The following is a 144,179-nucleotide window of genomic DNA, read 5'->3' on the forward strand; positions in this document are numbered from 1 at the left end:
TCAGTATTTTGAAGTTGTGTTTTCAATTGATGGATTTAGACTCACGATATTTCGGGCCTTTGGATAACACATTTCGCAGAGAAGAGTTGTTGACAATGTTTAGGTCACCATTACGAACGTAGCCAGCTGGATTATATATGAATGGGGAACTAGCACAGGTGCAATCAGGAGGTTTAGACTTGAAGTCGTCAATATCGAGATCCTGCAAAACGTGTTTGTAATTGAAAATTTTAGTTGCAATTGTTTTGGTATAGGTATAAGAAATGACATGTACAGACTGATCCTTAAAGTAGGGAAGTATTTTCGAGTGAACAGATTAATGATGAAGGATATTGTCCCAGTTGATGGCATCGAGACCTTTGTTGGCAAAGGAATGTTTTAGAAAGGATCTTTTCTCCTTTTTATCTTTTCCAATGCGAACTACATTGAAAAGTTTGCGACTTCCAATATCCGAGATGATAGCTGTAATTTTTTATTGGTTTGAATGTCGGTTTGTAACAGTTGTTTCCAAACATAGGTTGTACAGAGAATGTAGTTTTGGAAGGGGTAATTAATAAATCTTCGTGCAAATGTAATGAATACCTATCGGCATTTGTATAAATGGAGAGTAGGTGATTTATAATGACGATGTTCAGACATGAACAAACATAACCACTGAACTATAGGCTCCTGACTTGTCACAGGCACAAAGAATGTGGCGGGGTTAAACCTCATTGTGAGCGTTCAATCCTCTTCATAACCTGGGACAGTGGTGTTACAGCACAACATAAGAAACACTATTAAAATCAGTTGAAAAGGGCTTAACTCATCAGATCGATACAAGTCATGTTCAGTATTTCAGACAATTCTGTGACTGTGATTAATCCAGTACTGCATAGACAATAAGCTTGTGGCCAATTAAATTCAGTTCAGTATATGTTCTTTCCATTAACAATCCGAACTTTTCTGATTGGGTTCCATTAATATATCCTGCAGAACTAGAAATTGAATAAACAATAGACACGGCTTCCTCCGCCTCAATTTTGGACTTATACCTCGAATTTGACATACACAGTCATCTCAGTACCAGAATCTATGACAAACGAGACGATTTTAATTTTGAAATTATCAATTTCCCCCACCTTAGTAGCAATATACCAACTTCACCTGCATATGGGATATACATTTCCCAACTTATTCGGTATTCAAGAGCTTGCATCTCCTACTCAGACTTTGTAAAACGTCACCAGTGTCTGAGCAGAAAGTTGATGAACCAGGGTTATGTCAAAGAACGTCTCGTCCTTTTTCTAAAAAATTTCATCGGAAGGTACCAAGACCTTGATGATAAATATTCCGTATCAACTTCACAAATAATACACGATGGTCTTGAAGTATAGATTCTGCGTACTGACGTTGTTTATCATCTTAATAACGTGTTATAGTATTCTTTTATTTGTCTTTATTAATATTACTTTTACTGTTAAGTCTGTTTTTTGTGATATCCATCTGACGTGACTCTGTACTTATGTATCCCGTCATACTTTGAACGACAAAATTATTTTTTTTTATTAATATTACTTTTACTGTTAATTCTGTTTTTTTGTGATATCTTTTTGACGTGACTCTATACTTATGTATCCCGTCATACTTTGAACGACAAATTTATTTTATATCTACCTGTGTGACGTCAAACGCGCGATTCTACGCCAGTACTTAAAGCCTTCCTTCCTTTATGGGTGGATTTTACATAGATAAATAAAATCGTATAATAAAAAAGCAAAATGTGGATGTTAAATTTGATGTATGCCTGTTTGTGCTTCTTTGTTACATTTGTTTGTTTTTATAGTGATTAAGATGATGACACAATGTAGACTGCTGTACCCCTATTTTTGACATTTTTACCTATTGTGTCTGTTTGTTTTGTTCATGCATCGTTGTCAATATAATGGAATTTGATGCGACTGTCATACAAGTGAGAGGTTTAGCTAGCTATAAAACCCGGTTCAATCCACCATTTTCTACATAAGAAAATGCCTGTACCAAGTCAGGAATATGACAGTTGTTATCCATTCGTTTGATGTGTTTGAGCTTTTGATTTTGCCATTTGATAAGGGACTTTCCTTTTTGAATTTTTCTCGGAGTTCAGTATTTTTGTGATTTTACCTTTTTCGGACTTTTCAGTAGTTATTATTTACCCGCACAAAACAACAACATAGTGAATTGGCTGAAAATCGACTTATCAGTACTTTATTGACTGCAAGCAAAACAGTACTGAATTTTAAACAAGAAAATAATTGAAACAATAATCGAAATTGTTCAAAAGATTTCACTTTTGAAGGCTCAAACTTTTCGATGATATAAAGATAAAAATAACCGTTTTAAAGACTAATTTTTATTTACTAGCGCCAGTTACTAGCTTATAGCTTTCAGGTGCTTAAAAATCCAAAGTTTTAATATAGAAGGAACTTTAAAGGTATTAACAAAATTGAGAATGGAAATGGGGAATGTGTCTAAGAGACAACAACCCGACCATAGAGCAGACAACAGCCGAAGGCCACCAATGGGTCTTCAATGCAGTGAGAAACTCCCGCACCCGATGGCGTCCTTCAGCTGGCCCCTAAACAATTATTAAATATATATAACACCATTGATCCTAATCATCATCCATAGTGTCTAGATTAATCATAGCAAAATTCAATCTGGTATAGCTAAATACTAATAAACGTCACATTGAGTTCAACCGTTATTTGTTTCACAGTATATTTGATATCCGTCTGGTTGTAGATGACATTGAAATTACGTTCAGACGAAGACTCCCGTTTGACAGGTATGAATTTCTTTTTTACATACAGAAGAGTGCATCTCATGCGCATGTAAAAATGCTGAGGGAATATTGTGCACGTCAACTATTTAGAATTGAAAACTCAAACTCAAACTCATTAAGACTGTTGAAGTGACATGAACTTCCTAATATGTGTTTAATGGTGTTATTTTAATTTTTAAAAATTTTCTTCAATGCATGAGCATCAATTCTACATGAAAGATCCAACCTCGGGAAACCCCGGTCATGTCCCAAAACCGATGTTTATGAGCGTTGAACTAGTGCTCAAACGGTTATGTTTAATTGCTCAATTCTTGTTTAGGAAGCTTCCTTGTGTCGAACAACATTCTTCGAAGAAAATACTGATGGAGGAAAGCATTTTTTTTTGTTTTTTTGGTTTATTTCTCATTGTATCCATACTGCTTTCTGTTTTGCGTTCATTTGATAATCGCGTGTGGTGCCTTAATATATTTAGTATAAATAAAAATGGAATTGTCTTTGGAAAGCAAAGGAGTTAGCAAATCGCTAGGACCCGAAAGAACTATCAAATTGTTCAAAATTTAAAGCCATAACCTTATACAAATTATCGCACATGCAAATCGTATTTTTACTTTGATCTTGACTGCATATATTTACAACTATATGTCAATACACATAGAAAGCCACAGTTTAGGTAATGGTGAAATGCTTTTTCTTTAAATGGTACACTAAGAAAAACATTTAAACAAACAGCATGGAGTAGAAGACATCAATACCCATTTAAAGTGATACCTGTAAAAATTTTCAACAAATGTAGGACATTTACCATAAATAAAACACAACTATTAAGTACAAAATTAACAATTTATTGCAGTCGGTGATAATTTTTAATAGTGAATGATTTTCTATAATACAGACTTAATTTCTGTCGGGACAACATCAGTAAGAGAAATCAATGCTAACATCATAACTGCTAAATTAGACATGTTTTCATCACATTAATTCCGATTGAATCCTCAACTTAAAGTTAATCACTTCACAGTCAAGTTAAATTACATTAACAACATTTTGGATAATTTGTGGTTCTGTCTCGTCCATTTTGAGTGGAGATTGAGACTTCCTCCTGAGGCGTATGAATATTGGTTAATGTTGCAGAAATAGTGCCGACAGAAACTCATTACTTCGTATGGCAGGATGTTATCGATTAATGAAAGTGCAGATTTTATACTGATACTAACTTTATTTGCAAATGAAGCTTTATGCCGATAAAACTTTTCTTCATAAAAAAAATGAAGGATTTGTGAGAAAATGACACTTTTAAAGTTTGTTATTATATTCATAGACTAAGATATTATCATATTATATTATGTTGATTTTTTTATAATATCTTGTCATATAATTTTTCTCTTATAGATTGCTTTAAATTGTGTGTTTGAGACAGTTAAAAAAGTAAGAGGTTATACATAAAATTATACAAAAATCACAAGAACCTGGAGGAAACTTTAATAGTAAATCAAATTAATCTTGGCCTAAAACTCACACGATGTTGACGAATGAAAAATGAGTTTATTTACAATGCAAATAAAGATCCATATCAGTCACACGTACATGATTTTCAGTGTTAAATGATTTTAATTTAAATCTTTAAATAGGTATCAAGTTTCGTAAAATGTATTTATGAAAGATGCCTTTTTTATCGCTTCCATTCATCAAATATACTGTAACGTCGTGGTAATACTCAAGTAAATTGAAAATCTACAAAAAATACATAGAACTGATACACTGTACGAGCCATTTTTGTTGAAAATCATAGTCAAATTAGTTTCAAAATATTTGTTGGTTTTAAATTCATATCCAATTGTATTGCAAATCACCTAAAGGCATCATGATACTTATTTGGAAAAAATCCGGTAAAACAAGTCCGGAAAATGAGATCTAAACACCCTCCCCTTTTTATTTACCACCGTTCCACTGTCGCAATAATTTTTAATTGGTGATGTGCTGTAAGCTTTTTATAAAAAATCATTGGCCTATGCTATGTTTATTCTTGATATTGCCCTCTTAATGTGCAAAACAATCATGCATTAATTTTCTTTTTTACCTAGTTAATGATTTGAATAAAAAAAATATATTGATCTTTAACTGAGTTTATAAAAAAAAAGTTACGATACTTCTTTGGAAATTTAGATGCAAGATATATTAAAGTCCAGAATGTCCTTGAGTTATTACAAACTATATTGCAACAGAGATTTACGTTAAAGAACATCTATCCTGAATATTGTACCTGTTATGAACTGCATAGTATATGATGTTGGATAGATGTGCTGAAAAATCAAAGTAGGTGTTGGAAAACACTCACCCATCATTTTTCACATATTTCAGTTACATTACATAGAAATATAACAAATATAACAAACAAGTTACAATATATAAAAAAACAAGTTTCATAAAAAAAAACATTGCGTAAATAAATAATTTCTATATGATTATCTACAAACAAGATTGAAACTATATATATATAAACACAATTAGGAAAACATTCAATGAACATAACGATTAAAACTTCCAATCATAAAAGCATTGAGATTCATAAAAAAAATGTCCAGTCAACATTTTATTATTGATATGTTATTGAATTTTCATTCAGCCTATTTTGAAACTTTACTCATTTTATTAAGGCAAAGGATCCATGACAATGAATTGTCTGTAATATGGCATATTACATTAATAAGTTAGGAGTATCTGCTTTAAATGTTTATGCTCCACGTGTATCTATTTGTTTTATCTTTTTATTATTTGGTTATTCCGCTTCTAATATTTTTACGATTAAATATCTGAAAACTCCATATCTTTTATACACTTGATTTGTTCTGAGTGATGTGAAAATCTCCTTTCATTCCTGGAAGTCTTTATAAGTGAAAGTTTATATAATACCGAGGGAAATGTTCTTTAATTTGATAAGACTGAATGAAACTTTAGATAAAACCATTCTTTGCCTATATGTACAAACGAACTATTTACAACATTCTTGTTCTGTGAACATTTTTTTAAAACAGGACAAACGTTCTTATATAAAGGACTTTCATGAATCTGACATTTATACCACAATGTTATTATATAAACGGAGGAAACTCTTATTTCAATTTACCATAGGAAACTGGCCTTTTTTCATTCACATAGTCTCATTATCAATACTAGAAGGAGTCAATATACGTGTGGTATTTTGTAAAGACTGAATCAAGTTATACAAGCAAGTATGCATCAGAACTACGAAACAAACATGTCATGGTTGTAGTTTAGGTCTAAAATAAAGAGGTAGAACATAAGTGTATATACATGTTAAACTGGACTGTTATGATTTGCATTCATTTATACTCCTGTGATAACTGTATTTGTGCTATACATTAACACATGTCGAACACATTTACGCAAATGGACACTCCGACGTAATTCAATGCCTTTCCAATCCTTTACACAACCTTATCTCTTGCATCGCGGAATACCATATTTTATTCTAATCTCATAGCCTATTTGAGGCGGACATTTGTTTTTTTTTTTTTTTTGCATATTTTTCGATCATTTGCATGAGTTAATATCAACTATTCTTTCACAAGTCCGACATTTAACATAGCAACACCAATGAAATTTACACTGGCATCGTTCTACTAGTTTTCTTTTGAATGTATTGTACCCACGACCACAACACATAAGTCTACACCCGTCCATCCCTTCGGACAGTCTGTTGCATTCCCTGCCTACGGTCCCTAATGAACCTGTTGTTTTATTGGCCACACAATAATCAGGTGACGTATTTACATATAATAAATCGTCTTGTGTTGGTTTATTAAAACGTCTCTTCTTTCGTATTAATCGTGTTCCTCTTTTATTAAATTTTACTTCCACTGCACCGTCATAACGGTCTTTTAATCTTTTTCCAACATCTTTGAATGGCGGTAATGCCTGCCAACAAGTTTTCACACTACACGATCCTGATACTCCATGACATTTGCATGCAACATTGGCATAATTATAAACTGCCTGAAAATAAAAAAATAGAATATGAATTTATTCTAACGATGATCTTGTTCTTTGCTTTTGAAATCTTTTGAATTATCTTACCATTGTTTAATTATTTTATAAAGGAGATACAAAGTGTTGGTTCGTTAAAAAGATAACATGAGCCCGGAGGTAGAATGGTATCCTTTTATGAACAAAACTTTGTCCATTCTGTTTTTCATTTTAAACTACCGTTGTAAATTTACATTATAAAAGAATGTTAAAACAAAACTGTCTCCACATTTAAGTATACTGTACCGACTTTCAAGGATTAAACAAACTGAACATATCGGGATGTTAAATTGTTTTTTCAATAAATGAATTAGCCAACGAAATCATATAAATCATTGGAACAACCTTCTGATTACCAACCCAACAATACAAAATTAAAAGGCTTCATGAGAGCAGCATTTGGCTGTCCTTATATTCTTAAACAATAAACTAGAGTAGTATTCTTTGGAAATAATCAAGTATTTAACTATAGTCTCAAAATTTTACACAAATAATATTTTACGATTTAAAAAGAATTTATTCCTACTTTGTATAATTTAAATTACTGTGCATGATTCGTGCTCAAAGCGATTAATGTCATGATTGTTTCAAGATAGACTATATTTTGATTGATTTAAACGACATTCTTGTCAATGATGTAAGTGGTGTATTTTTATGCACTCTTTCATTCTGTTTACCAAAAATGTTAATTCATAAATATACATATAATTATCTAATCATTATGTGTAAACTGTCTTCAGGGCAATAATTTATTACCAATTGAACTTTTTAGAACGCTGCAGATAATTGTTTTTATAGTTATTTAAAACCGAAATTTATGATTTAAATTGTGTTAAGATATGACAAAATTGACGTCTTTACTGCAGGTGTTAGACTACGAAGTCGATAAATATTTCATTATCCTGGACAGGGAACCTTTTTGATACAATCCGTTCAGTCTGAGAAGAACCAAATAGTCTGGTAAACCGAAAATGACAAGGGGCAAACACGTAGACATATATATATATATATATATAAGTCTAATAACATATCCCAGCTAGAACAATATACAACATTGTGCACAGCGAAGACAATGACAGCTGTCTATCGTTAAAAGATATAAAAATAAAGTATGAACCATCACTAGTAAATGAATTTTAGTCTGTTTGATCTTTACATCATCTGAAAAGTATGAACAATAAAATATTCAGTCATGTTCAGTCTTTCAGTCAATTTTTAATCTTTTCAACTGCGGTACATTCAGTACTGTTTAGACAATTCGCTTGCAGTCCATTCAGTACTGTATATTTTCATACATTTCAGTATAATGTTGATGAGAACTGGTATATAACAACTACTGAACATTCTACACATAGACTGAACAGGCCGCAATTGACTGCAAGCGAATGGTCTGAACAGTACTGAGTTTACCGCAGTGGATAAGTCTATAATTGGACTGAGTATGAAATTGACATAATGATTTATTGTTAAGTTTTTTAAGAGCTGTTCAGATCAAAATGACCGTTTCAGATGAAAATTAGTTTACTAGGGCACATTTTTATCAGGATTGCTGCACCGTACGACAGCCTAGTTTTGAGTGTATTTTCGGTTACTTGTATATTGAATACGCATTCTTGTACTATTATTCATTTGTAGTTTTAATCCTCTTCGTCAGCCTTTTTTTTTCTTCTTATGAGTTAATGATTAAGATAAAGCCAGTCACAATTGTAACATTTTAACAACCTTTGTTGGCTGTTTGAAACTCTGTATAAGTTTCAAAAACAAATAATATCGTAATATCAAAAAAACGTTTGAGAATTGATAGCTCTTGAGTTTGTCGAAAACAAACTTGTCTAAGGCTTTACAGTTTTCGATTTTTCGTTAAGTATCGACATGTCAATGCTGTTTTATCTGGCAGCAAACAGTAATAAAGCAAAACTATATCAAACAATTTTCTTATTTGTGTCTGTTTAGCATTAACTCTCTGTATATTGATTAATAGTATACCATTATAGTTATCATGGTTCTGTTTGATTCAAATCATTTCGTATTTTTATGAATATCCATTAAAAGATCAATGTATTTGAACATGCCATTGTACATGAACATCCTTAAATACATTTATGTTTTATTCCATATAACATAATATGTATACAACAAAACAAGAACAACAAACACGATCGCAAAGTAATCGAACAAAAAAATTAAACAGAAATCATAAACAAAGTGTTGCATTTAATATTTTGTTTAGGCACCAAGGAGTAAATATTTTCCCTTTCACTATCAAAACAACTCGTTATATCATTAAAACGTACAAATAAAAGGCATATATGCAAATAAAAATTAAAATAACTCTTAATAAATGTGTTGTGTCCCTAGCGCTTTCCTGGATTTACCGTAATCAGGCAGCCTCAAAAGCAAACTTATGATTGGCGGGAAGAAAAATGCTTGAGAAGATATATAACCAAAAAGGACCTATATAGAATATTCAAAACCAATTAAGATCAGAGCATTAGAGAGACGACATATATATAAAATTACGTTTTTGTTAGATGTTTTTCTGCTTTGTATAGATATGATGAGTTAAGCCATTTTCAACTATTTTTTATAGTTTGTTCTTATATTGTGCTGTAACACCACCGTCCCAGGTTGGGGGAGGGTTAAGCGCTTACAAACATGTTTAACTCCGTCATATTCTTTGTGTGCTTGTCCCAAGCCAGGAGCCTGTAGTTCAGTGGTTGTCGTTGGTTAATGTCTGTCATACTTGTTTTTCGTAAGTTGTTTTGTTATAAATTAGGCCGTTAGTTTACTAAATTGAATTGTTTCGTATTGTTAACGTCGGGGCCTTTTATACCCGACTATACGGTATGGGTTTTTTGTCATTGTTGAAGGCCGTATGGTTGCCTATAATTGCTTACATCCACTTCATTTTAACTTGGGTGGATAGTTGTCTTATTGGCAATCATACCACATCTCCTTATTTTTATATGTTGTATGATTGCCAATGACACAACTATTAAACAGAGTTCTGTATAGCGTCAATTTCATTTGTATATGGAGAATTAGCATAGTTGTAGCTTAGGGTCGAATTAAGGCAAACGGTTTGCGGCATAATTATAAATTACAAATACGAGGCCCACATTGGAACGACCCATGTAATGGGGTGCCACATAATGCATTCAACTCCTCTGGAATCCAGAAATAAGAAATAACGGAAATGTGGTAACTGTGAGAATGATCAACCTGTTGGCGTGCCACATAAAGCATCCACCTCTTCATGAATGCAGGAATCAACAACAGATTAACATAAACTAGATTCCAGATATTAACCTGTACCATAAAACTGTCCCATATTTGAACATCTAGGCCACGCATTGACCTTATGCCATACAAAAAGTAAATGATCAATACGATTCCCTATAAAACGATCAAACAATTCGTTGACGGTGAAAGAATAAGAAAAAATTGAGAAATCGTTGAAAACAGAAAAAGATGAATATTCCTTGACAAGACTAAATAACGATGGTCACGAATTTAATATAGAATTGGGAATTTGGCAAATAAACAAACCATACATTCAATTGTAAATGATTATGTAAGCTAAATAGGTAAACCATACAACTTTTCAATTTTTATGAGTCTACAAGTTTAGAAATGTTTAGGAATAATTTAATTTATTACTATTACTGAATAAAAATAATGCTTATAGATATAATAGTTTTTGTATCAACAAAACCACGAAGCTATGAAAATATAGGGGAAAATATATTCCTATGATTTAGGCACCGATACCACATGCGGGAATGCATCTTGTCGTTTGATGTTTAATCAAAGCCTTGATGTTCACATTTTAAACATGTTTTTCTTAGTACACAGCCAAATAAGATTTTCGATAGCTGGGTCTATAATTGAGAAAGTCGTAAATTTCAGATTTTATGACTCTTAAAATGGAGCAAATATAAAGTGAATTCTCTCAACTTTGACAAAAAAGAAACAATAAATCAAGTCTCGCCTCATAACATAAATTAACGAATTCACCATCATAATACTTACTGGCGCATATAAAGTTTAATTCCTATTTTACAGTTGTACCAAAATAAAGGTCAAAATACATCGGTGTTTGAAGAATGAGCTTGACTTTACAAACGTTTTCGGGAGTATTTGTCTGTATTTTAGCAATAAAAACAAAATTAAAAATTGGATAAGATTATGACCCTTCGACAATTTTCTTGTATATGCCTGATTCGACAATGGTTGGAATTCATATTATAACAAAATAGGCCAATTTTACAGCCGGTTTATTACAATCGATGAAACAATTTTCAAGTGGAGCATATTCAAAGTAAAAATTTCCTTTCTATGATCAAAGTTATGATTACAAATTTTTAATATCTGAAAAAAGATAATTGTACGTGAGCACATCGGGGAAACTATTGAAGTTACAATCTATTCTGAGCTAACATCCAAATATTTCAATATGGAAAAGTAATAATTCCGTTCGGGCGTGTAGATTCACGATATGTTTGCTTATTAATTAAGTCCGCTGGGTTTTCCTAAATCATTTTACAACGAATTGGTAAATTAGATAAGCAGATTATTTTAGTGCAAAATTTTGTAAAGTAATTCCTGCCTTGTCAAAAATCCATACATCTTCATAAAATTAAAATAGTTTCTAACATTTAATTAAATGCAATAACAATCAGTTCTATTAAAATGCCTGATTTAGTCCCCATGGGTATCATCTTCACAGTAAACGTCAGTGCTTTAGCATTGATACATACACTTTACTAAATTCTTAGTCGATAAAATGTTATTTCTACAGAAACTGGTCCGCTTTTCCTGTTCCCTCCGTTGTTCATGGCATCCCTTGCTCTTGAATTAAATTTATTCATGACTTTAGACATGCACAACATTGTTTCTCAGGATTCATGGTGAAAATATATTATATTCAAGTTGAAAAAGCTTTGGAAGTTTTATACTCTGCGTTTTCGAGATATATGGAAAATGTTTTATGAAACCACATAAATGACTCTATTTAACCCTATCTCAATGTAGCAATCATGAATGGTCCCGTCATTCAATTATGAATGTTCTAATTAAGAATTACAGACTTATTCTAAAACCGAGTGTTTGTCCTTGTAAATTTCAACGTTCTCTTGAATGACTGGACCAATCATATGTATATATAGGCTCAAAATAATTTGGTAAGCAAAAGATACAAATTAGACCATCAAATCAAAAATCATAGGTCGAACAAAAAAGGAAAGACAACACCCCGACAGAAGGAAAAAGACGAAACGACAGCAGTACACAAAACACTGTACGCAGAAACGACAGCATTACACAAAACACTGTACGCAGAAACGACAGCTGTACACAAAACACTGCAGATAACCAAATATTGACCTGTAAGAATTCAATTTAAACCCAAGGCTAAGGAAAACGCAACAGAAACCCCAATTTATAAATTATGGATAAACTTTGGTATTCCGTCAGGGTAAGCAGTTCCTATTCTAATAGTGGCACCCGTAAGTGTTGCCCATGAAAACTAAAAATCCGGTGGATCAAGTCGCATGCGATGATGCCATAAACGAGAACATTTTAAATGTGTTTATGGCTTTTTCGACTTTTAATTTGTATAGGAATGTTAAAGACTTCTTCATAGATGATATAAATCACTAGAAATGACATTTCATTAATACATGTTTATGAAATTAAAAATAAATTATATGTTATCCATATCAAATTATTTCATTTTCTTATAATCAATTTTATTCTACAAAAATTGTGTTTGAAATTCCTGAACCTAAAATAAATATTTTGCCTTTTCAAAATGTAAATATGTACTTGTTCACTTTGCATGCATATTAGTTATGACACTAAGACGGTTGTGGAATTAAGAAAAAACCACCCAATCGTTTAATAAATGTATATAATTCGTATCAGATCTATTCAAATGCTTTTAAACCTACTTTATAAAGAATCTTTTTCGCACAGTCTCACCATATCTATGAGAAGAAGAATGTCGGGTTTTTTTTTTTCTTTTCTTAAAATGTGTATCTCGTTTTAAACAGCTAAACATAAAACATCTAATTTACTTTTAAGGAATAATATTACAAGCCACTCTAAATTTCAATTTTGCAAAACGTATAGATAGATCAATTAATCAATTAAACTGTTTTATTTGTATGATTTTTTATTCGATCTGTTTAAGTACCCCAGCTTTATATTTAAATCAAAATTGGTACGCAAATGATCGGGGTTTTCAAATGTTATCGAGTAAGTTTTATTTTTTACATAGTGGTGTTAAGCATTGCAATCCATGCTACCATTGTTCTAATAAAGAGTTTTCATTATCGTTTAAATCTACATGGTTTGTATAAAGCACATTTGTATGAACAGCTTTTTCATATCGAATAATTCATTTCATGGCTGATCGGCAAAACATTTCTTCAATTTGATTGTCAAATTTTAATCCTACGTTTTCTTCATCTAGTAAGTACTTATTACCCCTTCGAAGGTATCTTGAACTATTAATTATCAGAAAATGTTTGATCCTCCGAAATTACATATTGAAAAAGAAATTATATCTTTTAAAATATGGAAATTACATTAAAAATAAACCGCTTCGATGATGATCTAGGAGGTGGCTACAGTTGTTTGATCAAGTACGAAAAAGGCAGAAATATCAAAAATTCTTTAGAGACATGTAAAAGCAATTACCACCATTACCAGAAAGTATAGTGTCATCTTATCGTTAAACCATTTGAACTATAAAATCAACAAAAACCGACATCCGTCAATTATCTAAGGATGTTTCTAAATTGGTGGCGAGCTATGATAATTCCATGACAAAGTACGTATTGCATCATTGAAAGTTCTATTTCAGACCAATCATAGAAGACAGTAATTAGATTTATAACAAAGTTAATTAATGGCAAAAACAGTCAAGAGCAGCGATTATTCGTTAGTTGCAGATCTAAGTGTTTTAAGCTGCCAAAAATACAGTTTTGAACGTTAGTTCGAAATGGAAATCAATTATAGTGAAGTTATTCGCACAAAAAAACGTTATACTTAAAATATTGTTACAACTTTTGGTGGGCATGTTCGTTATTTTGTGTTCTTAGGCTATAAATTTGATGATTTGACGACACTTTCGTGTAAATCCTGCATTCCAGAAATGAAAACCGCGAAAATTTGAAATCGACCACAAATAAATCGGTTTTAAAATGTAACAGTTGTTGTTTTTGTCCATCAATCCGCGGTTTAAAATCACATTTAATATTATACTTATTTTTTTTCTAGAGGTTTTTATGTTCATGAAGATTTTTCAAACTAAATCTATACGAATGAATAAACTCATCATAGACACAAGGCTTAAAATTATGTACGCCAGTCGCGCGTTTCATCTACAAAAGACTCATTAGTGACGCTCGAATCAGAAAAGTTAAAATCTGAATATTCAAAAACTCTGAACAAATTGTAATTTGTACAAAATCAAAACTTTTACACAACATGCACATTAACATTAATATTAAAACATGTACACACCATACAGATTAACATTTACATCTCACACTAAATGGGTACGTATTTACCGTAATTTATTTTCTTTTCTCTTAAAGAAAATAAACAATTTTCTTTTCATAATGCTTATTCTTTCCATGTAGATAGTTTTTCTCTTTTTATTCAATTCCCTATTCTTCCGATTTCTTAATGGATTGATTGTAAGCGTTGTAACGCCGTGTTAATCGGCGCACTTGCTCTCTGGCGCAGAGCAAGTTCATCCATGTCAAAACAGTTTGGTGTAAAGTAGAGTAACAGTGAACTTTAATTGTTAATTTCTGTGTCTTTTGGTCTCTTGTGGAGAGTTGTCTCATTGGCAATCATACCACATCTTCTTTTTTAATAACATGTACAACTGTTGTTTAAAGCAAAATGAAAATCAGAAATAAAAGAAAACACTATACATGTACATTGAAAGTTATAGATTCAAATTATTATATTTTCAAGTTCCTTCAAAAACTGAACAAAAGTTTGCTTGGAGTATTAAAAAATAAATAACAATTTTATTTTCAAATATTTTTAAAAGTTAAACTTTTTCGCAAGACATGTTTGGATATATATTTTCAATTTGCAAATTTAACATTCGGGTTGTTGAGCCTTTTGAAAAAAAATTAACTTTCTTTAATAGACAATACACCTAATTTTTGATAATTAAATTCATTAGAAGATTTTCCAATATTTGTTACAAATACATGTATATGTATTTAGTCTTTTTACTCTAATCGTAATTGTCTCGCCTGCGACGAAAGTTGCTTCAAGCTTTTTTGCCAAATATATTTTCAAGTTTTCCATGCGGTTTGGCGTTATATATTTTCATTTTCTCCATGCATGCTTTTTTATCCCTTTTATCTATTCACCATTTTTTAATATAATTATAATTTTCGTTATTCAACAATTTCCCTTTTAATAAAAGTTGAATAAAAATGTTCAGTGAGACTTTGACATATAAGTACATAAAAAGGTGAATGAATTAAATACAACCTCACAAATGAAATTTATGTTTAATCATGAAACCAGCTGAGAGTTAAAGATTAATTCTCAATAAAAGATGTCATATTTATACAGTATGTTTGCTTCATTGACTTTCCCAAGTAAAGGTTACACAGATAGACATGAACCCGCCTGTGGATAAAGTAAATAAATTTGTCAAGGAGCGATGTAGGTAAAGCTGCACTATTATTGTAAATATCTTCCTAAAAGGATCGAATGGTAAACGTACGACAGTAAATGTATTTAGATCGGAACGTCAAGGAAAACGTAAAACCATGAAGACAGTAAACTTTTAAGAGCAATGGGATAAGATCGTTATGGAAAGCGCACAAACCACAGTAAACTTTCCAAAGTAATGAGACCGGATCGTCAGTGAAAGCGTACGAAGAACAATTTAATGAACCATCTGAGAGTAATATGACTAGATAGGTATGGAAAACACACAAACGGTAGTAAAAATTTAAGAATAATATGATCGGATCGACATGGAAAGTATATTAACGATAGTAAACCTAAACGAGTACTATTATGGGATCGGCATGGAAAGTCTACGACAGTTACCTTCGATAGTATTTTGATCTGTCTGGAAAGCAAACAATCGACAGTATTCCTTTAACAGTAATGTAATTGGAATACATTCATGCACAGTATGTCTCAGACTATTTTCTGTTATGTAATCTATCAGATGGTGATTGAAAAATAGTTTGCAATTAAAAAAAGTTTTCTTTAATAAATTTATAAAGTTTTAACTGGTTCTGAAATAATAAAACTGTTCTTCTCGCTGTGTTACTAGAGCAATATCACAGCTAAAATGCTATCAAACTCTTCTCGTGAAATGTCGATATTTCCAGCTTGATTCAAAATATATCGTTTTATTTTGGAACACACTACTTATTCTTATCTCGTTCTTTTTTAAAACTTTTTTGCTAATAAATATCGAGTGCAGACGGTAAAAAATAATGGAAGTAAAAAATGTTGAAGCTCTTTTGACAACTATAGAAATATGTTTTTCTTCAACTATATTGCACAAATGATTCAATCGAAAAGTTGTAAATTAAACACACTTAACTTTTAGTAACTGCTAGTCCATATTGATCGGTACGTTGTGTCTTTCGTCATTTTGTGAATTATTTTGTGCTAGGTACCGACCCTGTTCAAATGGATTTTTTTTGTAAAATAATATGATGTTACATCATCGTCTCGTTTAGGAGATGTTTGAACTCGCACTGGCATGTTTAACCCCACACCATTCTTCATGTGCGAACCTAAAGCCTGTAAACTAGTGGGGTTATCATTGGTTGCTGTCTGTAATAATTGGTATTTGTTTTATATTGTAAATATATATAGGAAGATGTGGTATGAGTGCCAATGAGACAACTCTCCATCCAAGTAGCAATTTATAAAAGTAAACCATTATAGATCAAGGTACGGCCTTCAACACGGAGCCTTGGCTCACACTGAACAGTAACTGAACAGCAAGCTATAGAGGGCCCCAAAAATTACTAGTGTAAAACCATTCAAACGGGAAAACCAGCGGTCTAATCTATATATAAAAACGAGAAACGAGAAACACGTATGAACTACATAAACAGACGACAACTACTGTACATCAGATTCGTAAGCTTTAAACTGGCCCTTTAGTTTTCTGATTTTAATAGTTTTATACTTTGTTATCACTAGACACTTTAAAGCTCACTATGTGATATTGGTTTTGCTCATTGTTAAAGACCGTACGGTCAGCTGCATTTAATTACATCCTTGTCCCTCGGTCTTTGGTGGATATTTGTCTCATTTGCAATCAAACTGCATTTCCTCTTTTTATAAAGTATAAATGTATTGCTTTCTTTTGTTGATTGCAAATCCTCTAACATGCTTTAGAATAGATTATCAAAACTGAAAAATGTTTGTCCCAATTTCATTAATTTATAATATAACATTTTAAATTATTACTTCTAAATAAAAGACAACTTATAATTAAATATTTTTGTAGTTGCAAATCGGGGCGATTAGTCTTGACAAATTATTTGAAACACCTCTCTCATTGTTGAAGACTGTATGTTGACCTCTAGATGTTTTTTTTTATAGTATTATCTGTGTTGTTTGGATGCTGTCTCATTGACGTAGAACCAACACGTCGTAGTATTCATACTAATAATCAAACGGACGAAACGAAAATCCAGACTGAATTAAGGTTAATGCAGCCTACAAATAACTTTGCACAAGACAGGATGAAACTGAATATAAGACAACAGAAAATGCAGGACAGTCGAGGATACAAATGGGTACAGAAGTGAAAATAAATTTTCGCGCGGCAAATCGCGGATAAAAAATAGCATACGTAGCAGCAGATGAAAATAAATGATCAATCCGGTAAAATACTCCAGCCCCAACCCCTTATAAAAATATCAATTGATCGCCCCTAATCAGCGTCACATACTACAGTAAATTCCTCTGATAGAAATTTTAAATTAAAAAAATACTTTTAAATTTGTCTGACAAACTGTTATTGATAATACAGACTGTTATACAATACATTTAAAGTGTATTTAAGGGTTTAAAAACGACAATTACACAATTAAAACATATAATTATCAACCTGGTTAAACTAACCTTGCAGAATGTCATTTTTTTCGTAGCTAATATTTTAATTGTTATAAGGACCTGCAATTTGCGTGTGGTATAATAACTAAATACTTTTGACAAGTCATAAATAATGCAGAGTTGATAACTGAACAATACTAAGATTAAAGAAATGAATACTATTGATTTGCGATCTCATATAGTATGTCAGTTATCTCACAATTAAAACAGACCAATGCATAACGGTTATGCATTACGAAGCAAAGTACATGAGATAAAAAGGCAGAGAGAGGTTTGGGGGAAAGGATGTTGGTCGGTTTTTAAAAATTTAACCGGTTTCCGACGAATGATGGGTGTTTATCAAAAATTTCATTTATATTTTTCAATACTTCAGAACTGTTTGCAATTAAGAATTTTACAGATCTGTTCAACTTTTAACTCCGTCTTGCTATCAGTGGTCAGTTCTGTTCCTTTCGCATTTTCACCCTTTGTTTAAATTTTGACCATATATTTTTTTAATATGATTTCTATTTAGAAATATAATTAAAAATTTACACTTTTTCGATATTTTTCCTTCCATATATTATATATGAATATAATTTTTATATATAAACTATCAATGCAGTACTAAGCGGGATATTAGCATTTTTATGACAGATAAAAAATGTTCAAGGTGAAATATCTATCATAAGTTCCAAATAAAAACAGGTTATCATAAAACAGCTTTAAACCGTACTTATTTGTAATACAAGATAGGTTTAGTGCTCCATAAAATCTATTAAATGTTTTACAAACAAATATATAAAAACTTCAAAGAATCAAGTTTAGAGAAATATTTTCAGATTCTAATCTCTAAATTACTGCATCACATTATCAATTTTATCCCTTAGAGTTAAATTTTGCAATAAAACCAAGAGATTGCATTACATCTGATTTTTTTTCCTTGGTTTAAAATTATTTACTATTTTGTTAGTAACAGTAACACTTTCCTAACACCTATATTTTTACCTCCAGCTTATTCAAGATTACATATCTCTATTACATACAAGTGTCTTGTAGGGCTTTTCACCGTTTTAATTTGGCGAAGTCTTAAGTTACCTGAAATACTGAGTAACATAACAGATGTCTGTCAGTTGTTATCAAAGAGATACAAATCAAACCTGTTCAAATGATTTTATAGTAATGAAAAATTTATTATAGGATATTAAAACAATTTTTTTGCTGATATTTGACTTAAAGCTTCCAATAGCAAAAAAAATCGTATCCATTTATAAAACCTATAAAAAAGAAATTGACTTTTGCTATCATTTTCTGTCTTAATAAATTAACATGGAGATGTCAAACGTGAACATTAAACAATTCGTTCTTCAATTCCCCGTAATTACGATGCCAACCAAAGAGTATATTGTGCTATGCCGTGTGAAAGTAGACACAATTTTAACGAGACATTGGTACAATGTATACCAAGTGAAGATACCCACGTGCGGGTGCAAATGTGGAGCAGGTTCAGCTCACCCTTTCGGAGCACCTGAGATCACCCCCGGTTTCTGGTGGGGTTGGTATTGCTCAGTCTTTAGTCTTCTATGTTGTGTTTCGTATACTGTTGTTTGTCTTTTGGTAGTTTTTTTTCTTTGTTTGCCACGGCATTGTCAGTTTGTTTTCGAAATTAAGGTGACTTCTACGGGAAGTAATTTATAACCTTCAGATTATGGAAGTACTCATCTGTATACAAAATAAGGAGATATGAGTTTGTTCCCAATGAGACACCTATCTAACAGAGTCGAAATGAGGCGAATTTAAGCATTTATAGTTCCCCGTACGGCCTTCAACTATGAACAAGACCCGTACCGTATAGTCAGCTATAAAATGCCCAGTCACGACTAAATTTAAAACAATTCAAACGAAAAAAACAACTTTAGACAAAACATTAAACGAAAAACAAATACGGCACACAGCAACTAACAACAACCACTGAATTACAGACTCGTGACTTGGGACAGACATATATAGAATGTGGCGAGGTTAAACATGTTTGTTAGCTCTCAATCCTCCCCATAACCTAAGACGGCGGTGTAACTAAGTGTAACAGCATAACATAAGAACAATTTGTAAAACTCAGTTGGAAATACCTTGACTCAATAGATCGGCACGAAGCAGAAAAAGACAACTACTAGTAATATAAAGACAGAAGAATGTATCATCAAAAGAGTATATTTTTTTATCGTCGCATCGAGTATGGAAGGCAACATATGAAACTGTTTTTATCTGCTAGTTGTGAGTCACAAAGATAAAGTTATGCAAGGCCAAAGATTCCATATGCGACCAACTCCAGAATTCCACTTCAACTTTGACAGCAAGCATACAGACAGAAAACAAAAAACATACGTAACTTCGAAGTGATTATCAATCAAAGAAAAGTTTGGCAGGAAATATACCCTCGGTTTTCATATTAAAAATTTACAGCAAAATATAAAACATTACAAATATGCACGATACAAAGCAATTTTTATTTTCTTACGCTTTTGACTTTCAAAACTTTTGGTCTCAAGCCTACTAGAAAAAGGTAATTCCTTAAATACGTGGCGTCCGTGCGGGAATCGATAGTAACAAAATACAGTTGAATGGTAGAAAATAAACGTTACACTTCAGAATAACTTCAAAAATACAGCAATGACTTAATTTTAACTGAAAATTCAGATCAATAACGCTGAATCAAAATCATTGTCTGACCTCGTACTTTGCAAGTAATTAATTTCTATTACACTGACAAAACGGATATAAAATTTTCATACAAAGGATTAATTGATCAGGCGAGCTATCCGGCGGGTATCATATATTTTTAAGACCAATTTTGCTACGTAAAACATAAGAAATTAAACGATAACTTCGTGATCAAATTTGATTTTCTAAACAAATTTCCACGTTTTTAATCATTTTCAATATTACCCTGAATGACAGTTTTTGCTAATTTATCAAAAATATTTCCGACCTCAATGACACTGCTGCTTAACTTTGACAGAATGCAAATTAATCAATATTGTATACACGAACTCAGTAGTTAAACATTCAAATATCTGAATACCAAAAACTAACGAAATTTTCCAAACGAGTAAAATAAAATCAAACGTACCGACTGGGTAAACTTTCATCCGAAACATTCACAGCTGAATAATGCGTAAATGAAGCGGAACTATTTTAACAAAGAGCATCTAACGAACGTCAAAAAAGACAAAAGAAAATCCAAAGAGAGATTACTTAAAACTAACTTGTAGGTCGAAAGTTTGAAATACAAGAAATGAACAAAGACTCGAAGAAATAAATACTAAATGGGTCGTTTAGCGGTTCACAAACTGTAAAATGTAAATGTTACATAAATACTGAAAAACATTTTGAATAAGGTATACAAAAACGGGATTTTTGGTCCTCAATACTTTTCAACTTCGTACTTTATTTGGCCTGTTTTGGATGAGTGTTTTGTAAACGCGCGTCTGTCGTACAAAATTTAAATCCTGGTATCTATGATGAGTTTTATATGATATAATGATGAAACGCAGAATAAAAAGGCATAGCACATTAAGATGAAATACAAAGAACAACTAGGCATTAGAATACAAGTTATGGCTAAACTAAAATAAAAGAACCAAAAAACTAATACAATCACTTACTATAAAAATGGATCTATATAAAAATAAGAAAATGTGGTAGGATTGCCAATGAGACAACTCTCCAGCAGAGACCAAATGACGTAGAAAATACCAACTATAGGTCACGTACAGTCTTCGTAATGAGCAAGACCCACATCGCACAGCAAGCTATAAAAGGACCCAAAATGACAAATGTAAATCAAGTATGGCAATATGATTTCCTACAAAAATTGACAGCTTGTGGCCTTGTCATGCTTGTAGAGAATGTGTTATTTCTAAGAAGCGAAATCATATATTTCCAGGATGCATGCACAAGTGGTGTGTCAATAAGTTATAAAATAATTGTATTTTTTCACCCCTCGTAATGATGTTCAAAAGATACCAGACTGATATTGAAAGTAACAGTTTGAAATCTTGACAGTAATAAACCTTAAATTGTGACTGTTCCGTGCCAACTCTTATTCTAATTTAACTGGAATGTACGCACATGAAGTGTCCGCTATTCTTGTACTTAAGATAACTAAATTAAAAACAACCTCTTTGAAAAGTTTGTAACAAAAGTTTTAACTCAACAATAGCGTTTTTGAAGTATGATCTAAATGCAAGTGCTAATAGACATGTAGATGGAGAATGCATGGGGAATGTATATTACGTTACCCATGATTTCAGCTGAAGTGTTATTTTGATTACATGAGAATCTGCCTGTCAGTAATGATTAAAAGATAACGAAGTTTCTTACAGTGAATGTGCTATTACACCGTCAAATATCTATAACTGTTTTGTTTAACAAAATATCAAACTTTTGCTTTCGTCACTCAAATTGTAAAGATATTTACAAGATAGCATAACAATCGACGACTGATGTATTACTGGTCATGTGACGTTTTCTTACGTTTTCCTCATAATATGTGAATTTGTTTCTCGTTTCTCGTTTTTTATATTGATTAGACCGTTGGTTTTCCTGTTTGAATTGTTTTACACTAGTCATTGTGGAGCCCTTTATAGCTTGCTGTTCGGTGTGAGCCAAGGCTCCGTGTTGAAGGCCGCACTTTGACCTATAATTGTTAACTTTTTACACATTGTGACTTGGATGGAGAGTTATTTCATTGGCACTCATTCCACATTTTATTTCTAATTAATAAAAAAAAAATATTTTGTATTTTATTGACTTTTGTCTCTTTTGTATTAAAGAAAGACTCCAAGCTCTTACTTTTGGTGTAGGAACTGCTACAGCAATACTATAAGATAAAATTTAAAGTTCCTTTTCAGATTGGATAAGCCTAAAATCCAAAATAGACATAAAATATACCAGATTGTGAGACAAATCCCCTTAACATTTTAGTAAAAGTCCCCTATTCCGTGATAATTCAATTGAATAACCATGTTAAAGCTTTTCAAAATCACGGTGATCACAGAAGGTAAACACTGTCATTATGAAAGAGAAATCAGAATCTTCCGAGTTTTCAATGAAATTTATATCCATAAAAGAATAAATCAGAAAAGACACAGGCGAAGCACGCAATATTAAGCAGTTAAGGTGGAGTTTATTCGTATTTTATTTTTTAGATTTAGAACTGACCACACGGTATGGATACAAGTGTCCATCGTTGAAGACCTCTAGATGTTTGTTTTGATTGACTCGTGTTGTTTGGTTATTGACTCATTGTCGTTTATCCAAAATCTGGCTTTTCATAAGCTTGGAGAGATTAAAAAAAAACAAGCTTAGTTTGGCTACGTTAGATTTAGAAGGTCTTCTAAACAGATATTTTTCCAAATACATAGATATTCTAGAATTTCCGAGAAATCAAATTCTGAATACCCAAATTAATCAGTACCTACAGTTGTTCTCTATTTTTTCATATTTTTTTTGTCATCAATAATTGACAACACATTTAACCAAAAGCGTTATTCCCATTTATAATTTCACGTTTAAGTCCAAGTCTCAGTGGGTATTCTACAGCACACTGTAACTAATTATACGCCAAATAAACTTAAGTCTATGTTATATCTCCGATCATGATTTTAATTTAACTGACGTTTTCACACATTTAACATATCCTTCCCCACCAAATATTCCTTTGAGCTTGATGAAGAACAACATTTTTAGCGAGCCGCTACCGTTATTTATGTAATCTAAACGATGCCTCGCTTTAAGCTATAACACAGAACATGTTGCTTGGAATAATGATGGTCGTAACCTTTTCTACTTATTATACCTTAGACTTAGTAGTATGACAATAAAAGATATTGCTGAACATGCCGAAATTTCTTTCAAGATCCTGTAATCAAACGGCAAATGTTTTTGATGATGACCAATTCCTTTTTTATGTTTTCAGGAATCAAGAATTTAAAACTTGTTGGTAGCATACTTACATGTATTTAAATTACATAGACACATTTTTCACTTTGAATAACATCTAAATGTATAAACAGAAGACACCCGAAACATTTTGTAAAATTAGAAATACTCATTATAATCTAAACATAAAAGTACGACATTCTGTTCAGGAAGGTTTTTTTTAAATGGTACTTCCATGGTATTTGTTGACTCTGGGCGTTCCTGGGAAAGGTAGGTCACGTAAATCGCCTCAAACATTGAAACTTATGTTATATTAGGTCCCAGCTCTAACATAGCATTTAAATGGTTGACTGATTAGAAATATTGACCATGAACATTATTTTTTTTTTTTTTCACTTTTATGTGGGGGGTGCTAAGTTTTCGTACAATGTAAATAATTCAAGTTCTCATTAACACATATATTGAGATTATATGTTGACCTCTAGATGTCATTTGTTTTTTTTTTTTTTGTCGATGTGTTGCTGTCACATAGACGTATGCCCTATATATTAATTTATTAATATGGCTATTAAATTATAAGGAGCGTTTTTCCCACTTTCAAGTGATTTCTTCACATCCTCATTCGAACGGCATTTTTTACCTTATAATTTACGGTAATTACGGTAACACCTGCAAAAATTTGCATCATAAATGCTATGTAATTTAATAATTACCGTTATAAAATCGTACAGATTGATATAATTATATGTAATCACTGTTTACGCTTTGAAGCTAGAAAATGCGGTTCATAATAGTTTATTGGAAACTAAAAGCTTTGCAATGGACATGCTTTACTTATAACGATTAAATGGATACATTTCAGTGTCATAAATGACATTCTTTGAAGAACATAATATTGTCATAAATATTATTACTTGTATATATTTAGTCTATCATGTAAAACCAATAATACAGGTGTTCCAAGGTTAACAGAAAAATATCATTTTTATTTCTTGCGAATTGCAGAATTTATTATGCGATGGCTTACGATATGGGAAGTGTTTATTGCTATGGATATTTTTGTTAATATAAATGAAACCTTTTTTTCAAAGCATGTTGGAAACTAAGAAGTTAAATTACCCAAAATATTATGTTGTTCGGTTCTTACACTTAAATTTCAGCAATCTTTCCATCGCTAACGTTGTATTTCAAAGGTAACAAGTAGGTAAAATGCAGTTTACGCACATTATCATTTAAATCGGAAATAAAAGACCGATTTAAGATGAAATTCATGATAATTAAAAGTGATGTTTACTTCTGATAATCTAATAATGTAGAAATAAATAGACATAGTTCTTACAAACGCAATGCCCACACAACCAGCACTCAATGTTTATTTCTCACTTGTGCAGATAAAACACTCCTTTTTACAAATGTTAAAAAAAGTATTTACAAAAAAGATCTGAAATATCTTTAGAAAACAGTCAGTTATTGATAGCACAAGTAAAACCTCGCATACAGAGTTGTCAATGTAGTATACGTACGTTGTTTACTGGAATCTTGTCGTTTGCAAAACAACAACAACTTTGATTCGAAGCAGTCCCTACTGTCGGATTCACAATACAATATTTTTTTTGATCCGCACATTTTGTATTGAATTTTACAAAAACATTGGTTGATGCCAACATACTCTTTAAATTAGCATTCCAAAGGAAACTCACTATATCATTCTTCCTGATTTAAATTTTCATTAATAAAAAGAAAAACTTCGCTAAAACGAGGTTCATTCAATTCATAGTCTGAGACCAAACACATCGAATTCCATTGAAAGTAGCGTTATAAAATGTTAGACGTTGAGCAGATTCGGACAAAAAGATACCGAATTTCTTAAGAGTTTCCTGAAAAACTGTCTTTGGAAGTCCTGCAAATCATGTGTAATGCTCTTAACTTACAAAATATCCTTTTTATACTTCAATGCTGCAGAACATCCCAGACAGGTTTTTATTCATCTCTTTTAAATTTATTTACTAGATTTATAGACTCGTGTCGATTTAGAGCTTGACTTATTATATGAGACCTGTTAATGGTTGAAGATTATAAGTTGACCTCAAGATGTACTTTAGTTTTTTGTTTCGTTGGGTTGTTGTCAGATTGACGTGTACCCTACATCACAATGTATTCCTATAGGATTTGATTACTGAAAATTATTTTGTATGCACAAGATTTTTCAACAACAAACTGTAAGAAAATTATGATATAAAGTGGATAGCAATTACTAACAGGGAACCATTAACACTCGTTATGTGATGTTTTAATGATACACTTACCCGCCTTCCTGCTTCGTTGTTATGGAGGTTCATTAACATTCTCGACAACTCAGGAGAAAGTCTTGGGTGATTTTTATCTTTTTCTCTAAGATCAACAAAATAACTTCCAAATTTATACCCGTATTGTATATTATCACCACACCCACCCCAGATCCAGTCCCTTACTAGTTCTTTAGGGCGTAATGCTTTACTACAGTGACACGAACTTAGTTCACCATTACGGCACGACCGTGCTATAGCACTAACAACTCCTGCTGCTAATATTGAATGCATAAAAGCTGCCTCGCGGCTCGCTGAAAAAAAAAGAAATTAACATTACAACAGCTACTATGCAACCTTGCACTTCATAAAGTTAAACGATTACCGGTATGTAGAAAGTAAACTGTAGTGTATTTGAAAAAAAATGTTAATAAGTCATTATATATATTTATAATTCTGTTAAATCTGTTGACCTCCAAGCATGTATAATTAATATAAAGAAGGGTTGATAAATGGCAACTTAACCCCCCTTTTTATACACATGTGCATGCTCTCGTCTGCAATATGAATAGATATAAAACATCCATTTATTCTGAACAAAGTACACAGCCAACTAGATTGAACGTCATGCCTTTGGTATCCGAAAGCATGGAGGTTAATATTCTGTATATAAAAGTATAACATCAGAGACAGATATGGTGTAACCCACCGTGAGGTGCAAATTTTCAACTGATTTCTTCTTTTTTTTCTTGTGATTAAGTTATTCAGGCTTAACAAAAACAACAGGAGAAGATTACAAGCATAAATAGCTTATTTTGTCTTTTAATTACAGGGTAAATATTTAGAGCATAGTTAATTGTGCATTTACATTCTGTATTCACGTCAATCAATCCTGGCACGTGCCAATTGTGTTACGGCGTCTGCAATGTCATTAATCAACAAATCATCAGGTCGTTGCCGAAACATGATGTAGATCAGCGTCTTAATCTATTCAGAAACAACATATTTAAATCAGTTTATTTTTAATATTAAAAAAAATACAACTTTTGCAACCGTCCTTTAAACCGGAAGTTGTTTACGGAAGGACTGCAATGCTGTTGCATTTATGTATTTGCTCTCCGTCATGATGCAGTCTGTGTTTTAGACATGGACAAGTCTTTTTGTACGATGAAAGCCTCATTTTGAATTTAAGTGTCCTTAGAAATATAAAAATAAGAAGATCTGGTATGATAACCAATGAGACAACTCTCCACAAGAGACCAAATGACACAGAAATTAATAACTATAGAAAGTTTGTGTTTTGTTAATTCTCAACATTACATGTTTTATTTCAATATCTCTCTGCTCTGTCACTTCTGATTTGAATTTGTCAAAATAAACTGCTTTCGTTACGCCTTCAATGTTTCTTCGTCTAAGCCTTTAATATCAAAGCATTGAGTTTTTTTTTTTCTTTTTATTTATTTCTTGATTTTTATCTGCAGATAAATATAAAATTACTGGGGTGCAAAGAAATGACTGCCGTCGAGGTCGAATGTGGCCAATTAGTGTATTGTGTTGTAATATTTCAAAGACAAAAGTGGTTTAGGAAAAGTAATAGTTTCGTTAGCCGTACAGTCTGTATATTCTGTTCTTCAAGCAGAATTTCATAGTTGATTTTTTTGCAATCCATAGCAAAACAAGTTTCAATGCACTGTTGCTTTTCTTAACATTGAATACATTTGATACCGGTAGGACATCTGTTAAACTCGTTACAAGATTTTTTTCAAGTTTTTAAGGCCTACTTCATCGTATGCTTGCGACTAAATTAGAAAATAAGCCTTGAAAAGTTTTTTTAGTAGTGAGTTTCAAGAAGAATGAATACAATTATTACAGATTATGTTTTTTGTTGTGTATTCTGCAATATCACTTTTAATTATAAAAGCTTGAGAAAAGACGAGAATTCCAGTTCAAGGCGGCTAAGAATTGAGTTATTCAAACATTATACATTTACGTAGAGAGCTGTAGACATGACTGCTTTTTAAAAACTTTTATTGTAGCATTTGATTGTTAGTTATCAGTATTGTTTGTACTTTGATCGTCAGTTATCAGTATTTAGATAATACGTCGAGGACTTTTGTCCTTCTTTTCGTCTCTTTTCTTTTGTCTTGATGTTGTCTATCCTACGACTTGAGATTTGGCATCTCCTTATTTTTTCAATCATTGCATGGTATACTCTATTTTTTGTTGTTTTTTTGTTCTATCTGTATTGAGTCGGCCATTTTAATTTGTTATGTTTCCGGGTTTTTTTTCAACCCTCTGTGCATGCAAGTTTGTTTTGTTCCTAGTACCATTTATCCTTCCTGCATTTTTATTAAGGGGTGGGGGGTGTTGCTTGTGATATGTGTCAACAATTCGTTTTTGTTTACATTGACGTGTTCCTGTTTGTTAACAATAGACTATTTTCATATTTCCGACTTTTGACTCCGGATTGTTATATTTTTTCGACAGGTTAATTTCTCTGTTGTAGGACATTCTGGTACATGAACTCAGTCAAATAAGAGCAGCTAAAAGAAGTAAACTCAAGCTTTCAATCGATTCATTTTGGGGAAAAAATTATCTGTTTTCCGATGATTTGTCGTGCATAGAAAACACAAAACAGCTAACTTTTTCCGATTGATTAAAACTAAATTGGCCGATTTTAAGCTTGATTTTACTACGTTTACTTGCTCTAACTTGTTCGGTAATATAAAATTTCGTTGATATGAAAATAGTCTATTACCCCGTTCATGTCAGTTACATATGTTGATTACTACGGTATCCAGGGCTGTACAAATGTAGAGAAAATATACAATTCAGTGTATACAATATGAACGTACCTATTTGTATAACAGGACCAAAGACGGTTCTGTCGTCTTCTATGGTTGTACAGTTCCATCGACGATTTTTAAATTGTGTTTGGCATTCTGTTATACCTAATCGTGCCCCTCTACCAACACTGGGCATATGATCATGGTGGTTTTGACAAGCACGGATTTGTCCGGGTGATAACTCTCTAAGTTCTGTACAAAATGGTTGTACTCCAACCATTAACATTCGTGGATTTGTGCCAAGACTCCTGCAGTAGAAAACATTCATAGATATAGAAAAATGCATACAATGTAAGTTCAATATATTTGAAAAAAAACAGTTTCATAAAAGATTGGGGAGCTTGTTTACTATACTCTTACTTAGCCTTTGAAAGTATACCACTTCACGGTCGTTGCAACCATATTGCATAGGGGACAGATTTTTTTGATGGAGGTGGAAATAGTAAGAAAGTACTGGAAAAACTATGTATGTTTCCATGCAACTGTTCTGTTTCAATGATGTTTTCCTGTGTTTTTCAAAGCATTTTCATCGCCATTATGAAAATATGACCCCCTTTTCAATATGGCTACAATAACCGTGAAAGGGCCTATTGCTGAAATTTGAGTTTATGTATAATACCTTATCATAAGGAGTACGCTTTTATTTAAAACGTTTTTTCGAAAATATTTACATAAATCGGCACATTTACCGTTCAAAGGTACTATCAGACTAAACTCCAAAGAGATACGAAGACAGATCATCAATTTCATGTCATACGACACATCAATTCTACATCTTTTAAAGAAAATAAAGCAAACGGTGTGGTACATTTATCATTTGTGAATATTTGTTGGTATTTCTATTTGTGGAAAGATACTTTTTGTTTGTCGACGATTTAACCTTTTTATTTTCCCGCCCTAAAGATAATCACTACATCCTTATCCAAACTTCAGAAAATCAAATGCATGAAAAGATTTAAAGTTGTACAGAAACTAAGATATGCGATGTACATTTCACTTGAAGGCTTTCTGATCTTTCCGCTAATGTTACTTCAATCCCGATTTCATGATAGATTGAAACTTAAGTTTTGTTTTAAGTTAAGTGATACTTATGAAACTTAACTAAATTCATAGCGTTATCTTCAATTTATTGTCTTGTTGTCTTTACATGTTTTTTGAAAGCTTATATGATCTTGTTTAATATAACAACCCATGAAGACTGTACTGAATTAACTTCTTTAAACTGATTTCGAGCATAGAGGTTTTATTGTCTGATTTATTAACAGTTCCGTTGTGTTTTGAATTTAGACATCAACCTGTATCAACTTTGAAAACATGCCTACACTGTTGTAATTTCCAATTCACATTTTACGTAAGTTAATATCATTATGCAATCCTGTCCAAGATAAATGCATGTTTTACTGTGTATTTGCATTCAGGTGTCACAGGTCAAATTTATTCGTTCATTGTGTGTTAATTTACGTTTTTTGATTAAGTTAAGCCTTCCAATTGATATTTTATAGTGTGTTTTTCTATGTTGTGATGTTATACTATTGTTTCAGAAAAGGAAGAAGGTTTGGTACCATTAAAACGTTTAATCCCGCTGCAAATGTTTGCACTTGTCCTAAGTCAGGAATCTGATTACAGTAGTTGTCGTCTGTTTATGTAGTTCATACGTGTTTCTCGTTTCTCGTTTTTATATAGATTAGAACGTTGGTTTTTCCGTTTGAATGGTTTTACACTAGTACTTTTTTGGGGCCCTTTATAGCTAGCTGTTCAGTGTGAGCCAATGCTCCGTGTTGAAGGCCGTACCTTGACCTATAATGGTTTACTTTTATAAATTGTAACTTGGATGGAGAGTTGTCTCATTGGCACTCATACCACATCTTCCTATATCTAATTATAAGATGAATAAAAGGGGACACAAAATAAGAAGATACCAAGGGGCAATGATTAACCGTCTCGATAAACATAAACCTTTCAATTGTTCGAGGAATTGTTTTTAAGTAGAAATAAATTAAGAAGGAACTACTTTATCTTCATCCTTTGCTGATCTTGCAGCATCCTGTCTATCTTCCTTCCTATTTTGAACGTTAATGTTTAAATAAGTTTTGCTATCTCTTCAAAATTTAACTTTCAGTTACCAAAAATGAGTATGCAATTGAAATATATGTACAAATATGTTTGGGGACAAATCTTGAGACTAAACAAATATTAAGTAATTCAATACATTTTTCCCTCTATTTTATATGCATTGATTTCTTATTGTATAATACATGTCATTATTCAAATTAATACTAACAGCAATGACCAGTCTTTACGGTAAGACCAACAGGAGTTATGACTTGGTAAACAGAAAGGGAGCGTAGTTCCAAGTAATTCAATAAGGGAAATTGTTACAGAGAGGAAGACTCAAAAATGCAAGCCCAACATGAGTAAAATTATAAAAACACATTACAAGAACTTAATTTATATAGAATATTCACTAATAATTAATCACAAGAATATTTTATTATCTGGAAGATGTTAAATGTTCAGAATTATTTTGACCAGAAATGTTCATTAGACGTAAAAATGAAAATTATTTTGACAAATAAAAACTTTTCTTTGGATCTTAAAATATGAAAATAAAAGTGACCTATATATGTATATGCATACATGCACGTCATTAGAACTCTAGTGGACAGCTGTCTCATTGGCAATCATACCACATCTTATTTTTATACTGGTAAAACAACTAACAAGTAACGGAAAGGAATAGACAAATGTTTCGCTAAAGCTCACCTGATCTTTGACTTCTAACTCACAATTATTAGTTATACAAAAGTATATTATATTACAATTTGGTATTTTTAAGCATATAATTTATGATAAAAAACAAGAGACAGAGGCTATTTCTGAGGTAAACAACCTGTAGGACTATGTCTTAATCATTTGGAAGGATTACATCTGTTGAATCTTTTTTACAAATATTCTTATAACAAGCAACTTTTATATCTGAATTTTTGTCCTGTTGGGGATTTAGAGTTGATGGCAGAGATCTGTGATGGTCTTGTTAAATGTTTATTCGCAATTGTTTAACTCGGGACGATTTTGAGCTTGACATAATGTATAAACACCTGTTTATTGTTGCAGTCTATGCTGATCTCTTGGTTTCGATTTTTTTTATTATTTTTTTTAGAAGGGGGTGTTAAGTTGTTGTGTAGTTTATGCAACTTCCTTTTATTTATTTTAAATCTGAAAACTTAAGGTCGTTTCAGAAATTAAATTTATCATTTCTTATTGTTTGAGGAAGCAAGTTTGAACTGAGGAAATTTAAACCTTGTGACTTGTTACCAATATTCTTACCCTTCCCATGCATGTTACTCATTTGACGGGCTATGTAATAATTCTTGTCACTTTTTTGTGCCTGCAATAGTGTTGCACAGTAACAGAAAGGATAAGTAGCTTATAATTATTTTATCGATTGTTGAAGTAAGAGTTTATTGCCAATGCTACGATAGTGTTATTACTCAAATAGATATAAGAAGATGTGGTATGAGTGCCAATGAGACAACTCTCCATCCAAGTCACAATTTGTAAAAGTAAACCATTATAGGTCAAAGTAAGGCCTTCAACATGGAAATGGACAATTCTTTTAAAGTGGAGGTCAAAACATTTGTCAAAAAAAAAGAAAAATATAACGACGGATTTCATTGAGTCCCCCCCCCCTTATTTTTGCATGAATCCTTGCCAGTTTTGTGTATCTCATCTACTAATAAGTTGCATTTTTTTTTTGGAAACATACATTTCAGTGTGGTATAAGGGTTGTCAACAAACCACATTTGGCCATTTTGCACTAGAAATACCATACTTATTCCATACATCTATTAATAAGGTAAATGAATGTATATTGATTGATTACTCTTCACTAACTTTTAACAAAATAAGAAATATGTCTTTTTGATGTCAATTAATCTAGATTCGACATTATCGTACTACATCTAATATTTTGCTGACATTGCCAATTGTTGACCTAATTGTATACCTTAAAATACAACGATCGAATTAAAATACCAAAATGATGTTATTGGGAACCCATGGTTATGTTTTTAGTTCAGTTTAATTGTTTCGTCTTTTGCTCTTATTTTTTTTTATTTCAGTGTTGTCGTTCAATCTTTACTGAAAGTTTATTGCATTCTGGTGTTAATATGGTATCGCTGAGTTCTTTAAGTGTATTTGCACTTTAAAATTAGCTTACTCATGCATAAGAAATGACTTAGACTTAATAGTATAATGACTGCAGTGGAAACCCGAAGACTGAACGAGAGAAAAAGCTAGTCATGCAAGCACAGAAAAATCAGGAAAAATCGTTGTGGTCTTATTTCCCATGAGAATGTATCTCTTTGATTATATATTCGTCCTGTCTGTTTTAATTCGGATAAACAGATATCCAATAACACAAAGAAGAAACGTTAATTTACACGAGAATTCATTACTGAAATAACCCCTTATACGATGTACTCTAATATTAGGAATGTTATACAAATATAAAACCTGTCATATTTATTCATGAATAAATTATATTAAACGTAGAATACGTTATTCAAAACAAGGAAAATTAATGGTTATATGCCCAATTTCTCTCCGTCTCATGCCCATGCCAATCGTTGGGGAAACACTTTGAACATATTGAAGGGTATGATTTATATATTAATTCTCTCATCACTAAGTTACTAAATGTATGTCGGCAATGAAACCACTTTTGTAATCGAGCAGATATATAAATACAGCTCTTTGAGAATAGTATGTGATTGATGGGAACATTGGTGTTGTTTGCAGATTTTATATATTACGCTGTAGATCTTATTATTTAAAGAAAATGTGAAGTGTTAGAAAATTTAAATGTGTACAGTGTAAACATATCCCTCGCTAATATTACCCTATATTGTCCTTTTGTGGACTTTTGTTACTTTGAAGAAGTTTGGTAAATTTGATCTTAAATAAAATCAAATTTGCAACTTCATGGTAAATTATTGATTCTATTTGATTAAGAAATCAAAAATGTCAATGACCGGAAAAAAAATTAGAAAGAAAAATTATGTTTCTGGAATTCTAATTTTGTTTCTGCATATATTGTGTGGTATATCTAACGGTTGTCGCTGGTAATTGAATAAGCATATTATCAAGAAGCTTGCTTCTTTTCGTTTTGGGGAAAATAGACAAGAAGAGGGCGTTAAGCAAACAACAGTTAATCAATCAAATTCTGGAACAAGTAAACATAAGAAGATGTGGTATGATTGCCAATGAAACAACTCTCTACCAGAGACCAAATGACGTAGAAGTTAGCCACTATATGTGTATGCTTCAAGGTGGTGTTTATAAATTTATGTCAGCAATATGAATGACGAAATAATATTTATTTGTAAAATATATCTATGTGGTCATCAAACATTGATTTCTTATTTTTATTACTTTAATTAACTATCACAAATACATTTTCTGAAAATGTAACGTGTGTGTTAGGACTACAATTAATGTTAAAGAATGAAGATTCTTTACCAAAATAAACGGGATTAACTTTGATATTATTTAAACTAAATGATTATTGCATTGAAGGGTATATAAAGGACATGTCAAAAATCAAATACAAATATTTTCCTAACTGCATGTCTATCCAATAAAAATTCTACATGACATGTCATATTTAAAGTGCTAAGAAAACATAATTGTTTTCAACTTTGGTATGTTAAATTAATCTGTTTTCTTTCTTCAGGTGTGCTAAATCCTTTATGCAATGACCCAGATTTTCAACATAAAATGCAAGAAAAGTCACCCTTTGTTAAGATTAAAATTCAATCCCTTAATAATGGCCGTATTACTTGTTTATTGTATGCAATTTTCTGAAGGTGTATTGGATTTAAATTTCTGTTGACAGGTTATAATATTTCATATATTTGTCATATTTTTAAGTGAAGATCCAAAATTAAAACAAAATTGATTTATAAGATAAACATCTACATAAAAAAAATAACTATTTAGAATCTTGTTGTTTGTTTGAAATTAAAATTCACTGGTGCAAAATGAATCTACAGTTATTAAATTTTCGAATTGGCGAAAAAGGACTTTTATAACATTTGATGTGCAAGAGTTATATAATTCCTCCATTTTTAAATGAGATAAATTGATAAAGGAAGCATCTGATTTAATTCTTATAAATAACTTTTTTATATTTTAATTAGAGTGAAATGAGCCATGTAACCTCTTATCTTTCTGGCGAAAAAACACAAAGTTAAATGAAAATGTAGAATGTGAATTTTACCGAACGCTCACTTGTATAACTAGGGAGAAGTCACTGTGATTTAGTTTGAAGTGATTTTTTTCAATAAATTCAAAAAAAGAGTAAGTAGTTAAAAAACTGTATATACGAAAAATACGTACCACCATACGTTTGCATTTACAACAACAAATATTGCTTGTACTATTCCTAACAGATATAACACAGTCCCATTCCATTGTGTTTCTGTCATCTTGGCATATTACTTCCGGTTCCTAGGTAGCACTAAAAAAAATCACAACTGTTTAAGTCATATTTCATTGATATATTCACATTTATAAAAATTAAATCACTTTTTATTGAGTTTCCACTTCATAGGAATATGTTCATCCATATCGTATATTACGCCACGTGGAGAATAATTTATCGTTAAAATAAAGATGTTTTTTGTTCCAAGAAGTGTATATTTCTAAATCCATTCATTATTTGGCTGTTAAGTAAAAGTTCGAATGTAATGATTGACGGAAGCAATCATCACATGAGGAAAAAACAAAAAGCACTAAAACAGACATACAAAACCAATCATGTAATCTGATTGGTTGATTGTATTTTGATTCACAAACGATGCGAACAATTTGTGACCAGTATTGCTCACTAGACTAAACGCCAATGTTGATTGTATTAAAGAAGGTAAAAAATCTAATGCGATGATAAATAGTAAAAATCTTGTGAAGTAGGTCCAAACAAAATTATTGTTTATCCATGTTATCTGTTAAATCCCACACGAGCCATAACTACTTTCAACGATTTTAAGTTTTATTTGTTTTGGGTGACAGCTTTCAACCAGTGACGTTACCCGGGATAGACAGAGATGTAAATATAACGTCTATACCGCCAAGCTGGTCGTTAGCTTCACTTGTAATCCTTCTTTTCATATCAACATCGGCATACCTGTATTACGGTAGTGATCTGAATGTAAGAGATGAAAGAACTGATTTCACACTAATGCACATCGCTGACTCTATATTAAACATACCAAAGGTTTCAGATATTCGTGTTCTCATAAATCTTATAGTGTTCATCTTTTGGACATAAAATTGAAACTTAATAGAAATTTATAACATTGTCCAATCCTAACTATTTTACATAAGTTATTCAAAAAGTAAAAATGGGGATTTGTGATAGCGCATTAAAACTCCAGTTTATGGGGAACATGTTTGGAACGGAAAGATCATAAGTATCTGCGAATTAAAAAATAAAATCATGGTCAGTATACGTAAAATAAAAAGGATTTTTTAATTTCACTATTTGTTAGTTTAGTGACTTATACCAAATAAGACACGTGCGCATTTGTACATAGCTTGCAATGCCCGAAGATGGGCCAAAACTGAAATTTTGAAAAATTTTTGGCATTTTTTATGAATAAGTCAAAAATGTCGAATAGGAATATTCTTTACAAAAATGAAAATACTATATATATACCAGAAATACACCTATTGTCTTTCAGACACACAATGAATTATTTTGGAATTGGATGTCCATCGACATAAGATTTCACAAAATCATGTAAAATTTTTCAAAAGTGTTTCAAATCTTTCTCCATATGCCGCTAGCTAACATGATAATTTTCTGATAAATGTAAAATTATTAAGAAATTTTTGGAACATCTTCTACATAAGACTCCTTAAAATACTTCTTACTTCAACTTTCACTAGGTTTCATCAAGGTTCGATTCTGAACCCGTGAGTGAAACAATGTCAGGGTTAACCTGCCATTCCTCATTAAAGAGGAATATTTCACGCATTGTTTTTGCATAGATACATGTACAAGAAATTAATTTTTAAAAGGCTTGACCCCTGTTTCAGATATACAGCAGTTGAGGAACTGGATTGACCTGATCATTCAGTGACAAAATTGATACTAATTACCGCTTTGAGAGAGTTCTTACTGCCCTAGGCAAATATATGTTTGCGGTTTCAAAAACAATTAGAAGATGCGGGGCAGTTTTTGTTCCGTGAAGCCTGCATGTCATAGAAAACCGGTCTATGACTATTGGTGTCTTGTGTTTTGTACGCTAGTTTGTAATAATTAAGAGGTATTCGATTAGCAGATGCGGGACATTTTTTCTCCCGTCAAGCCTGCGTGGCACAGAAAACCGGTCTATGACTATTGGTTTCTTGTGTTTTGTACGCTAGGTTGTAATCTTAATACAGTTCCTTTGATTCTCATATATGTTTAACTTTCATGAAAGTTCCTCACTGCTTAACTTTTTACTGGTTAAGTTTCATTTTCTTTGAGATTTTTATTTTTGATTCAATCCTTATAATTGCCTGCTAATATTTTTTTGTTTCTCTTAACCCATATACGAAATACAAGTGTGCTTTAGAGGTTACTCTTGTTATAATAATTGCTAGGTATTGCTTGGATGGCAAACTCATTCATGTGACTTATAGAAAAGAACACAGTCAGAATGATTCTGATATACTATGTCAAAATGTATAAATAAATAAAAACCAAATACTTCAATATAAATCGTATACGTTTGATGTTAGATATGACCTTTAATCTTTCTAATTAAAATTTTTAACAACATTTCTGTCGTGCTTTTCCGAACAGATCAATTTTTAAGTGGGGTGTTTATTGACTTTTACGAATGAAATGTAAAAATTATCACTTTTATTTTATTCAATCAGAAATAATTCAAACGTAAAAAAGTGTCATGAAATAAACTAATTTGGAATCTCAACTTATTGATTACTTTGTAGAACATATCACTCACCTTAAAACATAGATTTTCCTATCTCTGATCTATCAAGTTCACTATTGATCCCTAAACTTTTGTAGTTAAATCCTTTGTTTATAATATGTCCTTATGAACTTAGATTTAATATACACAAAATACCGTTGAAGAATGATAATGCACAGTACATGCAGTCTAAATATTTCTGTAATGTTTGTATACCAAGGCTAGAATATCTTACACGAACTTGTTTCACTAATTATACCAATTTATCAGCAATTAAAATAAAAATTGGCACGAAATTTGATATTCAATTTTTTAACTATTCCTTTAATGTAACAATAGTGCACATAAAATTTTCTTGCCGTAGAAAATTATTAACTTGACTAAAAGCCATGAATAACACAAATAATGAAATGAACACTTATATACTGTACAGCCGACTGCGTGTGGGAAACCTAAACATGTGCTTGCTTTACCTGTCCCTACTATCACCCCGTTTCCGGTCTGGAAGATTCAGTCATAATTTACTTAAAGACATAATAAAGCGTTCTATCAGATGATTGTTTCAGCACCGTAAATTATTATCTAAGTATACCGATCTCTGACACATGTAAAGCGATTAAAAGCTTATCTAATTCGTTTAAAAAGGTATCATCACTGTTTCGAGATAAATCACTGTCGAACACGTTACTGTAGCATAATCCAAGTCAATATATAATGCCGTAGTGACTCTTGGACAAATCGGTCTAAACTTGACACATTCATGAATAAATTTTCAAACCGCAGTGCCAAATATTTATATAATTTTTACTTAATACACCTATTGTTATATTAATAATCTGTTGTATATAACACGTTGCTGAACAAGTGGATTGTTTAAGTGATCAATTTCACCTGCTTTATCCTTCAATCAGTTGTAGAGCATGATTAAGAGCCCTTATCAACGGCTTTTGAGGATAATCCTTCTTCAATGGGAAGAGAAGTAATCACGAGAAGAAAGCCGATAAACCCACTCAATAATTATAGTTAGGAAATTTAACGTTCGTTGATTGGCACGATTGAAAAAAATTATGTTAAACGGCAGGGGATGTCAAAAATTTAAACGTCTTTACGCACTAGTTCTGTCCATCCAATCTTTTTAACGCTTCTTTTAATATGGCGTTATGATCAAATAATGCTCTCCGTTGGGAGGCGTTTCTGAAAATATAATAAAACCAAGAATGTTGTCCGTATCCTTTAATTCTAGTAGACCTGTTATAGAAGTAGTGTGCATTAGTGTCGAGTTCAGGACGAATCTTAAAGGAAAATCTCTAACCCGTCATTACTGTAGGATAACTAAAAGTGAATATTGTTTATGCTGGTGTTAAAACGCCATGTCAAGATTTTTTTTTGCTAAGGGGTTCAGTTTGTTCATCAAAACTTATAATCAAATCTGCGGGATGAATATAATTAGGTAAATAATAGGTGCGTTCGGTGCGTTTTTTTAGATTTTAAAAGTTTGCGTTCGGCTAATGATTCACAAAGAATTTCAGTGATCATGTGAAATTATTTGGTATCGTAATTTGATCTATAAAAAGATACTTTTATTCATAATAACACTAATTCTCACAAGGAAAACAATTACTTTATCAAGCACTGTCTAAATATGATAGTATGTACTATGTCAACAACGCTTAAACCCCGGACTAATACACGAACATAAAACTTGTATATCCAAATTCACTATTGATCCTAAACTCTTTGTAGTTAAATCCTTTGTTTATTATATGGAGGTCATGAACTTTGCTTTAATATACACAAAATACAGCTTAATAAGGGAGATGTGGGGTAAACGTCATCAAGGCTTTAACCAACCACACAACAAATAATAAAAAAGACATCTAGAGTGTAGTAATTATTTTACCATAATTCCTCATGAGGTTGCAAATCCCAGCGGCAAACATGACCTTGGACTTTAATTTAGTCTGTGTAATGCTTAAACGCGTTTTATGTATATGGCTCCATAAACTGGTACACTAAGCTTTGTAGCCAGTGCATGTTTCGATATTGACTTGCTTTAAATGTCACATTTTCATAAAAAAAAAAATAACACTTCATATACTAGTAAATTTTATAAATATATTATATCGAAATTCGTATCGTACGTTTGTATTTGAAAGAAATAAGAACATGGAAAAGCATAGGTCGAATGCGCCTCTTCAAATTTAATTTTGGGTTCTCATACTCAAATTATTGCTTTGAAATATTTTAAATTAATTCCAATATCAATTTATATTTTCTTTCATTCCACAGATGTTAAATAAAGGTGTCAAATTTACATTGCGAAACAGACTTTGTAATAAGAAATTTATTTCAGTATTGTTACTCGACTCGAAACTAATGCGCTCATTCAGCTTGTTACAAAATGATAATCCTGACTGCTTGCGCTTCAGTTCATATCAAAACCGTCCCTCCTCGTTCACTTTTATTCATTGTGGAGATTTAAATGTAAAGGAAGAACAAGATAATTAAAATATCACATGTTGGTGGGTATAAAACGTAAATTCTATTCAAATCGGAATTTAAAATTCCCATTCAGTAAGTTGCTTGAGAATATAAGCCATCTATTGAGAATTAAATACACATTTATAACGGACACCTACAGCGAAAAGATTCCCAAACATTAATCGTCAATATACTTGTATGAACTATCACTTTCCCCTTCTGTCGTCACAAAACCAGATGGTGAACTACTATAAGCCTAAAAAAATGAAGACTCGTGTATTTATAATTTCGCTATTGAGAAAACTAAAAGTATAAAAGGCAACGGTATTTTTTAAATGTTTTTTCCTAATCCATATTTAGATGTGGTGCAGATATAGGTTTATTTAAAGTCCACTTTACTGCATCGTTGGTTGTATTATTGAAAAAAAATCATATTTGTATAAAAAAATATGATAGTTCTTACTAACCTACAAATTACCATACTTTTGTAATCAGTGTAAAAAATGAAGTAGTTTATGTGTTATCCTCCATACTATCGGAGATATACTGAAGTTGTTTTTGTGTCATCCTCCCGGCTATCGTTGATAAAATGAAGTAAATACTAAATATTACACATATGTACATTTGTACTTTCACGGTACTAAAATCTGTCGATACCTATAGTTTGGCATTGCACAAGGTCATGTTTTCTCTGACTGTTAATGACGTCTTTACACTAAATCCACTGGATTTTGGACGTGTACTGATTGATATTTAGTCTTGGATACATGATTTATTTTATTGGTTGTTATTGGCTTTGAACTAGCTGTCAGTAACTGCGAGTACGCTCAGCTCTGTACTTAGTGTCTTTTTGTTGTGTGGATGTATAAGTACCCGTCCACGTTCACTCTTTGTTTTTGTTAGATGTATTTCTATTTGTATCCATCTGATAAGTTAAGCCTTTTTCAACTGATTTTTATAGTTTGTTCTTATGTTGTACTGTGACACCACTGTCCCAGGTTAGGGGGAGGGTTGAGCGCTCACAAACATGTTTAACCCCGCCACATTCTTTATGTGCCTGTCCCAAGTCAGGAGCCTGTAGTTCAGTGGTTGTCGTTGGTTCATGTCCGTTATATTTAATTTTCGTAAATTGTTTTGTTATTAATTAGGCCGTTAGTTTTCTCAATTGAATTGTTTCATATTTTTCATATCGGGGCCTTTTATAGCCGACCATACGGTATGGGTTTTTCATTGTTGAAGGCCGTATGGTTGCCTATGATTGCTTACATCCACTTCATTTGAACTTTGGTGGATAGTTGTCTCAGTGGCAATCATACCTCATCTCCTCATTTTTATATAGTTTATATGTTATCATCTCGGCTATCGTAGTTATAATAAAGCTGTTTATGTGTTGTCATCTCGGCTATCGGAGATATACCAAAGCTGTTTATGTGTTGTCATCCCGTCTATCGGAGAAATACTGAAGTTGTTTATGTGTTATCCTCTCGGCTATCGTAGATATACTAAAGCTGTTTATGTGTTGTCATCCCGGGGATAAACTTAAGTTGGTTGTGTGTTTTATCTCGGCTGTCGGAGATACAATGTATACTCACGACTATCGGAGATATACTGAAGTTTTTTGTGTTATCCTCTCGGAGATAAAATGAAGTTGTTTATGTGTTATCCTCCCAGCTATCGAAGATATACTGAAACTGTTTATGTTTTATCCTTCCATGCAAGAACGGGAAAACCATTTAAAATACCTTTTCTTTTACCATTCTATCGGAGATATACTGTAATTGTTTAAGTGTTATCTTCCCGGCTATCGGAGCTACAGAATAAGCTACTAGGGTTTTCGAACATTACTTTTATTAATCGAAGGTATCCATGATAAAGAAACTAATCTAAGGTTGGCACTAGGACGTCTGAGATTTTTACTCTTTTTAGATGCTATAGAGGATATACAGTAAATTCAGAAATAATGGTGGTGAATTTTTTTTTCATGCTAAAAAGTATAAAGTTTGCAATAATAAAAACTCCCATTCATAATTTCAGAAGTGATTTTCCTTCATAAAAGTTTTGCAATCGCATTAATTAGATTTCACATTTTGTCAGTGGTCAGAGATTCGCACTAATAAAGCACGCATTCATTTCTTAACATTGTATAGTAGTGTCTCTTATTAACAATTTAGTGAAGTTGATGGGAAAATGTGAAGGGGTATTTGAAAATATGGCCTCAAAGAAATCATTTTGACTAGTTCCTTGTTAACGTTAACTTCTACATTTGTAAGTTTAAAGGTAACCAGCATATCTTTTAAATTAAGAACTTTTCCTGGAGATCTAGTTACATAATGAACAAAAATACAAGCGTAATAAAGACAGAAACAACCTTTCCCTGATCATTCCCAGTGCAAATAAAACTGTGGTTCTTTATGATTAAGTGTAACAAATTCTTTTCCACAATCATTTTATGTTATGAAAGTATGTTTGTTGTAAGATAAGGGCAACCAAAAAAAGACTTGCATTTGGTACATGTACAAGTGCTTTTATTGATGCTGAATTACAAAACTTTGTCAAAATGGTTTCATCCTAATTCCAATTAAGCATACTGCATATTTCATAGAAATTTTCTAGATTGGTTTAATTGAAAACGAATGTTTCACAGCTTTTAAAATTTAATGTGTTTTTGTGAAAATGTTCTGCTCATGGAATGAAATATATTTATGATTAATTATTTTCAAGTGTACGAGAATTGCCATGAAATCATGCCAAAAGATCAAACATTTGTTGAACCTCTTCATTGACTCAGTTTCAAAGAATATTCATTTTTTTCTTAGATACGTAAACAGAAAATAACGCTTCAATTAAAGTGCTATTACATTATCACTAAACTAGTTTTCTTTAGGTTATCGATAAAGGATAAATATGGTACAAGTCAATGGAGAAAGAAACCCAGCAACACAATGAAACTAGGAATAAGATGTACGCTGGTCACCTGATGGGGCGTATCCCGTCAGGGTAGAAAAGTTTTATTTTTAATTCATCAAATTCCTCTTATGTTTACTCAAATTAGGGGATTTTTTTTTCTTCTTGACACGGAATTTAATTGGGTCATCTTTAGAGGCAATATTTAATTTGAGAGAGAGAGAGCTAAAATACTACCATTATGCCTAAACCGACATATAATTAAGCAAAGTTAGGTGGTCTTTGAAAATAAAGCTTTTCATGCAATAAACAAATAGATTTGTATATAAAAGACAAGACAATGCCATGCAGGTTGGTAACAAAAACAAAAGTCGAAAAAAGACGGTCAACTTCAGGACCAATAGAAGAAATGACAGAATGACCAACAATTAACCAACAATTAACAGCCAATAAAGATTGATCAACACGCAACCAATGAAAACTGGGGCTTATTCAAGTGCTCTGAACTCTCGGTCATAAAACTTTACTCATGATACTCGGAGTATAAAATTTGTGCTCGAAACAACAATTCGAGTATTTTGATTGGTTGAATTCTGCATCTGAGTCGAATAATCGTGCTCGAAATTTAGGACCGCAATACCTTGAAGCGAGATTCTTAAACTAATTTCATCTCTCAGAATGTATTATGTTCATAACATTGTTTATAACCAAAACAAATCGGTGTAGAACCTACACTTAGTTTTCAATTCTGTTTTGAATACATTGATAAGGATAAAAGTTTAACATATGCAATTATTTGAAAGGCACCATCTTTAAAGAGTGTGACTAATCTCTGTTTCCCTATAGTCTTATAGACCCTTAATAACCATTTTCAATTACAATATAAACGATGATTCAGGGCAACAATTTAAAACATGTTAATGAATTAGAGAATGACTCCAACATCAAACTGTTCAATATACTTAATGAAATGAAACCACGCTTATTTCCAATACTTGTTAAAAAAGCAATATTGAGGAATATATACATGTATACAATCCGGATTGTCAACGAGATTCACCGTGTGTCATCTGAATGTGTCATACGTAATAAACCTTGATTCCATCTAAAACTCTTATAAACAGTAACGACTTTTGTAGATGATGTCATCTATTGTATGTTTCAGTTCCACTGCACACGAGTGACAAATTGGAAGTAACTAATTTGTAAACTAGCGACCTTGACATTGTGGTCAATGCTAATTAGACATTTGAACGAATTTTTAAATCGTGCATACCTTTTTGTCAATTAAACATTACCTTGCTAAGTGCATATGCATATTTACATTTTGATATCATGAGAACAATACCGATTGTTTTCTTATCAAACATTTGTGGTTTTATTGATTCGTGAAGTAACTATTTTATTAAAATGAGCCAAACGGAAGAAATAAAAAGTTGTTGGAAAGATTTTAACCGCATACTAGTCTTATCGAAACAAATTTCAATATAGAATATACTGAATAGAAATTGAAATGTAAAATCATATCAATATATACAGAAACTTCTAGATACAATAGAAATATCTACTTGTTCAAAACAAACACGATATAATCTATAAAAAATATAAATGGCGTTATTCACATTACAGTTTTGATTATTGTAGGCAAACTAGCAAACATATGGAGACTTCTTCACGTCTGAAACAATTGGTGGCAATCGTCGAAAAAACTACATACACACGGTGAACGAATCAACCTCTGGTGTTCTATAACTTTGATAAGGAACTACTTTATTATTAACGTGTTTGAACTGGACTGTGGTGAATTATTTTGAATAATGACCTTTTATCTTTGTCAAATTTCAAAATGTGTGACCCAATTGAAAATTTTGGAAACACTGAAAACTAGAGAGAGCATTCACATCTGTATTTTGTTCATTTTTATGCCACATTTGAACTGGTACCTTTTACAAGAAAGTATTCCAATGTCATATCCATAAACTGGAAACAAAATTCAAACTTCGATATGGTTTAGCATCTGTTACTTTTAGAGGGCTAACAATCTAATTTCAGATATAAGATTATCAAATTTCTAACATATTAACCCAAGATCAACCAAAACCATATTTTAAAACCATGTTAACCAAAATCTCGACATTTGATGCCTTTTATAGTCATACGTTTTCGGGTTATTTTATGTTTCTTTTGTTTTTTCTGTGTGTCGGGTCAGGAATTCTGGGTTCATTGTTGATCTATTTGTAGTCTCTTTAAAATCTAAAAAGATTAGCTCTATATCTAAATAATCAAAAGGATCCTATTACTGGGGGCTGATATCCATCTTTCATTAAAACACCAAAATTCGAAAAATATGGAGTTGGTCAACACGTATTTTGATATGATAATGCATAAAAAGGATATCAACAGTTACCAATTATATTTAACAAATGACAGACGTACCACATCGAATACAGTTTGACCAACGAATGCTATATTGGAATATCCCTTAAACCGTATTTTATAATGCAAAAGAATATTCGTCCAGTGGTCACTATTTTCACAAAAATGTGGAAAGAAATCTGGCTTATTAGATTTGAGCATCGGTAATATACAGTTCATCTATATTTAACTAGAATAACAAGAGTTTTCATAATATATTTATTTGAATTATAATTATTCTACTTGTAGATTTACTCAAGTCTCATTAGCTCCAAAAACTTTCATTTCCAGTTGCGTCCTAATTTATGTTGTCGTCACAGAACCGAAGTTTCTTGTTTTTCAATGCTCTTCAACTGTTTTGATTCGAGTGCAACTTCTGAGACTTATGCAGACAAAACCCGCGTCTGGTGTACGGAATAATAAGCCTGGGATCTATGATGAGTTTTTTTTGTTGTTGTTGAAAACAAGTCTTAACAAGTGTCCTGACCAAGTTCTCTCTTCGTAATTGTGTATAGAAACAATCTTGAAATTTATGATCATTTAATGTTTCTGTTGTTTAATTTTTGAAAACATCTCTCGTGTTTTAGTAGATTTTACTACAATAACAATTAAACGAAAGCTTGAGTTTCTGGATAATTTCACGCTTCATATAGACGATGCAGGTGGCTTTTCACCAAAGTTTGTGTTTACAAAGCGCCGCTGGAGTACTAAAATGCTAAGTATATACTATGCAAAATCTCAAAGACAATTTCAAGATTTAGGATTTGCATATTATAGGAATACTAATATTGATAAATTATTAATGATAATAATAATCTTATCCTTAATATTTCGACTGCAAATTTCTGATGCGATTGTAAACAATTGAAAATTATATAGTCTTTAACACGGTGGTATAACTAATTGTGTTACGCTATCTCAATGACATGCTGACTCCAATCCACAGCTATAAGCTTAGTTAACGTACTCATCAGAGGTCGGGTTCGTTTGGAGAACATTGAGAAAAATGAATCGTATTAATTTACAATAAAGCTTCTGGAACTTCATCTTCGCTAGCCAAGGGTTACGATCCACTTCCCTCCTCTCCACCCTTGGCGGATTGAGATATATTCGGAGACACAAGGTAATGATTTTCATTGGTTGCAGTCAAAACTCACTGCATCCAATCAAAAAGCGCCTATAGCATGATCACGTGTAAATTTAGAAAGTGTATGTAAATAATTGCCACGTGCTTATTGTGCAACAAGTCTTTACATCCCTAAACATACGACTATATTTAGTGACAATTTGAATGTTTTTAATCAACTAATAGAAGTTACTGTGTATGTTTCTTGCACAAATGCATTAATGTCAACGTATATTTTCGTTTCCTGCTTTACCAAGTGTGTAGAATCTAGACGCTACCGTGTTTTTACCTCCAAATTGAAGAGTTCAAGTGCTACCATTGGTCAAGAATAATGTATTAGGAATGGGCGTGACTTTAATCTACCGATAGATGGCGCAACATTGTTATCGCAAATGTCGGCTTAATCTGCCAAGGGTGGAGAGGAGGGAAGTGGATCGAAACCCTTGGCTAGCGAAGATGCTGGAACTTATACTCTCCATCAATGAATCCACTGTGGCGCTTTATAGAAACGATAAATTGTCAGTGAAATTAATAATTTAACAAGATACAGTAGCACCAGTGATTAACAGTTACCATCCTAGAGATTTGACATACTTGTTTGTTGAGTTCTCTCTATATCCGATCTCAAATGACTATGATTTGTGTAGCTCAGATAGGATTATTCCGTTTACATGAAGTCGATATATTATTGCTGATAATATGAGAAAAATTTAATACGAATATTTCAAATAAAAAAAAAGTCTCGTTTGTTTGAATGGATATATATTTTGTTACTAAATGCTCGTTAATCGTTTTAATTAAAAGGATAATGATTTTTTGACAATATGAAGGAACATTAAACAATTTCTTCTAGTGTGGTAGTCATGATTTGGCGATATGATCTATAGGAGTTACTGAATGACTTGTCACTCTTGTTTTGTCACTGGCCCTTTGAGGTCCATCGTATAGTGGCAAAGATTTAAAAATGATCAATTCTAATTCACTGATAACAAATGATTTTTTTTTAAATAACAGACTACTTTTTTTAAGATAGCATGTACATTTACTATTTGGCGGCCTATATTGAAGATATAAGCAAAGACTTCTTTTGCTTAGGAAAGGTTTAAAGCCATATTGACTTAAAATAATCAATTCAAATTTGTTTCATTCGTCGTAATTCACAGAAATGCATGTATGCTACTAAACACCACAACCGCCTCGCAATATCTGTCTTTTCTTGCATATAGAATTTATACCTACAGTGTCTGGTTCTTTCTTTCGAATGTTCAATACTTTGAACAGAATTAAAACAAAAATCATCATAAATCCCTTAAACATTTGGAATTGTTGCGTCACTAGTAATGGTAATGGCAATAAAGAAGCAGTACATGTTAAACAGTTGTCTTGAAGAGAAAGAAAAATCAGCAAGATAATTTATTGTTATATTATTGACATTATTACAAACAAAACAAAATGAACAATCTACTCCAAGATTAAAAAGATATATTTTCTATTAATGTCCCACTCTACATCAAAACAAAAGGAAACACTTGTAACGGCTAAATTTATGAGGTGAAAAATATTTGTATTTTGACTTTATCAAAGTAAAAGCTTCTTTTTGTTGAATTGGTTTGAAAGCATCGAAATTGCCAAGTATGGACAACCTTATTGACTATAGTAAAGACGTAATAGTTGTTATGTAATGCTGAAATCAAAGCAACTACGCAACCACTGCTAGATATCAAGAGTAAATAAAACAGTTGCCTTCAAAAATGAAATTTCTTTCATGCATTTTATTACATATTACGTCCTATCCTTGTCTTCAATAAATCAAGTGATGATCAGATACTGTAAACGATACCAGGTTAGATCTACTCTTGAGAACCTACTCATCCAGAAGTAGCACTCAACGACAACTAATATTTCTCAATGGTGGTTTTTAAGGCTGAACGGAAGTGCTCATCGATAATTTATATTCTTCAATGGTGGTTTTGATTAAAAGCCTCAGTAAGTGTTTTCATTGTTGTTAAATGGTTGTAACTAATAGCACTCCCGTCCATTACATTACATTATGCTAAACAAGAGAAAGATCATATATATACAGAATCATTGAAGCGCTTTGAATACTAAAAAAGTTAGTGCTCAATTAATGGTACAGATAAAAATGTTTTCACATGAAGTCATATTCACTCGGTTTTATTTACAGCTTCTTGTGTTACTCTATAAAATGATGAAAATAAAACTGGAAAGGTGATAAACTTGTGTATGATTATCCGATAGCTAGATATGACCTGAAGCGCTATATGGTTTGACAATTTTAGAGAATACATCGTTCTAATATTTGGAAATAGTCAATTAAACATACAAATAATAAAACTTTTAAAACGTTAAAGTTTCAGTACAAGGGAGAACAAAATGAATAAATGATAGTACAAAATCATTTTTATACGTGATATATATACCGCATGTAATTACCAATAATGTAAAAGACTGAAATATAAGTTTGCTTATTAATTTATTCTTTTTTATAAATAAAATCATGTTCTATTCAAAATTATTTTCAGACGGATAAACAGAAAACAACTTTTCATTCCTGATTAGAAAGTAAAAAATGTTGCAATGAAAATCAGTAGGAAGTTATTTCTCATTCAAGAAAGATTTACGTTGATAAAGACTTCTTTTTTGTTTTTTGTTGTTTTTTGGGGGGGGTAAGTCCAGTTGGTACGTTTAAAGAATTATACATACATGTATGAACACTTTTTTTTAATTTGATTTGCATTGCCCAATTAATTGTTGAAATCTGTCTTTTGCGTTTATTTTGTTTAAAAGTAACATTTAAATGGACAAATGTAAACTACAAATGTACATGTGTATTATCTGGAGTGACTATCTTACTAAATGATCTTTTATCAAAGATGAGGATGATGAATAGCTGTTTAACTTCCAGCGGCAAATTAAATGCATATTCAGGGCGAGAACATATTAATGTGATATGAATATTAACCCTGCTTTGTACTTGACTAGACAGACACTCTGAGCTGCATTTATACTAACATGCTAGTTCACAAGTTGGAAGACATATCACCCTACTCGGACACATTATTCTGATCTGATCTTTGCTTTTACTCCCTAGTACTGCATGCTTAGCGGAGAAGCAACAAATACCAAATTTTGCATTTAACCCGGTCGGGGTTTTCACCCTCGACCTCCCGCACTCTAGACGAACACGCTACCACGAGACCACCGAGACCGTTTTCATCGAAGAATTGAAATGTGTGAAAATATCATGTAATTGGTTTTATTTATTTACCAAGCTTATGATATTAGTAATAGCTTCAGCTCGCAGTCATCATGAAATTTCTCCCTACATGATGTTGCGGATGAAACGTCCCCATTTCGACTGGACGTGACTGCGTATATATACATCCAGCATAGTCAAACTGACGACCGCTTCAACAAGGTTAATTGCCGGAACGGGAGAAGTCCAGGGATGATTATATAACTATTCCCATTCAACCTTTGGGGTGTGGATGTTACATGTACTGAGGATGTAATTGAAAATAATTGTATAATTTGTTATTGGTGTTTTACTCTTGACTTCAAAATGACTTCATGTTTGGAGGAAACAGAGAATGTTCCTATAACATGCAACATTTTTGTTTTTCTTCTATACGTATATTGTTGACGTCTACTTACATAGACGTTGCGCACGATGTTGGTATTACTTAGCGTTTCACGACGTTCCTCAAAATAAGGCGATTTCGACGATTTCAAAGAAAGTTTCAGGCGTTCAAGCATATTATTGATGATGTCAATTTACTGTTGTGAATTTGGTAACCGATTTCGGTTTGTCTGAAAAAATGCATAAATTTACAAATAAAACTCAAAGTGGTCGTATAGATATTTTTTTAATGAAATTCATTTACAGGAGTTGTCAGTCTTTCCAGGCCATAATTGATAATTTTCCTTTCGGCAGCAGTTCGCATTAATGAATCCGATACAATAATGTCGAAATTTACACAGATTTATTTTTAATATAAATTAGATTTTGAATTCATATTCTCCTATTTTTTGCATATTTATTCCTTTTGTTGCATTTCTTCCCGTTTCCGTTTCCTATCTATATTTTATCATTTCCCGATGCTTTCTTTTTCGCAAAACATTTAGGAAGTTAAACATTCGGGACTCATGTTTTAAATTTTCTCATTTCCGTATTTTTGTGGCATATCCTTTGTTTGTTATAATTGCCAGCAATTGGTTTTCTCTATTTTATTTTATTAACAAAAAAATATACATGTTACTTTTGACGATTTAAAACTTGCAGATAGACAATGTTCCTTAAATAAAACAAATATGCTATAAAAAAATCCCTAAGATCCCGATATTTTTTTTTATATCGATCTCATTTGGTCAACATTTGAATTTTAACTTAAACTATTCCTTTCTCATACATTGGTTGTATTGTAATTTATACATGTATTTTTATTTTTATTCGAATTAAACTGGAAACAAATAATTACGATATAAAATTAAAAACCAGAGCATGACATCAATTACGTTTTGCGAACGTTGGGACAAAACGGCTATACTTTTTGAAACGATCTAAAAACCTTGTTGCCTAACGAAAAAATATTAAACACTATATTGTTTAAGAAGAAAAACAGAAAAACCTTTACCGCCAAGTTTTATTTTTTATGATCTAACTATGCTTATTTGAAAGACAGCTGGTTAAAACCTCAATTTTAAAGAAAATACAGCGTTTTTTTCGTTGGGACAAGATGGCTATACTTTTTGAAGTCATTGCAATAGAAACTATACGCATGGTTTCCGGCAAAAAAATATCATGAACCAGGAGAAGAGTAAAAAAACTTTCAAAATATAATAAATATTTTTCTCTCAGCTTTTTCAATTTCACGGTATAAATGCGCAAACCCGAAATATACTTACTTTGCATACGGTTGGACATTTTTCAGACCGTTTACAAAAATAACATTTTCCGGATTAAGGTTTCAGTGATATTGATTTTGCTTTAACACGCGAATAATTATAACGATAGCAATATTATTGTGAAGTTTTACGATGGTCAGAGAAAAAATACCGTAGGAGAGAAACGGAACTCTGATCTTTTGCACACAAAATGAAACGTTGGACATTACGTTTTTGCGTAAAAATGGGATAATTAAGTGTTATAATTCCTGGTGTTTTAAATTTTGGTTCCTTTTTTTCTTTAATTTCAAGTCTAATGGAATGAATTCAATCAGAAATCACTATATTTTTATCGAACTGACCAGTCTACGTATTTATTTTTATGCTAATCTATAGCAAAATGGAATTGGTACCAACATCGTGCGCAACGTCATAGCGATCCTTGAAAACGTTGTTTAACACACCGGGTACACCGATCAGAAATCCCTCTCCGGATTTCGGATCATAATACCCGGTGTGTTAAAGGGCACCCAATCACTCAATATATTAACTGCAAAACTTAGATTCTTCTGTCTTTATCAAGTTATCAAATCATATTCAGGTTTTTAAAATCTAATTTAAAACATTATACAGTTTTATTCTAAATTTACTATACCTTGGCATTAATGGGTAGAGATTTAGTCGGTATTTGCTAATTTGATGAAATATGGCGGTCCTTATCATAAAAAAAAGTTGAACGAGCTTATTATGCTTTCAATATTCATAAGATAGATTGGCTATTAGTCAGTATCCTTGAATATTTTAGCTATTTATATATCAATTATGTTGTATAAAACGTTATAAACCACATTGTATATGCTAATTTTTTGTCATGACTAGCATAAGTATTAATATTTTACTCTAATAAAATGCCGATGTGTAATTCATTCATGTTTCAATTCTTCAACATAAATCTCACAAACTAACAGGTGTTAAATTTTCTACACATAAATTTCCGAGTTCAATTTTAAAATTAAAAAGCCTTCTCTTGCTTTTGTAGTTGTTGTTGTTGGAATGGTTTGACTTGAAACTATAGAAGTATTATATACTTTTCTTGTTAATATAAAAATGAGGAGATGTGGTGTGATTGGCAATGAGAAAACTATCCATCAAGGACAAATAAAAGGATAACAAACGCAATTCAATAAAGAAAACCAATGTTCCGATTTTAGCTAATAACATTTAACAAAAAGAACAAATGGCAACCAAAGACAACCACTGGACGACAGTCTTAAGTACATGTTATCTAACAAATATACAGAAACTAGAAAGTTTAAGGTAAAAGAGAAGTGAAACCTTGCAAGTCATCTTAGTATATATTTGGCAGTAGAAAACACATGCAAAAAATTGTGGTCTTTTCTTCCAGGAAACTGGTACTTTGCAGAATATTTTATACAACATCCAAGTTTTAGTTGCAATCCTGGACGGTACCAAACTGTGACCATCCAGTTACTGTCCAAAAGTTATTTGCTTGACTCCCAGTCTTGAGCGTTACTGATAAAGGATCATTGTCCAAAGCGAGTCACGCGCACTGAAATCAGTATCATACAAACCTATTCGTGTTTTAATCATTTATGTTCTATTTGTATGACGTATGACTGGCTAAATTGTCAGCTGATTGATTTATTTTACATGTGTATTGCAATTATTAGATACAAGGACAAACGTGCAAAATCTATCTCACTATTAAAAAGGATTCATCAAATTAGTAATGGTATCTCTGTAGATGAATTTAGCTTGATGATTAAGTTGTCGCCAGCAAAATTCAGAATAAGTGTGGTTCTGTGGTATACTGATACAATTTACGTCACGAAGTCTTTCCCAAATTTAGAAGGAAGGGCAACAGACTTTTCTAGACAGCTTTCTGAAGGCTAAGTTTTGATACTACTTCCTAAAAACATAATTTCTGATAATCAAAATTGTAGAGAACCAATATATCTTTCTGTGTTTCTTTTCTTAATTACTTCCAGTGGCAAATATCTCATCCATTTTGAGTATGGCCATCATTTGAAATATAATATTTTATCTGAAGTCTACATTCAGGAGTGACTTCGGACAGCTTAAACCATAAATAAGTCCACTGGACATTGTAAAGTGATCAGATAACGACAGGTGGCGAAAGCAAACCAGTAAAAAAAAAATAACCAGTTAACTAAACAAAAACATATCACTGAGTTGGGAACATAAAATCGCTCCAATGATCTTAAATAATTATGCAAATTGTACATTTAAATTTTATACAGATTTTTTTCTTATTCTCTCATCTTAACATAGTATTACTTTAAAAATAAAAAGCATGCGGAAATTGAGAAAATATGTCCAAAATCTGTCAACATGGAAAATGAGTAGCTTTCAATTTATTGATACGAAATGTGCATTTATTTCACAAACGGTTTAGCTATCTCATCATTACACTTAGCATATAACTAAATGGAATGTCGAAAACGCAGTTTTATTGATTTTTCAAATAATTAAATATGTTGAAACAGTCGGGAATATTTTCGGAAGGTTTCTGTATCTTGGGCGATAAAAATCAACTGTCATTGTTTTATTGACAAAACATGGATTCAATTACTTTGGAATTTTTTTATTTTATACCTGTAACCAGGTAAAATTTAGTGTCAACTTTTACCTTGAAGCAAACTCTCTTATCGAATATTGCAGGCAACTTTAAATTTAAGTAGAATAGAAATGCAAATTTAAAGTAATTAATACATAAATATGAAGCTATAAATCTTTGATGGCTTCTGGTTAAAAAGCATAAACAATTTTTAAATACGAATACATTTTTTTCATGAGATTGTGTAACTTAATATTTCAAACCACAACTATGTACTTAATAAACACGTGAAATAAAGTTTCTACTCACCAAAAATTACTATAATGCTTATAAGCCAAATTCAGTTTAATCGGCTGGCATCGCAGTCCACAGAATATGAAAATATAATCCCTGTTTATTGAACATTTCTAAACTAAAATATATCAACCTTTAAGAAATTTTCACTGTTTAATCAAAAGTCTTCCATGTGAAACACATCAACACTCAAAACATATTAAATTGACAGGACAACTTTACGACAAAAATGATGTCCAATTGACTAGCAGCATGATTGACACCTTTCTTTTCGGTTTTTGGTTGGATGAAAAATGACTGTAATAACTAGGTGGTAAATATCATAGATCTTAATCTTTTATGAACTCTGACCCTTCCCCCTTAGCAATTTAACAGTATATTTGACATGTTGAGTTCGTACTTTTTTAAGTTTTTATATTAGCAATTATTTGTTGGTTTTCTAAAGGTAATTCTGTAAATATCAACCCCAATTTATAGAAAAATGGAGTCTTTTTTGTAACCCGAGACACTGCAAAATAATTGTGGTTGAATAGATAATACACCTATCATAATCTGGCTTAACAAAGTGTTGTTCTCAAAACACTGTCTTGGGGTCATTTATTTTTCAATGTATACAAATTGACAACTCTTTTTGGATTAATTATCTTTTGCTGTTATTTACAATTTTTATTCATTATCTAAAAAAATAATTGCATACATAATGAAGCAATTAAAATTGCAAACTTGAATTAATGAAAATTGGTGCAACAATGCACTTTTATGCACCACGTCTCCCTGTTGGTCCAATACATCAATGCAAGTAGGTTTTACAAATCAAAGTGGGTATTCTCTTCATTCATAAAAGTGAACAATAGTGAGACAGTCATTTAACAAAAAACATTACCAATATTACCGTACTCAAAGTTGTAACAGTATAACGTCGCAAATCATATTTCATTATGTATTGTACAGAATTCTATAGCCATCAAACATCTTGCTCAATATATATTTTTCATACATATTTAGAAAAATTATATTAACAGATCAAAAAAGCATAGCGCTAAACAGGAATTATGTGAAAAAGTTGCAATTAACAAATAAAACATCGGGTAGAGAGTGTACACTTCCTAAGGACTCCACTTGGGGAATTTTTGTTATGCATAGCCAATTTAGGCTGCTTGACAAACAATACTAAATAGAAAAAAGGAGAAGTGGCGTATATGTCAATGAGACAGCAAATAAACTACACAAGACAAGGTCTATGGTTCAACATGCATACGATCTTTAACATTTATGAACAAATGGTTTGTACAAAATGTCAACCTCAAAATTGTCAAGAGACTAGAAAATTGTAGATCAAATTTACCAAAGACTATCAAAGATTAATCATTAACACTGAAACCATTTTTTAAATAGTAAATTGAAACCGTGATGCATGAGTCTTTTTAGTTTTGGGTACAATATTTTGCTAACATTGATGACAAGACACATGTTATTTGACAGATGCGTTATAACCTGCAACTGGTATCTTTTACAATTAAATATTACAGAGTATAAAGACCATATATACTTTAAAATCACCTACTTTAGAATGATTGTGTTTCAGTTTGACTTAATAGACCTTACCACTATAAACTCTCGCATGCGTAAATCATTTCGTCTTGTGTATTTGCGTTTTTAAAATCAATACTATTATTTACAATTTGAACATAGACTAAATTGTTTATCTATATCAGTATAGATTAAGTGCATTTATGGTTTCCTTAGTATTGTTATAGTCAGTTTATTGTATGTTCTTTTTTGTTCTTTTGTTTCAGATTTTCCCTCTGTCAAACATGCCCTTATTTTCAATTGACAGTTCAAATTTCCAACCTTTACTCCTGTCCGACCTACTTTGAAGGGAATTCTTTTTTATTAATTGTTTATTTGTTCTCGTCCTGAATATGCTTAAAATAGTTCCTACAGGACAGTTAACAGGCAACAATCAATTAATTTAGCAACTACGGAATCTGTTTAGTATCACCGAAAAAAATGTCGTTTATTCGACATACCATGTCGTTATAACGAGTTAAAGATATAATTTTAGCGACACGTTATAACGTTATAATATGATATTATTACGTGAGTATTTCTGTATTGGCCTTGTTATTGGTCCGAGGCTTGCTGTATTGGCCTGAGGTGAAGCCGAAGGCCAATACAGCTGGCCGAGGACCAATAACAAGGCCAATACAGAAATACACGTAATAGTATCTTTATTAATTAACTACAGTGTTACAATATTTTTTTTATTTCATTTCACAAGAGATAAACATTTTTACCTTGAAGTGGAACTATCCAAATCTCAGTTTCTTTTTATAAGATGCTCTATCTAATGATCTGGTGTTGTTTCCAGGTGTCTTCAGCATTTTCTCATCTGATGAATTTTTCTACCCTTTCCAGTCACTATAAAGTGTTACAATTTAAATTTAGACACAACACATAAATAGTTATTGGAAAGGTACTGCCATTGCATGTGTTATGCAGAAACAAACTGTAGGAGTTGAAAATGATACAACTATCCATAAGCCAACTGACCAAAGAACGAAGATTTGCACAATTACAGGTCACCCTTCCAGAATGCATATGCCTGGTTCGGGTTTAAATATAAATGACAGTTTACAAAACATGAGAAGCGAAAGTAAACAGTTAATCGATTTGTACCATCGTGAAATTATGAGGTCGACAAGAAATGAACTTTGTGATAATCTATTCGTTTCCCAAACCTGAAATAATTCCATCGTCTGCTTTCAAAATGCTTTTTAAATGAATGTGACCGTCTTAAGCCTGAAATATATGCCTTACTGAACGTTTCAGCATGTTTATGGTGAGTAAATGAAAACTGCGTCTTCCAAACAACTGTTTACTTTCAGTTTGTGTTTATCGTGACTTTCGATCTAAAAACTAGAGACGTTCCGAAATCCTGTATTGGCCGGATCAGAACTCGGCCAATACAGAAAAAAAATCTATATTGGCCGAGTTATTCTGTATTGGCCGAGTAGACACCTTTATATTGCATAGGCAGTTTTCATCATATTTAGTCCAATAACAGTGTAGTTAATTAATAAAGATATATATTATCTCGTTAAATCGACATGCTATTTCGAAATTATGTTTCATGTTATAAAATCAGTCGAAAAATGCATCTTTTTCAATATGTCAGTTTGACGTCGCGAAAAATAACATTTTAAGGTGCATTCACACGATACGATTTTCCATTCGATTTTCATTCGATTTTTACCTATGCACCTGCTTTCGACTAAAATCGTACCGTGTGAACACTAAAATCTGAAGTCGAATGTCAAGTCGAAACGTCGTTTTGAAATCGAAACGTACGCTATTTCCATTCGACTTTTTAACTGGAATCGGATCGTGTGAACGCCTAATCGACTAACTGATTTTTAGTCGATTGAAAAAATCAAGAAAATAATTCTAATCGACAATATTCCGACTTTCACATCATTCTAAACGTGTTTATTTCGTAAAGGGAACAGTGTCATCTTTTGTTCATGACATAAACCTTGCCACCGTTACACAAAGCCTTCGTAAGTCTACGTGGCATCGTACGTCCATCGTAAATAAATCGTAGGTTTTACAGCCGTTTCACAAAGCCGTCGTAAGTTAAGATGATCGTAAATAATACATAAATCCTGGCGTAACTTACTAGCTACTGCAATATTTAACTTTTAACTCATCTTATTTCCTTCCCGGTTTCCGTCTAGTCAATGTACTAAATTATATAGGCTTTCTATCACGTCCGCGTTCTGATATCTATTTATAATTATTTCACTTCAGGCACAGTGGTAATCGACAAAACGTTTAAAGGAGGATGTTTTATTATTCCCATTAAAAGAGCTCACAATGAACTTATTAATACAATGTATATCATTATTTTTTACAAATAATACACAAAAAAACAATATACATAGCTACAATAGTATATAAACATTAAAACGCCACAGTTTTTAAAATTAGAACTACACTTGTAGATAATATTTTTGTATCTACGTTTTTGGAAATAAAATTGTCCGCTTGTAGAGAAAAATAAATAAAAACTACATATTGAATATAACCACGTGGCCCGTCTGTATGCATGCAGATAGGTCTGCATAAATTAAATTAAATACAAAAGAAAACCTTAAACTGGTTGTGTATACACGTAAGACACCTCGGGTTTGGTGCCCCTGCCATAGTTAATTAATTCTATAAAGTATGCCATTATAGTGTTCTTCCAGATTGAAATAAACAATTAATTTCCCCATAGGCGACAATGATAGCCTTTTCCGAGATACAGTCTATAGAAAGTTGATTTTTTTAACGAAACCTTGCTAGAATTAAAGAAAAGTTATTAGGACAGTAATTTTTGGTCCAAAAAATAGAGGTTCGCGTAGCTTTTCTGAGCGTAATTTGTACTTATCTCCCATGTCTATCACTTTTGCACTTAAAAATACGTGTCTCATCCTAGCGTTTAAAAGACATCTCAGTTCCGTTAGGGCTAAGGAAAATAATTTATTTGGCCTTTGGTATAATGCAGAATCCACGAAGGTTCTAATAACAAAAAATAACGGGCGCACATATCAACCAATCAGGATTAGCTGTACTATACGCCCATAAAATCTAATGTTTTTTTGTAACCTCCAAGCTTTAACAAAAGGCAGTTAACTTACCTTATGCAGCTTGAATGAAAAAATGAGCTCGTCAAACTATCTATAATTTTCTATATATTTAAAAAAACAAGAGGCTCTCAAGGGCCTGTATCGCTCACCTGTTATTCTTTTGCTTAAATCTTTCGTCAATGATTATTTTTCCTTTTCAATATATATTAATGAGTGGCTTAAAAATGCCATTTATATTTTCATTGTATCTGTCATATTTTCTTCAAAAGCAAATAAATGCATTTTACCCATATGTTCCATTTTAGCCATAGTGTCTATGTTTCTTGACGCACAAGGAAATAAAATACAAAATTTATACTAGATTCATTTGAGAAGATTTTTAAAGTTAAAAAACATAAACAACGGGTGTAACATTGTCCTTAAAGGGCAATAACTCCTTAAGGGGTCAATTGACAATTTTGGTCATATAAAAACTTTTTTGTAGATCTTACTTTGCTGAACATTTTTGCTGTTTACAGTTTATCTTTATCTTCAATAATATTCAAGATAATAACACAAAACTGCAAAATTTTCTTAAAATAACCAATTAAGTGGCAGCAATCCAACAATGTGTTGTTCGGTTTGTCTGAAAATTTCAGGGCTGATAGATCTTGACCTTTTGAATATTTTTACCGCGTGTCAGATTTGCTCTAAAAGCTTTTGTTTTTGAGATATAAGCCAAAAACTGCATTTGACCCCTATGTTCTATTTTTAGCCTGGCGGCCATGTTTGTCGATGGATCAAAACTTCGGATATAATGCATAAACTAGATACCCTAAGGAACATTTAGTTAAAGTTTTAAGGTATTTGGCCCAGTAGTTTCAGAAGAGAAGATTTTTGAAATAGTTTTCGACGACAGACGACGCCGACGACGACGACAGACGCCAAGTGATGGCATAAGCTTACATGGGGCCCTTAGGGCCCCGGTGAGCTAAAAAACTTGCGGACAGGCATGCCCCAATTATGTGTATTAACATCTTACAGAATGTTAAAGCTGTACCTGGTATTTATTAAAATTTCACAAAAATCAAAATCCTATGGACATGCACACATATATGTTTTAATATAACGATTATCGAATACATTTATAATACGTCTAGCCGAGGTATTTTCTTTGATATAAGAATACACTAGATGATTTCCGCGAAATCGCGGTTAATTGGGTAAGTGTTGAAACAAAGAGTGTGGACACAGTAATAAGGTAGACACAATAAGGATTTGGATACGGCATTTAATTCTATTTTTTAAAAGAGATGAAAGTGAGGAACTTTATGCCAAAGATCCCATTAATCTCGGTTGGAAAATAAAAATATCAAATACCATAAGAAAAGTGTGGCAAAGTGTAATTTTCAGTAGTATTTTACCCTTTTAACTCTATAACCGTATGAGATATGTAAAATCCGTTGACATTTCCAAAAGGGATCAAAATGAATAACACAATGGAAAAAATTCCATCTAAATTGGATGAAAAATAAAATCTATACCACTTCCAGTGGCGGATCAAGAGGGGGGCCATTGACTGCCTTAGAGGACAGTCATGTATGCTTCAGTGATTCCCTATATAATCAACCAAATTTTTCCCACAAAAAGGGGGAGCGGGCCCCCTGCCCCACCCCCTAAATTCGCCTCTGGCTTCATCAGGAATCAACCCCTCTTGTATCTCAGAAACCATTGACGATTCTCCAAATCAGAAAATTATGTCAAACTTTCTTAGCTCTTGGAAAAGTCGTGTCATTTAAAAAAAGTAACCTTCTTCATTTCGGGGTAAAACTTAATTAGATCCGGGAATTTGTGAACTGAGAGTATTGCTAGGGATCATTATAATACTGAAAAATCGAATTGACATTTTTAAGGAGAACAAATCATTCTAGCTATTCCTAGTCCGATAATGTTTTGACGTGTGGCGATCTTGAATCCGAGTTGGCAATTTTTTTCAGGGATTGAAAGTCTCATATCCCTTTATTTATTCTAAATTTTCTAATTATGGTATTGCACAAGCTGGACTATATCATGGATTCGAAGACCTTTAACGTCATTTTATAAAAAGGTATTATTTTCCTATATTCATGCCACACTTAAACCCTACTTTAGTTCGCACATGTATATATAATTTAAAACAAGTTTGAAAAAAAAATAACAAATAATTATAAATACTTGTGAACATTATACATAAGAATATGTGGTTTAAGTGCCAAAGAGACAACTACGCATCCAAGTCACAGCGAATTTAAGCTAACAATTATAGGTCAAAGTACGGCCTTCGACACGGAGCCTTCTTTAGCTCACACAAAACAGCAACTTTAAAGGGTCCCAAAATTACCAGTGTACAACAATTCAAACAGTAAAACTAACGGTCTAATCTATAATTTACAAAACGAGAAACAAGAAACATCTATGAAACTCACAAACAAACGACATTCACTGACCAACAGGCTCCTGACTTTGGACAGGTGCATATTATAAGTTATATGGTTCGCTACTGACCCCCTACGGATCCATAGAGGGTTAGTAAAATCCATAGGGGGTGAGGCCGAATGCCGAATCTCCTATGGATTTTATTCACCCTCTATGTTCCGTAGGGGTCAGTAGTTAACCGTATAACGAATTTATCGCCCGCGAGACTTTTTTCCGTTGTGTTTTGTAGAGAAATAAACAATAAAACACAACAACATTAATAGATGACGTCACTATTAACAGTAGACGTGACGTCATGAACCCCCTATGAAATTTACTAACCCCCTACGGATCCATAGGGGGTCACTACGTGACGGCGTTAAACCAATTTCAACGTGATAATTTACCGGCGGTGCGATAAAATATAGCAAGTTTTGAACGTTTTAGGTGTAATACCACCATTGATTTTCCCCTATTAGTCTTTGTTAAATTTGCACTTTTCAAAAAAATTATTTGCATAATTTATCTTTGTTTCAAATATAGAAATACTTGGCATGAGTAAAGTTTTATCCTGTCCAGTACAGTAGAAAAAAATTTACATAACATTTCATTGCATATAAGAAAATAACCATCACTGGAAGTTAACCAATCAAATTTTCCCCCTTTTTTAACCTGTGTACAAGCTTTAGTAACCATGTAACCTCAAGTTTCCAAAATATTCTATAGAAACCCCAAATAAAAAAACAATGGTGCTTTGAAATACCCAAGAAATATGCTTATGACCCAGATATGTTTTACTGCAATGAAATGTAGGATCAATTACCTACAACTGTCAAATTCAAGGGAATATTTTTTCCGACCTATTTTCGTATGACGTACTATGATTTGGTGGTATTACACCTTAACAGGCGCCAACCCTCGCCCTTACCTAAAAAGTAGTATATGTATGACATTTCAACACGAAAAAAAGCACTATAAAATATTAATTGAATATAGTGGCTTAAGGTGGTACCCAACACCTTGACTAATATTAATTTGGCTCGTTTAATTTTCATAAAATTTTGACAAAATGTTTACTTTGACCCTTTGACTAAAATATAAAAATTTCAAAAAATTTGAACCAACCACTTTATCAGAAAAATTTCTTTGGTTATATAGCAGTTTGACAAACACTAATTTTGATCATTGAGAAGCTTAATATTTCCTTAACAATACAACGTAATTAAAACGTTTAGCTGATTTTTACAGAGTTATCTCCCTGTAGTGTTAGGTACCACCTTACTCTATCAAAAAGACGTGAATTACACAAAAACATGTGCATATAAAACAAAGACGTACATGTAGTAATAAATCAAGACGCATGAAGCAACTGTTATCTGTTTAGAGAGTTCCATTCTTTAATAGTATTGAATTCTCTATTAGATCTATATTTTAATAAAAGTTTCATATCTTGAATATTGAAAACGGGTTTATCTACTTGCATTAATATTGATGTAAAAATACCCGGTTCGGTTTTTTTCTAGATATGAAAAAAAAACCAACTCTGTTACACTTAAACAATTCAGTGAAAAATTAAAAGTGTCACATGGTGCCTCCTTATGTCGTCTGAATTGCAATGTATGTATTTTTTCTGTAATTTATATATTCGCCATCCGTAATAATTATTTATATGTTTATTTGGCATGCCATACTCGACAGAAGTGCGTACGTGAAAGAAATCACTCTTCACCAAAAACTTCAACGGATATTACATTTCACGCACGGAGGTTACATTTCGACTATTTCGTCTTTTATAAAACATAATACGTCTATCTGAAGAGAGAAGTATTAGAATTAAATGTTGACACCGATATCAATCTGTTGGGTGTAGAATTCATTTTCAAAATTAGTGTTTGTTTAAAAAACAGAGTCTGAGATTACATGCTGAACAATTTTTTGCATTTTTCACCTTTGTTTCAAGACTGATAATTTGGAATAAATGACCATTGATATAAACAAAATTATTTAAGGTAAACTTATAACTCATATCACACTCTATATTGTGCTAAATATTTTGTCAAGCTTGGGTCTTTTATCCGTTCACGGAAATTACAGGTTTACGAAGAAAACATTATTACGGCCAGTACGATCACTATAGTAGTGCAATATGTACTTAACTTAATAAAAATAAAGAAACATAAAATCTCATATAAAAGTATAAAAAGCTACATTTATAAAAAAACTGGGCTGGATGGAATCATATTTTGGAGGAATAGTCCTTGGAAACGGGTTTTAACATTCATTAGACTTCAAATGACAATTTTTATTTAGCTTTTTTTTCAGTTGTCAAATTTTTTCAGTTTGAATTTTTTTTTAAATTCTTTTCTTGACTTCTGTGAATCAGATGAGCGATTACAGGCTCCTTGGAGCCTCTGGTAAAAAATCATTAACCAATCACCAATCAATAATTCAATAATATTTGTTTAAATTTTAATAATATAATTGCCGATTACATGCCGTATAGATAATTTCGGAAGTTGCTGCGTTTAGAAAAATAAAAGCACTTGTTCAAATCTGCTCAAAATCGAATGGAAAATCGTATCGTGTGAACAGAACGCTGTACGATTTACCTGTGCGACGGTATCAAGTCGGATGGAAAATCGAACGGAAAATCTTATCATGTAAACGCACCTTTACGTTAGCGATGCTATTACCTCTCCTGTAACTGTAACGTATGCCATTATACTAAGTAAACGATATAATATGTCGCTAAAAACGTCGTTGTAATGTGTCATTTAAACGATATAACTACATATATCACGCTATTTTTAGTTAATATATCGATACTATGATGTTCTCTCACTAAATAATTCAAAATTTGGTGACTATGTTGACCGCATCTATCCCGTCGAACTTGAGATAAAAGATACAACAGATACAGTTAAGTCTGCCTCATAACTTGACTTACATCTAGAAATTGACAATAAGGGTCGGTTGCAAACAGAACTTTACGACAAAAGAGATGATTTCAGCTTCCCAATTGTGAATTTTCCATTTCTATGTAGCAACATTTCAGCAGCGCCTGCATACGGGAGTATATATCTCCCAGTTGATAAGATATTCCAGGGCTTGTGTTTCCTTGATAGAGGGTTGCTGCTCACAAGGAAGCTATTAAACCAAGAGTTCCAAGTGGTGAAGTTGAAATCATCCCTTCGTAAATTTTACGGACGCCATCACGAGTTTTGTTGACCATTATGGAATATCTGTTTCTCAGACGACGACGGATATGTTGTCGGAACTACGAGCTCGTTCCCTTTCTCCGAATGTGACCTACCGAATAAGACATATCACCAGGTTTGTATTTACATGAGCAACACGACGGGTGCCACATGTGGAGCAGGGTCTGCTTACCCTTCCGGAGCACCTGAGATCACCTCCAGTTTTTGGTTTGGTTCGTGTTGCTCAGTCTTTGGTTTTCTATGTTGTTTGTCTGTTTCTTTTTTAGCCATGGCGTTGTCAGATTATTTTCGTCTTAGGAGTTTGAATGTCCCTTCGGTATCCTTCGCCTCCCTTTTTCGACATACTAATAACTATGTCGAATAAATGACATAAAAATTACGGTGGCACTAATCGGCGTTCGTGAGCAACGATATAATGGTTTTTGAAATAAAATATTTTGTCTAAATATTGAGAAATAATGATTTAAAATAAAATTTTACATGAAATTTATACAAATATGCAGGATTTTATAGAATAAAAATTCAAAAACATTTTTGAGGTTAAAGGGATAAATGACATTTTGTCGATTTTTAGTTAACAGTTTAACATGCAAAACCTTGTAAGAATCTATGCATAATTCGACACTATCGTTACGTCATATTATTTACAAAATTTAGAAAATAGTATATATCGCTTACAGTTTACGGAATCATCCTTTGTGTACCATCTTTGCACTCAAAGCTACTATATATCACCAATCACAATCGATTCATTGATATATTATATCAAAATACAACACTACTTTATATTGATTGAAGTTTTAAATGTTAAAATATATCCAATTTTTAGGGCATTAATAGTATAATAAAAGTGAGTGAGTATCTCTCCATTAAGGACTTTTATGAATGAGGCGGATTTTTATTGTAAACTTACAAGAGAAATGTCCTTGGGAGAGACCAACAGAAAGAATTTTGCAAATAGCTGCAGTTTTATACTGATGGTCTTTTGAAAGTAAAACTTCATAATAGGTTTTCAAGTATCAAGAAAATAAATGTGTCACGAATAATGTAAAGAAATTGGTTTCAATCAAAAGCAAAACAATAAAAACACTACAAAAATAGTTTATAGTTAAGTTACCTTAGTTCAAATATGGAAAAATAAAGATACTTTAATGACAGAATAGATGATACTTAAAGTTTTAGCCCATGGGTACAAATTATTTTAATTTTCAATGAGACTGAGTCCATAAAAGATGGACATGCTGATTTTATCATCTTGAAATCTTAGTGATGTTAAACCACCCCCTCCCCAAAATGTCTTTTCTGCATACACATCAAGGCACAGCAGCTGAATGGGCTTATTTACTAACTTTACAGCGATAAAGAAGATGATAATGTATTTGCGTAAAATGAAATATGAGCAACAGTCTTACAGTAATAGATAATTTACCCATATCTTACTTACTAATATATAAAACTTTACTTCCATCTCCGGGTTTATTTTTTGAACTTCTGAAGGATGTTATAATCGTGATAGATTTATAATACTTTTTCTGAATTCAAGGGACCAAACATGTATTTATCGATCATATATACTTTCTGGAAGTTTTTTTTTTTTTTTGCAGCGTTCAAAGGTCATAGCAACCTTCATCCATAAAGTACAGAAGTTGGTTTGAGGTTATATAGGAGAGACAATTCATCCTACATGCTTAGATTATCAGTACAAAAATACTTGCAAACAAGAATATGTGTCCATAGGAAACCATGCTCTGTTCACACTATCCGGCAAATTGCCATGTTCAGGGAATCGCGAAATCTGGGTTAAAACCCTTATTTGAATATATATTTTAATATCTCATAATAAACATGTGTTCTGAGTTTCAAATTGATTTGATCTCAAATTCATAGAAAACTATCATAAACAAAACTTTTAACCTGGTAAGGGACAGTTGACGCACGAACACATGCACCGACCGAAAAAAACATAATGCCCTGCTCTGTTGCGGACGTGGCATACAATAAAGATGAAAAATTTAGGACTTAATTAAACTCCTCCTTTTAATATTAAAACTAATTAGAGCAAGTAAGAGAAATATTATCAGAGCAGATGAAAAATAACCCGTTTACCTACATAACAAATTTAATAATGGCTTTCATGATTCATTTTTGATCGAATAAGGACAAATATTCACTTATCTTGAGGGTGTTGTCACGATCAGGTGTCAATAGTCACATCTATTATCAATATTAAGAAATCTGGATTGTCTAAATATTTAATCAGAACATATTTGTTAAAGCCATTGGCTAATTATGATAACATCTAGAAGGTACACAATAAACAAGTCATCGAGACACAGACATATGAATATTTGTCGCCTTTTTGGTCATTAGGTATTGTAAGTTCTAAAATTGACTTCCCGTGAAGTTCATTCTCCTTATATTATGGAAAAAATAGCATATTATTCTTTCCTTCTTGCTTTCTTTTTTCATGTGCTTTAATTATTCGAAGTCGTCATTCGGTTTATCGAATATTAAGAAACTAAGTTAGACCGTATACTTATGTTTCTGCTTACAGTATTAGTATAAAGACACTTTGGGGAGGACTATTGCTTTTTATAATAATATAACACCCATTTAGCGAAAACACAGATGGCTTATAAACAGTCCCTTTTTACTTTTTTAATATTCAAATCGTGCAAATGCAAAAAGTAGCATTCAGGACGCATTTACTTCAGAACTTTTCGTTTTCTCCATCTCTCAAAAGAAAGAAAAAGAAACTATATTACTCGATCAACAAAAAATTATTAACAAAAATACCAAATCCTAGGTAAATTAAAAAAAATGAAAAGTCCATAAACACATGACAAAATCAAACGTATTACTAAGACTATTTCAACCAACGAAACGAATGAAAAACAACTCAAATGTAACCAAATGGAAAATAGCTTAAATGTAACCAAATGGAAAACAACTTAAATGTAACCAAATGGAAAATAGCTTAAATGTAACCAAATGGAAAACAACTTAAATGTAACCAAATGGAAAATAACTTAAATGTAACCAAATGGAAAATAACTTAAATGTAACCAAATGGAAAATAACTTAAATGTAACCAAATGAAAAATAACTTAAATGTAACCAAATGAAAAATAACTTAAATGTAACCAAATGGGAAACAACTTAAATGTAACCAAATAGAAAACAATTTAAGGGACCAGAGTTATGATAAACCCAACGAAGATTGACCAGAGTTATGATAAACCCAACGAAGATTATATCAGTGCTGATGTTTTTGTTGCTTAAATTTAATTCAAATTGATTGTTGCTGGAATCAATTGGTATTTTTTATAACGTTTTATATAAATATAGGAAGATGTCTATTGTGGTATGAGTGCCAATGAGACAACTATCCATCCAAGTTACAATTTATAAAAGTAAACCATTATAGGTCAAGGTACGGCCTTCAACACGGAGCATTGGCTCACACCGAACAGCAAGCTATAAAGGGACCCAAAAAAATTACTATTGTAAAACCATTCAAACGGAAAAACCAACGGTCTAATCTATATAAAAACGAGAAACGAGAAACACGTATGAACTACATAAACAGACGACAACTACTGTAATCAGATTCCTGACTTAGGACAGGTGCAAACATTTGCAGCGGGATTAAACGTTTTAATGGTACCAAACCTTCTCCCTTTTCTGAAACAATAGTATAACATCACAACATAGAAAAACACACTATAAAATATCAATTGGAAGGCTTAACTCAATCAAAAAACGTAAATTAACACACAATGAACGAATAAATTTGACCTGTGACACCTGAATGCAAATACAGTTAATAAAAAATTACAAGGGATAAATAAGTCAAAAGTAAATAAACAGGTTTAAACAAAGTATGTTTATTGTGGGCACATGTCGCAAATATTACACTGTGACAGTACATTTTTGTAACAATTAGCCAAAGTCTTAAAGACCCATAAAACAGTTACACATTCGAAATATAAATTTTAGTTGCTGGGCCGATGTTTCTCGTATTATTTTCATTTGGAAAAGAGGGACGAAAGAGGGGGAGTTATACTATTGTAAAAGGGATTCTTTTTTGCTACATGTACGATGTATTATATAATTACTCCGCGTTATTTGCGATAGTATAAAAACCTAAATCTGGTACCCCGTGTTACACGCTCTTTGCAATAAAAGTACGTCCAGTAATCAGGAAATGACCGTTTGTAATGCCTAATATTTGCTTCAAATGTCCCACTCTTTATCCCCTTTGTTTGAGGGATATATATAATAGTTGATTTTTTTGTACTGTACATCTTATATGACAGTGTTATTATTAATGTGTATCAATATTTATTGACACGGTTACATGTATCATTATCAAATATTTCAGCCATTTCAGACACGATTCTTTCTTTGCACTTGCAAATACGTTTCTATCATTTGTGCCATTCCTGATAGTTCCAAGTGTAAACCTTACATTGTAGAAATCTTTGGAAAATATTTCAATTCAAAAATTTTCATTTTCGAAATAGGTTACACAAAAAGTTAATTATAAGTCGACCTACGAAATCTCTGAAAGTTTTGTTATTATTTTTTTTAAAGATATATCTTGACTTGACTGTAACTCAAAAAGATCATGTTATGACGTTTTTAGTCCAACTTTGTTGAGAGGTGTACCTGTTGTCATTTTAGTTTGGGATAATTTGAACTAACTCTCATTTACTGCGAGTACCCTTAAATCGGTACTTTGTGTCTTTTATCTTCTTTTTTTTTGTGCATAGCACCGATCTGATTAGTCAAGCAATTTTCAAACTGGTTTTTACAGATTGTTCTTATGTTTTGTTATTACACCACTGACCGAGGGTTTTTAGAGACTATTCCATAATTGCATTTGTATATACTGTTCAAAAACAGAAACGCATATCTCGGATGAATTTTTTCAAAATGCCCGTTCTTTTGATTTGGCTCTCTGCCACATGAAATTTGCGACTCGCTAAAAGTGCATATGACCTTTTCGCCGCGAAATTTTGCTTACGTTTTTCACGAGAATTGGAACAGATACCAGCAGACTGGCTGTACTAAGGACGCCCGAGGACTTGACACCTCGCCTAACTACTCCTGGACAAGATCGTTACATCCGGGTATTTCATCTACGGAATCGAACCATTGCCGCAACAGGATTGAGAAGAATCAGCTCACAAACAGTCCGCAATCGACTGTGACAGCATGGCATTAGACCCAGGAGGCCGTATTTCGGACCTGTTTTGAGGATGGTGCTACAGATTGAAAGGCTGGACATTTCGCAACTGGCGCAGAATCTGGCTCAGTGATGGGTCCCGTTTTATGCTTCAGAAACATGATGAAAGAAGTCGTGTCTTCCGGCGCATGAATGAACGTTTTGCTTCTTCGTGTGTCCAAGAAGTGGACAGCTTCGGTGAAGGAAGTGTCATGATGTGGGCGGCTATCTCTAATGACCGTAAAACGGAATTGGTATATGTTTCGGATAATTTAACGGCTCAAAGGTACCAACCTCCAACCTCACCTTATGCATGTTATTGACCGACAGAGGGAGATATTCCAGCAGGACAATGCTGGGCCTCACACAGCGCGTTTAACAATTGACTACCTTGAGCAGAATAACATCAATGTGATACCTTTGCCTTCCAAATCACCGGACTTGAATCATATTGAGCATCTATGTGACCAACTGGATAAACGTGTGCGCCAGCGTCAACCCCGGCCTCAGACCCTTGATCAGCTCCGACAAATGTTGCAACAGGTATGGCGAGCAATTCCACGCAACGACATTAGAACATTGATAGCTTCCATGCCGAGGAGATGCGTAGCAGTCTTAGCAGCGAGAGGTGGTCATACACGGTACTAACTTTTATGGCACCGGAAGTAACTCTAATTGTGATAAACTTACTTTTATTCATCAATATCGAAGGAATTGACTGTCCTCTTCTCAATCAAACACGTTTTAGTGAATATATTTATTAGTAATTGTAAAATTTCCATTCGAAATACACGTGTTAAAATTCTAAAAATCCATTATGCGTTTCTTTTTTTGCAGAGTATATGTGCGGCGTGTATACTACACGGCCAATGATTCACAGGAACGTCTTTTCAGACCAAATTTCTTACCTTTTCGTGTTCGTCCTGCAGTAACAACCAATACTTTGTCTATTGCCTAGGTACTATGAATGTTTTTCTCTCCTGAGTGTATCCACAATATTGTTAATGTTTTAACAGTTCTTAAATGATTTCTGTTAACTGTTATTCAAGAAAATAAAATTAAAAGTTCAAGATAATCTTTTTTATCTTTATAGTTATATAACATCCTTATGAGAATGGTGCAAAGGAAATGACTCGTTGAATACGACAAGACATTTTAAGGGGTATAAATTCAGAAATTTCTGTCTGCAGTGTACCGAACGAACCACGTAAGTGTATTGATTCAAGCAATTTTTGGTTGCTGAAAGGTTCCTTGATTTAATTCTTGATTTTTTTTTATATATTTTTTTTATTTTATTTGATGTTATTTATATATTTGCCACATTAGGTCCGATTCAGAAATACTTTGTAGTATTTAAATATAATAGATGAAAGGGAACGTCTTCAAATGATGATAAACATCATTTACGTAATTTCAAACAAATCATGATGTTTTTTACACCCAGCTTTCACCATTTGTGATGTCATATCACTTTTGCTGATTTAAAGTATTGGGCAGGTTATTTAGTGCGCGTTGATATCATTGTGATGTAGCGAAAATAATTATCATTCATATTTTTTCTGGTTTTATATTAATTCACATTTTGTTTGTAGTTTAATGTGGTTTTTGTAGGAGTAACAGTATCATCCTATTGGGCTACCACAATCATTTACAATGTATCGCGTATGATAATTAATTATAGCGTTGAAATTATATACTTAACAACACAAATAACACACCACATCTTACCATATACGTTAGGTGACACAATTTTTGATACAAATATGTAGAAATATATTATATTTTAAGCATAACCTTCAAAGTAATTCAGAGTTTACAGGGACATTTTCATTTTAGTGGCGACAATGAAAATTTCAATCTCAAAAGTAATACATCAAAGGCCGTCTGAGATAAGTCAAATTCAAATTGTTCATTAAACAAGAGTTGGATAATGAAACTGAAAACCAAAGTCATTTTCGTTGTTTTTGGTAAAAAGTTACACACCACATTAGGTTTCACAAATTTGGCAGCATTTTTCTTTTTTTTTTTAAGTAAAGAAACATGTGTTTTTTGGGATGTTAAAATGTGTTTTTTTGGTACGTAAAAAATAAGATTAAGAAAATTCTCATTTTCACAGAATTTTGTGTCAACATTTTTACTCATTTCAATCACTTTTAAAAAAGTATTACATTTTATTTGTAATAGAAAAAAAATTACTTCAAAGAAACCAATTATGGGTGGTGCGTTTCTCTTGTCGTTGAGTTTAGTATCAGTTTACAAACTACCATATTTAAAACTTCGTTCCGTAGTCCACAATACGCATACAATACCAAATCCAAAACGTAAACCTTTGCATGCATGGTATAACATTCGAAGCAACGATATTGTTTTTGTAAGAGATATTTCCTTGTCCTCATTTACCTATACATTTTTATATTGCGCTCATTCAATACGTTAGTAGAATAGTGTAGCCAGAAAAAAAACCCTCACAATACATATACCCCTTCCTGTTGCGGACAGTCTAGGAGAGGCCCAATTGACCGTATTTCTAAACCCAGGTCTACTATTGGGATTATTGCAGGCGGAATGTATGGAAAAAAGCTGTTACAAGCAAATATTTGTTTACGTTGTTCCATCCAGTATACAACACAGCACTTATCGCGTCTTTATTTGACGCTTGTGAGTTCATGGTTAGTTAAATACAATTTTGTATATTAGGCAGTTTTAAGATTGGGTATCGGTTGTCTAGTCTAAAAGAAGAGTCCATTGGGATTTTGTAAAAAATATAAAAGGTAAATTTACCACACTTTTTTTAATTGGATAAGCTACAAAACGGTTACAATTAGATGATGACAAACTGCTTACCCTTCCAGAAAACCGGAATTCTGGGTTCAATCTGTAGTATTCAGCGAGGTTTTTTAAAGTGGTGTTCGACTGTTTGTCTTTTATTCTTTTGTCTATGATGTTCTGTCTTCCTTGGACTTATGGTTTTTGATTCCACCTAGGTTTCTTCTCCATTGTTGAAGCTTTTTGAAAATTTCTTTTTTTCAAGATGTCTGTTATCTTGAAATTATCAACACCCTATACGGTTTAAAGCTTATCATGTGATATAGGGGGTTGGTCATTGTTTTTAGACCCGGTACCGGTTCGTGAACCATTGGTATCCATTCTGACAACTTGTTGTAACCCTCATTTCTGGATGTGGACATTTGTATAAACTAGTTTTTCATCATATACATGTACCTCTCGTTACTTTTTTGTGTACATAGATCCACTGGTCAGTTGTGAATTGAGAATTTTATTAAAATGACTAATACATTGTGCTATCATAAAATTGTTATGACCTTAAAAGTCTAGACTACTCATTCACACGGGATAATCACCAAACGTGTTTTAATCTTGGATGACAAAAAAAAATATTGTTTAAATATTTTTATATTGTATCTCATATATATTATAAAGATATGTTAATAGATTTTTATTGTAAAATATTATCACTTTCAAGTTTTGAAGTACTTTAATATAATTGCTATGTTAGCAAAAACAAATTTTAACGATGATACAGAAAAATTAAATGGTATATGTTATTACTTCTATCGTTTTGTTTACTTGACCGTGACGGTTAAGACAGACTTATACCTAGTCTCGATCATCCATCCGCTTTATTTTTCAAAGTATAGCGTCTGGATGACAAATGATATAAAAATGGTAATTTATGACAATCGGAATAGTATCGGCTTTTTAGCTAGTTTTTAGGGATAATGTCCGAGACGAATAACCAAGAAGTTGGTTATTGACTTCGGAAGAAATGACATTACGATAATATTATTGTAAAGCCCGAGTGTATCGATTGTTGTTTAAAGCTATTTATATTTTTTTGTGACGAAATACAAGTCACGGAAAACACCAGACAGCATGGCTTCAATGGCCGCGAAGGAAAATAACAGCACATCCAACCTTGGTAAGATGATATAACAACACAAACTGTAACATAAATTTCCATGCAACCTGATACACCGAGTGGTAATATTCTTTCATGCATATCCGTGCTATGCAAACGAGTTAATAATTATACAATAAATAGCATTTTTTGTATTGACTGGGACCACTCGAACAGTCGTATACCGGCTATAAATACATTTTGGGGTTATGTAGTATCTTTAACTTTATAAATACTTGATGGATAATGCTATGACGCCGAAATATGACCTCCAACCAAGATTAGTTTGTTGTATCTATCTGTATAAAGGAGTTTGCATCTTGATATGTCACTGTACGTGTAAAAAAGGGGGGTGGAGAAATACACAATGATGTACACATTCAAAGGAGGGAACGCAATACAAAACCATAAATAGAAGAAAAAAACCAAAGTGTATCTAGAAGATGCCATTTTGTACATACACCAAACGGTCAAAATGTTTTATACTCGTTTAAAAAAAAAATGCATTTATCTTATACTATACAGATAAGAAGTGGGACACGTTGTTTTGAAAAGTAATTTCGTTTAACTCATATTTCACTATCTAAAAATTTACATATACTGATTCTGACTGTTAGTAAACAAAGTCTGGACCGGTCAACTTAAAATAGAAAAATACATTTTTTGTGCACTTTTATTGCACTAAAAGACATTTTTTCCACACAAAAACCTTCATAAATGAATAAAAATGTTGTCAGGGAAGATAACAAGTGGCTATCTAAACCTGTATTTTTTTTAATTTTGAACAAAACCATGGCTTGAGAAAAACACTGAACATTCGATTTTCTGCAAAACTATAGATTCAGCATCAATGAAAGGAGGTATCAATGAGGCAGCAACCGGTGAACCCAATGCCACGAATAACCAAAAGTAGACATCAACATGATTAAGAGGTCATCATGTAGACTAAAACAAAAAGTGGAGATAAAAGTACCAAAATGTCAACATTATACAAACAAGGAGATGCGGTATGAATTCCAATGAGACAACTATCCACCCAAGTTCAAATGATGTGGAAGTGAGCAATTATAGGCAAATGTATGGTCTTCAACAACGAGAAAGACCCATGCATGGTTTGGATAGAGAATATAGAAACACGGAATGTGTCAAAGAGACACCAACCCGACCAAAGAGCAGAAAACAGTCCAATGCCATCAAGGGTCGGGTCGAGAAATTCTTGCACCTGAGGCGGTCTTCAGCTTTGCTCAGGACAATATTAAATGTATACCATATATTTCTATGATGATGTTTTTTTCAAACAATTTGTTCTTCATATATGCTATGCTGGTGACCAAAAATTAATATGATTTTAATATTTACTTTCTTTTGTAGACAAACAAATGGTGATTTCTGGACATAGATTTTATGCGAAAAATATGAAGAATTAAAAAGATATATATTAAATGTTCAGGATTTTTATTGTATCTTGCTTACTTACACAGCTTCAATTTTATTAGAACAAGATTCAAAGAACTTTTTTAAAATTAGTGAAGCATCAATCAGTATAAATAAATCACAGTACCAAAAATGTTGGGTAAACTTTATTTTGACAGCAACCACAAAGCGAAAAAAGGTACACAGACGTATATTAAGTAAATAAAACAAAAATCAAGAAACACATTGTTGTCAGATATGTCAGAGAATTAAGATTTGTATTAACAAATTAAAAATCATATAAACAATTAAACAGTTAGTTTTCACATTTGAATTGTATCTCATTTTCATGTCGGGCCCTTTTATAGTTGTATGGAGTTTTTTTAATATTGAAGGCCGTGGAAAATTAAAAAAACTCCATACAATATAGTCAGTTGTCAATTGAAGTGACTATATTTGAGTATATCCTCGTCATTTGAACTCTGCTGGGTTGTTGCCTCGTTAGCAATCATACCAATCCCTTTAATTGTATATAAAGGTTCACTGGAGAAGTTATTGTTCTTGTGAAGCTGTCCTTTATTGCATGCCAATTCATGATGGATATTATAATAGTTGGAGAAGTAGAATACATTTTTGAGTTATTGGTTTTCGTTTACAAGTTACCATGCAATGTGGGATAAATCCCATTCTATCTTTTCCATGAGCATGATTCAAACATGCATTCAAAGAGTATTGGGTTTCATGAATGACTGGTTAAGTTCTGTATTTCCTCCATAGACAGGTGAAGGTTGGTACCTAAATATTTTCTTCCCAAAAGGATTAGGCGATATAGATTAATGGTGTAACAGTTAAGAAACATTCAGACTATTCTGTCGGTAGCAGTTAAGATCGCTTAATTTTGTAAATGAAAATTGAGTTGGCTCATTGTGTGATCTCACTGGTCTGCCAGTAATAGTTGTTAAGGAAGTTTTTCTACATTGCATTCTTAGCATTTGTTTTTCTTTACATAGACGTTACTTGATGTGTGCTTTTTTTGTAAGGTAAGTGCATCAGATATCTGAAAGAATATATGAAAAGATCAGCATAAATTATAACAGGAATTTACAGACATGACAATAATGAGAAAAAACTAAGAAAAATGGATAAAAAAATAAAGAATAGAGAATTTCGGGTCCTTTTATAATAGCTGACTATGCGGTATGGGCTTTGCTCATTGCTGAAGGCCATACGGTGACCTATAGTTGTTAATTTCTGTGTCATTTGGTCTTTTGTGGAGCATTGTCTCATTGGCAATCATACCACATCTTCTTTTTTTATATATGATATGAAAAATAGAGAAAAATGTTTTTTTTATAGTATGAAGATAAGAGAATAACGTGGTGTGCTGTAATGATATAATAGAATGATTGTGGGTTGCTTGTTTATCATCTTGTGGTAAATTATGGTAATGTTCAGTATGGAAAGAAATAAACAATAAATATATAAAGGAGGTCCTGAATTATAGACCGTTCCGGATACAGGTCGGAGAAATTATGACTCGCTAGAAAATTATGGTATATCATATTAGGGCATAAATTTAGCTTTAAGTACAACGGTCCACCTACGGACCCTCTCTTAGCGCACAGAGAGCGTGGTATCCGCTATACACGAGCAGTGGCGGATCCAGAACTGGTTATAAAGGGGGCCGGCGCTATAGTCATGCTTATTGTTTCCCTATATGATCAATCAAATTTTTCCTACGAAAGGGGGGTATCTGGATCCGCCTATGACGAGTGCTTTTACATTTAGACAGAGCCGTAACTAGGCCTCAGAATCAAACGAGGCAGGTGTTTGGGTGCCGCCGACTGAGGCACCCAGGTAATGGGGGAACCAGGGGGCAACTCCCCGGCCGAAAGTTGTAATATTAGAGGTCGAAATATACATTGTTACATCCGTTTTTTTTATCATATTTACCGTTTTTGTTTCATATTTGCCGTAACGAAGAACTGCGTTAGGCTATCAGAGCAGGCTGACAGATACTTCTCTCCAATCGTGTTCCATCAAACATTTACAGATGAGGTTCATGTTTGATAGTAGAAAAAGCGGGACAAGTGTGTGTGGTCAACGACGCTTCATTAAAAATAACACAAATTTTCAATAACACTTTAATAAAGCACAAAGAGTGGAACCTAGTCACTGTCTGTGAATGCTAGTTCGACCTTTCTTTACCAATTCATTCTTTTCTTTTTAAAAAAATGTACAAAATTAAGGCAAAGAAAATCAACGTTTATAAGAGTTTTTAATCCTTGTTTAGAAATTTAAGCTAGAAAAGTAGTTAATGATAAAAGTCTTAGATAAAAATCATGACAAAGAAAAAAGATAAAAACTTATAAAAAGTACTCTTAATCAACGAAAAAATTGTCCAAAATATTAATAAGTACGACCAAAAGCTTTATTTTGACTATAGATACTTATTAAAAGTTTATAAATCACTGATACAAGAACTCTGAGGACAAGAATACGTGTGAAATGGTTTTTAAAGCAGTCTTATTTATTTCACATCACGTCTCTATTTATTTAAATTGCCCATTATCAAGTTGGGCAACATAGGGTGAGCTACAGGAATGTCAGTTTTAATAATCACATTTACATATACTAGTACACTGCTTCAAGGATTTTATAGTACTATACAAATCCTTTACTGCTTACTGTTGTTAATTTTATTATTTTGGGGATAACGGAAGTGCTATTTATAGATATGTTCTATATGTAATTATTTCTTACGCCCCCTATAAATATCTGACCAGACCGGTTAATCACCCCAGACGCTATATTTATATATGCGTCTGGGTAATCGAGACTAACTTATACCCAACTCGTTCGTTATGTCTGTGTGTATATAGTGATGTCATAGATTTTAACGAACGTAATCAATGCATCACTGGTAAATTATAAGTCAGGGATTTCGTTACCATAAATTACTTAAAACATTTACTAAATTCTTTCATAGATACAAAGATTTGATTAGTAAATTTGGCTGTACCTGTAGAAAACTTATAAAAAACGGTATTTCACACCCTACATTTTACGGCAATATTGTACTAAAAGCGCGGAAATCACTATGTCTTCCGTGTTAACTCATCGAAATTTTAAACAAACTTATTAGTAAAGGTTATCTTATTAATATTGTAATAAGATCTTTGAATATTGTTTACATTGGCACTAACATCGATTTTGTAATCAATAAATTAAAACATAACTAAATTTGTATTCTTTTCGTATGTTTTTTTCGGGATGTATACATACACATCCACGTTTGTTTTCTATTTAGAGATTGCTTTATCTATATATAACATGATACATATTTATTATAAGGTTAAATCCTAACTATCCTACTGCCTGTCGATACTTTTATTTTGGCATTGCACAAGTCATGTCTTCTTTGACTGTCCATGGCGTTAAAACATTAAATCCCTGGGATGTGTTTTAATTGATTTTAGTCTCGGATGCATGTTTTTTTATTATTATTTTTTTTTTTGCTTTTAACTAGCTTTCAGTAACTGCGAGTACTCTCAAATCGTACTTTCGTGTTTATTTGACCTGTTGCCACAATTTTATTGCATTTCTGTTATTCAATATTTACTTATTTTGTGTTATATCTCGTCTCACTATTTTTAATATGTACCACCTTTGATATGTATTTAGTATGACGATAAATTTTCACTTCTGTACTCGTACTGTGAACAACAAATTTATTTATTTTGTAAAAAATGTTACTCCTAACAACAAAATTATTACATTTAAATTTACCTATGTACGATACTTTATTTAACGCCATTTTGTCCCAGGTTAAAGTTGTCTTTTTGACATTGTTCAACATCTTTTTTTTATCAATATTGTATAAAATTGTGTCATAGATCAAACTTATTCGTTCAGTGTATGTTTACTTGTTTTTTGTTTATATGTCTTTTTGTTCGAATTAAGCCATTTCAATTGATATTTTATAATGTGTCTTTTAATGTTGTAATGTTACACTACTGTTTCAGGTTAGGGTGAAGGTTGACGCCTGTTTAAACGTTTAAACCCGCTGCATTGGTATGCACCTGTCCTAAGTCAGGAGCCTGTTGTTCAGTGGTTGTCGTTTGTTGGTGTGGTTCATAAATGTTTCTCGTTTCTCGTTTCTCGTTTTTCAATATATAGATTATACCGTTCTTTTTCCTGTTTGAATTGTTTTACACTAGTCATTTTGGGGTCCTTTATAGCTTGCTGTTAGGTGTGAGCCAAGGCTCCGTGTTGATGGCCGTACTTTGACCTATTAGTGTTTACTTTTATGAATTGTGACTTGGATGGAGAGTTGTCTTATTGGCACTCATACTTCATCTTCTTATCTATATTATAAAAAATCGCTGTTTAAGGATCAATGATTAGAGAACACTATAGGCACTGAGAAAATCCTACTTCATTTAACTTCATCTATATTGACACAGAAGAAATGAGATGTTTTTGTTTCATATAGCTTTGTTTATGAATATGGACACAGGTTTATGGGACCGTGCTTACTACGTTATCTTATTTATATTGTCGCTGATACACAAGACGTTCCCGCTGAATGTACTTTATTTATACATGGACACAGGAGCATTAAGACGCCGAATTGTTGTTGCATACTAGTAACATTTTGGTATATGGACAGGATTACAGGGTCATTCCTGTTGCATGTTACTTTATTTATATGGACAAATGAAGAAACGCTTATATTAGACGTTTATATAGTTTAATAAACCAGTTCATATGGCCACCGAGAGCACTGTGTCATTCCTATTATGAACAAGGAAGCGTTTCTGCATTTTTTTTTGTATATAACTATATTGATATGGACACGAGATAACTGAGACGTTCCTGCAGCATACACCTTTATGTGTATAGACACATGAGTACCGAGGCAATTCTGTTAAATTTACTTAAATACTATGGAAATAGAAGCGTTATGTTGCGCCATGCATGCTTCTGCATATAACGTTATTTATATAAACACAAGAGCACTGAGAAGTTCCTGTTACATCATATACTTTTATTTGTACGGCCACATGCGCACTGAAACATTTCTGCTGAAATGTACGTTGTTGTTATGGACACAGAAGCACTATAGGTTGTGCTGCTGCATATAACTTTATTTATCTGGACACAGGAGCACTGAACCGTTCCTGCAGAATATATTTATTTGGACATAAGAACACTGAGAAGGCGCTGCTGTGTGAATATGTGAATGTAAAGAAACACCCAAGGACAGAATGACTATATATAGAAATGTAGTCACTTTGACTTCTCCCGTCCGGAAGTAAGACCAATAGTTAAGGGATCGTTTGATGTGTGGTGTATAGATATACGCAGCACTTTTCGGGGATGTTAAATTTCATGGTTAAAGTATTATGACCTTCTACACGTAAAGGGATCATTGTAATATTAAATCTAAGATGGCCATTGTGTGAACTATTGTATAGCAGAATTTATGTTCCTAATTAGCTTTCCTCTTTTTCCAGTGGTACATGTATTCAACATTTCCCATTCACCCCACAATACAAAATATTTTTTTTTCTAATTAATTTTGTCTTCAATATGCATAAAATACGAAGCTCTTAACTCCTTGCACTTAACATACAATATAGTAGCATATACACAAACAAACGGAGTATGTGAGTTTACAGTCTCAAATAAACTACCTGTCCTAAGTCAGGAATCTGATGTTCAGTAGTTGTTGTTTGTTGATGTGGTTTATAAGTGTTTCTCGTTTCTCGTTTTTTATATACTAGTAGATTAGACCGTTAGTTTTCCCGTTTGAATGGTTTTACAGTAGTAATTTTTGGGGCCCTTTATAGCTTGCTGTGCGGTGTGAGCCAAGGCTCCGTGTTGAAGACCGTACTTTGACCTATAATGGTTTACTTTTATAAATTGTGACTTTGATGGAAGTTGTCTCATTGGCACTCATACCACATCTTCTTATATCTATTTGAATAATATACGACCAGTCATATATATATATATATATTATATATATAAACAAGTCTAAATTGAAAACAACGTTCAAACCTATGATTGCGTTGGATAAAAACCGCAATTTTTATACGTGTGCATGCAAAACAAATTTCTTGTTAGAGGGGTCTAAATACAGCACAAACAACATTTTCCAAAAGACCAAAAAAGTGAAAAAGTATATTTTAACAAAACGCATTTGACTAACAGGTCGAACAACAAATGTTCTTAAACCCTGCTGACTGCCATTGGCGATTGCCAAATTAACGGATCACCGATGTAATAAATGGATCTTAATTATAAATTTAATACTAAACAGAAACTAATAAACTTGCGGAACAGATGGTATACCGCAAACAAAAGGTGCAAAGGTTTTTGTACACCATATCCGGATTTCGACAATTAATGTCTCTTCAGTGATGTTAGGAATCGAAACGGTATTTGGAAGGCCATATAATTTACCTCAATTTGGGATTGACTCTTGAATTTTGAAGAGTCGAAATAGGATGAACGGATCATATAAACCCGAAGGCAAATATAAATATAGGAATGCTGTTATATATAAATATATATATAGGAATGCTGTTATGGTATTAATATCACTTCTCCGTGAACCAATGAAAATTCAGAACAAGTTTAACAGCGTCATATCTAATAAAACCTTCACTGGTTTAATGGTTTGCAAAAAACGATCATTTCTTTAATTTTGCCTACTAACTAGGTTCATTTCAATTCATTCCCATAACCTTCATCAGATTGTTTCCTGAATCGTTGTAGTTTGTTAACTTGGTTATGACAGATCGTTTCTTTCAAGCCTACGATGACTTCATATTAGAAGCAATTTAGCTCGCATGCATGGTATTGATAAGTGAATGAATATAGGGTAAACGCATAAATAACAAACCTTGTCCCATTTCACTATTTAACATTTATTGTTGATGAAACTGGTAAATATGCGCCAATGAAACTGTTTATTCTGTCAATTATTTTAAATCCGTTCTGGTTTTTACCGCCTAAAAATGGTTTCAAAATAATTTCCGAACCTCTTTGCCCTTTTTCTTAATATGTAAAGTCATTAACTGGTAGCTTTATTTATAATGAATTGTTTTCAGATATTTGTCATTTCTGATGGGACTAATAAATAAAACGGGTACGTTTTTTGAAAGGTTGAAAATAAAACGAAAATCTTTTAGAAAATGCATTTAACATTTGCCTTTATAGCATCAATAGACCTGTCATTATTTTATCTTGAGATTACATTCTTTGTCTTTTTGAAACATAATGGACTCATTGAGGACTGAAGTTTTCAACACGTACCCAGCAATTTTTAACAAGGTTGAACACCACACAGATAGGTATTCATATAAAGTTATCGAATCATTAGCCTTAAAGATGATAGATGAAACTTCCTGCTGTCATTAATACACGAAGAAAGTGACGATTTATCAAATTCAAAGACTAATAGGTCCTCTCACGCAGAGAATACAAGCTTACCACGGCGCTAATCCGGAATTGAGTCTTTTACATCTCCGTTATTTATTTGTTATGTTATTGTGTTTATGTAGATTATGATTGAATAATGTTAAGAAATTTTAATTTTGTTTGTGAATGGTTAGTGTAAAAGGATTTAACATGTATTAATAACTGTTTATTATTTCCTTCAATGAAACACCGGGTATGACACTTTACGGATGTACGATTGTACACATTTTTTATGAAGTCATTCGGTTTAGCTATTAATTTCTTCATTTCCTTCCTTTCATCAAATATAATTATATTAGAAATTTTATGAAGGAATTAAAAAAAAGGGTGGTACTCACATGAACCTTCGTGGAACTAATTTTTGAAAGATATGGAATTGTATTTTTTTTTAAACATTAATATTGAATATAAAAGAGAGTTATATTGGAATGCATATTAGTGTATCATTAATATGTGATGTAAGGCTTTTTTCTTTTGTGAATTAAAAAATATAAAGTATTGAAAACATCGAAAGTACTGGTCATAACATTTTAACTGCATCAGACACTACAAGAATAAAATTTAGAATGGAAATGGGGAATGCGTTAAAGAGACAACAATCCGACCAAATAGCATTAAACAGCCCAAGGCTACCAATGGGTCTTCAACACAGCGAGAAAATCCCGCACCCGGAGGCGGGCTTCAGCTGGCCCCTAAACAAACATGTGTACTAGTTCAGTGAAAATGGACGTCACACTAAACTCCGAAACATATAAATGAACTAAAATTAAAAAAAGAACATACAGGACTAACAAAGCCCAGACGCTCCTGACTTGGGCCAGGCGCAACAATGCGGCGGGGTTAAACATGTTTTGTGAGATCTCAACCCTCCCCATATACCTCTAGCCAATGTAGAATAAACAAACACACAGTAATACGCACAGTAAAACTCAGTTTAAAAGAAGTCCGAGTCCTATGACAGAATAGGTAATAACAGAAGAAACTAAGCAAAATGACAATGATGCATAAATTAACAAAGGACTACAGGCAGTTACTGACATGCCAGCTTCAGACCTCAATTAAACTGATTGAAAGATTATGTCTTCATCATATGAAAATCAAGCACAATCCCTTCCGTTAGGGGTTTAGTATCATACCATCATAAATTATATGAGAACTTCTGGTTTTAGAATAAATGTGTTTATTTCCGATGCAAAGACCCTATGAGTGAATCAATATTAATTCCAAAATATGCCACCTGAAAGAGAACTACTTTGAAACGTCGATAAAACTGAAACTGTACTTTTATTCTAAAATTCATTTTATCGGTAGTCCTTCTATTAAACTTAAAACAGTGGCTAAATGAGTGTCTTTGAATCTAATACACAGATAAAATGAAATCATGTGACCCTGCCCCTCATAAGTTCTATTGTCGCAATCACAAATTGATTGAGAATCACGGTGCTTTAGAATCTCAGCTTTCTTACTATGTCAATCATTTTCCCATGTTTTAAAGCGCTCTTCTGATGTTCTTACCGTTCTCGTCATATCCCTTGCAGTGAAACTTGCCGGTAGATATTACTGTGAATCCCATGATGCATTCAGCTGATGCATTACTACTAGGGTATACATACACTGTCGACACTCATGGTCTCGCTTCAAGCCTTTCTCTCTGTTATCACTCCTCTATTATTTTTATTTTGTACCTGAACATTATAATATTTGAAATGACAATGATATATGACCTTCATATTTAGCATCTCACTGAAGCAGTAAACCTGTATCCAATTTTAGAAGTTTCTGGAATTAGGATTTCACGGGAATCAACAATACATAAAACAAAATCACCAGTCAAATAGAGAAGAAATTCGTGACCCATTCGGAAACATAAAGCAGAAGAGCTTTCCTCCGAATTTTCTTTACAACATTTCGTTTTCATGAGTATTTTAATCTTTATTTAAATATAAATCTGAATAATTTACTAGAATACTTATCTAGTTTCATGAGCGGTCTTTGAGCTTATCAGCTCCAACTATGAACATTGCAATTTTATAAAGCTACATTCCAGCTGCTAAGTGAGTATAACTTTTATACATTTTTCATACAATCAGTAGTTATTAAATTCCAAGGATTGTGTTTCCTATTAAGGTGGTACCCAACACCTTGACTAATATTAATTTGGCTCGTTTAATTTTCATAAAATTTTGACAAAATGTTTACTTTGACCCTTTGACAAAAATATAAAAATTTCAAAAAATTTGAACCAACCACTTTATCAGAAAAATTTCATTGGTTATATAGCAGTTTGACAAACACTAATTTTGATCATTGAGAAGCTTAATATTTCCTTAACAATACAACGTGATTAAAACGTTTAGCTGATTTTTACAGAGTTATCTCCCTGTAGTGTTAGGTACCACCTTAAAGTTTTCTTGGTAGGAGATTTTGTCTTACAACTAAGCTATTGAATTAAGGTTGTTTGTAAAAATACAGTTAGGGAAGACCTTATGATGCCACCATGATTTTGCTACCCGAAATGGAAAGTCTGTGTCACAGAAGACCATAGATATGATCTACTTCGTAACCACTTAAGCAGTTATTATAAACATCATCGATTGTAAATAATCACCTGAATGTAGCATGCCATTACCAACAAGACGAATGCCATTAGTTTTCAAGATACCTTTTTACCCTTCTGACGCAACTGAATCAATCACCGTTTTTTGTGCTTTTTTGTTGCTCTAGTTTTCTGTCTATTTCCTTTAGGTCGTTGTGTTGTTATCATTCATTGACTCTTGGCTTGATATTAACCACATGATATCTTATTCCCTTTCAATCTCGTTAAACCTTTTTTTAACGAACGAAATTGAATATCTAAGAGAGGCGGAAGATATCAAAGGGATCATATTCAAACGGACAACACAAACTGAAAATGCTGAGAAAAAAACCCGGAGATAGACCAAAATACAAACAGCAGTATACAAAACAAGTTTAAAGTCAGGAATATGTACGTTAAGTTACAATCAATTGAATGCAGCGTGTCATCAGCTGATTATAGGAACCTTGATTATCCTGTAACAATTGCTCAAAATTAAATTTTATCAACATACCCTAAACATCTTATCTTATCGGTAGAAAATTTTGCAAATCCAACAATAACTTTCTTTTCATGTACTCCTGTGTAATTAAAGTATTTAGTGGCGTGAAAGTGAAGATATAGCGTCACGCCCCTTTTCTTTACTCATTTTTCATGTACTATTCTAGATCGTTTTCTTCCTACATATGAATTTCAAGATTAGCCTCTTACGGAACTCCTGTCTTTGTAAACGCTTGTTTAATTTAGCCAATACCTTATTTCTTAATCAACAAGTCTATGCATGTACATCAAAAGTGGTTAAAGATTTTGAAAAAAAAGTATAAAAAAAATATTGAACTCCAAGGCAAATTCAAATAATTGGGGAAGTCCATAAAAACTGACAAAATCAAACGCTATCAATTTACGGAACAATTGAAAAACAACTGACATCGTCTTGACTTGGTACACTTGGTAAACAAATGTACACTGGAAGGTAAATAGTAATAATTGTTCTTAAAGAACAAATTAAATACACCAAATCATTTCACAACTGTTTTGGAAAAGTTAACAAATGGGAACGCATGGAAAATAAAAAAAAAAAAAAGATGGAAAACATCAATCTTTCAATTCACTTATTTTTCACGTGCTCCACGATTCTGACTTGGGACAGGCACAGTAAGAATGTGGCGGGGTTAACCATGTTTGTGAGCGCTCAACCTTTCCCCTCACCTGTGACAGTGGTGTTACAGCACAACATAAGAACAAACTATAAAAATCAGTTAAAAAGGGCTATACTCATCAGATCGATACAAAGCAGAAAAACATATAACAAAAACACAAGCATGCATTGGTTCAAAATTTTTTCTTAATATTAAAATTACAAGAAAATAGTTTCATATGACTTTAACTTTACTTCAGATAAAGGCGCACTTTATTAATTACACCTGTCCTAGTATTTCATTGCATAGGACACTTTAACAAATCATTCCAACTTTCATCTGCCTGATTAATTTTGTTTTGTTTTAAGACTTCAGATACTTATATTGGAAAGAAGACCGCTTAGGACAACAAGAATATTGATAATATTGTTCCCATGATTTTAAACTTTTAAACTTTTATTGAAATCGTGAACGGCAAAATGGTACAGACTAAGAGATTTACGAGGAATCAAATTTCGGACTTAGTTGACAGGATAACTTTTATTATTGAAGAGATAATTTATTTTTCCAGAAAATGTATTTCAGCTGTGCAGTATGTCTTTCTTTGGTTTGTTTTGGCTTAATTTTGTCCACTGGGTTTACGATATAATGATTATATTTCCAACACACTCATCTAGCTGGTCAAAACGTATGGCGACAAAAACAACTATAACGCTGTTATTGAAATACATAATAAAATGGACTTAATGAAAATAGACAAATTGGTGACCATCGCTTTTTTACTGACATTGGCTTATATACTTTCTCCGTTTTCGAAATACTTAAAGTAGTAAATACTTTCTCAATTCAACAGTCTAAATACTCGATTCGAGAAGGGCAAGTTATGTTTAATAACCCACATAAAGACTAAGTGTATCTAACGTTGCATTGTTGTAACGTCAAAAACGCTGACGATTTCTTTCCATATTTATATTTTAGTAATTCGATAATTGAGGTATCACATTTGTTGGTCTCTTATAGAATAACATTTGAATAAGTAATTAAATAATCATTTTCACACATGAATAACGATGTTGAGTTGGTTAAATAGTCAATCGTTCCGGGAAAGTGAACTGAAATGCATGCCGCATTGATTTCTGAAAAAGCGGGAAGGAGTTTTTAAGGATGTGTATATTTATCCATTTGGCCTAACAGGACAACGTCTCAGTGGATGGTTTCTTTCGAACCGGGATAGATTTAGCGCTTTAACATAAAAATAGTACATTTTCTCGTGTTTATGATTAGATAATAAAGTCGTGTAAACAAAACATATTTTGTAAAATGAAATTTATATCAAGCATTCTTTAAACATATAATGGACACTTTGTCTTTGAGATATTTTTCATGCACACATTTCGCAAAATTCTCAAGTTTTGTGAATAAATATGACAGAAGAATAACGCTATTATAAAGCAGAAAGTAAACAAAAAGATAGCATTTAGAAATAAATTATTATAAGATAGATAGCTCGTGTTTGATACTTGCATGAAATAAAAAAGAGTACTTAGTGACAAAATATAAACACCAAACTCTCCTTCCATGCAGCTACATGTATATTACACAATAAAAAAATATACAGTGCAGTCTATAGTTTTATTGTGAATTTAGTTGACTTTTATATGTGTCTGTCCTTCATCTAAATTTCACATTCGTTTAAGTGTCAGAGTTAAAAATTGATATGACCGATGGTTTATGAATTTTGTGATGTCTTAGGGTTAGATAAGAGTCAATTACAAATCCGTTATTGCGTGGTTTCACATATGAAGCAGGATCTGCTAACCATTTTCGAAGCACCTGAAATCTCCCTTGTTTTGGTGGGGATCGCGTTACTTGGTCTTTAGTTTTCTATGTTGGTTTTTTGTATACTATTGTTTGTCGGTTGATCGATTTTTGGTTTTGCCATGGCATTGTCATTTTGTTTTTCGACTTGTGAGATTGAATGTCCCTTTGGTATCACTTCGGTAAAGAAAAGACACAACAAGCAGAATCTAAAACTGAAGAGGAATTGTCATGGGAAATAAGAACATACATAAAAAGGGGCAGGGATCTTAACTGTTTTCGTCATCTTTAACAATTTATGAAAATTTGATGGGATATGGCTTGACAGACACCCCTTCCAGTGTAAAATCTAAAATTAGGGGTGCAAATTGGTGCATGGGAAGGTCTTATTGTAGTCGTTTGATCTGTTGTCCTATTCCCGATTGTGAATTTTTGACTGAGTGTGGATTCGCATGCCGGGTGATGGTCCATTTTGAGATAGACAAAGACACGTTGTATCGGTCAACCGTAAAATTTATGTAGTGCCGATTTCACTCGTTTCTCCTCATACATGTACATGTAACTCTGTTGGAACAGATTCTGTGTCAGGATGTGTCAGGAGCACAACTCTCCTAATGAATATAAAAATAAGAAGATGTGGTATGATTGCCAATGAGACCAAATGACACAGAAGTCCATATAGAAAGAACATGCACGAGCGTAACGTATGAATTTAGATATGTACATGTATACACTATACGATTGAGCAAAGGTATTTAACTACTGAGAAATGGGTATTTGACAATTGAGAAAAGACAAAAATCATCACGTTTCTCATAGATTCTAGTTAAATGTCGTCTATTTGTATCAGTATCGAGGTTGAAACAAGATAAAACAGACATACATTAGAATTATAGGTTGAATGATTGTTGAGTGTGACACTTTCGCCTACACGAGATTTCCGACCAGACCTGGTTGTGTTTTTTGGAGATCCATATTTCAATAAAGCCAAAACGGACGTCCTTTTGTATAGTTATCTGTGACAAAGATATTCCATAAGCATCAACCAAAACATTATGGCGTCCATGTGACTGTAAAATGGATAACTTCAACTTCACCATCTGGAAGCCTTTGTTAAAAGGCTTCCTTGTAGTAATCAGCAACGCTCTGTCACAGAAACTATGTCTTGAAACGCATGGACTTGGTTATCGTGTCAAAGACTGAACATTACTGGAATTTCCTATAAAGTACATGTTAATAATTTGCAGGAAGTTTTATAGTATATCTGATAGAAAAGAGATAAATATGAAAGTGAAAATAAAAGAATCACATGTAACTCCAAATTTAAAGAGAGTGAGATTCGACTTCTGATTGCAACCGCTCGCTGACAGACTATAAGGACTACACCGAAATGATAGTAATTATTCGTGGTTATATACAGTTGAAAATAACACTTGATAAATTTCGTGCGTCAGAAGGCACTGTTCTGTATATACCGTCATGAGGAACGTTAAAACCTATTAATTTTAAAGCCAGAGATGTACAAATATGTAGAAACGATAGGACCTATATACGACCAAAAGGGACCAAGTCAATTAATAAAGCAAACTCTTTAAATCCTCAGCTTTCGACTTTCAATGAAAGAACATTTAAATGCAAAATCATTTAAATTCCAACACTTGGCAATGACCATATCTACTTTTAGAGGCTCTCTCGTCTGGCTTTCTCCACGAGGTCTTTTTAATTCATCCAACATTGGCCATAGGAATATCTCAGATCATTAGAACCATGCACCGCGTCCTTAATTATGAACACCTGATTTTCAGTTTAATTTTGTCTTAAATATGAATTATTTTTGCTCCTCAAATTAACTGTAAAAGACCTTTAGTTGTAATTATGAAGACATATTGAAATGTACAATGTACACGATGGTCATCGTCCCGTGGTTGACTGTTACGAAAAATATTTGTTTTGAATTTGGTTCAAAGTATATTTAAATTCAATTTTGGTCTTCCTTGACGGCCTGGTAGTCATTTCATTAAACTATACTGTGGTTTTGAACTGTCCCAAACTTGTTATACTTCTCTACACGAAGTCGGACATGTGGCTTCTTAGAACAGCAATACGATTTTGTCTTTTGCACAGCCGTCTTATGTCATGTACAAACAAATGTATTACTTCTTTTTCACTAGAGTTAATATCACAGCTTTTTTTATTCTTGCTGTTTCCTTCATGTCTATTTAATATTCTACTTTAATATCAAGATTTTATATAATATTCTCAAATCACATTATCGGGACCGTTAGACAGTATTTTGCTATACTTGAACATCACTATCAATTTACTTGAGCATTCCTGGTAAGTCGACCTTTTTATTTTATCCGAGATTTATTACTTTTTCGTAAAAATTTTAAAACGCAAAGTTTAGTTATTTACTTTTGGATAAGGAACATGCACGTTTATTATATTAGATATGATTAATAAAGATTACCAAATAATTTGTTAAACCAATATTCTGCATCTGATCAAAATTGACAACGGCCAGTAACCATTTTATATATATTATACAGGGCTATTGATGTTTCTTATCCAAAATATCTATTTATTATTATAGTAATTTCTTTCTTTTGGCGATGATGTTCATCTTCAAGATGCATATTATATTTCTCATATATATTTATATATATCTTTTTTATTACATGTGATCTATTTTTGTCTTAAAAAGAATGAAAATAAAACTACATGTATTGCCTTTAACGATTAATACATTATTTTGTGTATGATTAAATGTGTTGCTATTTCTTTGGAATGTGTCAGTATCTACTTTGTTGGCAATCTCAAAGTACATGTATGTACACATTATAAGAATTCTCTCAGTATTAGACAATTTCTCTGCGGGTAGGTCACTTTTAGATTTCCCTTTTTAGTATGTGTATTTATTATAAGTTTTCTTCAATATTTACGATCTCAATCTATGAAAGTTGATCAAAGCCGATGATGAAGGAATGTCAAAAGTTAAGATAGAATCAGTAAAAATAATTACTAACTTGAAGGATAATAAAACAAACAGTAAAATATTGAGAAAATAAAATTGTTTTACGATTTTTCTTTCATATATATGTACTGTCTGATGTTATTGTTATAATAACTATTTGTCGTAATAGTTTTGCTATAAAGTTTTACGATGTTTTAATTTTTTCAAATCACAATTGTTTGAATGAAAAATGAAAAATTCTCATGATCAAGAAAATTGGGATTTATAATTTGCTTAGCGGTTTTTTAATAATTTTTTACATTATTTTTTGTTGTTGTTGCAAAATTAGGAAATGTCAAAATATCAGCTGTTTGACACTGATGTTAATATATAAAAATTGTATTTTACACATGGAGAAAAGAATTTCTTATAATTGTACTAAGGAAAAAAATACTTCATATATGTATGTAAAATTTATATACAGACATATATAAAGTAATGTAAACGCTCTTAGATAACGCAAACATTTAAAAATACAATTCATTTTCGGTTAGAATTTATGTAAACAAAATAATCCAAAATACTTTTAAGCTTGTAAAAAAGTTTCTGAGATTTTGAAAAGCTTACCTTTTCACCCTACACAATCACTCCTTCTTAAATATGTGATTCTTTATTTTATTCAATTATACTATTTCATTTATTTTTATTTGATTCTTCGCTTTGTTTAATTTATTCCCTGTTGTTGATTCAGTTCCGAAATATATTCAGTACAATTTTGAATATCTATATTATCTAGAAAATGAAAGAAACACTTTATTAATTCCGTTCGTCCGAAGCGATTTTGTAGATTTACCTTCATCCAGAAATGCTCAAACTTGAACTGTCAGTAAAGTGTTACAGACAATAAGTTGCAACATTAGGAGCTATATGACCAAAAAGGACCTAAACAGAATAGCCAAATTTATTTAAGGTCAACTTTGCCGGAGGGAGTTGGAACCGTAGTATTACTTTAATAATTTCTAAATTCATGAACCTTAAATTTTAAAAATCAGCTCAGTACCAAAGCACTGACAGAAAGACTGGATTCAGCTCTCCTAGTATAGAACATGTATAATCAAAACCCGATCTAAAAAAATACAGGTAAGCATTGTTGTCGTCACAATTACTTTTTAATAAGGGGCCAGTTTCACGAAGCTGTCTTAGGACTCAGACATGTCTTAGGATGGTCTTACGACATATCTTAGTCCTTAGTGGGTTTCACGAAGTGGTCATTACTTTGGACGTCTCTTAAAGTTGGTCATAAAGTTAGGACTACACGAGAGGTGACTCATGATGGTTTTAGGATAGTCCTAAGTTAAGACATCGTTACGATGTCCTAACATGAGTTGTAACCAAATATAGCGGCTCTAGTTTTCATGCTCCTCAGACGACAACAATCCTTTGGATTACCTAGATGACACAGAAATAGTAAGAAAATACAGACTATCACGTCCTATGATAATAGATATTTGCAGAATGTTTGAATTTGATCTTCAAAGACCAACGAGGAGATCTCGCGCTTTCCCTGTCTCTTTACAAGTCATCGTTGCTTTGAGATTTTTTGCAACTTGGAGTTTTCAGCTCGTCAATGCCGACGTTCACAATATTTCAATCTCGAGTGTTTCAAGAATTACCCGTGATGTGACAATGTGTTTGAAAAGAGTATGCAACCAATATATTAAGATGCCAACTGATCGAGCACAGCTGCATAACATGATGGAAGGCTTTTACAGCATTGATGACTTCCCAAATATCGTCGGAGCAATAGACGGGACGCACATTAGAATAAAATCTCCATTAAAAGATGAACATTTATATGTGAACAGAAAAAAAATATCACTCTATTAATGTTCAAGGAGTTTGTGACTCTAACATGAAATTTCTTAACATTGTAGCTAAATGGCCAGGTGCAACCTACGACGCCTTCATTTGAGCTAATTCTAGCTTGAGTGAAATGTTTGAGGACGGAACAATTGATCATGGATGGCTGATAGGAGATAGTGGGTATCCACTTTGACCATGGCTTCTCACTCCTGTGCTTAACCCAACAACGAGAAATCAACAAAGATACAATGCTTCCCATATGAAGACGAGGAGCGTTGTCGAAAGGAGTTTTGGAGTTTTAAAATCACGTTTCCGTTGCATAGATGCAAGTGCTGGCACATTGCTTTACATACCATTAAAATGATGTGACATTTTTATTGCTGTTGCTGTTTTACATAATATGTGTATAGCAAATAGAATCCCATTGCCGGCAGACATTGACGGAAATCGCCCAGACCAATGACACATAGACAGACAACAGTATGTCGGCCATTTGAATGATGGTGCAAATGTTAGAAACAGGCTGATAAATGGAAGATTTGGACATTGAATAAATTGTATCATCCAATTACTTTTTAATATTGTATTTTTTAATCACTACAACTACCAGATATTTATTAAATCCTCTACTCTTTGTGCAGAAAGTTTATTAATAGTTCAATGCTTAGGTTGACAGCTTTAAAAACCCCACTATAGACTCGTTAATAATTTAAAGAAATAAAGATTAACAAAAAGTTGTAATATAACATTATGCGAGTTTTATAAAGTTTAAATCTAGGCATCATCAGGTGTGTTCAGTGTTTGTTGGTCTAACGCTTGGACTCCTATTTGTGCTAAATTAATGTTCATTTGTGCCAAATACAGTTGGTGTTTCTGTTGTTCAATGTTAAATCGCTGTCTGTCTATATCAAGTCTTTCCAACTCCATAGTCAATCTCTGTTTTTCGACACGAAGCCTTTCTTCTTCTATTTTTAGTCGTCTCTCTTCGATGGCAATCAATCTCTGTGTTGTTTTGTCCTCAAGTATCTTGTTAGATGTCATTGCCGATTTGGCGATTGGTGCCTCTCCTGTCATATATGAGTCCTTGGTGCTCTCTGTCCAGAATGAGCAGCTTGGTTCTGAAATAGAATGAACAGATTAATATTCATGATTTTTACATTGTAAGAGATTGAAAGTAACAGACATTGGAACTTTTTCCATTATGCGTACTTCAGGTAATACACTTCGACTGTGTTAATCATAAACATTTGGCCACTGGAACTTGTAATTACATAGAAATGGAGTAAAAAATGGGGTGGTACTAGTGTTCCCAACCCAGGATAAAGAGAGGGTTCCAACAATATGGCCCCATTCAAATGCATTGATCGTCAAAAGAGGGGGGTTCCAACCCCCAGAACCCTCTCTGGATCCGCAACTGGCAGGACAGGAGTTTTGGGTAAAAAAAGCAGGATGAGCAACAGTGTAACAAAAAGGTAGGATCACAATGTATGTAAAAAAAGTCAGAAAAACTAATAAAAAAGGCAGGATCGAATAGAGCGAAAAATTAAAAAAAGGCAGGACAGAGATTACATCTACAAAAAAGGCAGGTTGTCCCGTAACATATAATTGCGTTTTGACATTTTGTATTGCATGGTGAGTTGGGGTATATCCAGCCATTTTAAAAAGGGGTTGCAATACGTACATACAAGTCGTATAAAAAGGGGGGTTTCAACCAGCATAAGGTGTCCAACAAAAAAAGGGGGGTCCAACCCTCAGAACTCTCGTCCCTTGCCCTTGGATCCGCCATTATTATCATACCTCATCTTATCATTTTTATAATGAAACTTCCCGTTTTCCATAGACGAATTTGAACTCCTTCGAGAATTCGGACAGGTAGGGAAAGTGAAGTCCAAGACATCGGGTTCACTTCCATCCGCAGATGGTACAGATCCTGTGTCAGTTCCCCCTTCTATGCCTTCTATTGGTGTTTCTCCGATGATACCGACGACTTTATCTTGTAGTGGAGTTAATTCCTCTGGTGGAGGTCCGCCGCCCGTCTTCCGTGCCTCGCGACGGTTATTTGAATCAGCCTTCTTTACACTGCTCATGTATGTCGTCCACTTCTTGCGAATCTCCTCTACCGTACGTGTATGGTCAGTGTGATTTGTTGCATTAATTGTACTGCACATTTTCTCCCAAATCTTCTTTTTTGCACTATTTGTAATTACATTGGACAGTTTACTCGATAGAACTGACTTGTTCTTTTCCACGGCATCCAGAAAAATTTGAAGCTCTGATTCGGTGAAATTGGGACTCTTTTTCCTGCTCATAACAAAATCTTTTTAGGTTGACGGATTATCAGAATGATTTAAAAACAATGAACATTCGATGTATTTATAGCAGGAATGCACGATTTTATCCTTTAACCTTACTATAACCGATACAGTCCCAAATTGAATTCAACTCACTTGTAAAAAAAGAAATTGTCAACATTTTATTCTTTTTTTTTCTTCTTCATTTTGTATTTGAATTTGTTTATGTATATTGGTGTATTATTTATATACATTACACTTATTTTTTTATATTAAATTTGCAAATTATCTATTGATTAACGTATATATTAATCATTGGATATTAATCAATACGTTTATTAATTTATGGGAAATACATACTATATTTACATGAATCATTCGCATAAATCAATGTTTATATTGTAAATTTTAAAGAACTTGCGACAGGTTTAGGATATCTTTGCTAAGATCATCCTAAGACAGCTTCGAGACGAGGTCTGAGATATGTCCTAGGATAGTCATAAGAGGATCATAAGACATGTCCTAAGATATGTCTTACGACAGGTCTTAGGATAGCTTCGTGAAACCGGCCCAAGGTGACTATAAAAATAAGTCACTGCTTCCGGTGCATTCTACTGTTAATTAGATCTTTATGAAATCTATTTTTTGGTTTGATAGGTATGAATAAGAAGAAATGAAAAACAATCTTTGAATGCGGTAAAAATATTTAAATAAAATGTGTGTTGATATTTAAAAAATATTCAAAATATTTTTGTTAAAATCCGAAAAAAAATACACTGTATAAATATTCGTTTAAAATTTTAATAACTTTATTTGAAAAGACTATAATTTTTGCAAAGTTGAAATACTTAGAAAAAAGTCGAGATTTCGAGATTTTAAAAGTCGGAATTTCGAGATTCAAGAACTCGAAATGTCTAGATTTTTAAGTGTCAAAAAATTTGAGTTTTAAGTCGAAATTTCGAGATTTAAAGAATCGAAATTTCGAGATTAAAGTCAAAATTTTGAAATTTTAGTTTAAAAAAGTCAAAATTTCGACTTTTAAAAGTCGAATTTCAAGATTTCAAAAGTCAAAATTTCAAATTAAGGTCAAAATTTCGAGATTTGAAATATTAAAATTGAATTGAGTTAAAATCGAAATTTTAATATTTTAAGTGCCATATTTCGACTTTGAAGAAAAAGTTCAACGTCAATTTTGTTTTTACTAAGTCCCTAATACGGTTCCGTAGGATTAAGAGTTTTATATAGACGAAATGCGCGTCTGGTGTACACAATTATATTAAGTCTTTTATCTTTGATGACTTTTTTTACACAGAGCTGAGATATATTTACCATGTTTACTCTTTTCTATGTTATGTACCCATTATAACAAATGAAAACGCCGAAAAGTTTGTTCTAAATGTTTTTTTTTTTGTAATGCAACCTAAAAATTGATACAATTCAAAGTTTTAAATTTGGCATTCAAATAACAAAAAGAAAAAAGATCAATTGACGTGGTAAATTTTGCACCAACAGTGTGTTTTGTTTGTTTATAAAAATGGAAAATGTTGTACATTTAAGCTAGATATATTTCCTTACTTAAATGCATATGGCTTACCAATCTCGTACAATAATGGTTTCACAAATGAACCACACACATTTGTACTAGATATGTATAAGGTTTTTCATGTCTCGAAATTGAACATTACACTTTATAAATTTTGTGCTTCCGAAGCGTTCTTCATGATTGATCCTCATATGAAACGTCACAACCCAACAATGTTAAAGCCAAGGATGTATCATAATAGCGACATAATTGGTATAGCCAATCCAATTTTGCTTGACGGAGTTTATACTAGTCTCGAAACTTATCAACGGAGAATTAAACAAAGGTATGTTATAAATTATATCAGCAACGACGCACTGCATAGTGAACTAATGCAACCTTAAAAAGCTTTAAGTATTAGATGTAGGCTTCTCGTATCTGTGGAGCGTTAGCCCCGAAGATATGAGACGATTACATCTGATTTACATAGAAGAAATAAATAAATATTTTATCTTCTCTCTTGTTCTAAAAAGAGAAAATAGTTTTGATAAAACAGGAAAAGTGTCTTTATCTCAAATTTTCAAGATGCAGTAACACTTAAAGTAGATGTTTGTAGTTTGGATTTGGAATGAAATCTCAATTGCGTCTATTTTTCTGTCATTAAATTGATACCTTATCACTGCTTTTGTATGATAATATGAAGCGCTGTACTTTCATGTCTTTTTCTGTTAATTACCAAAATATGAACGTTTTGCTAATAAATGATAACACTTTTACGAAACACAAAACCCGTGAAAACTTTGTTTTCCGTAAAGGTTAGCAATTCCACTAGTGTTACCAAATGCATTGCACATGGCAAGTAAAACTCCGTTGATAAGTCTCATTATAAGTGCTGTCCCAAACGAGGAAAAAAGGACAGGATTGGTGATACGACTTGTAGAACAAGTCCGTGATCATCTGTGAAGCATTTATTCCTAAACAAAGTCAATCAAATCATGACATCATCTGTAAAATGTTAGAAGGATTGACTTCATTCGTCTCTTTATTTCCTTATAAGCTGTAAACATATATCAAGTACATCATAAGATAGAACGCATCAACTGGGAGATGTATATTCTATATGCAGGCGCTGCTAAAATGTTACTACACAATAAGAAATTTGAAATCATCTCTCATGTCGCAAAGCTAAATTATCAACCAACCCTCATTGTCATTTTCTAGATGTATAAGAGAGACGAAAAATACCAAAGGGATATTCAAAGTCATAAGTCCAAAACAAACTGACAATTAAATGGAAAAACGACGAAAAGAGAAACATCAGTACACAAAACACAAAATAGAAAACTAAAGACTGAGCAACACGAACACCATTAAAAATCGGGGTGATCTCAGTTGCTCCGGAAGGGTAAGTCAGGAAATTAAACAGATGTATCTGTATGGGTGGCGCAGTGAAAATAATAAACACACATTTAAAAGTTCAGTGAGAGGACATCATCCATATACCGAAACGTTAAGTCGAAGGATAATACCAGTTTGATTTTAAGTTTTTTTTAGAAGCCCCTGTATGAAGTCCTTATATGAACGTAAGAACAAGTCCACAAGAAGAAAATACATGACTTTTTTGTATTAGTTCACGATTTAATAAAATTGGAGACTATTGTTGCTTAAAACTGACATATGAAATCTCAATGAATATCTAATAATTTGTCCTGTGTGTTTTTTAAGTATTTGATATGAGGCAGAAAATATATTACTGCTGAGAAATTGAAAGTTAACAATGGGAAAGCAGAAAGCATCATGTTTGTATGTTATATCTGAAGTCGTCCATCTGTGTCAATATCAAGGATGAAACAGACCTTTTATTTTCGGTAATATCCTTAATGTTAAGTTCACTGAGGTATATAAGGGGCAAGCACTTACCAAAATGTGGGTTACTAAAAAAACACAATATGAAAGTGAAATTAAAGAACTTGTGAAGGTTTGTTTATGAATACTGCTTCATATGACTTCGAAACCTTTTGAACAGTAGGGTTGCACAATTAGTACTAACTGGAATAGCAATTGTTTATTGAAATACGAATCCATAAAACAAATTTGTTGTTGATATCAAAAACATCTAGCATTTTATTGATATCATCTTCGATGTATTTGTTGTTGGAATCAATGTGGTGCCGTATTCTATATAGTTTGTTTTACTTGTGCCTTAGAGGTCATCTGCATACCGATTTCAAAAGTTGGGTGATTTTTCGGAACTTATTTTAGATATTGAACTTTCTTTTATGTACCATAAGTTATTCCACTGCATGGGATGAAATACCTATCAGATGAACGAGCTTACCTAGTCACAATTTTATCTAATACAATTATTAATTTACTAGTGATTCTAGTTAACATTAAAAGACTTTCTATTTAATATTACAAGTCTTTCTAGTTAATTTACTAGTGATTCTAGTTAACATCAAAAGACTTTCTATTTAATATTACAAGTCTTTCTAGTTAATTTACTAGTGATTCTAGTTTACTGTCTACCGAATAAATTTTACTAGAACGGCTAGCTATCCCATGGACAGTTAGTTTACGTACTTACCAAGTAAATTATACTATGAGTGCATGCAAGACAATAAAAGAGAGAGGGTTCAATACTCATGAAACTACTTTATAATTAAATAGAATAACAAGGGACATGGGGTATCCATTATGACACAAAATTAGTACATGCACAGCAAAAACACAAAAAAAGCAATGGAACAGCGCTTTTATTGCTGTTCTCCATCTCAAAGTCACAGTGAGGCCTTCAACACGGAACAAAAAGACTCTCACCTCATTGCAAGGTTAATAAGGCCCTTAGTACCTGTTTGAGCGGAATTCTTTCCAAAATCATTCGGGTAGACTTTGTAAGATGTCACACCACCAAATGGGGCCCAGTCAAAAAGAACATACTGGAAAGTAGTACATATTTAAAACAAAATAGTTCCTACGCATAGGTGTAAATATCAAAATACTAGTATGTAGAATATATTTTGAAATTTAGGTATCAAATGAAATGTGAAGAACTAGTGATCCTTGTAAAACACCCTTTGTCTGACAATTTTAAATAATACAAAAATGTATTATTATGCTCAGATGATAATATGTCTACTCGAAGTCTTAATTTTTGTTCTTCTCAATTTCTGTGTTTTTCTCTTAGTCATGGTCTTAACTACCTTATTTATTGATCGATTTGCAACTGTTCGATTTTAATTTCAAACTTTTACATTTGGTCATAGTTTAGGTTAGTAGAATTTACATTTACTGATGGTTAATGACTTTGGTGGTGCTTTATGGTAAGATAATTTATATGTATGGAGGGTTAATGACTTTGGTGCGTTTTATGGTTAGAGAATTTACATGTACTAACGGTTAATGATTTTGGTGGTGTTTTATGGTAAGAAAATTTACATGTACTGACGGTTAATGACTTTGGTGGTGTTTTATGGTAAGAGAATTTACATGTACTGACGGTTAATGACTTTGGTGGTGTTTTATGGTAAGAGAATTTACATGTACTGACGGTTAATGACTTTGGTGGTGTTTTATGGTAACAGAATTTACATGTACTGACGGTTAATGACTTTGGTGGTGTTTTATGGTAAGAGAATTTACGTGTACGGAGGGTTAATGATTTTGAAACATAATTTAAAGCATTTTTTCTATCTAACCCTTATAAATTTAATTGAGCTTTTTATATTAAAAATCATTGAGAAAAAATATATATATAAAAGAGAGGCGGAAGATAGCAAAGGGACATGCAAACTCAAAAGTCGAAAAACAAACTGACAACGCCACGCGATGGCTATATAATGACAATTCTAGAGTATAGAAATGTAACACTCACCTCCTTCTAAACAAAGCTGTTTTAGAAAGAATAGGGAAGTTAAGATGTTTGTGGTTATGTTCAAAGAGTATGATAATATTCTTGTTAAAAGGGATAGGATTGGGAGCCTTTGTGATGTCGTTTTTTCCGGTTAGTTCCCATCTCTCCAGAAGATGGAGTTTTATTTATATAGTAATTTCTTCACGAAGCAGTCCCCTTGGTTCTAAGTAACTAACCACAAATCCGTATACTAAATCAATCTCTACATATGTTAATACTGCCTGTATACGTTTTCAAATCATCATGCACCACTTCAGTTTTGAATGGAAATTTTACTCGTTTACCCCTCTGTGGTTTTTCTGTAACTTCATACAGAAGTTTCTTGTCAAAGGAATTGATTGCCTTTTAATAGAACAGGGTTGTATCATTGATAAGCAATTAAATTCCATTAAGAATTACCACAAAGCGAGAAGGCATATGCAAAAAACTACCTACAACGTCGTATTTATTACCGTCAAAGAAATAGCAAAGTTAAAAGCTTGGTTCGCTTTAAAATTTGTAAAATTCCAATCCCATATGGATGTGAATACAGCTTCTCTGAAATTGGTGATCAAAAACATTTTTTGTTTTCGCTACATAAATTATTCCTTTAGAGTGATTGTTATACATTTATCGCCCTATTTTTTCAATATATTTTCCAGTAATTTTATGAATTGCGTCACATATGAGCAATAGGTTGTTGTTCAAAAGAAATTATTTACTAATTTGAGTAATTCAGAACCTGTGAGAATTCATGCCTGAATTGTATTTGTTAGTAATTTTATTTATGAACCCGATTTAATTTTCCGCTTTTTGATTTCTCAATTTGTAATTGCAAATAAATTATGATTTTGTCTTGTAACTTTACCTTCCTAAACTATAATATTAATTATAATTGTTCAATAAGTTATGAAACTGAAACAGAATGACGCAGCACCATGAACCGTGCAACAGATATTATACAGGCTGAAGAAATTTGTTAAGTTTTTATTGTCCCCTTAATGTGTAATAAACTGTCGTGTTGTCTTTTCTAAATTAATAATACATTGACTAACAAAATATCAAAGTAAGAAGTGATGTCCATTTATCAACAGGATCATTCTACATACTTTCTATGTCATAACAGCTACACTATAATAAACTTGTTAATGAAGACGCTTGCTCAAGTATGCGCTTTAGTAAATACTGATGATTGTTATGTACAAGACGTCGTAGTTTATTACTTTGAATTTGAAATTAAATAGACAGTAAATAACAGAACATTCAGTATAATAAATTAATTAACACATATCTGAGAGGGTGTTAGAGCAGATTTTTACCCCTCGAAAAGACATTTTCAACCTTGGCTTCGCCTCAGTTGACAATGTTTTCTCTGGGTAACGATCTGCTCTATCACCCTCTCAGCTATGTGTTATTTATATAATGTCCATCGGCTTGGGGTTATTAAGGCATTCGGAAAAAAGTAACTTAAACTTGAGGTATTTTTGTAACTTTCCCTTAATTTACATTTGCCTTTTATTGTTATGCAGTTGTATCTCAAATTTTTCTCTAAGTTAAGAAAAACCTGTTTGGTTATTTTTTCTATTAGAAAATAAGGTGAATTTTTCGTCTACACATTTTAATTGTTACTTTCGTAAAAATTCTATATGGTCCCAAAGATCAGAGTTAAAGAGTTGTCGCCGATAAGTTTTTAAAAGAGATCGGCAAAAGTTTCATTGCAATCCATCCCATATTTAAGTTTGAGTTGCGGATACAATTTTTTGACGGACGCGCTGGGCTGACTTACCGTGGCCGTTGTTGATAGTATAGTAGTTCGATGAATCAATAAATATTGGTGTTCACAGTAATAATTTGGAAAATAAATAATATACGATGATTATAAATTGTATCCATGCCAGCTACCGTGTTTTATCGAGGTTTAGTGTTCAAAAGTTTCAGAGACCAATCAAACATTCATAGTATAGAAAAAAGTTACTTCTAATTTTTTAATTAATTTTCATTATTATAACCTATTTATGTTAAACATTGTTCGACAAGAAATCGACAATTCCATTTTTGATTTCTTAAGTAAACTTATGTAATAAATAAATAATTGATGAGCATATGATTTAGCCCAAAAAAGTCACCTCAATTAACTAGTTTATAGTGTGGCTGGTATGACATAACGTATGTAGAACTAAAAGTATTTTTTTTATTCAATTGCAATGAATGAAAAGATTTAATAATTTTTATGGTTGGTCTGTTTTATATCAGCACTTTCTGTTAATCATCGAGATACAGGTGTTCTTTTATAGGCAGTTTTAGAAATATCTTCATTATTAATAATCCTTTTACAGGCAATGAATGTCTTTCTGATTCGTCTAAATACCTTTGTTATTGCGTCTTTAATTGTAATATAAGAAGACAGTAACGTATCTGTAAAAGTTTATGTATTCTTCGTTATTTAATTACCTAATTAAGGGCCTGTTGGTTCTGTCATTAATGTGATATTATACAGCATTCCTTGTTTATCATAGTAGTATTTTGGCCACTTACTCAGCATAATTCAATTCTTCAGAATAGTGGAGAAAATATTTTAAAAGGGGATTTGTTTGTGGTCATGGTGCACTGAAAATGAGTAATTAAGGGGAAAATTGCAATTGTACTTCTTATGCTAGGTTTAATTATACGCGAATTGGTATAATATGAAATATCAGAAGTTATTACGGGTATGCTCGTTTATTTCTCTCCCCCTTCACGTAAGAAACTGCATCACTCAATTGGAGACAGTCTTTTTTTCTAATTTTGAAACGCAAGACATGCATGCGTATCTATATGTATTCTGAACATATATATTGACGGACTTTAACGCAACACATATTTTGTTGATATTATTTTATCAAATCAAGATTAAATCAATAATCTAATATATTATTGCTATTCCTGTTTAACTCACTTCTTTCTGTTTAGAAGACTTCAATATCTTACCCGAGATATTATGCATACCGGATTATTTATGTCGTACGAATTTCTTGACGCTAGATTTGAAACTCATACATGATTTTTTCAGGGATTTTCTTCGTGAAACACATCTTTGAATCCTTACTCACACCTTAATCAGAAACAGAGCAATGAAAGATTGAATCAAGTCATAAGAATTGCTGAATTCAGGAATATATAACGTGATGTTGCTAGATACTTTAAGTGCTGACAACAACGGTACGGGCAGATGGGATTTGTAAATGAACAACCAAAAGCAGGTTAACCTGTAAATACAAAACCACGCCAACGAGAGACATTTTCGACTGCAATGCCAACTGTTAACTAAGTCACCGGGTGTCATGGCAGACAATTCACGCCAAACATGTTTTCCGTATGCTGAAATTCTGCAAAATTCCCTGCAGAAAATCATTTTAAGGTTTACAGTTTATCTGCCTATATCTATAAACCTCATAAATGCCAAAACAGACTGCAATGATCGAGGCAGATGCGTAATCCGCAGGGACAAAACTGAACTCAAAACATCCCCACAGAACTGGCTGACTTCTCTGTCATTCATTTAGGCGTTGTATACCACCAGTCGTTACCTTCAACGGTAGACACATCCATTAATAAAGAAAAACCAGGATTCCAATGCATACCACATGATTTAAACATTCGACGTGACGTAATCAATTCAACTTTGGAACTGCAAACTTTATATTAAGATGATTTAGTAATGACTGAAATTTATGTTTATATATGTGCTTTACATGTATTACATATTTCAAAATGAAAATTGAAAAAAAAACATAATGTTGCGTTATGAAAGTCAGTACATGTAGCTTTTTTGAGAGGGAAAAATAATGACTTCTCCTTCCATAAGAGAGTAGGGAGAAGTGGTTTCCGTCTTGAAGAAGTGAAATTCCATTACCGTTTGGGCTGCGTTGTCTGTTCATGCTTATCTATGACATATTATTTGAGGAAATTGTTTTATATACTGTATATACTAAAAACCATTAAAAAACATAGTATTTACAATAAAGTTGTTATTTATTCAGTCATATCATTTGTACTGTCAGTTTTAATTTAAGTTTAAATAAAAGGTTTCACTTGTATAAGACATGCGTCAAGAACTTATATTTTAAAGTTTAGAAAAAAAGTTACTCCCAGTTTGTATCTGATGACTTGTTTTCTTTTTTTTTTTATCAAGAACTGTACGAGAATGATTGGGCAATTTAGTTTATGATCTCCACTTGATATAATTTTGTAAAACATTATTGAATGTCAGGACATCATGTCAGTTGTAGGTTGAGTTTCTAATGAATGATTGAAAATTATGTGTGCATGTAAATAAAGAAATTTGTCAATCACAATGCATTTTTTAATAAAAAAAAATATCTCTCTTATGATAATGAGTTGACCGTGGAAACAAAACAATCTACAGTCAAACTCAAACAGTCGTTCGGTTTCCAGTTTAAACTGTTTTTAACTGTTATGTCTCCCCCTCCCCCTCCCCGACCGGTCACACCAAACTCGAAAAATGTAGCCGAAAGGCTTAAACTGGGTGAAACGGAAAAGACGTAGTAGCATCTTTTTACGGTATGTTTACGAACTTCATGGACGGGTTTGGTCGAGAATTGTGCTCCATAACTTTGAGCCTGCTCCAAATTTTCGGGCGACCATTTCGTCCTGCAATTAGACGGAGTGGCAACGTACTTAAGGGCATACGATACAGTTTTGATCCCATATTGAAATTTTGATGAAAATTTGCATATAGGATATTTGTTACCTGATTAAATCAAATATGTAATAAAAAATATACCATCATGTGCTAATTTTTGAGTAAATTGAGGTTGAAATTTCAGATATTTCCTCAAAATTCGGATTTGTGGACGTATTTTTCCTTTCGACAGAAATACATCACTTTTTTGTTTTAAAAGATAAACACAAGCTGTTTTTTGTTAAATTATTTGTAATTTCTTTTTTATATAAATGTTCTATAAATTTGTACATTTTATTTTTATAATTAACTCATATCTATCAAATGTTCATGAATGTAGACAAATAATGTCATTTTTTGCTGTATATTTATCAAATTAAAAAAAAATTGCACTATTGACTTATTCATGAAGATTGGTACACATAATCTTCATACGTAATCAAACCAAATGACACTTTAAAAAAGAGGGGTCCATGAACTCGAATCAGTTTGAATGATAAAAATCAGTCAAAAACTGCATCTTTTCCCGATAAGTCACAGTTTGACGTCGCGAAAATAACAATTTACGTTAGCAACGTCATTACCTCCCCTGTAACTGTATCGTATGCCCTTAAAACGAGATGGACTCACTACGAACATAATTGCCGTATTTGGAACGTACTAGGGATGTGCTTAGACGTGGTGTGATCGTGCGTAAAGTGGATGTACGTGGGCATACAGACCGAGTCCGTTTGTAGCACGCTCATCCCGTTGACACGTACAGAGATCCAACTCGACCTCATTATGTCCTTAGTGCATTTTTATTCCATCTTAGGTTCATCATTTGTTAAATCCAAGGATGTTCAAAGTCGCCGATGTATTTATTTCATTTAATCATCGACAGTATTATTTCGTGGTCGTTTCGAAAATCTCGATTTGTCAGTCGCCATTTTTGTCAGTTTGTGTCAGTATAGCTGTTTGTAATACTATATCTCAAAATGTAGCTAATTGAAATTTGCAGTGATTCAGTTTTACATGAACTGCAAATATGCATGATAAAGTTCTAAAATATTAAAACTTTTCTCGACAAACTACATTTTAATGATCTGAAAGATACGCGTTCTGCGTGTGTGACGACATCATACCATGGTCGCGTTTTGCCTGTCGTTCACCACAGCAAAAGAACAAATCGGGAAGGTGTCGTCTTGTATTTTAATTTTTAAAAATAATGACATACGAATAAGTTAACACTTATTATAGGCCGATTATCACAAAAATCGGAAAAATAGAGACCTACTAAGAACTACAAAATACTAATTTATGTTTATCAAGTATAGCTAATTGGAAGGTATACATGCAGAACTATTTTCACCAAAGATACGAATAGTGCTTATGTTTCCAACAAAGCACAAGTTTAAAAACAACCTCATTAAAATATTTCAGCCGTAAAAATACAAGTTCTATCAGTTCACAATACAAAGTCAAGAGGTACAAAATAATAACAAATTTGTTAATAAGTAATTAATTGAAGATGGTTTATACACAGAATTGGTAATGACAATACCCGGAACAGGGGATTGTTAAGTCATTAATGTGCGGCTGATTGCATTGATTCGATACACATAATGACTCAGTTATAAAAAATCAGTTATTTAATATTTGTTTACTAAATGACCATCTCACTGTACCGAATCAAGCTTGCTGATATTGAGATAAAAATGATAATACTAGTTGATACATTCTCTCAAAGTATGTTAAATCATTTAAAATACTCCTATTATATTTTGACCTATTAGGTGAAATGAATTTAAACATCTGCTGTTATTGCGTTAAACTGCTATACAAAAATAAATGGCAACCATGCACTATGACACTACAATCAACAACTTAAAATAGTTTAAATATAAATAAATGTTGCGTATTAATTAACGATCCTGCAACTCAATACACAGATAATCAAATTGAATATCAATTCATATATTACACTAAATCATACTAGAAATATCATAAAACAATATCTCATCCTTTTATTATTTTATCCTTTTACCGATGTATTGCTTTAATGATGTGCAGAACCATATACAAAGAAGATTATACAGTCCTCTTGGATACATGTCGCCAAACAGATGAGAATCCACTCTTTCGTCTATGGTTAAAAAAGCAAAGAAGTTTACAACAGTAAGAAATTATCCAGGATTTCTTTTTGTAGTAGCATTGGTGGCTAAATGAAATATGTACGAATGCGCAAAAGTTATATATAATAGTCTAACAAAAAAAGGTTTCACACTATTATAGAATATGTTCATCAAGTTTTTAGCAGGCAGTCGGTAAAAATTATAAGGAAGCGTTTTTTTTTTAAACTATTCTTCAGAATAAAATTAGAAATATTTTATTAAAAAAAATGTTTTTGAAACCTTGTATATTTTGCACACTATTAAGGTTTAATTTATTCCCTTGGTTTCATATCATTTGTTTGATGTAAATGATTATAGCCTGTATTATTTTTGAACGTTTTTATGCAATCTTTTAAGGAGTTTAGAAGCTAATATTTTAGAGTCAAGATGGCTATATTCAGTGCTACAAAATCAATTGAGACTGTTAGCTTATCTCAGAGCTTTTATTATACGATAATTTTAAAGTTGCTTATAGTAGTATGTTAATTAAGTCCTTAAACATATCTTTTTTTCAGAAATTCAGGATGGCATAGTTTTAAGAAAATTATCTTTTGCAAGCGTATGTATATAAAGATAAGGAAATGTGGTATGATTGCTAGTGAGACAACTATCCACCAAAGTTTAAGTAAAGTGGATGTAAGCAAACATAGGCAACCGTACGGCCTTCAACAATGAGAGAAAAACCCATGCCGTATAGTCGGCTTCTAAAGGTCCCTACATGAAAAATGTGAAACTATTCAATTGAGAAAACTAACGGCCTAATTTATAACAAAACAATTTACGAAAACAAAATATTACAGAAATGAACCAACGACAACCACTAAACTACAGGCTCCTGACATGGAGTTAGCAGTTTTTGCTCAACATATGGCACCCGTTGTGTTAATTGATTATACAAGTCAAATACGATGTTTTTTAAGCAGGAGAACAAAAATGTATGCATATTCCTGGTTTGTTTGGTTTTTTTTTTGTGGGGGGGGGGGGGGGGGAGGAGGGGGGTGGAGGGGTTGGATTTGGTGACTTAGCTACTGTCTTATTTAGTAGTTTACTTAACATCTCTTGATATTTATAATGAAATGTATATTTTTGTTTAAATCGACTGGACACTGTAATAAAACTATCAGATTAATGGCATATTGCATTGGTTTGATTGTCTTAAATAATAGTTAATGCACCATTTTATGTCTTTTGTTCACACCTGTAGTGAGATGATACGGAAAGACCACACATCGTGTCAGGTCATATAACTATTTGTTTGACATATAGAATTCTATCGGTTGATCGTCTCTACCGAAACATTGTGAAGCAGTCTATAATTTCTATATCCAGACTTAGGAAAATTACACATATACACGTTTAAAGTTTTATACAGTTCATTCGGATTTAAAAAAAAAACACAAGATACATATAGGAGGATTTATAAAACAATAGATAGAAGAAAAACAAACAATACCAATGTCGAAAATAAGAACCTACGAGCAAAACTCCACCGGCCAGTATCAAGCCAGGCTAATTAGAACTTAGTTTTTTTTCGAATTTTTTGTTTCTGTTTGTACGTCTAATTTCCTTTTTTTTTATAGTAAAACTTGCATGAATTGTTCATGTTAGCTATTTAAATAGATCTTTCATCCATCGAATAATTCCTAATTTTACGCAAATTTTTGGTACTGGACTAAATTTAATATTTGACTGTATGAACTGAGAAAAAAGGAGATACCCGTATTTGAAACTATGGTATACAAAATAAACTTGAACACATCAGATTTCGCATCAATTATTCTATGATTAACCAGGAATAAGAATAAACATATAACATTAAAGAGGAATGGGAAAAAAAGATATGTTCGTAATAGAGCCACATTAATCCCAAGAAAGATAATTAATTCAGATAATTTTTTACTAAAACAACCGAAATTAACATATTATGAATACGACAATAACAGAAAATACTGGAAGAACTTAAATTTATGTAGACTATGATTGGTAAAACATCAGAAATCTGGTGACAATTGAGGTTAGCAGTGATTACTGAGTTATGCAACATAAAAAAAATCCGGAGACAACTAATGGAAAAATGACTGAATAGAATATAATGTAAGGATGCAATTTGGAACCTTAATTTTTTATAATTTATAAATTTATCAACCGAACAATAAGATATGTAAGTTATAAAGCATGTCAGTATCGAAGCACTGACTACTGAATTTATGACACCCTTACGGATTTCCAGGGGTCTGTTGTTCAACTTGTGATTAAACTAAATTCATATAATTAATTTTAACGAGTCGTTAAAAGTTTAAAATCACATGATTAGTAAATACAATGATTAAATTGCGTTGTTCAACTTATTTTAATCATTGTATTTACTAATCACTGTATTAATCTTTAATCATATGATTAAGTTTGGATAGTTAGCAAGTGTTTCCCACAATGCATTGTAAATCAGGGACTATATAACTTCCCTTTCTGCTTAAGTTATAACATTCTTCTTTTAACCAGTTTTTGGGTGCCAATAATTATTGAATAAATATCTTATAACATGTTCATATTTTTTATGGAAACATATTCATATTTTAGATTTCTTTCCAGTTCAAAATGAAATGTGCTTGAATGGAAAAATAATTTCAGCGAATGTAGAAAGTAATATGCATTTGTTTATCATGAAAATGGTTTAGGGTACATTTGGAATAATTAACATTTGCATTTCACTTTAAATTATGACTAGGGCTAGAGTTGTCATTTGTTTTTCATAAATCTTGGTATCTTAAACCATTGTGGTGACGTCAGCCTATTCATTTACCGTGGATTCTTTTTCTAGAATCAACGCTTCCTAAATCTTCCGCTGAAATTGACTCACCAAATTATATTCAATTGTTTCCTTTGTGTGCCTAATTTCATTAAGTTTGAATTGGCTAATTTACTGATTTCTGTTCACTAATGGAATTAATTTAAAAACTTACCTTTAATTTTTGTAATTGTTATATGCCTTCACTGGGAATCGAACCCTTCCTTGAAATATGTTATGTGTGACTGACATCAACACATCCACGAAACCTCTCGACTACCAATGGGTTACAATATAGATGTCTATTTTATATATTTAAATGAACATCTGATATACATCGGTTCATCGGACACACAGGGCTTGTACCTTTATATAGAGACAATAGGCAGTCGTATAGTATGAGTTGGTAGCCGCGAGGTTAGCATGGTTAAAATCAATGAGTTAAAGATAGGGATTTGTCGGTTTAGGTTCGAATCCCTGTATTCTCTCTGTTGTTCCAATTCTTAAGTTACCCTGGTTTTTTTCTAATTTTGCATGTTATAGTGGATATTTTTGTAATAATAGCGAGTTTTACCGTTTTTTTTTATTATTATTATTGGCTATTTCACATGTTTAAAACAAAAATTATTACATTTTATTTGTCAATTTTTGTTTTATAAATATAGTATGATTTTATCTGTTTTACTACATAATTTTACAAAGGTTTGTTCGTAAATTCCTATGCGAGAAAATCGTGATGTGCCTAGAGTGCTAGAAAAATTTCGATAACATACTTATTATATATACTTTATATATGCTTTTTGGTCGGGTTGTTGTCTCTTTGACACGTTCCCCATTTCCATTTTCAATTTTATTAGAATTATTTCGAATATGTCTTATTTTGTATAAACAGATAATATTCATATGCCTGGTAATATAAAGATCTTTAAAGGTAGAAGTGTTATATTTGTATTTTGTTAACCAATTAATTGTGATCTGAGATTTATCAATGCATCGTTGGACACGATAACATGGTTATTTAAACTCACTTACAATACCATCTAATTAAGAAAAGGCTTTAATTTTGAAAAGAAATTAACACAATAGTTTAAGTTATAGATACAATGGATAAGCGTAGATTCATGAAAAACAAACCATTCGCCCTCCGGGCTCATGGTTTCTTTTTCAAGAATCCACGCTTATCCATTGTATCTATATAACTGAAATGATGAGGTCATACAGTTGGTAAAAAAAAACCACATTCAATGAGTAACTTGAAATTTTGTTTCTATAAAAAAGAAAAGTTTCAATCATTGATGAAATAGTTTTATCATGCAGCATGTGACTGTTCTAACTCGGAAACAATGTCAGTGATTGTCTTCGGTCCTCAATAAAAATGCGTCATTCATGGCCATGATTTTCATGGAATTTGATGTCCGCCGAAAAATGGGGAAATTAGCAAAGACTTGCTTTGGAAATCACTTATGGCCTGTTCACTAATGCTATGGTAACTTTTATTATTTATAAAAGCTGTTCGTTATAATTTGTTGAATGATTCCGCACACTAATGTGGCCGTCTTTATACGTTTAGTCTTTGCAATCAACACTAACACTGAGCGGTAAAATACAAACACAAAAAAAACTGCCGAAATGTGCAATTTCTTTCTGTTATCAAATGACCATTGTATGAATGCGTCCGATCCTTCGCCCCATCTTGTCAAGCCTCTTTCCAATTTATGTTTCAACTCAACTCCTAGCAAATATATTGTGTTTATTTCAAATCTTAAGCTCTTTCATAGCCGGTCATGGCTAAAATCACTTTCCAGGAGATAAATATCTCTTAAACGTCTCATATTTCGAGCATAGGCCAATTTTTGCATTGGTACAGCAGGTGGATTAAGTTTAACGACAGTTTAAGCATTTTTAACGACTCGTTAAAATTAACGACAAGTTGAACAACACACTAATCATATGATTAATTTTAATCGAACGATTAAGAAATTTTAACGACTCGTTAGCACTAACGACAAGTTGAACAACAGACCCCAGTCCTACAACAATGGTACCCACCCAGTGCTGGCAAATTAAAATAACTCTCTTTAAATGTTTACCTATATGAACATTTTACATCAGTTTTTAGTAAATTCTACTATCATCGTATCCAAAGATTTCATAACGTTTCATTTCTGTATTGATATTTGAGTTATGTCGCTTTATACGAGAAACATAAGTTGTGATCATCTAAATTTAAAACAGAAAACTCTAACATTATAATTGTCAGCTGCTAATAACAGTTTGAAGCAAATTTACTAATAATTTCACACAGTCAGTACGTGACACGAACTTAAAGCAAAATAATGGTGGTATTGTTCAAGAATGATCAGAGAGAAACTGAAAAATCTCATACGGTTTTTGGTAAAATGATATTAAAAATGTTTAGTGGAGTGCCTATATAATTCACTCGCCCAATGTTTTGTGTTATTGATAAATTGTGAGGAAATTTTATTTTTTTTAGAAATAACTCTATAAATAACACACTGTCAGTAGCGATCACGCAAGATATAAACAAAATTTAGTATTTAACGGATATATGTACTGAAAAAAACAAGGGATTTCATTCAACACACGATGAATATTGACCACATATATTTAAAGTAAAGGCTAGGTATGAATTGATGTATAGGATAAATCGAATGAATTGTCTCCTACGATTGTATTTTTCAAAAGTACAGAATTGAGTATATTGACATAGCAGGCGAGGTATGATGTTAATGTGCTTTTATTAAAAAAACAACTTTGGACACTGTCATAAATTTACAGGAAAACATTTTCGTTTCGTCTACTTACTACCCACGGTAACCGTTCAGTGTATATATATATATATATATATATATACATATATATATATATGTATTGTTTTATTAAAGTGCAACCTGATATAAAATATAATACAAATATGAAACATATTTTATAATGTCAACCAGCCTTCATAGGCTTATGATGCACTGTAATTCTAAAGTTCTCATAAGTATCTGTTATAAATATCAAATATCAATTTAATTGTACAATAAACAAGTAGTTATTTTTTTCTCATTAATGTTTGTGTTCTAATATTAGGAATGTTAGTGATAAATTTTGACACAATTTTAACACCGGCACTGAGCAAAAATTTGAATTTATCCAGATCAGACATATTATCAAAATTACAGTTATATCTCTGTTGACAGTCCATAAGCATACACTTTCTCTGTAATGAATAAGCAGGGCAATGTAATATATAGTGTCTTTCGTCTTCTACGGTCCAAGTCCCGCAAACTTTACAAAATCGTCTATCGACCGGGATGCCACGGTACCGCCCTTTCTCAATTTCAAGGGAGAAAATATATGAAAATGATTCAAGACTTAATAAAAATATAGCAATACAAAACAAAAATGCAAATCCTGAATTTTACAATGACGACACAATTTTTTCTTATTTAAATAATATAATCAATGAACGTTAGAAAAGCAGTGTTTTTTTCAATCTGTGTTAAGAGAAGAACAGGGAACACAAAAAGTTCCTAACTGCACGGTTTATCAAAAGAAATTATTGTCTATATATACCGGACAATCTCGGGGGAAACTCTTTAATCAATGTTTTTAAAGCAATGGTCAGAGAAAAAATAATAAATGAGAATAAAATAATAAAAACTTAATACAAAGTAGTCTTAGTCCTGTATGGATTATTTCTGAAGATAGAAATTAGACATGAAATAATCCAGAAGAATGTACATCATAATTATTATAACTATATGAAAACTATTTAGTAGGTCAAAGTTAATAATTCCCTTGATTACCAAAAACAAAAATTTAACCGGACCTGATGTTTGTCCGTGATATAAGATTTAACTGACATAAACGGTACCAATTTTTCTGCACCAGATGCGCATTTCGACAATCAATTTCTCTTCAGTGATGCTTGAGGCCAAAATATTTTAAAATCCAAAGCTTATTAAAAAGGTGAAGAGGTATTAGCTAGCACGATTTGATTATAATGCTTACCGTTCTACTGTTCCAATTCTTAGTTTAATCTCGGATTAGTTTGGAGTTCACATTGTTGAATCTAGTTTGTGTGTAATGTTTTATCTATTTCTTTTGTCATTTATTTATAATGTAGTCTGTTCTATCTTCGATATTTTTTATAACCAATCCTCTTTGTATGCTACTACATTTTCATGAGGAATCGAAAAGTATCAGGAAGATATTGTCCGTCAAATGATGAGAAAAAAAAAACGGAAAGATTAAACTCTATAATAAAAGCGGACCACAAATCTTACAAAAATACAATTGAAAACAATTAAGATGTAGTACATTGTATGATTGCCAATTGAAAATACCATCCATCAGAATCCATATGACGTAGATACAAGTCAGTAGTCAGCTATGACCAAATGTGAAACGAGAAAATCAAAGCCTGATTACTTACACAACAATGATGAAAAACAAATAAAGTATACATGAATCAACGACAACCACCGTATTACAGGCTTTTGACTTGACACGCGTCTTGCATACCAAACTTTAAGCATGATAGCGTCGATGGGTTGTTTGGGACAGACACATTGGAAAGCGACGGGGTTAAAGATGTTTGTAAGCGGCCTAATTGTCCCTAACCTTGGACAGTTGTGTTACAGAACAACATAAGAACAAACTGTGAAAATCAGTTCGAAATTGATTTACTCAAAAGTTTGGTACTGAGCACAACAAACCAAAAACCAAACTAACATAAAAAAGTAATAATAAAAAAAAATGTAGAAGAACTCGCAGTTATTGAAAGCTAGTTCAAAGCCATATCTAAAATTAAGAGATAAATATTGTATTATTGGATTTTATCTCACGCTCGCAATTTTCCAATTTGAAAAATATAGGAACGATACCTCAAGCACAGGGATACATTCTACTGTATCCAGACTGCACAATGACAACCTCTGTAATTAGTACGAACAAAAACAGATGTAAGCTATATAAAATATGTCACAACTCGTTTACAGTGGTACAGTAAATAACCCATACATTAGTCTTATGTGACCGATTGGCTCTCTTCTTATAGTGGGAGCGTCTGTTTCAAATCTTGCTATTATTCTGAGAGGAGGAATTCTATTTATTTTCGGAAGTTGGTCTGTCGATGGTATAAATTAATCCTCAAAATTTAATTGAAAAAAACCCTTTAGTCGCAAAAGAGAGGCAAAAGATACCAAAAGGGACATTCAAACTCATAATCAAGGAACCATTTAAAAACTTCATAACCCTTTCCTTTAACTTCTTTAAATCATGTAATGAGTTCAGCATGGACCTTTAAAAAAAGATTGAATGTCCTGAGCCGTTCTCAAGCTCTCTCTTGCTACGATAAAACCTGACTCACCTACATCAGAGTCATTGTTTACCCCATTCCTTCTTGATAGAACAGAAAAAAAAAAACTGCCAGACAAACTCTTCACCTCTGCTTTCACCTGATATGAAAAAGTCACCAATTTTTGTTTAACAGGACCCATAGCCGATATAAGAGAGCATCAACTCGCCTCAGTTCTTTTCAGGATATGCAATTAATCAAAAGTTACTATTTTATCATTCACGATCAATGTGATTGATAAAAAGTCTCAATCCAATAAACCGTTACTTTTCCTATCCAATACATCTATAAATATCTGCCGTTATACCATATTCTACAATTACAAGGAATACCATTTTAATTATGCGTCTTTCGTTCAAAGGAGGACCAATATCCTATTCCCTGTCCAGGGCAATAACACGTTTTCCCCAGGCCCCCTTCTATCTAAGTTGGCCATACTTCAATTAGTCGGCATCAGTTGTCAGTTCATCCTATTTACCATATTTCTATTAACCCCATCTTATGTGAACTGAGCACAATCTCTGAGACACCATTGGCTCCTCCATGTTGATGGTTGGTGGCGAACAATTTAAAATATGGAAGACTGACTATGGTATAATAGTGCGAAAAATGTTCTATTCTCGTGACTGTTTCAACAACTTCAGAAAAAGACTCCTACGCATATTTTTTAATGCGAGGAACGTCCTAGTCCTTGGTGTGCTATTGCCTTAACCCCAAATATTTAATTTAATTATTTGAAAAACAAAACAGTATCAAAAATATCCCTATTTCAGGAGAGGCAGAAGATATCAAAGGGATATTCAAACTCATAAATCGAAGACAAACTGACACCTCGATGGCAAAAAACGAAAGAAAAACAAACACAACATAGAAAACTAAAATAATACCGAGGGTGATTTAAGGTGATCCGGAGGGGTAAACACTTCTGCTGCACATGTGGCACCCGTCGTGTTGATTATTTTCAAATTCAGTGATAAGTCTCAATCGGGGATGTTAAATTCGATGAAAAAAGAAAGGTTTTGTGGATACGACAATTTGAATATATCCATAGCCATTTGTGATATAGATTTTGTATATTTGTCAACTAATCGTAAAGTAGTCAGCCAAATCTCTTCCTTGTTAGCAGCAACCCTCAGAGTCTATAAAGGAATTCAAAATAGTAAACTTGTTTATGTACTCGAACAGATCTAACAATATACACATCTGATACACACCGCCCCTAGAGTATTTAGTTTCACAATACCCCCTACTCGGAAAAAAATTTATGTTAATAGTTGGTAAAGAGATTTCCTGGAGTACTTGGAAGACCCAGCAATATAACGTTGTTCGTAAGAACATGTATGTAACTTAGGTATTCAATACAGTAAAGGAATATCCATTTTCCATCTTTGGTTGAAATTACAAAGGAATATAGAACAGGCCTATGATTATCCAGATTTCCTCTTTCAAATTGGTAGATCTCCTCGGGGACTGTGTCTATATATGGTGAGTATTGAAGTGAATAGTCAATACCTAATTCCTTTATCAGGCAGCTTTTGCAATGTAATAAACACAAACCAATCTTGTTTGGGACTTTCTCTGCTGGGAAAACAACATATTTGTTATTGAGGTATGATAGGTGTTTAGCATGATTTGGGTCTTTAAAAATGTGTCCCATTGAATTGGACAAATAATGGACTGTACTAGGCACGATAGAGGGAGAGCCCTGTCTAGATATTGAGCACTCTATACAGGGGAACTGGAACTGAAATGGGTTCATTTTGCTAGAAAAAAACATTAATACCATTATGCCTATCTCCTGCCCGTCGGATAACTGAGTAGATAATTAAAAAAAATCGGCATTACGCATTACGGCTTTACGGCTTTACACCAGATCTCCTAGATTAAGTCGTCAGTGAAAACCGAGATAACCTTATACAATTCTTCAGTAGAGGCTGATACAGGTCCATCTACTTACCTAGTTAGACTTTTGAGATATGGGCCTCTCAGATGTTGATCGACTGTCAAGGACGTAAAAGGTTTTTACAATGTTGTTTCCATTTTGGTTTACCTTGTATTTATATTTTACTTAATTTGTACTTTATCGAGAAAGTGTATACTATATACGGTATGTACTATCTACTACAAAAAAATTAAAGGCGTCTTTGTTAATTTACTATCAACTACAAAAAGTTTTTTTTTGCGTCTTTGTTTTTTTTATTTGTATTTTTGTTTGAATTTTTAGTCAGTTGTGTTGTATGTCTGCGATGTATGTTTACACAATTTTGGCTGCTGGATCCAAATTATTGTCACATTAACACATTATGTGTGTTTGGGTTGCTCCCCAATTTCCTTCCTCAATATAACGAAACTATGAACAACTGTCATACGAGTGGTAGGTCTAGAAAATTTTGGGTCCTCAATGCTCTTCAACTTCGTACTTTATTTGGCCTTTTTTAACGTTTTTGAACCAAGCCTCCCTGATGAGTCTTGTGTAGATGAAACGCGCGTCTGACGAACGAAATTTTAATCCTGGTATCTATGATGAGTTTATTTAGCTTGTTAGCCAAGTTTAACGCACCATTTTCTTCGGAAAATGCCTGTACCAACTTATGAATATGAAAGTTCTTTTTTCACTCGTTCCGTTGGTTGTTTTTATAACTTTCTAACACTTGTTTTAATCCAACTGTTTAAAAAGGTATCATAACCCATCTCAATCTGTCTTCTCTAATCAAGGTCATTCTTAACATCGTTTTCATGGGTCAAACTCAGATCTTTTAAGGAAGTGCTGAATCAAACGGACTTAAAGCATCTTCAAATATTTCTCTTTGTCCTTTTAACTTAAGGATCATGTTCTTGCCATTTTAGAGCTTCGAAACTACAATAAAAACATTGAATACTAGTGCCCTTGAATACGGGGAATGACTCCTAGAGGTTACTCTACAATTTAATTGGCTATAACATTTACTCGGTAATAAGGTTGCTAAGAATCCTTGAAATGATTGGACGTCTGTACTTTGTACTCTCGTATATACTAGCCATATTCCTCTGCATATCTGTGAAACTTTGTATAAATATCTTGGATTTCCCATTCTACTTCAGTTTAATTTTTTTGGAGAACACATGCCTTAGCCCCAATCGTTTGTATGTCTTGTAGCGGGTTTTATTGACCTCTGAACTGAATGCTGTCTGATGGTCAAAGGCATCCACTAGATTTTTGGAATGATTGACATACAATATTGCCTTTGGTGGCTACTGTACCGGAAACCACCTGGATTCAACTATTACGATAAATTTAAGTTGATCAATTCAAACAACTGGCTGTACTGGTTTTAAGGGTCAAAATCTGATCGATCGATATTATTCAATCATTACAATCGATTAACTGTTGATCAATTCAATCAACTGGCTTTATAGTTTTCCAAGACGCATGATCGTATTGATCGTATTTGATCGTAACGATTGAATAAGAGTTTATCAATCCAATCAATTAGCTCTCTTGTTTTCAAAACTAACAGATTGATCGTATTCAATCGAAAGATCGAATAATGTGATCAGTTTTATTAATTTGCTCTTTAGTTTTCAAAACACACTATCGTATTTATCGTATTCATTCGTTACGAAAAAAATATTAATCAATTCAGTCCACTAGCTCTTCATGGTAATGACTAACTCTTGAGCCTCGCTGACTTCGGTATCAGTCCCCCCCCCAAAAAAAAAAACCCCACACAACCACCTGTAAAACCGGTATCATCGCTAAAACTCTCTCTTAATCCCCGAGTATGGTCCCTTTTATACGGACAAGGAGACATTTCAATCAGCTGTGTATAGAACAACAATATAAATGATAAGGTCCGTGATTTTAGCCAACTCGCTCATATTTTGGTCGTCAAAAAATACAGATCAAATGAATAACAGTATAAAGTAAATATTCTGGCGTCAGAAAATGCTGTTTGTTTTCTTTTTCTGTAGTCCTTTGCATAAGGTTTTAAAAATACCGCCCATGACGCTACGTTCATTCTGAATACGTCGCGATTAACGGGTTAACTTAAATTATTATAATGAGGACAGTCCTACTAGGTTTGGACAGTTAATTGAATTTTAAGTTTTGCCGATGTCAAGTACATTCTTCACTCTGAAAGCCCCTAATATAATGAGACATCCCCTCATCACTGCTGTATAGATTTGGGTTTCCTACCTATCACTCCGGAAAACTGGATGAGAAAAGTTTAATATCTTCCTAATTCAAATGAAATAAATACATTCATAATTTAAATTAAAAGTCCATATCTATAATATAATTTAACGTGAGTAATTTTTAAAAGGGATGGTTTCAAGCTTGCACCTGTTGAGTTCATGAATATTGATGTAAAATGCGTGACTAGAAAAGTGTAGGATTGTTCTTCTTTTTTTCTGTCCAACATCTGTTGCTTTGGCTCACTGCATACAACGTTATCTTTCAAATATTTATTCATTCACGATAGATCTGCGGGCTTGTAAAGGTAAAACAATACTATAATCATCCACTTTAGTTTGTGATAGAGATTTTTAGTCGTTAATCCTAAGATCCTTTAATTGAGAACAGTGTGTTTGATTCGATCATAACATTTGAAGTATCATTATTCGTTAAGAACGAAAGTGTCGAAATATGAACAAGAAAAACGTACATGAGGTATTTGATGTTTTTGGTGAATTTTCAACTCTTCCTCTTTTTCTTGGTAGGTAGAATTAGGAAAGATAAAAGGACCAAAGCAAAATAAAAATTTTAAAACATGATTAATAGGATAACTTGCAAAAGGATTTGATAACTGTAATCTTTTATTTGTAAAACCTGGTATTTATAAATTCTAATAATTTTAATTAAAAATAGATATCTCATTTTTTTAAAACTGTTTAGTGCTGGAATAATGATCCAAGTTTGAGGCAGAGAAAGTGTGCAAAATAATGTTTTTTGTGTGAATGCCAATAAAGGAACAAATTTAAGTTCGATTTATTCCCTAGGAAATATATATTAGTCTGAAACGGTCATTTTGATCTTAACATCATCTGAAAACTCTGAAAAATACATCATTCAGTCATGCTCAGTCTTTCAGTCAATTTTAGACTGATCCCTTGTGGTAAATATAGTACTATTCAGACAATTCATTTGCAGTCAATTCAGTACTGTTCAGTAGTTTTTCAGTTAACTCATTATGATGTTGATGTGTACAGGCAAATAACAACTTCTGAACATTACTGAATTTACCGCAGAAGATAAATAAGAATATGACCAAAAGACTGAAATGACTTAATACTTTATTGTTCAGTCTTTTAAGAGCTGTTCAGATCAAAATGACCGTTTCAGATAAAAAAATGTTTGCTAGTGAATGTTCGTCCTAAAATTTTAGCTACACTCCAATAATTTAGGTACAGTTCAAGTTTAAATGAACATTGAAACATAGAATATTTCCTCCAGTTATGGTGGTAGTTGTATTTAAATTGAACTGAATTCAAAGTGCAAGTGATTAGTCGTCGAGGTTTGTTTCTAGTTACAGTTTTACTTAAAGTTGCCTTATACTTAGTCGTCACTTGGGTACAAATCAGAATAATAAATAATCGACTCCAGTTGATTCACTTAAATGTTTCGTAGCTTTAAATAAGATTTTTACTTATTCATAAAACAAATGAAAGTTAATTGTTTTCAAGAAATCTGATAACGTTTATAACAAAAAAGTTCCGAAAAATGAATATTACAAATTTTTACGATATATACAAAAAATGTAAAACAAAAATACCGAACTCCAAGGTAAATTCAAAACGGAGAAGTCCATAAAAAATCCAACGTTATCAACCAATAGAGCTACATGTAGCGAAAAACAATTGTCATATTCCTAACTTGGTACAGGCATTTCCCGCAGAAAATGGTGTGTTAAACCTGGTTTTATAGCCAACTAAAACTCCCCATTGTATGACAGTTGTTTAGAGTTCGAGATAGAATGCCCACAGTAATCTAAAACGACCCCCAAACTCTTGCATGTTAAATCTGTATAAATGTTAGATGGTAGTTCATTAATTTAGATGTGCACAAACTTTGCACACAATATGTTTATGCTAATAAAATGAATTCTGAGGTATGCTTTTATCAGAAAGCAACTCAACGAAAGAAATATAAGGTTACATACGGTCCATATGCTATGCGAAGCTAAGTATTACTCTTAGTACGGAACAATCGTAAATTTATTTAAACGGAGACCATTACAGACTTTTATCTGCCAACAACAGCATTTCCTGAACGACAAAAACAATTAATAAAATAACAAAACCAAATGCTTTTTTTGATTAGTTTCGTTGATTTTTGAAAAAATCCTGAATTAGACCAATCATACCAATATTTCGGACCTAATTTCTATTTCAAAAAACAATGGCAGACATTATCTGTTAACAAAGCTCTGTTCATTACCGGTTAATAAGTTAAATAAAATTTTAGAGGATTGCAACACAATTTCATATAGCAGTCCTAAGTATGAAATCGTTCAAATTATAATGGCATATTGTTATTCTAAACTGTTTCCCAAAATTGATCGCCCTGAAGATCATAAAAAACAGTTTATTAAAATAAAGTATGTAAATAAAGGTTTTGATTTTGTAAATATTGCCGGTATTTTTAACGACCATTCTGTTAAAGAACAAATTCCGGGATATTTTGATAATACTGAGGTCCCTCTTATTTGTTATATTTACAAGAAATCTACACGGAAATTTGTGTTTAATTATAGCCAATTGTGTAAAGATGTTAACATCAGTGAAAATACACCTACTTCATGTAATTGCAGTAATTCCGAATACATTTATGGACCCATTTCCCATGTTATAACAGGAGATCTTAACATTGTCAAGACCGAGAGTTAAAATCATTCCTCAGTAAAGGACCTAAATATCGTCCCCCGTCAATTATTAATTGGAATGAGTGTCGTAATATCATCCACGACTCACTCCATACTTACTGTTTGAAATGGATAAAACGGGAAAAAGCTGACAAAAAATCTTTGGACTCTTTTTTTAATTCAGTAATGAACATAGTTGATATACGTATTCAACATTTTAAAGAACATTTTACTCTTAACAATAACCACAATAAACCTATTTCTCGTATCAAACATAAACTAAAAGAACTAGCCAAGGAATTTGTTTTTGTCCCGGCCGATAAAGCTGCCAATAATATTATTATTGTTTGACGTAAATTTTACATTGAGGTTCTGAAAAAAGAAATCACCAATTCACCAACATTCCAACTGACTCCATTTTCAGAAAACGACATCTGTAACAAACATAAACTTTTAGCTACCGCTTTACAAGCAGAACCAAATACAATGAAAGTCCCAACTATATATTAGCTTCCGAAGCTACACAAAACACCTTACAAATATAGATTCATTTCGTCTTCAAGCCATTGTTCCACTACTAAATTGTCTATTCTTCTTACCAGTACACTTGGTACAATCAAAAACCTGATAATAAATTGTTCAAATAAGGCCTTCGAAAATAGTGGAATTAATTACTTCTGGAGTGTCAAGAACTCGTTGGAAGTACTTGATAAATTACATGCATATATTGGTGATTTTGAATCTGTTCAAAGTTTTGATTTTTCTATCCTATATACCACATTGCCTCACATTCTCATTAAGAAAAAATTCACACACCTAATTAAATGGGCATTTAAAAAGTCAGAATGTGAATATATATGTTCAAACTCTTTTAGGTCATTTTTAAGTAGCAATAAACAAAAAAACTATGTCAATTGGACATGCTTTGATACTATATATGCCCTTGAATTTTTACTAGATAACATTTTTTTTCGCTTTGGAGATTCCGTATATCGTCAGGTTATCGGAATTCCAATGGGGACTAACTGTGCACCACTTATTGCGGACCGTTTTTTGTATTGCTATGAGTTACAATTTATGACAAAAATCAGCAAAGACCCATCGAAACAACATCTGATACACAAATTTAATAATACTTTTAGATATTTGGATGATATTTTGGCTCTCAATAATGACGACTTCAGTATGTATATTAAAGAAATTTATCCTGTTGAACTTACTTTAAATAAATCTAATACTAACAATGACCACTGCCCTTTCCTCGATCTTGATATCTATATCATTAATGGAAAGCGTAATACTAAAATATATGATAAAAGAGATGATTTTTCATTTCCTATCGTTAATTATCCATTTTTAGATGGTGACGTTCCCTTGTCACCATCTTACGGTGTTTATATATCTCAACTTGTACGATTCGCCCGTGTATGTAACAATGTTTTAGATTTTAACGAGAGAAATTTATGTATTACTGAAAAATTATTACACCAGGGTTTTCGATATCACAAACTAGTCAAAACATTTACTAAATTTTATCATCGGTATAAGGACATCATTCGTAAATATAGCTCAACATGCAGACTTCTTATACGTTCAGGTATTTCACATCCAATTTTTTATGGAAATATTCTTTATAAAGCACAAAAATGTCAGTATTCACCTCTGAAGCTAACAAAACCTTTAAATAGACTTATTAAGAAGGGATATAGCTACGATACTGTTGTCAGGTCATTAAAGATTGCATATTTTGGCGTTAATATTGATTCACTTATAGGGTCTTTGCATCGGCACTAAACACATTTATTTAAAAACCAGTTGTTGGCATGACACGGGTTATGTTCTTCTCATATATGTTATGATGGTATGATACTTAACCCCTAACGGGAAGGATTGTGCCTGATATTCATATGATGAAGACATAATCTTTCAATCAGTTTAATTGAAGTCTGGAGCTGGCATGTCAGTTAACTGCTAGTAGTCTGTTGTTATTTATGTATTATTGTCATTTTGTTTATTTTCTTTGGTTACATCTTCTGACATCAGACTCGGACTTCTCTTGAACTGAATTTTAATGTGCGTATTGTTATGCGTTTACTTTTCTACATTGGCTAGAAGTATAGGGGGAGGGTTGAGATCTCACAAACATGTTTAACCCCACCGCATTTTTGCGCCTGTCCCAAGTCAGGAGCCTCTAGCCTTTGTTAGTCTTGTATTATTTTTAATTTTAGTTTCTTGTGTACAATTTGGAGATTAGTATGGCGTTCATTATCACCGAACTAATATATATATTTGTTTAGGGGCGCGGGAATTTCTCGCTGCATTGAAGACCTGTTGGTGACCTTCTGCTGTTGTCTGTTCTGTGGTCGGGTTGTTGTCTCTTTGACACATTCCCCATTTCCATTCTCAATTTTAATTTATATCTCATATTATTTTGGAAGTTTTATGTCCTTTTCGATATATAACTCGTGTTTACCGTTGGCAATTTTTAGTGTTCCTGGTGAAGAATGGTGCTAAAACAAACGTAAAGATTCGTGTTGTTCAATCTTTCGATATCTATATTGTGTTTTATCGTTGTTATGACTGTTTTCATTCATTTTAATTCATTGCTGTGGTGTTATCTGTATTAATTGGACTTTGCCCCATTGATCATTAACTCTTTTTAGAATCTCTTTGTAAAATATGGTTATAAAGCTTATGCTAAAAGCGGTATCAAATATTTATGGAGTGGAAAACCTCTTTGAAAGCTGGAATTGGATAAGCTAAGCTCCATGCAAGATGAGTTTGATGTGAGGAACATAGCGCTGTCACAGTCATCCGCCGTTTAAATCTGTTCTAAGCTGTCAACGTGGCCCTTTCCATGTGGCGTTATTTTTTCTAGTTGTTTAAATTTACTCTGGATCTTCTCCAGCTGTGTGTTAGTCTACCTTGTCTTCTGCATGACAATGGGTTCCACTCAAATGCATGTTTTAGTATCATTATGTGTCCTCTCAAGTGCAAAACATTTTCTTAATATGTTCATTGCCTAGGGTTTGTTGTCCAGATTTATATGATCTATTTGCTTATAGGTCTGTGCCATCATACGCCACAAATATATACGTGTTATAGTGATGAGACCTCCATTTTGTGTTGGAGTTCTATGATGAGTATCCAGGTTTTTGTCTCAATAAATATAATCTCATCATATATACCAGGATTAAAATTGTATACGACAGACGCGCGTTTCATCTACAAAAGTGACGTTTGAATAAAAAAGGTATATAGATTTCAAGTTAAAATTGACATTTCTGATTTGTGTGTTCTCATATAGTGCATTAGATTTCCAAACTGGCCTAAGCATGGCTTCCTTGATTTATTCTCAGTTTATGTCTTCTTCTGCCTTCCTGATATACTTACAATACTTCCTAGATTTTCTAATTGATCAACTCCTTTGTCGTTCCCCCTTCGATTGATTCTTGGTCATTCTTCCTTGTCATAACTTTCATTAATTTGGTTTCTCTAATGATAGCCTTCATCATTTTCTTATTTATTCTGATCTCTAATACGATTAGGAGCAATACCAGATCACCAGCAAAAAGGTCCTTACGGCTGTTTACCATTGTACGTTGGCTTCCTCATTTTGAATCTAATGCTTGTCTTGTAATCCAGTCAATAACAATATAAATAATATGACTACTCGGTGATCATTCTTCGTGTAGCTATTTGGTCTATTGCACTTCTGTTATGTCTAGACCTAGCTTGTCTGTTTCTTAAACTTTTGTCTAATGCATATTCGATTCGGTTTAATATCATACGGCTATGGGTTTTAATTACTGCTGTAAGCATTGGTAAGACTAATAAATAAAACAGGAGTTTTCAAAGGCATCAATATTGCGTATTTTCTAAATTGGGACAAATATCTAAATGCCACTTGTTTTTTTCTTAAACTGTGGTTACATCTAAGAAATATAAAAAATCCAATTTCGGCAAATGATCATAATACTCAATGTAAATCTATTAGTTTGGAAGGAGTTGTGGTTTAGCAGGTGATATCCTATATTAATAAAGCGTATATTATATATAGTATGTACTATCAACGACAAAAACAAAATGTTGTTGCCATTTTCAAATATACTTACTGCACCTTTTTTGTTGGCGTCTTTTTATTTTTAGATTTATTTGTTTGTTTCTTTGAATTTTTTAGTCAGTTGTGTTGTATGTCTGTCATGTACATGATGTATGTTTACACACATTTGGGTGGTGGATCCCATTTATTGTTACACAAACCTATAATGTCTGTTTTGGTTTCTATCATTTGCATATTTTTATTAATTCGAAATTCATGTATCATAGCAAATATACTGAAAAGTAAAACACTAATATAATGACAGAGGTATTTTGTTTTAGTTACACTGTACTGTTTCTGCAACAAGAAAAAATGAAAAAAGTTGAAATGTCTATGCTAATTATATAATAATATCAGTGGCCAAGTCTGTGGAAACAGCATGAATGTCAGCACTTTCCAATTCTGCAAAGGTGTTTTGCAAATCTTCATCATCAACTACATTCAAATTCGAACTAAAGATGATTTTACCGGATCTTTAAATCCAAGTTTGACAAATTAGACAAAAACACTCAAAACTTGAGATGTGGTAACAACTTATCAGTGTTAAATTTATTTGTTCCATCATCATTCCTGAATAGTTTCAAATTATTATTGATCACCATTTGTTCTTTTTTATGTGGCATTACATTCCATGTTTATATCATGTAAAAATTCATTAACCCTATTACTAAAACGTTTCAATGGTAAGTAGAAACCTTAAAAGCCCATCCTTCTGCAACTTTTAAATTAGTTTTCAAAACTGATTGAAGCAAAGCCTTTATTTCTATTTGTATTAACTATTTTATTTGTTGGCATATACATGCTTGCCTATGCATATATGGTATTCTAAGACGTGAAGTGTTTGTGTAAACCTTTATGCAATTTCGCTCAGGACATGCAAATAAAATTTGCTTTTCGAAAATATTCAGTTGCTGCTGTTTCATTATATCCTTCATCTGATTTTTCTTTGTTATATGTGTAATTAACAGAATAAATAATTCGACAAATAATCCATATTAGGCTGAAAGGAAAAGAAATTTGATCAAAGCTCACTTTTGAAAGGAAATGTAAAAATGAATTTTTTTCCAGGGCGATAACACTTTTCCCCCAGGCGCCCTTCTATTTAAGTTTGCCATACTTCAATTCGTCGGCATCAGTTGTCAGTTCATCCTATTTACCCTATTTCTATTAACCCTATCTTATGTGAACTTAGCACAATCTCTGAGACACCATTGGCTTCTCCTTGACAAACTGACACTGCTATGGCAAAAAAACGAAGAACAAAAAAAACAAAACATAGAAAACTAAAGACTAAGCAACATGAACCCAAATACTACCGAGGGTGATTTAAGGTGCTCTTAAGGGGTAAACATTTCTGCTGCACATGTGGCACCCGTCGTGTTGATTATTTTCAAATTCAGTGATAAGTCTCATTCGGGGATGTTAAATTCGATGAAAAAAGAACGGTTTTGTGGATACGACAATTTGGACATATTCATTGCCATTTGTGATATAGATTTTGTATATTTGTCAACTAATCGTAAAGTAGTCAGCCAAATCTCGCAGGTATGGCAGCTTCCTTGTTAGCAGCAACCCTCAGAGTCTATAAAGGAATTCAAGATAGTAAACTTGTTTATGTACTCGAACAGATCTAACAATATACACATCTGATACACACCGTCCCTAGAGTATTTAGTTTCACAATACCCCCTACTCGGATAAAATTTTATGTTAATAGTTGGTAAAGAGATTTCCTGGAGTACTTGGATGACCCAGAAATATAACGTTATTCGTAAGAACATGTATGTAACTTAGGTATTCAATACAGTAAAGGAATATCCATTCTTCATCTTTGGTTAAAATTACAAAGGAATATAGAACAGGCCTATGATTATCCAGATTTCCTCTTTCAAATTGGTAGATCTCCTCGGGGAGTGTGTCTGTATATGGTGAGTATTGAACTGAACAGTTAATACCTAATTCCGTTATCAGGCAGTTTATGCAATGTGAATAACACAAAATAATCTTGTTTGGGACTTTCTCTGCTGGGAAAACAACATATTTGTCATTGAGGTAGGATAGGTGTTTAGCATGATTTGGGTCTTTCAAAATGTGTTTCATTCAATTGAAAAATTAATGGACTATACTAGGCACGAAAGAGGGAGAGCCCTGTCTAGATATTAAGCACTCCATACAGGGGAACAGGAACTGAAATGGATTCATTTTTTCTAGAAAAAAATCATTATCTTTAATATCATTTTGACTATCTCATGCCCGTCTGATAACTGAGTAGATAATTAAAAAAAATCGGCATGACGCTTTACGGCTCGTATGATCTAGTTTACTCCAGATCTGCTGGAGTAAGTCGTCAGTGAAAACCGAGATAACCTTGTAGTATTACTCAGTAGAGGCTGATACAGGTCCATCTAGTTACCTATTTAGACTTTTGAGATATGGGCCTCTCAGATGTTGATCGACTGTCAAGGACGTAAAAGGTTTTTACAATGTTGTTTCCATTTTGTTTTCCCTTGTATTTATATTTTACTTAATTTGTACTTTATCGAGAAAGTGTGTTTTATCTACTACAACACAAATTATAGGCGTCTTTGTTAATTTACTATCAACTACAAAAACTTTTTTTGTGCGTCTTTGTTATATTTATTTGTATGTTTGGTTTTTTTATGTCAGTTGTGTTGTATGTCTGTGATGTATGTTTACACAATTTTGGCTGCTGGATCCCAATTATTGTCACTTTAACACATTATGTGTGTTTGGGTTGCTCACCCAATTTCCTTCCTCAATATATCGAAACTATGAACAACTGTCATACGAGTGGGAGGTCTAGAAAATTTTGGGTCCCCGATGCTCTTCAACTTCGTACTTTATTTTGCCTTTTTTACTTTTTTGAACCAAGCCTCACTGATTAGTTTTGTGTAGACGAAACGCGCGTCTGGCGAACGAAATTTGAATCCTGGTATTTATGATGATATAAGAAGATGTGTTTATTTAGCTTGTTAGCCAAGTTTAAAGCACCGTTTTCTTCGGAAAATGCCTGTACCAACTTAGGAAAATATGACAGTTCTTTTTTCATTTGTTCCGTTGGTTGTTTTTATAACTTTCTAACACTTGTTTTAGTCCAACTGTTTAAAAAGGTATCATACCCCATCTCAATCTGTCTTCTCTAATCAAGGTCATTCTTAAAATCGTTTTCATGGGCCAAACTCAGACCTTTGAAGGAAGTTCTGAATCAAACGGACTTTAAGCATCTTCAAATGTTTCTCTTTGTCCTTTTAACTGAAGGATCATGTTCTTGCCATTTTAGAGCTTCGAAACTACAAAAACAACATTTAATACTAGTGTCCTTGAATACGGAGAATAGCTCCTTGATGTTACTCTACAGTTTAGTTGACTATAACATAAACTCGGTAATAAGGTTGCTAAGAATCCTTGGAATTATTGGACAATTCTTTGTACTCTTATATATTAGCCATATTCCTCTGCATATCTGTGAAACTTTGTATAAATATCTTGGATTTCCCATTCTACTTCAGTTAATTGTTTTGGGAGAACACATGCCTTAGCCCCAATCGTGTGTATGTCTTGTAGCGGGTTCTATTGACTTCTGAACTGAATGCTACCTGATGTTCAAAGGCATCCACTAGATTTTTGGAATGATTTACATACAATATTGCCTTTGGTGGCCACTGTACCGGAAACCATCTGTATTCAACTATTGCGGTAAATTTAAGTTTATCAATTCAATCAACTGGCTGTACTGGTTTTTAGGGGCAAAATCTGATCGATATTATTCAATCATTACAATCGATTAACTGTTGATCAATTCAATCAACTGGCTTTATAGTTTTCTAAGACGCATGATCATATTGATCGTATTCAATCGTAACGATCGATTAAGAGTTTATCAATCCAATCAATTAGCTCTTTTGTTTTCAAAACTAACCATGCTTACGGATTATCGTATTCAATCGAAATATCGAATAATGTGATCAGTTTTATTAACTTGCTCTTTAGTTTTCAAAACGCACTATCGTATTCAGTCGTTACGAAAAAAATAATCAATCAATAAATCAAGTCCACTAGCTCTTCATGGTAATGACTAATTCTTGAGCCTCGCTGACTTCGGTATCAGTCCCCCCTGAAAACCCACAAAACCACCTATAAAACCGGTAGGAACTACCCTTAATTATACTAAATCACATTATGAATCCCATGGTCATATCTCATCGCTAAAGCTCTCCGATAATCCCCGAGTATGGCCCCTTTTTCACGGACAAGGAGGCATTTCAATCAGCTGTGTAAAGTACAATAATATAAATGATAAGGTCCGTGATTTTAGTCAATTTGCTCATATTTTGGTCGTCTGATAATACAGATCAAATGAATAACAGTATAAAGTAAATATGACAATTCTGGCCTCAGACGATGCTGTTTGTTGTCTTTTTCTGTAGTCCTTTGCATAAGGTTTTAATAAATACCGCTCATGACGCTACGTTCATTCTGAATACGTTGCGGTAAACGGGTTAATTTACATTATTATAAAGAGGACAGTCCTACTAGGCTTGGACAGTTAATTGAATTTTCAGTTTTGCCGATGTCAAGTACATTCTTCACTCTGAAAGCCCCTAATATAATGAGACATCCCCTCATCACTTCTGTATAGATTTGGGTTTCCTACCTATCACTCCGGAAAACTGGATGAGAAAATTTTAATATCTTCCTAATTCAAATGAAATAAATACATTCATAATTTAAATTAAAAATCCATATCTATAATCTAATTTAACGTAAGTAATTTTTAAAAGGGTTGGTTTCGAGCTTGCACCTGTTGAGTCCATGAATATTGATGTAAAATGCGTGACTAGAAAAGTGTAGGATTGTTCGTCTTTTTTCTGTTCAGCATCTGTTGCTTTGGCTCACTGCATACACCGTTATCTTTCAAATACTTATTCATTCACGATAGATCTGCGGGCTTGTAAAGGTAAGAGAATACTATAATCATCCACTTTAGTTTGTGGTAGAGATTTTTGGTAGTTACTCCTAAGATCTTTTAATTAAGAACAGTTTGTTTGATTTGATCATTACATTTGAAGCATCATTACTCGTTAAGAACGAAAGCGTCGAAATATGAATAAGAAAAACGTACATAAAGTATCTGCCCATTGCTAGGATAGGGCATAGCTAATTTTTTTGTGAATTTTCAACTCTTCCTCTTTTTCTTGGAAGGTAGAATTAGGAAAGATAAAAGGACCAAAGCAAAATAATAATTTTAAAACATCATTAATAGGATTACTTGCATAAGGATTTGATAACTGTAATCCTCAAAATCTTTTCCAGTTTTTTATTTGTAAAACCTGGTATTTATAGATTTTAATAATTTTAATTTAAATAGATATCTCATTTTTTTAAACTGTTTAGTGGTGGAAATGATCCAAGTTGGAGTCAGAGAAAGTGGGCAAAATAATGCTTTTTGTGTGAATGCCAATAAAGGAAAAAATTTAAGTTCGATTTATTCCCTAGGAAATGTATATTAGTCTGAAACGGTCATTTTGATCTTAACATCATCTGATTAGTCTGAACAATACATCATTCAGTCATGCTCAATCTTTCAGTCAATTGTAGACTTATCCCTTGTGGTAAATATAGTACTATTCAGACAATTCGCTTGCAGTCAATACAGTACTGTTCAGTAGCTTTTCAGTTAATTCATTATGATGTTGATGTGTACAGGCAAATAACAACTTCTGAACATTACTGAATTTACCGCAGAAGATAGGTCAGAAAATTGACCGAAAGACTGAAATGACTTAATAATTTATTGTTCAGTCATTTAAGAGCTGTTCAGATCAAAATGACCGTTTCAGATAAAAAAAATGTTTGCTAGTGAATGTTTGTCCTAAAATTTTAGCTACATTCCGATATCATTTAATTTGTCTTCTTATTGAATTTTAGTTACAGTTCAGGTTTAAAATGAACATTGAAACATAGAATATTTTCCTCCAGTTATGGTGATAGTTGAATTGAATTTAATTCAAAGTGCAAGTGATTTTTCGTCGAGTTTTGTTTCTAGTTACAGTTTTACTTAAAGTTGCCTTATACTTAGTCGTCACTTGGGTACAAATCAGAATAATAAATAATCGACTTCCAGTTGATTCACTTAAACATTTTGTAGCTTCAAATAAGATTTTACTACTTCATAAAAACAGATGAAAGTTAACTGTTTTCAAGAAATCTGATAATGTTTATAACAAAAAAATTCCGAAAAATAAATAAAACAAATTTTTATGATATATACAAAAAAGTAAAACAAAAATAACGAACTCCAAGGTAAATTCAAAAAGGAGAAGTCCATAAAAAATCAGACGTTATCAACCAACAGAGCTAATGAAAAACAACTGTCATATTTCTAACTTGGTACAGGTATTTCCCGCAGAAAATGGTGTGTTAAAACTGGTTTTATAGCTAGCGTGAACTCCCCCTTGTATGACAGTTGTTTAGCGTTCGAGATAGAATGCCCACAATAATCTAAAACGACCCCAAATCTCTTGCATGTTAAATCTGTATACATGTTAGATGGTAGTTCATTAATTAAGATGTGCACAAACTTTGCACATAATATGTTTATGCTGATAAAATGAATTCTGAGGTATGCTTTTATCAGAAAGCAACTCAACAAAAGAAATATAAGGTTACATACGGTCCATATGCTATGCGAAGCTAAGTATTACTCTTAGTACGGAACAATCGTAAATTTATTTAAACGGAGACTATTACATACCTTTATCTGCCAACAACAGCATTTCCTGAACGACATAAACAATTAAGAAAAGAACAAAACAAAACGCTTATTTTGATTAGTTTCGTTGATTTTCGAAAAACTCCTGCATTAGGCAATTTATATCTCATATTATTTGGGAATTTTTATGTTCTTTTCGATATATAACTCGTGTTTACCGTTGGCAATATTTAGTGTTTCTGGTGATGAATGGTGCTAAAACAGCCGTTAAGATTCGTGTTGTTCAATCTTTCGATATCTATATTGTGTTTTATCATTGTTGTGACTTTTTTCATTCATTTTTATTTCATTGCTGTGGTGTTATTTGTATTAATTGGACTTTGCCCCATTGATTATTAAATCTTTTTAGGATCTCTTTGTAAAATATGGTTATAAAGCTTATGCTAACAGCTGTATCAAATATTTAAGGAGTGGAAAACCTCTTTGAAAGTTGGAATTGGATAAGATAAGCTCTAAATCTGTTCTAAGCTGTCAACGTGGCCTCTCTTGTTCTAGTTGATTAAATTCACTCTGGATCATCTTCAGCTGTGTGTTAGTCTAACTTGTGTTACGGCCAGAAATCACCTTTAAATTGTAGCCAACAAAAGACATAAATTAATGATGAAATTTAACAAGATTTATTATACACAAGTTTACAAGAAGTATTACACAAATAGAAATGTCAACTTAACTGTCAAAATATATGTCCGATCCTTTTTTTTTTCTTTATCTGGAATTCTTCGCGGGAATCCAAACAGAATATTATGTCCATTAAGTCACGATCTAGATGTTGTAGTTAACGTAAATAAAAATGTCAATCCAACTGAGATAACTTTTGAGAATACAAGAATGTTAATGTCTATATGAATTTTGGTAACTGTATATATAGTTGTCACGGAAACTTCTAAAAACCTGTAGATAGAAAACTTCTAGAACAATGTAGAAGTTTAAATTACGCAACGTCTATTATGATCATTCTGGAATCGTTATGCAAGTCACATAGAATGTTCTGATCATTCCGTCAGTATCTTTCATTGTTACAGTGATTTCTAAACTGCACAGTTGTAAACAACTATAAGTATTATGTAAACATATTATACATGTTATAAGGCCACACAAAACAAATTAGGCCAAGATAAATAAATATAATAATTACAATATCATAACACTTGTCTTCTGCATGCCAAAGGGTTCCACTCAAATGCATGTTTTAGTATTATTATGTGTCTCTTCTCTGCAAAATATTTTCTTAATATGATCATTTCCTAGGGTTTGTTGTCCAGACATATATGATCTTTTTGCTTATAGGTCTGTGCCATCAAACGCCACAAATATATACATTTTGTAGTGATGAGACCTCCATTTTGTGTTGGAGTCCTCATCATAAATACCAGTATTAAAATTTTATACGACAGACGCGCGTTTCATCTACAAAAGTGACGTTTGAATAAAAAAGGTATATAGATTTCAAGTTAAAATTGACATTTCTGATTTGTGTGTTCTCATATAGTGAATTAGATTTCCAAACTGGTCTAAGCATGGCTTCCTTGATTTATTCTGAATTTAGGTCTTCTTCTGCCTTCCTGATATACTGACAATACTTCCTAGACAAGCTAATTGATCAACTCCTTTGTCGTTCCCCTTCGATTGATTCTTGGTCACTCTTCCTTGTCATAACTTTCATTAATTTGATTTCTCTTATGATAGCTTTCATCCCTTTTTTTATTATTTTTCTTATCTTTAATACGATTAGGAGCAATACTAGATCACCAGCAGAAAAGTCCTTACGGCTGTTTACCATTGTGCGTTGGCTTCCTCTTTTTTAATCTAATGCTTGTCTTGTAATCCAGTCAATAACAATATAAATGATATGACTACTCGGTGATCATTCTTCGTGTAGCTATTTGGTCTAATGAACTTCTGTTATGTCTAAACCTAGCTTGTCTGTATTTTAGATATTCGATTCGGTTTAATATCATACGGCTATGGGTTTTAATTACATATGTGTATTAGTTCAAGATAAATAATGAATTTTGAATGCTTTTGTTAACCTTGAGAACGTAAAATTAAGTTCGACTCAACCGAAATTTCGACTCATCCAATTTCGACTCATCAGGAGTCGAAATACATATATTTATATGGAACAAAGTTCGGGACAACGAGAAAACTTCGACTCATCCGAAATTTCGAGTCAACCGAGATTGATACAACGAGAGTTAACTGTAGTTTCTAAATTTGGACGATTATTTAAATGCCGCTTGTTTTTTCTAAAACTCTGGTTACATCTAAGTAAGATAAAAAATCCAATTTCAGCAAATGATCATAGTACTCAATGTAAATCTATTAGTTGGGAAGGAGTTGTGGTTTAGCAGCTGATATCCTGTATTAATAAAGCGTATATCATATACAGTATGTACTATCAACGACAAAAACAAAATGCTTTTGTTGCTGTTCTTCATCTAAATATCACAATGAAGCTTTCAACATATACAGCTCACATTTTTGCATGTTCAAAATGAACACCTAGCACTGTTTTACTTCATCTTAATTTTAACTATATGATTTTTATGTACATAAAACAACATGTTTCAATCATTTGCATATTTTATTAATTCTAAATTCATGTATCAGAGCAAATATACTGAAAAAGTAAAACACTTATTTAATGACAGAGGTATTTTGTTTTAGTTACACTTACTGTTTCTGCAACAAGAAAAAAATGAATAAAAGTTGAAATGTCTATGCTAATTATATAATAATATCAGTGGCCAAGTCTGTAGAAACAGCATGAATGTCAGCACTCTCCATTTCTGCCAAGGTGTTTTGCAAATCTTCATCATCAACTACATTCAAATTCGAACTAAAGATGATTTTACCGGATCTTTAAATCCAAGTTTGACAAATTTGACAAAAACACTCCAAACTTGAGATGTGGTAACAACTTATCAGTGTTAAATTTATTTGTTCCATCATCATTCCTGAATAGTTTCAAATTATTATTGATCACCATTTGTTCATTTTTATGTGGCATTACATTCCATGTTTATATCATGTAAAAATTCCTTAACTCTATTACTAAAACGGTTGGTTAATAGAAACCGTAAAATCGCATCCTTCTGCAACTTTTAAATTAGTTTTCAAAACTGATTGAAGCAAAGCCTTTATTTCTATTTGTAATAACTGTTTTCTTTGTTGGTATATACATGCTTGCCTATGCATATAGGGTATTCTAAGACGTGAAGTGTTTTTGTAAATCTTTATGCAATTTCACTCAGGACAAGCAAATAACATTTGCTTTTCGAAAATATTCAGTTGCTGCTGTTTCATTATATCCTCCATCTGATTTTTCTTTGTTATATGTGTAATTAACAGAATACATAATTCGGCAAATAACCCATAATAGCCTGAAAGGAAAAGAAATTTGATCAAGTCTCACTTTTGAAAGGAAAGGAAATGTAAATGAATTTTAGTTTTAAGCCACACAAAATTTTTGTTGATAAACCAGCAAAGGAAACGCAGAACATTATCGTTACTTTCCATTCATGTCTTCGTGTCATTGATTTTTAGGTCATATTATCCGTCCATTACGCGAGTCTGCACCTATTGTCGTTGATTACATTTTATAATGATTATTTATTTTTTTATATTTGTAGTAAAAGTCTGTACAACATGAATATCATCTTGTTTCTAACAGTTTTTGGTATTGTGATTAGTTGGGTGCATGGTATTCAAGCTGCAGTTTGTGAACTGTGTGATTGTTCAATCCCGTTAAAGATTAACTGTAAAACCAAAAATTTAGATGTTATACCAGATGGAATTCCTATGAATACAACTGATTTGTAAGTATTTTACCAGAAATTTGAATTAGCTTTTGTAACACAATTTATCTAATTATTCGGACAAAAAGAAGACGAATCATGGTTGAACTTACGTTATTCTTAGTATCCTTATATTATTCTTGCATCGTATAATTAATGCTTCTAATTAAGAGAGATAATACGGTACATTTGTATTTAAACAAAGTTAGTTGCTGAACACCATTATTTATTTGATTGTACCTTTTTTTATAATGAAAGGTAGATATTCTTAAATATATTACCAAATATAATACTGATTAATTTTATGATTTTTCTAATTACGACTTCAACAACATTGAATATACAATTCTACTGTTTTATAAAATGCATTCAAATTTAGCAGTTGTTTACTAATATCTCAATTTTGATGTGGCTAGCTTCCTTAGAACATATTGATTCGTGTATATACATAATGTTCACTGCAATTAATTGTTCTATTTTTAAGTAAGTTATTTCATTGGCAATTATTTTTATTCCAATACCCGTTTTGGGATATTGATAATAATATGAAACTTGAGGAAACTTGAAACTGGGTACCAACAAAAAGCAAAACAATAAATTGATGTGTGAATAGGTATTTACAACATAAATACAAATTGATCCAGTCAGTTTCTGGGTCCAAGGTGCACTTTTGGAGACCCTACTACATGACCCCTTCAAGCTGATCTATTGTTCTCTGTTCAAGTGCTAGTTTCCAAATAAAATATACAGTTGTACCAATTATAATTAACCAGTTCGCAAATTTAATTGTAGATATCTGAAAGGAAACAGAGTAATTTCTGTAGAAAATGGATCTCTGGATGGATTATCATCCTTACGAAATTTATAGTACTAAATGTTTATATTTTTATATGAGATAATTTCGGTCATTTCATTTCTTACAGCCTCATTTCAAATCACAATCAAGCATGCCATATTTTCTACTTTTGATTAACAACAAAACCAAAAAACATTATTTTTAAATGAGCATGAGCTATTACCTATCTATAAGTGATTTACTTCTTTGTTGTAATGTATGTAATCATAAGATTATCTTTGATTTATAAAAGATATAGAATGTTTATGAAATTCAGTATACGTGTATCGCACATATCGTCAGTCTAAATTTTCATAGGGTATTTAACAAGATATTAAGTTGCACCTGGCTGTAAGTTAATTACTCAGTTTGGACATTTTTTTGTAGAGATCTGAGTGGAAACATAATCACTTCTGTAGAAAATGGATCTTTGGATGGATTATCTTCCTTACGAACGTTGTGAGTACAACATATTTATTTTCTACATGAGATCAATTCGGTCATTTCATTTCTTTCAACCTCTGTTTAGATTCTTATGAAGCATGCGATATTTTCAATTTCTTATTAAACAAACACTTTTTCTTATCATTCGCTAGTGGTACCTACAAATGTATGTTTGATGTAATGTGTACATGATTTTTGTACAAATGTATTCTGCTCACCTCTTAACGTATTTGAATAATACCAACAAACTGGTTTGTTTTCTAGCTTATTACTGTAATATTTGCCTAACTTCATACTACAGTCTTACACATAACATAAGCAACTCGACGGGTGCCACATGTGGAGCCGGATCTGCTTACCCTTCCGGAGCACCTGGGATCACCCCCAGTTTTTGGTGGGGTTCGTGTTGCTTAGTCTTTGGTTTTCTATGTTGTGTCATCTGTACTATTATTTGTCTGTTTGTCTTTTTATTTTTGGCCATGGCGTTGTCGGTTTGTTTTCGATCTATGAGTTTGACTGTCCCTCTGGTATCTTTCGTCCCTCTTTTACACAAAATACTGATATAAAGTGCTTTTATTAAGACACAATATAAGAATATTTTTTGAACTTAAAATCTTGTGTACGCATGTGGAGCTTGATGCTAAAGGATAGTGTGCAATGTTAGTTCGAAGAATGTGAATTAAACATCAGGCTGGTTATTCATTGACGACTCTCTTATGAATTTTCAGCCGGTGAAAAAGGGCAGTGTGAAATATTTTTAACAATGAACAAGGATGTAAACAAGTACAGGTCACGAAAAAAGTTTCAATAATTAGCAAAATCTAAACCGTATGGGAAGGTATAACAAATGTGAATACGAAAAATAAAAAATAAATGAAAGGGGGAAACTGACGACTTGATTCAAGTAAAAATACGTTAAATGAAAAACAATAGTGCCATACGACAACCAACACAATAAAGTGAACAACAGGCTTCAGTGGAACTCTGTGCCTTGCTTGCGATTACTTCTGTCAGTGCAAAAGTGTAATGTTGAAAGTAAAAAAACTCAATCAAGTTATCTGTAAAATACATAAAAACAAAACAGTTCAATTTTTTTCAGATACTGTTTCTTGTTTATAAAATAGCTAATACCCGGGTTCATAACATTCCATAAGGGTTTGACAAGATTGTTGATGTCTTTAACATTTACACTCAGCTTTTTCTCAACGGTTACAAATCTCGTTGTCGAAGTCAACATTATTTTGAATCAGTATCCCACAACTTCAACAATAAAGTACAGTACTCTTTGATGTTGATATAACAGTGTCCTAAAACTATAACAATGTCATTTTACAAATAACATTGTTTCAAGCATCATCGTACGTCAAATTTTATCCGATGGAACAGTTGATTGGATGCTAGGGACAGTTGGTCACGCCTTCAAAAAATGATGAATGATCATGCAGCGGCAAGTCGATGTACTAAAAGCCTATTTTGTTGTTTCTTCGAAAAACTAAATTTCAAATGATTTAGTAAAGAGTCAGTACACTGTGTGTGTAAATGAAACCGTGAGATATTGGGCAACGTTATTTCACGTCAGACAAACTGCTTCGTGCATATACTTCATATTTGTTTTAGTATTTTCAAAAGGGAGCAGAATTGTAACCGATAAATAAAAGGGGACAGTAAAAATTGATAAAATATTTTCATTACATTATGCGATCTCGGATGCAATCTCCCTTTCTCTATATATGATAAATATATTTAGGATATATGTAAATGAAGCAGTAGACCAGCAATACAAATACACCTGATACTACTAGTTAATAAATTAAACCATTTTTATTTTAAATGTAATCAAAGTTTCCGTGAAAACATGATAAATGAAAAACAAAATTAATGGTTCAGTCTTAAATTTTCCATTGTTGAACAACGATTAGAAAAATGACCGCACGTTCAAAATAGCTTGCGCAGGGGAACAAAAACTGTCAAAATGCTGTTTTTTCTTCTTCTTGAAAATCTTGTTTTTCCTTCTCTCGAGTTGAAAGTAAAAAAAAATATGTTATGCCCAGATTTATGAAATCTTTTTCGTTCTATGGACGACAGAAAAAGTGAGACGAAAGATTCCAGAGGGACATTCAAACACATGTGTCGAAACCATGGCTAAAAAAGAAAAGACCAATAGACAAACAATAGTACACAAAACACAACATATAAAACTAAAGACTTTTTTAAGCAACACGAACCCCACCAATAAGTGATCTCAGGTGCTCCGGAAGGGTAGCAGATCCTGCTCTACATGTGGCACCCGTCGTGTTGCTCATGCTATTACAAACACGGTTATAAGTCTAATTCGGTAAGTCACACCCGGGAAAAAGTTCGAGCAAGCACAACTTTGGTTTTTTCTTCTGAGGACAATTTTGATTGGAACGAATGACTTCATTTAAGAGTAAAACAACCTAACCAAAATACGGACCCCGTGTCCGTTCTCCTTAGAATCGAAAAAAAATATTTGTGTTTAACTGGCTAAATTCACCAACAATATATGGTCCAAACTGCTTCTATAGTACATGAGTTATTCGATATAAAACCAAGCGAACAAAATTTCATTTAAATGTATCTTATTCTTCAAATCTGAAAAAATATCGACTGGAAAAGAAAGAACATGATGTATTGATCCACGGCACAAAATCTCTACAGCAAAAGCAAAGGAACAGTATCTTATTGTTGTTCTTCAGCTAAAAGACATATTGAGGCCTGCTAAATTTGTGCTTCCAACTTTTTTCAATTTATTCTCAAAATGATAAACCCTTTTAAATTCAATTTTACTTCGCTTTTCGAATTACAAGTATTACCTCAATTATATGCTGTATAACATTATTTTCAATCTTAAGTAAACCACAGCTTTAAGATATAAATCCGAATTCAGATAAATATTAAGCCTTATAACAAACGAAATGTTAGCATCATGCAATTCAGTTTTGATGTTATTTTCTTCGGTTTTCGATTATTCTAAAGGTCATGTATAAATATATATGTTTATTGAATATTGTGCAGTGTTTAAGTGACCAACAGGGAATGCTTCTTGTTGAAATTCACAAATGATGGCCAAAATATATCATGGATTAATTACCATATTTTATTCTTCTTCTCGGGTTGGTGTACCATGTAATAATGTATTATAGTTTTACCAAATAAGTATTCGGGTTAAGAAATTTCTAAATTGATAAGTTTACATTGCATTTTAAAAGTCCATTAAAAGTGTATTATATGATTAGAAATCATCGCACATAGTAGGAAGTTATCGCCACTTTTCGTTCTTGTCATGAGCAGATATTTATGGGGTTTGAATTGTTTACCTCAGAAAATCAATTAACAGACAATAAAAACATATTTAATCTCAACCCGAGAACGAATGGCTCATTTTATTCTAGCAATCTTTATCTTTTGCAAAATGTTGTACTTTTAATGGTATTTATAACCGCAGAGTAAAATTTGAAATATTGAGATAAACATTGTATATCATTCATCTTCAAAACGATATTTCAAAAGATAATTGGGAAATATCAGGAAATAATGATATAGATTAAAAAAAAAAAAAAACAAAAAAAAACAAAAAACAAGCACATCTTTGAGAGAAATTGAACATTCTATGGATTGACAGTCAAATTGACCTCTAAAATGGTATCTATGATGAGTGTATTCATTACTCACAAAACATGTAAATCATTGAAACATCTCAAAATGTCCGAAAAGAGTACGTTTTTAAACGCACACTAAGCATACTTTTTATTATTTTAACCAGATTAACATTTTACCAACAGTCAGTGGACCTTTTTTAATGTTATTATTCCGTGGCTTCTTTACATGTTCAATGCATAAACAGATTGAATTAATATTTAGAACTTATTTCATGTTTGTTTTGTTTAGAATTTACAGTTACTTGTGTGTAAAATAATTTTAATGAAAGCTTAATGAAGGTCGTTGATAGGACGCCAATGCACGAGGGCGTGACAATGTCACTAATATCCGCTTTTCTATTGTTCAAAGTTTGACGTGCGGTAATATTTGAACAGTGTACATTACATTGTCATAGTTTTATGATATTGTTTTAGAACATCAAAAGGTAATATACTGTATTATAGTGACTGTGTTACCTGATTCAAAATTACATTGACTTAGAAAAAGTGCTTTGCAACCGTTGAGAATAAGCTGAGTATAATACTGGTATGTAATTGAACAAAAAAAAAAAAACTGCAATAAGTCAATTCATTAGTAAAAACGGTAAAATGAATAAAATATAGTTTTAACATTTTCCTTCAAATGTTATCCCATAATCATGAAAAATCGTCTATCCAAGTTTAATTAACAAATTATATGGAAATTTGACAGAGTTAAAGACACATCTAAAATTTTATCTACATATAAACAGAAAACAAATCTGAAAAAAACTGTAAACTAAAATATAAGGCAAAAGCGGCGATTTTTCGTTTCCTATAAATTTCCTTTTTTGATCAAACTGAAAAAAACTTACAAATCCATGGCAATAACTGAATATAATGGAATGTGAACCGAAATGATATACGATTTGTTCTTGTTTAATACATTTACCTTGAGACTATTTTAACAGAGTAACCTCACATAAACTCAATGTACCAATAATAACGATAGAATAAAAAGGCGACTTTGAAGGAGTAGTCTTTCGAGTGGAAATCTAGGACATAAATTCGAAAAGGGGAAACAAAACAACTTAAACATAGTGTTTCTGTCCCGTCATATAAATTTAATTTTTTCAATGAATTCGATAGTCCTGTTTCAACGTTTTTTTAACATAGTAAATAAATGTAATTTTTAACAACTTCTTTTTATTTTGACTGACGTCCGACTTGTGATCTTATTGCTAGAAAAAAAATATCTTTTTTTTTTAAATTAGAGAAAATGCATGTAATATCAACTGTAAGACTGCAAAAACCCTAAAGTAGTCCACATTTGTTGAACGTTAAAGACTTGATAAATGTATCATAATATGCTATATATTATAGGAATTATGTGGGAATAATTTAATTTTGGATGTAACACGTCTTCTGATTGGCTGAAAGTGTTTTGTCTATCAGCTCATAGACATAATTTTGTCATGTGACCGCGACGTCATCAACGTTTTTATCATGATTTACTCCTTTTTAGAATTAAATTATAAGAAATGACATTAATATTTTTTCCGTCTATTCGAAATAACATAAAAAATGTGGTGCACACTTTTAAATAACCCGC

The 144,179-nt window shown here is 32.3% G+C and overlaps 1 protein-coding gene and 1 pseudogene across 3 annotated transcripts; one reads left to right on the forward strand and one right to left on the reverse strand.

Moving 5' to 3' along the window:
* Positions 1 to 3,629: 3,629 nt before the first annotated feature.
* Positions 3,630 to 71,376, reverse strand: LOC127723908 (protein Wnt-5a-like). 3 transcript variants are annotated; one of them, XM_052230635.1, is made up of 5 exons: positions 71,162 to 71,376; positions 35,436 to 35,556; positions 29,046 to 29,284; positions 26,212 to 26,504; positions 3,630 to 6,817 (listed from the first exon to the last, which is right to left on the reverse strand). In XM_052230635.1, exons 2-5 carry the CDS (start codon positions 35,522 to 35,524, stop codon positions 6,356 to 6,358), a joined length of 1,083 nt encoding a protein of 360 aa, XP_052086595.1. In that variant the 5' UTR covers positions 35,525 to 35,556; positions 71,162 to 71,376; the 3' UTR covers positions 3,630 to 6,355. The 3 variants fall into 3 exon arrangements, with proteins under 3 accessions (XP_052086595.1, XP_052086601.1, XP_052086588.1); XM_052230641.1 differs by lacking the exon at positions 71,162 to 71,376 and adding an exon at positions 54,757 to 54,952; XM_052230628.1 differs by lacking the exon at positions 71,162 to 71,376 and adding an exon at positions 38,051 to 38,739.
* Positions 71,377 to 93,473: 22,097 nt separating this feature from the next.
* On the forward strand, positions 93,474 to 94,060 carry LOC127737930 (putative nuclease HARBI1; annotated as a pseudogene).
* The last annotated feature ends 50,119 nt before the right edge of the window (positions 94,061 to 144,179 follow it).

The sequence above is a fragment of the Mytilus californianus genome, unplaced genomic scaffold, assembly GCF_021869535.1.
Source record: "Mytilus californianus isolate M0D057914Y unplaced genomic scaffold, xbMytCali1.0.p SCAF_1, whole genome shotgun sequence".
In the NCBI taxonomy this organism is placed as follows: Eukaryota; Metazoa; Mollusca; class Bivalvia; order Mytilida; family Mytilidae; genus Mytilus; species Mytilus californianus.

Excerpts from the sequence above, each read along its gene's own strand:
- LOC127723908 (XM_052230635.1), bottom strand. The coding sequence starts at position 35,524 with ATGACAGAAACACAATGGAATGGGACTGTGTTATATCTGTTAGGAATA. Across the intron at positions 29,285-35,435 it reads GTAAATGCAAACGTATGGTG|GAGTCTTGGCACAAATCCAC; the intron begins GTACGTATTTTT and ends TTTCTACTGCAG. Across the intron at positions 6,818-26,211 it reads ACAACGAAGCAGGAAGGCGG|GCAGTTTATAATTATGCCAA; the intron begins GTAAGTGTATCA and ends TTTTATTTTCAG.